Here is a 140,820-nt window from a genome sequence, read left to right on the forward strand (position 1 = left end):
GGGTGGTGTATAAATAAAAAATCATGCCATATCATGCCATGTGTGTTGCTGTGTGCATAGGATATATTGCTGCATGTTGCCGTGAATGTTGGCATGGGGTGCTGCTGCGAAGTTTTCTGCACACATTTGTGTTTGTGTGTGTCAGAGAGATGGAAAGGAGGAGCTATCAAGACTTCAGCTGATCAGCTGTCTCTCTGGATCAGCTGTCTCTCTGGTTTGACTTACTCTGCTCCCTTGCCCTGCAAGGGAAGATGTTTAGGACCGAAGGACAAGAGGAAAGTGTGGATACATGGAGGCAGGTCCACACCATACACTTAAAATACATCCAAATCACATTTAAGGCACATGATACCCCTCCCCCCCAAGTCCTAGGAATTGCAGTTTGTTAAGGGTGCTTTTGAATTATGGTGCTGGAGGAGACTCTTGAGAGTCCCATGGACTGCAAGAAGATCAAACCTATCCATTCTGAAGGAAATCAGCCCTGAGTGCTCACTGGAAGGACAGATCCTGAAGCTGAGGCTCCAATACTTTGGCCACCTCATGAGAAGAGAAGATTCCCTGGAAAAGACCCTGATGCTGGGAAAGATGGAGGGTACAAGGAGAAGGGGACGACAGAGGACGAGATGGTTGGATAGTGTCTTCGAAGCTACCAGCATGAGTTTGACCAAACTGCGAGAGGCAGTGGAAGACTGGAGTGCCTGGCGTGCTCTGATCCATGGGGTCATAAAGAGTTGGACACGACTAAATGACTAAACAACAAGGACGCTTGGAATTGTAGCTTTGTGAGGGGGAAACTTCAGTTCTCAGGATCTTTTGGGGGAAGTAATGTGCTTTAAATGCACTTTGTGTTTTAAATACCGCTATATGGTTTGGATCTGACATAAAAGTTGTAAAGCAGCACAATATGGGACTGTGGAACATGTTTTCTGCTTACACAGTGTAAAAGTTAAGCCAGGCCCCTGAAGTTTTACAATTCCCATGCTTTTTGTTGCATGCATAAATATATGCCATAACTCTTCACTTAAACATAAGGTTTCAACGTTCCTAGAATAACTGATTCCTAATAGTGAATGCTATCTAAACTTCAGTTTTTGTTTTTTTATGTATAATGATTTGTATTCTACCGTCAAGTCTGAGAAGTGGAAATAAAGGATGAAAAACCATGCCTGCCTGCCGATTCCGAATCAGACAGTAATAAATCACAGTAACATGTCAGAGAGGTTCTGTGACTTGAAAACATGGGTTGTGACACCATATTCACTTGTCTGTGTGCCGTAAGTTATGAGATACGAGGTCAGAAAAGTGACACTGGATTTGTAGTTCCAGTTTACTCTGCCAAAGATTATCACTTCAACAGGGATTTTAACAGAAACCCAATGTACAACGTGTTTGCTGCAACTGGCTGTGTGACTACAAGCCTTACTGGTCTGGAAAGGATTCCTACAACTAAAAGTGTACTTTCCCTTTTTGCTCTATGGAGTTGCCTGCATATTAAGTGCCTTAGAATGCCATCATCCATCCCTTCCAAGTCTCAGGCTGGTAGAAACCCCAAATTGTGCTGGGTTTTGTGATGTCCAGCCCCACTTCAGCTTGGATGTGTTGAGAATTGACCAGCACAACTGTAAATAAATCATAGAATCGTAGAGTTGGAAGGGAGCTTGAGGATCATCTAGCCCATGGGTAGGCAAACTAAGGCCAGGGGGCCAGATGTGGCCCAATCGCCTTCTAAATCCGGCCCACGGACGGTCCAGGAATCTGTGTGTTTTTACATAAGTAGAATGTGTGCTTTTATTTAAAATGCATCTCTGGGTTATTTGTGGGGCATAGGAATTCGTTCATTTCCCCCAAAAAATATATATATTCCGGCCCCCCAAGATCTGAGGGACCGTGGACCGGCCCCCTGCTGAAAAAGTTTGCTGACCCCTGATTCTAATCCAACCCCCTGCAATGCAGGAATATACAGCTGTCCCATATAAGGACTGAGCCTGCAATTTTGGCGTAAACAGCACCATGCTCTAACCAACTGAAATGAGTGCTAATAACTTCCCTTCTTTTTAGAAATGAAAATTAGAGAGAGGTGATTCTCAAACAAAGAAGATGAGCTGAGGGAATGTCTCACACTGGAATAGGACTAAGAGTGACTGCACACAGTCTTGATTTGGCCTGAGGACTGGAGCAGTAAAAGGAAAGGGACAAAGCTTAACCCTGAACTTGCTCAAACCAAAACAGCGCAGCCCAGCCCAGGCATTTGTATACAGGAAATCACTCACATGATCTGCTTCAGCTTTTCCTGTGTTTGAATGAAACCGGAAGAGCAGGGATAATAGCTCGTTTTCCCACAATTCCCTCCTTGATTATTGCCCCATCAATGCCCCAAGGCCACAGGTTCAAGGTCTGCTGTGAGCTCTGTGCTATTTTCCAAAAAGCTACATGAAGCACAATCCTGCTGGAAACATCAACCCAGAAATTCTGCCCCCAAATGCTTAGGAACCTGGCAAGCAGAGGAGGAGACAGGGAATTACTGCTTGATCAGTTTCAGAGAATAAGAAATGTCAAATCCTAGATGTGTGATCTCTCTTGACACATCTTCACTATGCTTAAAAGCATTAGAGGTTCCCATAAATTATTTTCCCTACCCCTTGTAATCACCAATTGTTATTTTTAAAATGTTCTAGGTCTGGGTTCATGCTCAATTTTTCCCTATTCCTTTCAGTATTTGATTGTAAGCCTGCAGTCGTCGTCGTCTTCTTCTTCTTCTTCTTCTTCTTCTTCTTCTTCTTCTTCTTCTTCTTCTTCTTCTTTTAAGAAATTCTGACAAAATCAGAACAATGCAGAACAGAACATAGGGTTTCCATATTTCAAAAAATAAAATTCCTGACACCCACAAAGTTAAAATAGTGATTTTAAGTTTCCGTTGCTTTTTTGATCGCGTTGCCATACATCTGGGTTTTCCGTGACATTTTGCCGATCCCACCCCCGACGCCATTTTTACACCCCCAAACCAGGACATGTCAGGAATTTACCTGACGTACGGCAAGCCTACCTAAACAAAACATAAGCATAAAAGTTACATATAGCTACAACCATTGGTTACATCTCTGTTCTTCTTTACTTATGACTGGAATCCTCTTTTTGGGGGTCTGTGGTATCACTTTATGTGATTCCACAGAAGGTCATGCATGGCTAGTGGTTGCCACTGATGTTGCTTTTGTGCTACGTATTTAATAAAGAGATGCCATGTTGCTTGTAACTTTTCTTCTGTCTTTTTTAATTTGTTTGTTTTTTGCCTTTTGTGTTATTTCCCCATCAATACAATTGCCCAAGTTTGCTGGAAGCATTCAAATAGCAAGTTGTCTCTCAAATCCAGGGGTCAGCAAACTTTTCCAGCAGGGGGCCAGTCCACTGTCCCTCAGACCTTGTGGGGGGCAGGATTATATTTTGAAAAAAAAAAAATGAACGAATTCCTATGCCCCACGAATAACCCAGAGGTGCATTTTAAATAAAAGCACACATTCTACTCATGTAAAAACATGCTGATTCCCGGGCCGTCTGCGGGCCGGATTGAGAAGGTGATTGGGCCAAATCCGGCCCCCGGAGCTCAGTTTGCCCACCCATGCTCAAATCTTGCTATCTTCAAGCTGAAATACTCCAGATAGTAAAATTTTTAATATCCTTATTTTTTAATCACCCCCCCAACTTTTTATCAAATTTTTGTAATATACAAAAATAGATAGGCACTGGAAAAAAGGCAAATAACAAAGGGGGCAGGGTGTGTAATATACAGTGTTACAGAATGAAATAACAACAGCAAACAATACCAATCATATATCAGATGGTATTGAAATACTCCAACCATAATGTTTTATATTTTGACTTCCCTCATCAAATATGGGTAGCAATGCTATCCTGGAATTTCGGTCTAGTTTCTGACCCATGGTAAGTCCCATTTCATAAAATATTTTTTTCTATAATTTCTGTATCTTCTCACAGGACCACAACATACGGAATTTGGAAATTGACTCCGCAGCCTCTCCAGCATAGTAGGCTATCAGTACTTGATATTCTGCTAAGACTGTGGGGAGCCAGGTACCGTCTATGAATTAATTTGGATGAATTTTCTCTCATTTGGGATGCAACGGACTGGAATGGTATTGTGCTCCAGATTTGGTTTGGTTTATTCGATTTATTATATCTCTACGCTGCTTTCCATTCAAATGAATCCCAAAGTGACGTACAAACAATAACAATAACATAACATGTAACTGAACATCACAAATAAATTGTATAAAATAATTAAGGAATTACCAGTGAAACAATACAATTTATAGTCAACTTTATAGTCAGTTTCAGGCTCTGAGTCTTGTTCCCACAGTTCTCTTAGGCTTAGGGAGTCTAATAATGCTCGTGGTTTCTTGCAGTTTCTGATACAGTCCACTTATCAGCGAAGGATCCAATTATTTAGAAATAATGCATATTTATTTCAAGGCTGTTGAGAACCAAACCAGGAGTGGTTAACCTGCGATCTCCAGGTGCTGGAGGACTCATAACTCCCATCAGCCCCAACTAGCCAGAGTTTTTAGGGGGCTAACCAGGTTGGGACAGCTGGGATAGCAGGCTTGTTAGTTTTTGAATGTCTTGTGTAGATTCAATTTCGTTGTTCTGTATGGGACAATGGCAATAAAGATTATCGTATCATATCGTATCAATGATCACCAATGATTGGCGCTGCAGAGCCATAACACCCAATAACATCCCAGGGGGCACAGGTTGGCCATCCCTGCCGTAATCTATCCCACAGTATTCAGTGTGCCCCATGCTCCCCGGATGTCCCTTCTTGTATATATTTTCTTCAGGAGTCAGTTATGGACCTGGTCTCTCAGAGGAGGTTCAGAGGCTTTAGAAGTCTTCCTTTGATTGGCGTGAGCTGCAGGAGAGCGCAGAGCTTTGATTTTTACAGAACGCTGCGCCGGGAGAGAGAAAAAAGCCCAAGAGTGCTGTTGGACTCCAAAGCTTGCCCGCGCCCCTTTTTACACCAAACGAAGCTGCTCCCCTGGGAAGGGAGACAATGGTTTTATGTATCTCCTCCCACGGATCTGGAAAGCAAAAGCCCCCGCGTTCTGGAGGCCGGAGCTGACCCTTCGCTGGAAAGCACCCTTGCCTTTTGTTCCACCCAGGAGAGAGAGAGAGAGACCCGCCTCCCCCGGGGCAGGCCGAGGAATTCAAACCCCTCCCCTGCCCTGCCTTCCCCGCCTCGCTCCGTCCGGCACTTCTGCCCAGGACCGAGCGAAGCGAAGGTACAAAGCCCAGGCAGGCGCGCCATCGGGGCTTCCTCCTCGACGGGACGGGTTCCTTGTGTGCCGGGGGTCCTGCCTGCCCTCCACCCGTCCCAGCGCCGGCTTTGAAACGGGGCTAGCGAGCGAGTCCCTTCCGCGGAGCCGGGCGCCGCTTCGCCTGGAAGCTTCGAGGGGAGGGACCGGACGGGACTGGATAAGGAAGCTGATCGCGGCGCAGATCCGCTTGGAGAGCCTCGGACGGAGGGTGCCTTGGGAGAAGAGCAGGCAAGACGCGGGGGGGACGGGGACGGACGACGGAGGGGACGACCACCATTGCCTACATCGGATCGCGTTGGCGGGTTCGACGGGGGCCCTCCTAGCGAGTTCCCCGCCCGCTTGGGAGGAAACCGGCCGTAGGGAGCGGCCCCCTGTTCTCTGCGAGAGAGACTAGACGGGGCGGACTTCCTACCCCTAGTGAGGGCGATGGAGAGCCTCTGACCTCGGATTCGTTGAGAGGAGTCTATAAACTCAAAGGGCTGGATCCTGCTTCCTTGACGGGAGGGGGTTTTGGCAGGCAGGAGTGTTCACCCCACTTCCCTGCTGAACGCCCCTGTGGCCCCCTGGATGGTCTCGATCCCGTGGGAAGTGGCGAGGAAGGCAATGTTAGTGACCTAGATGTGGGGGGCCTTGGACCAATGAGGCCCAGAGGATCCCAAGGAGCCCCTGGGAAGCATGTTCCGGAAGGCCCCACTAGTGGCCTGGGGGCCAGGTTCGCGGAGCGGGGGCACCACGGCCTACGCCAACCCCGTCTGGACGGCGTTATTTGACTATGAGGCCGCCAGCAGCGACGAGTTGACCCTGCGGAAAGGCGACTTGGTGGAGGTGCTTTCGTGGGATGCCGCCATCTCTGGGGACGAAGGCTGGTGGGCCGGCAAGGTGAACAACCAAGTGGGCATCTTCCCTTCCAATTACGTGTCGCCCAAGACGGGGGGCTACGCGGGCCCCGAGAGCCCCCCTGAGGCCGACTTCCGGGACCTGAGGCTGGAGGAAGTGATAGGTGTCGGTGGCTTCGGGAAGGTGTACCGCGGCAGCTGGAAGGGGGAGTTGGTAGCGGTCAAGGCTGCCCGCCAGGATCCGGACGAGGACATCAGCACCACGTCGGAGAGAGTACGGCAAGAGGCCCGGCTCTTTGCCATGCTGCAGCACCCCAACATCATCGCCCTCAAAGCCGTCTGCCTCCGCGAGCCCAACTTGTGCCTGGTGATGGAATATGCGGCCGGGGGTCCCCTCAGCCGCATGCTTGCCGGCCGCAGGATCCCACCCCACATCCTCATCAACTGGGCCGTGCAAATCGCTCACGGGATGCAGTACCTGCACTGCGAAGCCATCGTGCCCGTCATTCATCGCGACCTGAAATCCAACAACAGTGAGTAGGAGGGTTGGGATTGGTGGTGAGGGATTTGCATATATTTGCATATATTTTGCCTGAACAAATCTAGCTGGTTGGTTAGTTCGTTTCAAAAATGTGCATCCCCGCCTTTCAGCTTGAAATTGCTCATGTAACGATATCTTAAGATCAAACAGTGGAACGAAACGTGAGAAAATGTAACCGAGCCGTAAACTGACAATAATGAGAAGAAGAACAACCGAGAAGGGAAAATAAGAATGGAACATGGAAAATTAACTCAGAACATTCCTGTTGAAATAATCTCGTTTTTAAATGCCAGCTTAAAGATGAACAGGGAGGAGGCCAGGCAGACCTTTCTGGGAGAGAATGGCATCTTCTGGGTGCCACTTTGGAAAAGGCTCTGTCTCTCTCCCCTCTTAATCAAATGTTTGCTGTTGTGCAGAAACAAGGAAAGCCTCAGCAGCTCGACAGAGGTGATAGGCAATTCCCAAGGCACCACCCTGTTTGCAGATTTGAGTGCAGTATTTAAGAAAACGAGGACACTGTAAGCCAGGAAGAGGAAGCATCAGGCCTGGGGGCCAAATACGGCCCCCAGGACCTCTCTGTCTGGCCCTTGAACCTCACCCAAGGCCATAGCCCTCACCAGCCCTGCTCTGTGCCATAGCTGAATCGTTTTGCCTGGTTTGCCTGTCTTTGGACTATGCGAAGGTGTCTTGCTTGCCTGGGTACAGGATGGGAATATGTGGGGGAAGTGGGAGCCATGCAATTGCCTTTGGCTTTTATGTGCCCAGAATGCAACCTACTGCACAAAGCTGAGCGTCACATGCATTGCTCTGCCTACTTTCGCATCTGGCCCCTCCCACCCCTGGCATGCAGCACCTAGAGCATTGGTCATGAAGGAATGCGACCTTAATGCGGGGAAGAACTTCCCCATTCCTTCCTTAAGCCTTGATAATAAATGTCAAAACTGCAATTCCAAGTTGCATCAATTTTATGGCCTAAGCTATGTCCTTCCTTATTTATTTTAGCTTTGGGGTACACAATCTAGCAGGCGGTTTGTGCCATTGTGTAGAAATATAACTTCCCGCTAGGGATTGTGCCCCACAGGAGGTGGGAACCACAGAAAGCCTTCCTTTCAGCAGTGGCGCTAAAATTTGAAATGTTGTTAGTGTTTCAAGTGTAAAATAAAAATTGGGGGGGGGGGTGGATGAAGGCAAGAAAAGGTGACTTCTGGAACAGGTGTACTGGGAGCAAGCAGCACTCTCAAAAGAAGCCATTGATAAGGAATATGCACCATAAATTTGAAGCACCTGTTCCCCCTAGAGAATCTTGGGTACTGTAATTTAAGGGTGCTGAGAATTGTTGCTCTTTGAGGGGTAAACTACAGTTCCCGGGATTTTATTTGCTTTTAAGTTATGGTGTATATGCAGCAATAGGAATGTAGGAAGCTGCTGTATAGCAAGTCAGACCATCGATCTATCTAGCTCAGTATAGTATAGAAACATAGAATTGTAGACTTGGAAGGCACCCCAGGGGTCATCTAGTCCAACCCCGTGAAGCGTAGGAATCTGCACTAGCTGGCAGCTGCTCTCCCAAGATTTCGCCAGGGGACTCTCCCAGCCTAACAGGAGACATTGAGGGTTTAAACCTGGGACCATCGGTGTGCAAAGTGGGCACTTGACCACAGAGCCACATCCCTCCCTGAAGGGGCAAGCTGCCCAGTGGACAGGAAGGTTTTGGAAGGCACGGGAAAGGAGCCTCCCTTTAAGCCAGAATCCGGCCTGGAACCTTCTTTCAGTTCTGGGACATGAGAAGCGAGGGTGCCTCTGAGCACATCCAGAGTACTCTCCTCCTCCCTCCCCCGCCAGTTAAACACATTTCCCCCCTCCCACCTGCCTTAGGTCAAGAGGGGAACTAAGGTGGAGGCAGGCATGAGAACTAGCAGGTCCAGTTTGGGAAATGAAGTTCTATCTGCCACCCTCTCACTGTTCTCCTCCCGGAGTTTTGCCACCAGACAGCAAATGAGTGTGACCTCAGTGACCCAAAGCTAGAAGGAAGTGACAGCAACTCTCTCTCTCTCTCTCTCTCTCTCTCTCTCTCTCTCTCTCTCTCCCAGAAACTAACTCTACACTGTCGTTTCCTCTTGTGAGGGCGAGATAAATGTTTTTCTTTCCATGCAAACAAGACCCTGATGATTTGAAGCCTTTTCCTCTCTCTCTCCAGGCGCTGGGCTTCCTCCAGCTGTAGATTTGGGGAGGGGAAACCAGGGACAAGGAGGGGGAATTTTGTCCCATACCATTGCAGCCCTCGCCCTAAGCAACTCTTGCTTTGATCTGTTTGAAAGCAAATCTTCCTGTGGCAGAAGCCCGCACCTCCCCATCACAGATAGGCAGATGGCCAGAGTTGTCTCCCTTGTGCTGGTTGCAAGGCACTCTGCACATGTTCAGAGGAACATTGTCCTCTAGACCAGTGTTTCCCAACCTTGGGTCTCCAGCTGCTGTTGGACTACAATTCCCATCATCCCTGACCATTGGTCTTGCTAGCAAGGGATGATGGGAATTGTAGTACAAAAACAGCTGGAGACCCAAGGTTGGGAAACACTGCTCTAGACGTCGCGTCTTTCAGCCAGAGCAGTGGTGGAAGGGTTCCTGTTTCAAAGCTGCTCGGATGATGGCTGTTTTCTTAGTCCCATCCCAACTGCCCGCCTCTGTCGGTCATATGAGAATCACGCCTTGCAGGGTTGTTTTAATTCTGGATTAATGAATTTAACTCTGGGTTAATGAATTTAATTCTGTATTAAAGAATTTAATTCTGGGTTAAATGGGGAGCATCTGTTTGGCTACCATGGGGAACGAGACGCTGGAAGAGGTGAGCCTTTGCTCTCAATCCGGCAGCTCTGCTTCTTGCGCTGCGGGAACAGTACCTAGCAATTTGTTCCCTAAATTGTAGTTATTACTGTTTGCAAAATGCCCACCATTATGTCAGGCACGGTGTGAGAGGAGGACAAGCCCGTATATGGCAGGGAATGTTCACTGCAACAGGATTCCTCCAAATATAGGACTAAATGGGAGCTGCCTTTGGATGCAAAGTTGGGAAGGGAGTAGATGTTAAGCATCCATCCTGCACCTGCGTGCAGAGCACTGTCCTCCTCGTTTCTTGGTCATCCTGAGTGTGACAGAATGCTGCAAACTGGGATATATGCATATATTTTAGGCCCGCGGATCTTCCTGGCTCAGGGGCCTCACCTAGAGTCGGAAGGGACCCTGAAGATTGTCTAGTCCAGGGGTGGCCAACTCCCAAGAGACTGCGATCTACTCACAGAGTTAAAAACTGGCAGTGATCTACCCCATTTTGGGGGGGTTCAGGTCAAAGCTGTTGAGCTTCTTTGGGGGGAGCCACTGATTTACCAGTGATCTACCACAGAATGTCTACTTATCTACTGGTAGATCACGATCTACCTGTTGGATGTGCCTGGTCTAGTCCATGGGTAGGCAAACTAAGGCCCGGAGGCCGAATCCGGCCCAGTCGCCTTCTAAATCTGGCCCGCGGACAGTCCAGGAATCAGTGTGTTTTTACATGAGTAGAATGTGTGCTTTTATTTAAAATGCATCTCTGGGTTATTTGTGGGGCATATGAATTCGTTCATTTCCCCCCCCAAAAAATATATATATATATATTCCGGCCCCCCCACAAGATCTGAGGGACAGTGGACCGCCCTCCTGCTGAAAAAGTTTGCTGTCCCTTGGTCTAGTCCAACCCTAGGAATATGCAGCTGCCCCATATGGGGATCAAACCTGCAACCTTGGCGTTATCTGCACCATGCTCTAACCAACTGAGCTATCCCACTAGGGCACAAGATAGGGAATATTTTAAGCCTATGAGCCATGTTCCCTTCTGGGGTCACATTCCCCTTGTAGGCAGGACTAGCAGCAAAAGTGGGTGGAGCAAAAATAATGTTAATTTTACCATTGTATAATCAGCTAGTTTCTACACACACTCAACACATTGCACTGTATCCTCCGTCAAGAAGCATGATCAGAGTTCAATGACACATTCCAGCTTGGCAAAAACACCCAAAGGAGGATGTGGAACATCTGGAATTTGACAGAAGGGCATCCTGTTCAGAGCATACAGTATAGCCCATAGCTGTCAACTTTCAGATTTGAAAATAAGGGATCAGCAGCCTCACCTGTTCCAGGGATAGTCTACGGGATATCTAACAATCCGAGATAGCAGTGGGAAGCATCAGGAAACGGCGCTGGAATAAGGGAATTTCCCCGCAAAAAAGGGGAAGGTTGACAGCTATGGTATATCCTCTCCTAACAGGCTCAAAAAACCTTGCCGTCTGCCTCTCTATAGAAATATAAGCTACCACAACAGAACGTAGACCAGAGCTTTCCAAACTTGTCATGGTGGTGACGCACTTTTTAGACACGCATCATTTCATGACACAGTATTTCAGTTCTACTAGCATACCAGTAATTCAGCTTTACCAGCAAGCTCTCATTCTAGCCCACACTGCAGCCAGCACGATAACGTGTCGTGACACAGAATTTGGAAAGCTCTGACGTAGACAGTCATTTTTAAGTCAGTTGGAGGTGGCTTGGGAGAGAGATTTCGCTTCCTGTGATGTACACACATATGCAAACTTATCTCTTCCTACTGTCACTTCTGATCAAACAAGTTTTGTGGGGGTGGGCGGGGGGGGGGGAATACGAAAAACTTGCCAAACCTGTTTAACACAGGTGAAAGTGGAAGGAGTAGGTACACCCCCCAAGCAGTGAACCCTCTTTCAAATTCTTTTCGACTCCTCTCAAAGGACAACAGTTGCTTGTCTATAGGTTCTCTCTTCTTTATTCCAGGTCTTATGCGTATGTGTGTGTGTGTGTGTGTGTAAATTTGTCACTCATCTCAGTATTCAACCATCTGGCAATATCTAAAAGCAGCATGAGAGTCGTCTTTAAATATCTGAAAGGCTGTCCGTCATGCAGAAGACAGAGCAGACTCAGGCCACCTTCACACCATACTATAATACTACTTTATAGTCGTGACTTCTGTGCCAAAAAATCCTGGGAAGTCGCGTTTGTTAAGGGTGCTGAGAGCTTTTATTCCTCTATTTCCCTCCCAGGGCTACATTTTTCTGAGTGGTTTAACAGTCAATCTCTTTCCCCAGGTAGCACTAGAAATGGTAGCTTTGGAAAGGAGAGAGGAGTCTCCTAACAACTCTCAGCATCCTTAACAAGCTTCAGCTCCCAGAATTCTTTGGGAGAAGCCATGACTGTTTAAAGCAGAGATCAGCATACTTTTTCAGCAGGGGGCCGGTCCACTGCCCCTCAGACCTTATGGGGGGCCAAACTATATTTGGGGGGGATGAACTAATTCCCATGCCCCACAAATAACCCAGAGATGCATTTTAAATAAAAGGACACATTCTACTCACGTAAAAAGAACACTGATTCCTGGACCGTCTGCGGGCCAGATTGAGAAGGCGATTGGGCCGGATCCAGCCCCCGGGTCTTAGTTTGCCTACCCATGGTTTAAAGTGGTATCATAGTGCTTTAAATGTATGAATGTGGCCTTGCTAACTGTTGTTCTGGAAGATTAGGTGAAGAACCCTAGGTCTGGGAACAGCAGGGAAGAAGGTTTTGGCTAAAGATTAAGAGAAAGGTCCTAGTGGCATAAGCTGTCTGACAGAGAACCAGGCTGCCTTGAGAGTCGCAGGTGGGCTCTCCTTTGCAGGGGCTGTTAAATCCCTGAGTGGCTGTCGGTCAGGGCTGTGTCACTGTAACATGCTGCACAAAAGATCCTTTGTGGAGGTCATCTTGTGCAACCCCTTGCTCCACGAAGGATCTTCAGTAGATTTCAGGGCTTGCCATTAAGCCAAACCAACACAGAGTTTTCATGTATTGATGAATTCATCAATGCATGAAAACTATGTGTTGGTTTGGCTTAATGGCAAGCCCTGGGGAGCTGTCTTGGGGGAGGACAGTTGCTACGGTATGTTGTGAACCGCCCTGTGATCTACGGGTGTGGGGCAGTGTACAAATTTAATAAATAATAATAATAAACACAGTTTGAGCCAAGGCTTGGCCCTCACCCCTGTTTTTAGTGCTCTAGTTTGCTGTCGAACATACAAAATGCTAACAGAGAGGAGAATTTCTTTATACCCAGGCAAAGTGGCACTTTCAGCTTTACACCACAATATTATAGAGGCTGGATGGCAATGCTTCAAACACCATTCTTTGTTCTCATTACAGGAATTCCAACCCCCTTCAGTGAATTCCCAGGGTGTCTTACCGTAAATGCAATTAAAAGAGTAAGAGAAGCACCACCATTTAATGAAGCAGCTGAAAAGCAAGGCCAGGAGATAAAATTATTCTTAAAAGCTGTTGTTGTAGTTTTTAAAAGCACATCTTTGCCCCATGCAGAAGCCAAATCAGAGTAGGCCTCACCCACGCTTCCTTAAGGAGAGCATTTCACAACTAGGCTGCCGCCACAGAGAAGGCCTTTTCCTCGATCACCACCCACTGCGCTTCTGATGGCAGAGGACAGCCGCCAACGAGACCTAAAAGCAGGGATGCGGAGCTTGCGGCCCTCGGCCTGGCTTCATGTGGCCCTCAGTCAAATATCATGCGGTTGGCAGTAGCTGGGGGGGGGGGGAGGAGGAGAAAAAGTGGGGAGTGGGAGGCAGGAACAGCTGAAGCAGAAGCAATGATGGAAGGGGAGAAGGAAAGCCCTATGCAAGAAAGCAGTCCAGACCTCTGGCAAAAGAAATCTGCCCATTCCCTGACAACCTGCCAGGCAAAGAAAGGTGGGGGTTGTAGAAAGAGAGAGACAGAGAGAGCTGGCAGTGGGAAGGTGGAATGGGGAGCTTACCCTTCTAATCCTGAGTGTTACCACTTCCCATTAAGGTAGGGAGTAGTTGCTGACAGTGTTCGAAATTAGCCAGGGGCCAGGCGCATTTTGCGGTTTCGACCACTCCACTCGCAACCAAGTGAAGGTGCCTGGGCGCCAGGATGGCGCCTGACATCTCTACCATCTGGAGATCATTGGATCTGGTCTGTTTTCACACACTAATACCCCATCCTGTAGAATTCTTATCAGTTACATTTTATCTTCACAATTGGAATGAATTTCAGGAACCAAATTGCTTTATCTGTGCAGCCTGAGCAGGAGCAGTCAGCATTAAGAAAAAGAGGTCTGAGTAGGCCGGTAGATATGCGGACTGTCCCTGGATCAAGTGACTTTTCTTCTTTAAGTTCTCAAAAGTTCTTAAGCTAGCTCAAGGTTGTCAGCTGAAGTAGCCAGATGTTTTAACGGAGAATCAGTCACAGTGAGTCCATGAAAAAGAAGACTTTAGAGCTGTCTTGCCCTAAAATGGCAACTAGACATTCTCTTTTGGTGACTGCAACCTTGGTTTAAGGAGTCATTTGGCTTATAGACTTGAGTTTCTAACACGGCAAGTCTTGGCAGGGCGGCAGAAGCAGGAGACGAGGAAAGTGCTCATTTCAACCACACACATAGGCACACTGTGTTTTCATCTTCAAACCATAGCTAAATTTAGCTATTGTTGAAAGCGACATGTGAACCAATCCATTGCCAGGGCCCTTTGCAGAAAAAGTGGGATGCAAATATTCCAAATAAGAAATGAAAATATGTGCTGGTAGCAGTCTGACAAGGCCTTCGAGAGGTGGACCCCACCATCTCCACCATGACTGTGTGAGACCTGAGATCCGACATTTTTTTATTTTATTGCATTGCATTTCCATCCCACCTTTCTCTCTCAGGAGCTCAAGGTAACCTTAACAACCCTATGAGGTAGTTCCAGTGTCACCCAATGTCACCCTGGGATCTCCGTGGCCGAGTGGAGATTTGAACCTTGATCTCCCAGTTCCTAGACTGACACACTAACCACAACACTGTACTTGCCTGCGCACTCCAGTGAGGAGTCTCTGTGGGGCTTCTCAACTTAGGTGTCAACTTTTGAATTGGTGGCGGCAGCTGCTGTCGCTGGTGTGCCTTTAAAGATCTTACCACTCCTCTTGTGGTGCTGGCACGGTTGTTCTGCACCCCCACTCACCCCACCCCCGCACCAAGGTGAGGATCTCAGTTCTGCCTGTTCTCTCTGCTGTCCTGGAATTGTGAGCCAGAACTCCCAGACAGTTGGGGAGGCCAGGGAGTTGTGAAATCACGAGCAGAAAATCCCCGCGTACCAATTGTGCAATAATCACCATGGGAACTCTCTCGTATGTAAAGCAGCCGTCCTTGGCAGTAGAATCACAAGTAGGGACCCTGTGGTTGTTTATGTGCATGTGACTGAACGTCCGTGTGAGAGGCAAGATGATTTCTGTGTAACATATATATCCTCCTTATGTTCTAAGGCTTTACTCCTCTGTTGCAGACCAACCAGCTAAGGCATAAGTGTTTCTCTGTGTGTGTACTAGTTGAGGAGGGAAGGGCAATTCACTCTGTAGCTGCCCCAAGAACTCCCCTTGTATTATACTTGCTAATAATATTACTTACTAATAATATTGTTCAAGGTTGGTTTCCATCTCAGTCTTATTCTGAGTAGACCTATCGGGAGGTTGTGGACTCTGCTTCCTTGGAGGTTTTTAAGCAGAGGTTGGATGGCCATCTCTCATGGATGTTATAGCTGAGATTCCTGCATTGCTGGGGGTTGGACTAGATGACCCTTGGAATTCCTTCCACGCTACAATTCTATGATTCCATGATTCTATGATCCAATGAAATCCATAGCTATAACTAGCTTAGGACCATTTATTCCCATGGGTCTAGCCTGAGGAAAACATAGTTGCTGACGACAACCCTAGATATATTTATTACCTGCCCTTCACAATGATGTTCCAGAGTATTAAAATCAGTTAAAACTGATATTGCAGTACCTTGAGAACCTTGCCTTTTTGAGGGGAGAAGAGACAAATTTCTAGTTCTTTATGCTGCCAAGTAAAAACTCAGTGGGCCGCCCATGAACACAAAGTAGTGTGCTGGTTAATTCGTAGGTAGAATTAACCTAATGGCCTCCCGAACAATATTTACACCGTACATTTAAAGCACTAGGGTACACTGGGCAGCTTCCAACTTATATAAAAACATAATAAAATATTTAAAAACTTCCCTACACAGGGCTCCCTTCAGAAGTCTTTGAAAGGTTGTATAGTTACTTATCTCCTTGGCTTGGGTTTTGTTTTGTTTTGTTTTTGCATAACTCCATACCCTCCAACGTTTCTCCAATGAAAATAGGGACATCCTAAGGAAAAGCGGGACATTCTGGGGTCAAATCAGAAACCGGGACAGCTTCTGTAAATCCGGGACTGTCCCTGGAAAACAGGGGCATGTGGAAGGTCTGAAGTGTGAGTGCTGCCACGCTAAAAGATGGATTGCTTACAAATGTGGAATCAGTGTCACGTGGCACCTGAATCGGCGCCAGTTCCACAGACCAAAGCGATTTGGGTGGGTATGGAGGGAGACAAGGCAACTTGATAAGTTGTGTGTGTTTGTGTGGCGGTGCTGGTAAGCAGACCTCCCTCCGGGATCTCTAGGAAGGCTGTGGATGTCGGTGGAGGGTGTGGCGTTGTTTTAAAGAGGGCTTTCCTTGCGTAGGGTGTTCTTTCAAGGCAGAGGAGGGAGGGAGGGAGAGAGAGTTGTTCGCCAGCCTCTCTTAAACAATGGCCCAGTGGTTGTAGCAGAGATCTGGTCCCTTCACTTCCTCCCCAGTGGCTTCCTGCTCGCTCTCGCTCAGGCTTCCTCTCTGTCCTGGCTGACTGGGGAAGGGAAAAACGTCTAGGCCTCAGAGCAGCAGCAGCAGCTGTTGGGGGCGGGGAGGGTGCCTTCTTGGGGTACTTCTGTCGGGGGAGCCCCTTCCCTACAGCCCAACGGAACAATGGACCGATTCTCCTGCCAGCGCCACACACAATGGGGCGCTCAGTGACGCAGCGTCCCAGGGAAATGCTTGAGTCGCCTACGGGTCATGGGGCCAAAGCCCAGCCAGAATGGCGGGGCTGGGATTGCCTCGCAGCCAGGGCTGCAGAAAGGGCTTGTGGGCCATAGCTGAGGGTCAGGGCTGAGAGGGATTGATGCTCCCAACTGGTACTAAAGGAACGTGGGGGGTGGGGAGTCCTTTTGGGTCTCTCGGAGGGAGACACCCATAACCATTTCCCAGGATCTGGGAGGTACAAAACGGTAACAGCAGTGCCTCTGATGACGTGCAGAGTGCAGTCTTGGGTCACCGTATCCTGTGCTCGTACAGCTGGATTAAGAAGACAGACTTGCTTTCTTCTGTTTATTGGGTGGTGGTGTTTGTATTTATAATGCTCTGCAGCATCTGTCAGACATGAGACACTAATCCGCTTATGTGTTAGGTAAGGCAGATAGTCGCAATTCCAAATATGTCAGATCAGAAAGGTATGGCAAGGCAGCTCTGTTTCAAGTAGCATTAGGGATTATTTGGTTTATTCATAACCAAAATACAGTCGTACCTCAGAAGTCGAACGCCTTGCAAGGCAAACGTTTTTGATCCCGAACTCCGCAAACCCGGAAGTGATTGTTCTGGTTTGCGAACGTTCTTTGGAAGCCGAACGTCCGTTGCAGCTTCCGATTGGCTGCAGGAGCTTCCTGCAGCCAATCAGAAGCTGCACCTTGGTTCTCCAATGTTTTGGAAGTCAAATGGACTTCCGGAACAGATTTCATTCGACTTCCGAGGTACGACTGTTGTGAAATGGACCTAAGTCTTGGTGGACGTTTACAAAGGGCTTTTGCCTGTATGTATCTGCAAGGAGGAGGGAAGGAAGAGTGTTTCAGCTGCTAGGGGCCAAAGTCCCTTTGCCCTCCCCCAGTAAAGTATTTGAGGGGGCCAAGCCCCCCAAAGTTGATGGGCATTGCCATTCAAATGGTGTGGGTGAGCCCCAACATGTGATTGATTATGGGGGGGCTGAGCTTACCTGCCCTCCCCCAAATATTTTACTCAAGTTGGCACCCCTGGCTCAATGGGAAGACATCTACTTGGCATACAGAAAGTTGCCATTTCAATCCCTGGCATCTCCAGTTAGCGTTTTTGGGAGCATCCTTTTTGAGAGCTGGACATTTATCTCTGTCTGGCAGCCACTCAGAACAGGCAGCAGCTTTTTAACAGGCAAGCTGCACATTGTTAAATGCACGATCACATTTAATGTACCTGCTTTAAAAAGGTGGGGGTAAGGAAGCCGAATCGGGACCACATCACAAAGGGAACTGCATTAACCCTCCTCTCTTGCCATGGTGAACACATACACATGGAAGTTGTTGTACACGTTTCCCTCCTGGGCAAAGAGCAGCGTTCAGTGCGGTGATATTTATCAGAGTCCAGGCACAGAAGAAGGAAAAGGTTCAACAACCCTCTCCCTACCACATGCCACTGTATAGATCCCTGACCAACATAGGCCTGATCCCCCTCCCTCGTCATCCCCCAAAATGCCTGCTCTTAATAAAACGAAACAAACCTGAGCACACTCAGTGTGATTATTGGTTCCTAAGATTTGTCGTCTCCTATTCTGTGTGTGCCCCCAAACTGTTCTGGGGAAACATCCTGATAAGCAAGAGTTGTCTGGAGGCAGAACAGGCAGCCTTGGGAGGTGGTGGGCTCTCCTTCACTGAAGGTGCATAACTAGAGACTTTCAGGGATGCTGTCACTGGAAGATTCTTGCCCTGGGCAAGGGGTTGGGCTAGATGACCGTTAGGATCCCTTCCAGCTCTAGGATTCCACTGCCCTTCCTATGTTGGTGATGACCACAAACATCTAGATGCTCCTTCTGGCTCCTGGATCTCAAGTTGTATAGGTCTTTAGGGGGAATCACTACCATCTCAAATAGAGGTTAAAAAAAAACGGACCAGGAATTACATGTGCTTTTTCCAGCTCTGGCATGTTGCATTCCTGACAGTCAGGCATTAGTTTCTGATGACTGGTCCCAGGGCTCTAGCGTTGATCTTGGAGCATCAAACAGGTGGGGTAGAGAGCCTTAAATATGAGGACTAGCAACTTGAAAATAAGACCCAAAGCCATTGGAATCCAGTGGGAAATTGAAAACACACTTGTAGCAGCAGGAGAGAAGTATGAGTTCAATCTGGAAAATTCACCACTGTACTGAGCAAAATTCTTTCATCTCCCCACTTTGAAGAGTAGTGAATGGGGGAGTGGGTTTCAGCTTTTTGGACCATCAGGGCGTGGAGCCAGGACTCCTGGGTTCTTTTGCCTGTGAAGTTCTGAGGTGGGTTTAGTAGGTTAGAGCAGAGGAGCGTGACTGCTTCTGCCTCGCCCTGGCGCAGTTTCCATGCTGTGTGTGTGTGCCAAGTGCATGGAGGAAGCTTGGCAGCGTGGGCAAAAGCTGCCAGCACAGGAAGCTCCTTTTGTGCCAGGGAGGTTCTGACGAGGGTGCCTTCCCAGGGACCGATTGCCACATAGTGCAGCAATAAGAATGTCAGGAGAGCTCTGCTGGATCAGGCCCATATGGCCCTGTTCTCACTGTTGCCAACCAGATGTCTGTGGGACGTTCACAAGCAGGACCTGAGTGCAGCAGCCGTGATCCCCACCAACCAGTGTTTGGAGGCATAGTGCCCCCAATAGCATATGTAAAATATTGCCATTGTATCTATAGCCAAATCATAACCTCTTAGCCACCCAAAAGGCAGTACTCTAGAATGGCAACTTAAGCTGACAGAATATGCGCTTTGCAGACTTAACATATAGAACAAGAGAACGAGAAGAACATATGTTTAAAGAAGATTGGAAAATGTTTATTGAATATATGGGGGGTAACTACATCTGAAAACACTGGCAGCATTAAGATAAATTCAACAGTGTAAATAAGTTTTGATGGATGCAATAATGGAATACTGAATGGTTTAGTTTTTGTAAAATATGCAGGGATTTATGATGTGCAAAATGTACCATGGAAAGAGAAGAATGGAAGTCATTAATATTTTAAGGATGTTTAAATGAGTATTTAAAATTGTAAAACAGATTTTTTTTTTTAATTATACACACACACACACACACACACACACAAAATAAAACAAAATGGCAGTACTCCAGAGGGCTGTCACAAAAGGCTGTCAGCCTTTGTAATTTAAGCTCCCTTTAAGCTGTTGCTATTATTATATATTAGGGGACGTGGGTGGCACTGTGGGTTAAACCACAGAGCCTAAGGCTTGCTGATCAGAAGGTTGGCGGTTCGAATCCCAGTGACGGGGTGAGCTCCCGTTGCTCGGTCCCTGCTCCTGCCAACCTAGCAGTTCGAAAGCATGTCAAAGTGCAAGTAGATAAATAGGTACCGCTCTGGCGGGAAGGTAAACGGCGTTTCTGTGTGCTGCTCTGGTTCACCAGAAGCGGCTTAGTCATGCTGGCCCCATGACCCGGAAGCTGTACGCCGGCTCCCTCGGCCAATAAAGCGAGATGAGCACCGCAACCCCAGAGTCGGACACGACTGGACCTAATGGTCAGGGGTCCCCTTTACCTTTACCTTTATTATTATATTTGGGATGCAGGTGGCGCTGTTGGTTAAACCACAGAGACTAGGGCTTGCCGATCAGAAGGTCGGTGTGTTCGAATCCCCGCGATGGGGTGAGCTCCCGTTGCTCAGTTCCTGCTCCTGCCAACCTAGCAGTTTGAAAGCACGTCAAGTGCAAGGAGATAAATAGGTACCGCTCTGGTGGGACGGTAAATGGCATTTCTGTGCGCTGCTCTGGTTCGCCAGAAGCGGCTTAGTCATGCTGGCCCCATGACCCGGAAGCTGTACGCCGGCTCCCTCGGCCAATAAAGCGAGATGAGCACCGCAACCCCAGAGTCGGACACGACTGGACCTAATGGTCAGGGGTCCCCTTTACCTTTACCTTTATTATTATATTTGGGATGCAGGTGGCGCTGTTGGTTAAACCACAGAGACTAGGGCTTGCCGATCAGAAGGTCGGTGTGTTCGAATCCCCGCGATGGGGTGAGCTCCCGTTGCTCAGTTCCTGCTCCTGCCAACCTAGCAGTTTGAAAGCACGTCAAGTGCAAGGAGATAAATAGGTACCGCTCTGGTGGGACGGTAAATGGCATTTCTGTGCGCTGCTCTGGTTCGCCAGAAGCAGCTTAGTCATGCTGACCACATGACCCGGAAGCTGTCTTCAGACAAACGCCGGCTCCCTCGGCCAGTAAAGCGAGATGAGCGCCGCAACCCCAGAATCCCTTTACCTTTTTTTTATTATTTGTTTGTTTGTTTGTTTGTACCCCACCCATCTGATTGCGTTGTCCCAGCCACTCTGGGCTGCTTCCAGCATATACAAAAACACAACAAAACATTAAACATTTAAAAACCTCCCTATAAAGGTTGTATGATCCGCTATGCTGAAGTCCATTAACCACCTTTAACATGCTATTTCCCCCTCTCCCAATATTTATTAATATAATGTGCTAAAACCCAAATAGCCTTGAAAAATAAAAAAAGTGCCCTTAACTTTCCATCCCACCAATGTTGGGTCCATGTCCTAACTTAGCATTAGGACAACTTCCTATGGACTAGGGCATGGGAGACCAGGGTCAACACAGCCATGAAGCTCAGCGGGTGACTTTGGGCCAGTTGCTATCGCTTGTCCTGACCCACCTCACAGGGTTGTTGTGAGAATATAATATTGAGAGGGGAAGAAATCCGTATGCCACCTGGAGCTCTCTGGCGCCATACAAAATTATCATCAGGATGGGGCAATGGTAGATGTCCGTGTTAACGGGAGAAAAGGTATTTTGTTACTATTTGTAACAAAAGGACTCTGAGCATATGAAAGGTGTCTTATACTCACTCCTGATTAGCCCCTCAGATTTACATGGGGAATTTTAAGGAAAGGCTTCCAGGTTATGAGCAATGAGGGCCAGGGAAGCTTTGGCCCGCTAAAGCCTCTCTGATGTGTTTTCCTGGATGGAGGCCTCCAAACCTCCTCCACTGGCTTCCCTCAGAATCCCATGTCTGCTTCTTTTCTTCCCTCAGTACTGCTGGCGGAATACGTGGACGATGGAGATGTGAGTGGGAAAACGCTGAAGATCACCGATTTTGGGCTGGCCCGCGAGTGGCACAAGACGACCAAAATGAGCGCGGCGGGCACCTACGCCTGGATGGCACCGGAGGTCATCAAAAGCTCCACCTTCTCCCGGGGCAGCGATGTCTGGAGGTGAGAGGGTGGGGTGGGCCCTGTCTAAGGTTGGATTTTGGCCTTGGAGCCCAGATGTGCAGGAAAAAGCAAGGACCCTCTTGCCCTGGGACACCTCCCTTGCCAAAGCAGAACACCCTGTTTTGAAAACTGTGTCAGAGTCCCAGTTAACTAACACGCTCTTCATATTCTTGCTCCAAGGATCTGTGGAAGTCCACAGCAGGTAAAGGAAGCCAAATTCTGTATGTGTGTAAGAAAAGAGTCTCCCCTCTTACACACACACACCTTTCAGGCTGGGTTTGGAGCTTTGACAGGGAAGCAGCTCAGACTGAGGGTTTGTCTGGGAGCTGGAGGTTCCAGCCCTTTCTGGCTCTCGGCCATGCCCTGATCCAGGCAGGTGCTGACTTGCACTTCCCCCTCCTCACATGCAGCTAGCCAGGCACTTTGACAGCAACTCTGAAGCTCCTGGCTGCCTTGCCATCTCCTGTGGCCCTGAGGGAGACTGGAGGGTCTGAGAGCCAGCCAGTTAGTGCAGGGATCCCTAACAGGTCCTCACAATCATTGGTAGTGTGGATATCTGCTATGGGGCCGGATCTGCTCCCCTTGTTCCTCTGCCAAGGACACTCCAGGTCCAGGTCTGGGCAAACCCAAGCAGTGTACGTGTGTGTAAGAAAGAGGCAGACAGAAACAGGCCTCATTCACACCATACATTTAAAGTGCACTGGTGCCGCTTTTAAATTGTTTTGTTACCCCCAAACGAATCCTGGGAAAGTGGGAAGGGTGACGGGCATTTTTAGGAGACCTCTGTTCCAGAGCTACACTTCTCATAGCGGTTTTCCAATCAATTCCTCTTTGTGGGGAACTCTGGGAAATTGTATCTCAAGGAAGGGAATAGGGGCCTTCTAACAACTCTCAAGGGACGCAGGTGGCACTGTGGGTTAAACCACAGAGCCTAGTACTTGCCAATCAGAAGGTCGGCAGTTCAAATCCCCGCGACGGGGTGAGCTCCCCTTGCTCGGTCCCTGCAAGTAGATAAATAGGTACTGCTCCGGCGGGAAGGTAAACGGCGTTTCTGTGCGCTGCTCTGGTTCACCAGAAGCGGCTTAGCCATGCTGGCCCCATGACCCGGAAGCTGTACGCCGGTTCCCTCGGCCAGTAAAGTGAGATGAGCACCGCAACCCCAGAGTCGGTCACAACTGGACCTAATGGTCAGGGGTTCCTTTACCCTTTACCTAACAACTCTCAGCTCCCAGGATTCTTTGAGAAAAGCCATGACTATTTAAACTGGTATCCCAGTGCTCTAAATGTATGTTGTGAATGTGACCACAGTGTGCATACACAGGACAGGACACTGGGTAACGAGTGACTGAAACCATTTTTCATTGCCCGTCATGGGTGTGGTGCAAAAAACACCTTGTGAGCTTGCAGCTCGAAGTCTCGATCGCAAGCATCAGTCTGAAGTAAGCGTAAAGAGATGGGTTTCACTTTCCAGGTACATGTTTGCTTGCCGTTTTAGCCTTGCTAATTAACTGAGGGGAAAGACCCCCCCTCCAGTGGCTGATAAATATCAATAATAAAAGAGTCTCTGCCCTCATACTTACAAGTTAAATTGTTGTTGTTATTTTATTATTTGTACCCCACCCATCTGACTGGGCAGCTCCCAACAAATATAAAAGCATAATAAAAGATCAAACATGTAAAAATTTCCCTAAAAGACACTGCACAAAAGGAAAGTAGATTGGGAAGAAGGAGGAAAAAGACATTTGGCACTAGTTCTTGGAGTTCTAGTAAGGACCAGCTGGAATAGGAGATCAACTGGAAGGGGACAGAGTGGAACCCTCTATGGAAGCAGTTTCAAAATGTCTGGATAAGAATAATGAGGAGGAAATTTATAATTCCCACCCCCACGGCTGCAAAGATCAGGAGAGGAGGGAAGCCCAGAGCTCCACCATTTGGCCTGTTTTGAGAGGGCAGCAGAATATCACCCTGCAAGTGTGTGGCTCAACAGCACCCTAGAATTTAGCCTGCTCTCCCTTGTCCTTTTCCCTCCAGCTATGGGGTACTCCTTTGGGAGCTTCTCACTGGCGAAGTTCCATACCGGGGCATTGATGGACTTGCCGTGGCCTATGGGGTCGCTGTGAACAAGCTGACACTTCCTATCCCGTCCACTTGCCCAGAACCCTTTGCACGTCTCATGGCAGGTAAGCAGGAAGCAGTAAAGGAGGCGGGACTTGGGGGTTCCATCACGAGATGGGACCCCCTGCAAAAAAGGTGGGAAAGGATTGTACCCGTTTCTGGCACACGTTTGAGCTCTGTGTGCATTCTGTCTCCCTCCCTCCCGCTTCCCTGTTGGTCTCGCCAGAGTGCTGGGACCAGGACCCCCACCGGCGCCCCACTTTTGCATCCATCCTGTCCCAACTGACGGTGCTGGAGACCCAAGTCCTCCATGATATGCCCCAGGAGTCCTTCCACTCCATGCAAGATGATTGGAAAGTCGAGATCCAGGACATGTTTGATGAGCTGCGTGCCAAGGAAAAGGTAAGGGAGAGATGAGAGGATCTGGAACGTTCATTCGGGAGCAGGGCTCGAGCCTAGAATCTCGTTGTTGTACCAGAACACAACACTTTTGAAAGCAGCCTTTGTCAACCTGGCTCCCTTCAGATGTTTGGGACTACAATTCCCATCAGCTCAATGGGAGCTGTAGTCCAGAACATCCAGACTGCCTGGAGGTACCAGTCAATCTGTCACTTATTTTATCATACGGTCACAGGCCTGCCAAAATAGAACAAACAGAGAATAAAAACATGATAATTAAAACATTCACTTATTTAAAACACAATATGATACAAAGGGTAAAGCATACATATTTAAAATACCAATATGATAAAAGGATAATCCATCTACTCCCAGAATGAAGGCGCAGGATACTACCCTGAAACTGGGACCTTGTACACGTCCCCGTATTACTGACAGATAGTGCTTCTGAAACAAACATAAAGTGTAATTAATGAGTATGAATGGGCTTTGTTCTGTTCTTTCTTTTTAGCTAGGAGGGAGGTTGATGGCTGCCATTTTATTTCCCAGGAACCCACAGTACGGCGCCACTGCTGGGCATTCTGGGACAATAAAATGTTGATGTCCAGGAGGAGGCAGCAGTAGACGAAAGAAGGGTGAGGGTGGATACAAAAACAAATGTGGGTAATTAAATCAGGGGCTGGGAACTTTGACCCTTCAGGTATTACTTTACTGTAACTCCCATCATCACTGGCCATCGGCCATGGTTGCTGAGGCTTATGGGAGTTGTGGTTCAGCAACATCTGGAGGGTCCACATCCCTGAATTAAAGGAAGGCGAATTTACTCTCTGAATTGCAAGTCAGGTGAGGGGTTTACTAATGAAAATGGGTGGAAAAGCAATTTCTGTGCACCCCTTTGCCCAGATCAGTGGAAGGGCTCATGTGCTGGCTGGGACTGATGGGAGTTAGAGTCTTGGATGGGCCCTGGGGAAGGGCCATACCTCAGCGGCCGAGCACCTGCTTTTGCACGCAAAAGGTCCCATGCTTGTTGGGGCTGCTGGGAGTTGTAGTTTTGGAGGGCCAAAAATTCCCCATACCTGTTCTACATGAACCAGTGTTCTGACTCACACCATACATTCAATGCACTATGGCACTACTTTAGACAGTCCTGGCTTCCCCCAAAGAGTCCTGGGAGCTGTAGTCTGTAAAGGGTGCTGAGAGTTCCCTGTGGAGAGGGATGGATTGCTAAACCACTCTGGGAATTGTAGCTCTGTGAAGGGAATAGGGGGCCTCCTAATAAATCTCAGCACGCTTCACTACACTTCCCAGAATTCTTTGGGGGAAGCCATGTTTGCTTAAGGTGATCTTAAAGATAAGGTGTGAATGTGGCCTAGGTCAGGTTCTGGCCCCGATACTTCTCATTGGAGAAAAGAAGCTCTGTCGCCTACAGGTTTCCGAAAGCCAAACACGCTCTCTACCTCTGCCCAGACCCACACACGTACCTTCCCCCCCCCTTCTTCGCAGGAACTGCTGAGCCGTGAGGAGGAGCTGAAGCAGGCAGCCCTGAAGCAGAAGTCCCAGGAGGAGTTCCTGCGTCAGCGGGAGCACGAGCTGGCGCAGTGGGAGCTGGAGGTCTTTGAGCGGGAGCTGAGCCTCCTCATTCAGCAGATGAACCGGGAGCGTCCCTACGTCAAGAAGCGGAAGGGGACCTTCAAGAGGAACAAGCTGAAAGGGAGGGACAGCGAGCACATCAGCATGCCACTTGGTAGGGCCCATGGGGGTGGGTCGGGGGGGGGGGACCAGGCAGAAGGCAAGGATTCCTGTCAAGGATGGCTCCTGGTTAGAAGGGGTGTCTTGACAACAGGCCTCCTAGGAACATAGGGTTGTTGTTGTTTGCTTGCTTGTGTGCTTGTGTGTTTATACCCTACCTTTTTCCCTGACGAGACTCAAGGCAATTGTATCCAGTGCTGGTCCTACTTAGAGTAGACCCACTGAAGTTAATAGACACGTCTAACGTATTAATATCAACCAGGGTGGATTTGATTTCAATCAAATCGATTTAAATCACTATTCAGTAAGACTTTGTTTTAAATCTTTTTTTTTTTACAGAAAGATTCATTCTTGTTGGTATCGTCTTAATATTTACAACCAGATGAAGGTTTCATTTTTGGAATAATAATAATTTTCAGAGTGGTTTTTACAGTTATATCAAAAATTACTGATTTGGTTATACATAGACAGATAATTATGAAATCATCATGAGGTTTAATAGGTTAACTGCTTATATTTGGACAACTTTTCTGCTGTACTTGGAAGGAGAAAAATAAACATTTCCTCAATAACAATTTAAACCATTTATTTAACTAAAACGATAACATTATAGCATATGTATCCATGTTTGTTAACTGATGGGGTTAAACAATTAAAAAAAAAAAAAAAAAACAGCAACACCTGTTGCCAGTCCTAAGTTCAGTGATGGGGATGAAGAACCGTGAGCTAAAACTTTGGAACGTTGACAGAGCCTGGACTTCTGAGCTGGCCTTTTCTAAATTAAACTCATTTTAAACTATGCATTGTTGCAGATGGTGCTACTGGGTAATTCATGCCCCACCCCTCCTTATTTCAGATTTTAAGCATCGCATCACAGTAATGGCTTCTCCTGGACTGGACAAAAGGAAGGACTGCCTGGAGATGGGGGCAGGTGGATCCCCTCCCTTCCAACGATTCCGAGCTATCAGATGTAAGTAACATTTATTGGGGGGGGGGAGGTGTAGAAGTGGAGCCAGTGGAATCTGGAGTGTTCAGACTTTCCTCTAGATCAGTGTTTCCCAACCTTTGGCCTCCAGCTGTTTTTGGACTACAACTCCCATCATCCCTAGCTAGCAAGACCCAGTGGTCAGGGATGATGGGAATTGTAGTCCCTAAACAGCTGGAGACCAAAGGTTGGGAAACACTGCTCTAGGTAACCCCAACCAAATCCTGGCTGATTGCCGGCGATTTTGGAGTGAAATGACAGCAAGGTCTGCTTCTAGTCAGGTGAGGCACAAAGGGCTGCCAAAATGATCAAGAGATTGGAGCAACTTCCTTATAAGGAAAGGTTACAACATGTGGGGCTTTTTAGTTACAAGAAAAGGCAAGTAAGAGGGCAGGGAGACACGTTAGCAGGTGTATAAAATTATGTGAGGTGTAAAGGAAGTGGCTACAAAGACGTTTTTTCTCCCTCCCTTATAATAACTAAAATTCAGGAGCATCAAATGAAAATTGAATGTTGAAAAATTCAGGACAAACCAAAGGAAGTATTCCACACAGTGCGTAGTTAAACCCTGGAACTCACGGCTGCAGGAGGCAGTGAGCGTTGGAAGCTTGGATATCTTTAAAAGGCGATTAGACAAATTCAGGGAGGATAATAATAATAAATATTAATAAATTTTATTTATACCCCTCCCTCCCCGGCCAGAGCTGGGCTCAGGGCAGCTAACACCAGTAAAATTACAATAAAAACATAATAGAAAAAAACCCACAACCCAATTTAAAATACAGGTTAAAATGCAATTTAAAATGCGGCCTCATTTTAAAAGTAGCCCATAGATCAAAACCGTAAGGGGAGGTAAACATAAGGGTCAGACTTAGTCCAAACCAAAGGCCAGGCATAATAGCTCTGTCTTGCAGGCCCTGCGGAAAGATGTCAAGTTCCGCAGGGCCCTAGTCTCTTGTGACAGAGCCTTCCACCAGGTTGGGGCCAGTGAGGCCATCAGTGGCTGCTAGGAACAAGGGCTATGTGCAACCTCCAGGATAATCAGTCCTCTGAACACCAGCGGCTGGTAATTGCAAGTGGGGAAGTGCGCTGTGGCTCTCAGGTCCTCCTTGTGGACTTCCCAAGGGCATTAGTTTGGTCACTGAGCAAGCAGAATGCTAAACGGGCCTTTGGTCTGATCCAGCACGGCTCTCGTGATATTCTTCTTATGGAACATCTGAGCCTGCTACCTGGATTTTGTGCTAGCCAATAAACTGACTCTTAGCCATGACACAACAGTTCTGTTTCAGAGAGGTAGCATACGACCAGTTCTAGATGGAGCTGCAATCCCCTGAGGGAGTGGCTTTCTCCCAAGGAACTCTGGGAGTTGTAGTTCTTTAGTTTTGCAGGGAGGGCTCCAAATTCTAACTGTACCTAAGAGGAGGAAGCAATTATGATTAAAACCAGTTAAGGTTTGTATGCAAAAGTGCCATTTAATACATGGACCCCTTTCTTTTTTATTTTATATTCTTTATTGAAAAATAAAAAATGGCGTCCACAAAGATAAGACACAAAAAAGAAGAAACAAGAAATAGTACCTATGTAGAAAACAGAACACAAAAAAGGGATAAAGTGGGAAAAGTTGTTTCTTTTTGCCCTCCCACCCTTTGCAGTGGAGCCAAGTGAAAATGATCGAAATTGGGGTCGCCAGTCACCGCGTCGAGGGGACGAGATTTGCAACGGCCGTACAAAGAGCTCCAGTTCCCCCAAACCATGTGAAAGCAGTACGCAGAATGGCAGGTAGGGGGCAGCCTTTCCCTCCTCTCCCATTCCCTTGCTTGCTTTTAGAGAATGGGGGTGCCTGGGTTAAAAGAAAGGACTGCAGCTCAGTGGCAGAGCACCTGCTTGGCATGCAGAAGGCCCCGGGTTCAATCCCCCAGCTGCTCCAGTTAGAAGGATCTAGTTGCAGGTGATGGTAAAGACCCTTCTCTGCCAAGACCCTGGAGAGCGGCTGCCAGTCAAAGCAGACAATGCTGGCCTAGATGGATGAACAGGCCGGCACAGCATAAGGCAGCATCATAGGTCTTAATGACTGGAGCAGGCTGTACTGTCACGGACTGGCTGGGTGCAGAGGAGCAGTGGGAGGCACCAGCTGGGGAACCCCCAGGGGAAGAAGGCTCACATCCAGGGGGTTGGTGATAGGAGGATGATGAGTGGTCAGAGGAAGAAGAGGGAGCAGATGGGAGGAGGAGGAGGTGTCGGAAGCAGAAGAAGCAACAGGGTTTAGTGAGCAGGAAGAGGCTGTGGCAGAGAGCAGCCCAGAATTGGAGGCAGAAGCAGAGTGGGGTCAAGAGGCAGCAATGAGGCTGGCTGCTGAAGAATCCAGGGAGTGTCCCCCTCCTGCTGTGACCTCCCCCCTGTCCTCCCCAAACACAGAGAGGAATAAAGAGGGCGCAGCAAAGACAGACAAGGCAAAGGAGCCTCAAGTTCCTGGGTGCGGGGAGGAGAGTCTTTTGAGAGAGGTAGGAAGGCAAGGACCTTCATTCCTCGCCTCATAGAAGCAAGATGTATTGGGAAGGGTTTCTGTGATCACTAGGCCTGTGCTGTTTTGATTTCTTTGACTACAGAGTAAACTTCACTGACGCCGGTATTTTATATTGCTGACTTACTCCTGACTCCGGCTCCTGACATGTACACATCCCCTGAGCAGGTTGCAAACCCTTTCTTGTCCCCCTCGCAGGAGAAGGTCGCGGCTAGAAGAAACGACGTGGTACATGGAGCCAGAGGTGCTGCCCGTTCCTGAACAGACCCAGCCCAGCCCAAACGGTGAGCGCTTTTCAGGGTTTTTTTGCAGTGTTCTGTCTCCTGAATTGTTTCCCCTGAGGAACAGTTAGCCAAGCATTGCCCAACTGCTCTACACCTCAGCATCATGTCTATAATGTGAGGCAGGAAAAGATGCGTCAGGGCCAAAGGGGAATTGCAGGTGCCGTCCATCAGCTGGTCGACTGTTCGGGGGGGGGGGGGAACGGGTTGGCTGGTGTCACTGTGGTACCAGCTGATTATGACGTGGGCAGCCCCACCTACCTGTCAAACGTCTGCATATATGGGTGAGAGAAGTTCCCCATCCCTGCTCTACATGCATTTCCCGTTACCTGTTATGTCACTGGCATGTTTATACTGCTCCTGGAATAAAATGAACACCTGGCACCTGGAGTTTCCTCCTTTTATTTGCTGAGCTGAATCTGACACATAGGAGCTGCCCTGGATATAGTTTTTTCACAGCTGTTGCATGAGGGCTAAACTGTGGCTCCCAGGTTTCTTGGAGCTATGTGCTTTAAACATAGAATGTGGAGATGACTTCAACAGTTCACATTCTGTGGTATTTTGGGTTCCCCTTACAAATTTTCTAAAGTTTTTTTTTTTTTTTTATGGAGTACTTCCGCAAGTCCTGAGGTGTGCCCAGACCTGCCGACACTTCCCTCTTCTATGTCAGGAGGTGTCAGTTTGACTACATAAGCCATGAGTAGGCAAACTAAGGCCTGGGGGCTGGATCCGGCCCAGTCGCCTTCTCAATCCATCCCGCGGACAATCTGGGAATCAGCGTTTTTTTACATGAGTAGAATGTGTGCTTTTATTTAAAATGCATCTCTGGGTTATTTGTAGGGCATAGGAATTTGTTCATCCCCCCAAAAAATATATAGTCCGGCCCCCCACAAGGTCTGAGGCACAGTGGACCGGCCCCCTGCTGAAAAAGTTTGCTGACCCCTGACATAAGCAATAGCACTCACAAGCTTAACAATAGATACAGTGGGAGTGGTGTCAGCATATGCCTGTGAGAAGGGCTGTAGCTCAGTGGTGGCACTACTGCTTTGCATGCAGAAGGCAACAGGCTCTATCCCAGGCATTTCCAGGTCAGGTTGGACTGTATGGACTGGCTGGAGGCAGAGGAATGGTGGGAGGCATCAGCTGGGGAACTCCCAAGGGAAGAAGGCTCAAGGCCAGGGAATTGGTGGTGGCATGATGATGAATGGCAAGAGGGAGAAGATGGGGGGGAGTGGAGGTATCAGAAGCTGAAGAGGCAACAGGGAACTTCGTTAACATGTGACCCCAAAATTCCGGATTCCGCCCCCCCCCAAAAAACTGATGCCAAAGTTTAGTGCTATTTTTAGTTCTCTTTTGTGCCGCAAACCCTGTGTTCCATGCCACCCCCCCAAAAAATAGTCATTGACAAATCGGGGTCACAAGTTAATGCCAACAAATCCAACTTTGTCCAGTTGACTTCAAGCAGGTGCCAAGGTTTAGCGTTGGCATTTTGTACCATCCTGCAAACTGAGCAATTGACACTCAAACCAGGGTCACTGTTAAATGACCCCAAACCCAACCTTGTCTGATGGACTTCAAACCAATGCCAAGGCAGTCTGATGGTTTGGTGCCGCAAACCCCACATTTTGTGCTGCCCCCCACAAAACTGAGTGGGCTTCAGTGGGCTAAGTGGGGACTTAAGTTAGCTAAGTGGGGACTTAAGTGGGGACTTAAGTTTGTAACGCTATGTCAGGTTGTGGTTTGACTTTCCAACTTTCTTACCCTAACAGGCAGTGTCCCAGTCGACTCCCCGGAAACCGAGGACCCAGTCCCAGAACGCCCCAGTGCCCCCCGACTCATCCAGCGAGCCCTGCTTCGGGGAACAGCCTTGCTTGCTTCTCTCGGGTTGGGCCGAGAGCTTCCGTCTGCCCTCCAGGAGCCCCCGCCGCCCTCCCCTCCGCAAGAGTCCACCCCCACCGTCCATGTGGAGCTGTGCAAGGAGGAACCTCCTACGGATCTCCTCGTCGATGTGGCCTCTGGGGGCAACAGGGGGGCCTTGCCTCCTCTCTGGACCCAGATGTCACCCAAGATCCCGAGACTTGTGGAAGGCCGCAGCAACAAAACCCAGAAATGGGGTAAGTCATGGCAGGAGAATTTAGGAGGGTGCAGAGGGGCGGGGTTGAGCTGGTGCAGATGAGGGCTGCAGCTCAGAGGCTGAGCAGACGCTTTGCAGGCAGGCCAGCCCTGGGTCAGCCCCACTGTCATCTCCAGCTAGGGCTTGGAATTGTCCCCCTGCCTGTGCCCCAGAGAGCTGATACCTGTCCTTGTAGGCAATGCTAGATGGGTCAGTGGACTTGGGCCACATTGGCGCAGTTAAAGTGCTTATTATACCACTTTTAACCATCCCAGCTTCCCCCAGGGAATTATGGGAGCTGAGTGTTGTTAGAGGACCCCCTTATTCCCCTCACAGAGCTACCATTCCCAGAGTTCCCTGTGATTCTGTGAGGGGAAATAAGGGTCTCCTAACAACTCTGAGCATCCTTAGCAGACTACAGCTCCCAGGATTCTTTGGGGGGTTTAAAGTGGTATCGTAGCTTCCTGTCTTCGTAGGACGGAGGCCTTAGCCGAATCTCTGGGTGTTAAACCAGCGTAAAAGGTGGCAGCATGGCTGAATACAGTGGTCCCTCAGGTTACAGATGCTTCAGGTTACAGACTCCGCTAACCCAGAAATAGTACCACAGCTTAAGAACTTTTCTTCAGGATGAGAACAGAAATTTCACTATGGCAGCAGCGGGAGGCCCCATTAGCTAAAGTGGTACCTCAGGTTAAGAACAGTTTCAGGTTAAGAACAGACCTCCAGAACGAATTAAGTTCTTAACCTGAGGTACCACTGTATAGTTTTTTGAAGTTTCACAACCAGATTCCAGTTCCCTCCAGGGTTTCTTTCCGCTTGAGTTAGGGGCATCATGGCTAACATGTGCTTATGCTCTCTGTTCCTTACAGATGGTGCTCTCCCTTCTCCCTCCTCCCCCCGCAGCCCCCGCTCCCCCCGCCCCTCCCCACACGCCAGCCTCATCTCCAGGCCCCGCCCTTCTCCCGTCCGCAGCCGCATCGACCCCTGGAGCTTTGTGTCTTCTGGGGCCCGCTCCTCCCCAGTCCAGTCCCCTCGCCTGGGGCCGCGCCAGTTCAAGCCACTGGGTCCTGAAAGGACCAACCCTTTTGCAGCTCCCGATCCCTTTGCCTGTGGGGACTTCTCAGCCCCGAGGGAGCCAACAGCGCCAGCCACCCCTGACCCCTTCCTCGTCGCGTCCAGATTGGCTCCACCCGGGCGGCTCAGCCCTTCTCCATTGCCGCGCCAGACCTCCCGGCCGCTCCCGCCCGAAGAGGATCTCCCATGGTGGACAGCAGCTGCATCCGCTCAAGGACGGACGGCCCCAAAGTGAAGGGAAAAGCAAAAGAAGGAGGTCCCGCCTTCCCGAAGCACCTTTTTGTTCAGGAAGTTGGCGCCTTGAACTTTGAACCCCACGCTCAACTGTGATTGGACATGAGGCTGCAAATGTAGTCGAAGGCTGGGAGCATGGGCTCGCTGTCAAAAGGGGAGACGGGAATCGCTGTCAAAGGGGGAGAGGGGGATTTTCCCATGCCGTAGGGGGGAGGTGGGCACACCCCCACACCCCCCACACCCGTGTACCTTCTTCCCTTCCTCCCCACTTTCCATTCACTGAGCGCCTTAACCTCAACAGTGTTGGGAAGACGTTGCTTCTTTCTCAGCCAATTCCTTCAGGGATGTCAAACCACGGGATAGTATTGAGTGCCCCACGGAAGTGATGAGGGGTTGTGTATATTGGGCAGGGGGTGGGGGGTGGAGGTGAGGGAGAGCAGAGAGCCCTTTCTCACGCCCCTCCATCTAATGAACACTAACCGGTCAGACCCACGCTGGCAAGTCACTCTCCTCTCCTCCACCTTTGCTGGAATGGCTTGTGGGGCTTCCACAACCCCCGCGTTGGCCAGGCTCGCTCGCTGGCAGCTATTGTCTTTATTGCGTACTGATTCTCCATTCACCTTGAGGGGCATAGCTCCTCCTTTCCGTGACTAGGCCTTAGCGGCTCTCCCTCCACTGAATGCAGGGGCAGGAGGTGGAGCAGCTTTGTCCAACCTGGAGCCCTCCAGATGTTTTGGACATCAACTCCCATCATCCCATAGCCAGCAAGTGCTGATGGGAGTTGAGGTCCAAAACATCTGGCAGACTCCTAAGTTGGCCAAGGCTGGCATGGAGAGCCTGTGAAGCAAGCAAGACTCCACTCTCCTTTCTCTGTATCCTTTGTCCCCAAGGTGGGCGCCGCTTCTCCCGGTTTATGCAAGGAGTGGAGCCTGCCATGGCTATCTTGACCCAAGCCGGTCCGAGGATGCTCTGCAGCATTCAAGAGCGAGCCACATTGCACAAACATGAGAGGAGATAGCTCAGAGTGGGGGTACACACTGGAGCCAGATTGCCCCACCTGCTTGTGCCCATCTTTTGACGTGGACGTGTAAGAGGAAAGCAAAGAATGTCTTGCAACGGGCTGCACTTGCAATGAAAAAAAAAGCAGTGCTTTTTCCTGGTTGGAGTCTGACAGCCACTAGCACTTTGAATGTGCAATTCTACTGTGTCCACCTCTCCCCTCTCCCCACCCTACTTGAAATTCACATGTGAGTGCCAGGCTCCCTCGTGCACCTTCTCCCGCTCCACGAGGGAGCCACCTGTGTCAGGCCCACTCTCAACTTGCAACGGGCCAAGCCTGTGAAATGAGACCAAATAAACCTCTGATTGCTGCCTCCATCCCATGTGTCTCCAATGGTCCATAAAGAGGGTCTGCAACTCCTCCCTAACAGTGGGTGTGGGTCAGAGAGAGAGAGAGCGCAAACTCCTTCCATTTTTAATCTGGTGACTGGCATCTGCAAGAGTCAAAACAACAGCCTTGTCTTACAGTGGTACCTCGGGTTACATATGCTTTAGGTTACATACGCTTCAGGTTACAGACTCCGCTAACCCAGAAATAGTACCTTGGGTTAAGAACTTTGCTTCAAGATGAGAACAGAAATCGTGCTCTGGCAGCGCAGCAGCAGCAGGAGGCCCCATTAGCTAAAGTGGTGCTTCAGGTTAAGAACAGTTTCAGGTTAAGAACGGACCTCTGGAACGAATTAAGTACTTAACCCGAGGTACCACTGTATTCCATGCCTGCATTTGTGATAACTTGGAACTTCGGCCACATTCCCATTCAAAGCACTACGACACCACTTTAAACTTTAAAGGTGCTACTGGAAGGAATTTATTATTATTATTATTATTATTATTATTATTATTATTATTATTATTATTTTAAACTACGACAGACCAACACGGCTACCTACCTGTAACTAGAACCACTTTAAACAGTCACAGCTTCCTTCCACAAATAATCCTAGGAAGGGTAGTTTGTTTAGGGTGCTGAGAGTTGTTAGGAGACCCCTATTCCCCTTGTGGAATAACAACCAATCCCTCTTCACAGGGCACTGAGTATTGTAACTGAGAATTGGGAGGGGAATAGGGGAGTTCTTTAAAAGCAGAATGTTAGAAACTCGGCTGGAGTGTATGCCACAGGTCAAGAAAGGTTCCGAGAGGGCTGCGTGGTTAAATATTATGTCGGAGGAGGGGGCGAAGGGACCTTGGCCCCTAGGAGTTGGCTCCTATACCCTAAATGACAGCTGGTGTACTGACCCTGGATTTTGTCCTGAGTGATGCCCAGGACCAGACACAATATGTATTGTCAAGCCAATTGGGAGCAGTGACAATAATACCATTGGCATCCATCTGTCTCGAGAAACAATGGAGTGTGCTTTTGGGGGTGAAGTCAAACTGCTGCTTTAGCAGCCTTGAAGTGACTACAAGATCCCCCCTCCCGGCCTCATGATGTGGTCCAAAGGAAAGCAGAGCAATACGTTCGGCACCAGCTTGCCAGAAGGGGGCGTACAAGGTGCCATCTGACCATATTGGAGCCTCTGAATTTGTGTACGGTTTACTCCTTAGCATTTTCTTCTGAAGGCATTCCATAAGGCAGCAGAGGTTTAGAGTTTTCGCCTAGGTAGGTTACCTCCCCAGGTTGACGAGCCCCACCTGCGCCTCTTAACACTATTAAATATCCATGTAATTGTCCAATTGCCAAGAAAATCCAACACAGCCGTGTTTGATTTCAAAAGAGGAAAGCTCCTCAAAATGAGGAAATTGGTTAAAAAAGGAAGTTGAAGGGCAGAGCCAAGAAGGTCAAATCACTATAAAATGCTTGAAAGTTGTTTAAAACGGAGGGGGTGTGCTAGCTAACCCCCCCCCCAAAAAAAATCACCGCCAAAGGAAAGTTAGAGAATGACAATATGGCCTTGTAGACTCCAATACCCAAGGAGGCATGTTTTATAACCGTGATTTTCAAGGGTTCTGAAATACACAGAGGCCCCACCATAACCACAGGACCCCCACTCTTCAGAAAATCACCCTTCTACTTGTGGAGGTGGGTCAGAATGGGGGTGGGGTAGCACAGTTGCCCATTCCATGGCATGTTCTATATACTAATGCAAAATGCATGAGAAGTACTAATCTGTGATAGGTAAAGGGGCCCCTGACCATTAGGTCCAGTTGTGACCGACTCTGGGGTTGCGGCGCTCATCTCGCTCTATAGGCCGAGGGAGCCGGCGTTTGTCCGCAGACAGCTTCCGGGTCATGTGGCCAGCAGGACTAAGCCACTTCTGGCAAACCAGAGCAGCACACGGAAACACCGTTTACCTTCCCGCCGGAGTGGTACCTATTTATCTACTTGCACTTTGACGTGCTTTCGAACTGCTAGGTGGGCAGGAGCTGGGACTGAACAACGGGAGCTCACCCTGTTGCGGGGATTCGAACCGCTGACCTTCTGATCGGCAAGTCCTAGGCTCTGTGGTTTAACCCACAGCGCCACTCGTGTCCCCACTAATCTGTGAAGCAGCAGCAAAAATGGCCAGTGTGGTTTTGGACTGCATTAACAGAGCACCTCCTTTGTGTGTGGACTCTCCCAGGTTCAGTCCCTGGCATCTCACAGGTAGGTCTGAAACCTTGGCCAGCCACTCTCAGCTGGCCAGTGTAGACAACAGAGAGAGATGGACCCGTGGATCTTGACTCCTGCTTCCGATGTTCTTTAAGTGACAGGAAGCAAGAATACCGTGTCCAGTTTAAGACACCTGGAGATGCGGGGAAATTGATCCTGGGACATCTCATATGCAAGGCTCTTTGACTATGGTGGGGAAACACTAGCTGGCAGCAGCTCTCGTGTTGTTTTTTGCCCAGCCCTACCCGCAGAGGCCTGGGATTGAGCCGGAGACCCCCCCCCCTTCCCCCGTCCAAAAAGGATCCGTTGTGCTCTTCTTGCGTCCTCTCTGGGCATAGAAGCGCACTCTCGCTGAGGATGGATGCCATGAGTTGTGCAAAGTTAGACGGCGCGCCCGGGAAGCCGAGCTGCGAGGGTTAAAGCAGCTGTGCGTCACGGCGAGAAGGAACCGGTTGCCGCGCCCTGGGACAGGTGAGAAGAGGCTGCTGGCTCGCTTGCTGGCAGGCAGAGGGAAGGGCCGGGCCGGGCCGTCGAGGATGGCGCTGTGTCCGGCCGTGGCGCCGTCGTGGCGCTACGGGTTGCTGCTGGGAGCCTACGGGCTCTTCCTGCTGGGGGGCGCCGCCGTCTTCGCGGGCCTGGAGGGGCCTCCCGAGCGAGCCCTGCTGGCCGCCCTGCACGACGCCCGCGCCCGCCTGCTGGCCGAGCACCGCGCGTGCCTGTCGGAGGAGAGGCTGGCCGGCCTCCTGGAGCGCCTCATCGACGCCGGCAACTACGGCGTCTCCGGCCTGGGCAACGTCTCCGGAGACGAGAACTGGGAGTTCACCTCGGCGCTCTTCTTCACCGCCAGCGTCCTCACCACCACAGGTAGGGCGTCGAGCTCAGCCCGGGGGGCATCCCTTTCCTTTTGGAGCGGCGCAGGCAGAAAACCAACCGGGAGGGGCTCCAGCTTCCCTAGGCTGCCCAAGCACACAGCTCCCCGATCCAGCCTCAGGCTGTGAGCAGCAAGGATGGAGGAACCGTCCTGACCGCCCAGGGGCTGGGAGGGGAGCCACTGTGGTGCAGCTGTTACAGGGTTGGACTAGGACCTGAGAGACCAGGGTTCAAATCCCCACTTGGCCATGAAGCTCGCGGGGTGACCGTGGGCCAGTCAATTGCCTCTCAGTCTGGTTGTTGTGGGCATTAAATGGAAAGGAGAAGAACCATGTACACCCCTTTGAGCTCCTTGGAGGAAAAGATGGGACAAAAAGGCAAAATCAATGATGATGATGATGCTACAGGAGAGCCACCTGCCCCGTGCCTGGCAGTGGCTGGCTAAAGTCCCCAGCAAACAAGGTCTTTTGCTCTCGCCTGCTCCCTGATCCTTTGGGCTGGTGATGTTGGAGATTGAACCTGCAGCTTTCTGTATGCTATGTCAGGCACTCTGCTCATTGAGGTTCCTTCTGCATGGCAAGCTTTGCACAGAGAAAGATCCCTTTCATTTATTTACCTAATGGTAATTTAAAGGCATGTTGGCCATTTATGAGGTATGTTGTTATAGTCTCACAACACCTTACAATGTCATACAAGCAAGCAAAAATTTTTTTAAAAAATAAAACACCCCAATCTAAACCAGAAGATGAAGTTAAGGTAATGCATCAGAAATCCCTGATAAACATTTGTGTAGAGGAGAATATATAGTTTATGCTAACCAAAAAGCCTGGCCAATAATAAAATATAACTTATTAAGGGATTAAGTTGTTGGTTAGGGTTAAATAGATTGAGCAATGACAGGACTGGGCATTTACAGGTATTTTGTATAGTAATTGCTTTTATTTCAACGAATACAGTACTTCCTCCCAGAACTGAGCCACATGTGCATGTCCACCACATACATTGACTCAAGCCTTTATAAACAAAACAAAAGTATTATCAGTCATTTATATCTTGCCAGGACTTTGCAATCAGTGTAAACATAACGTGGGTATAAAATGTGCCAGCATTAAAACTGAAGAGCAAATACAAATGCCAGTAAAAACCAAGACCATAAATAAAAACAGCTGCGTGGAGAAGGGTTTCCTCCACTGGATAGCTCAGCTGGCTAGAGCATAGTGTTGATAACGCCACCGTTGTGGGTTCGATTCCTGTATGGGACAGCAGCACGTTTCTGCATTGCAGGTGGTTGGACTAGATGATCCTCAGGGTCCCTTCCAACTCTACAATTCCAGACCCTCCAAGTGTCCCTATGTTCCAGGGACGTCCCTGATTTAGAGAAGCCATCCCAGTTTGATTTGATCCTGGAATGTCCCACTTGGAATGTCTAAGGTAAAGGTAAAGGTACCCCTGCCCGTATGGGCCAGTCTGGACAGACTCTAGGATTGTGCGCTCATCTCACTCTATAGGCCGGGAGCCAGCGCTGTCCGCAGACACTTCTGGGTCACGTGGCCAGCGTGACAAGCTGCATCTGGCGAGCCAGCGCAGCACACAGAACGCCGTTTACCTTCCCGCTATTTATTTACTTGCACTTAGGGGTGCTTTCGAACTGCTAGGTTGGCAGGCGCTGGGACCAAACGACGGGAGCGCACCCCACCGCAAGGATTCGAACCGCCGACCATGCGATCGGCAAGTCCTAGGCACTGAGGTTTTACCCACAGTGCCACCCGCATCCCCTTGGAATGTCTACCGCAGACTAAACATAATGTCTTCTGCAGACTAAACATAACCAGCTCTATTCCACACAATAATTCGTTTCCAGGCCCCCTCACTTGCCTGGCTGCCCTCCTCTGGACGTGCTCCAGTTTGTCAAGACCCTTCACAAAATGTGGTGCCCAGAACAGCACTCGCGATGCAGCCTGACCCAGCACAGAATAGGGTGCCACACTTATTTCTCATGATCCTGCCTAACCATGTGTATCTAGGAACACGGCCTGATTCCAACTCTTAAAGGCAGTGAGCCACCAGGTCGCCATGGGCTAATAGTCATGAAAAGCCTTTCTTATCCTAGAGGGCACGTTAGATTCTCAGTGTCAGGATAACGCAGAACAATAGTACACTCCATTACCGTTCCACAAAACAAATTAGAATGGAGGTTGCTCTTCCCTGGCTAAAACACACCCATTTTGTGTTCCTTTTTCAAACTGGGTACATCCATGGATGAGCTTTGTTTGGACATGTTATTCCGCCTTTCCAGAAAACATGAGCAAATACGTTCTTTGCAAATTATGAGCAGAGTTCCCAATCTGTTAACAATCCATAGAAACGGTGGCCTGGGGTCCCACCTTAATCACGTGCAGAGGTCAGGGAATAACATTTTTCCTGTGCCATAATGCAACTTCTTCTGCAAGTGCTGATCCTTAGATAGCCAAAAACTCTATCACACTCCTACAGAAGGATGGGAATTGTGGTGCCAAGCAGGTGGAATGCCCCTGGTTGGGGAAGGTGACTTTATTCAAAAGAAAGAACCGGGTGCAGGAGATGGTTGTGTTCAGAAAGTACAACTGGCCATTGTTGCCTGCAGTCCCCTGTGCTTTAGCCAGCACAGTTTGCTTTAATGGTGGCATCAGGTAGGCAGTCCCACCTCACCTGCGAAAATGGTCCAAGAGGCTTGGAGGAAGTCAGGATCCACCCACCAACCAGCTCCAGCTCCCCATCCACAAAGTACAAAGGGGAAATGAGCTTTTGTATGGCAGCAGAGGAGTTAAAATGTGCCCCATGCCTTATACCAGAGTTATTTATTTAGTTTGTCAAAAGTACTCACTGCAATCAGCTGAATGCAACCAGCCATGCTCTGGGCTCCCAAATCTCTCTCCCCTCCAACAAAAACTAATAAATGAATAGATGAACAACCTATCCACGTGACACTGATGCAAAACCCCTGCAGGGATACTATGCAAAAGAGGGAAAAATAATTACCCCCCCCCTCTTTCTCCCACCTCTCTCTCCACATGTTTTCTCCTCACGATGCCTATGATAGCAGTATCTTACACCAAACGTAACTGACCTGTAGATAGGAGTCTATGAACTTAAAACAGAGAGACTATATGTACCTTTGTTATACATGAAAATATTTCAATAAAAATATTTTTAACAACAATATTATAGCTGATAAGTGAGCAAAATCCCTGAGCAGAAGCAGGCCAGCTTTGGAGGAGCAGGGGGTTGCAAACTGCCCAAAGTCATTGCAAATGCAAAGAGAGGAGAAAGGGCAATGTCCCCATTCGATCCAGTGCTGCCTATTCTGACTGGCAGCAGCTGTCCTGGCTGCCAGGTCCTGAGAATTTCCTTTCCCCATCACTGCCTCCCTGCTCCTTTGAACAAAGTCAAAACTCCTGCATGCAAAGTGGGACCGCTGTCACTTAAGTTATGGCTCTCCGGAATGACGCTAAACATCAGAAGAAGGTGGTGTTGGTGTTTTGGGGCGACAAATGAATGGTGCTTGTTCCTCCGTATGTTATACTTGCAGCTGAGGATCAGCTGGGCAAAACCAAAAGCAGAAAAGGCCCCACCCTCGTATGACTATAGACGCAAAGATAACACGACCTGGATCAGTTGCCCTTTAACATACTTCAAAATAGTTCTGCACACACAATCAGAATGATTAATGTCTGAGAGGTGGCCTGCCCTGGATGGAATTGCTCTCTCCAGGAAGGAGTAAATCTGCAGTTTGGCGTCCTCCTGCACTGTCAATGGAGCCTCAACTGGCCTTGGTGGCTAGAGTGCCTGTTTTCAGCTCTGGCCGCTTCTCCAGAGGGACAGTCCCAGATTTACAGAAACCATCCTGGTTTTCTGATTTGATCCCAGAATGCCCCCATTTTCCTTAGGACATCCCTATTTTCATTGGAGAAATGTCAGAGGGTATGGTGTTATGCGACTCCCAAGCTAAGGAACTATGAAACTCTACAACCTTTAGAAGACATCTGAAGGCAGCCCTATATAGGGAAGTTTTTTAATGTTTAATGTTCTGTTATGTTTTTTATATATGTTGGAAACAGCCCAGAGTTGATGGGGCAACTCAGTCAGATGGCCAGGGTATAAACAATCAAATTATGATGATGATGGAATAGGACGTCCCTATTTTCATTGGAAAAATGTTGGAGGGTATGAAAGACAACTCGGAAACTTCAATTGGTCCAAAATACAGCAGCCAGATTACTGGTTGGTGTCCTCTTCAGATCTCAGATAGCCCCTGATTCAAAACAGCTGCATTGGTTTCCCGGCCTCATTCAAGGTGCTCACATTAATGCCTTCTCTGGGGCAGCCCCTAAGTTGTGGAACTCTCTCGCCACAGAGATGCATCTGGTGACTTTGTTATCCAGCTTTCATTGAACACTGAAGACACACCTCTTCATCCTGACCTCTGGCCTCTTGACACTGTATATTTTAGGAGCCACCTTATTTTTTAATTTTTGTTTTTTTAAAACTGTTTTTAATATTGTTATAGGGTTGCTATATGTCTGGAATTTCCCGGACGTAGCCAGGATTTGGCTGTCGGAAACAGTGTCCAGGCAGAAATTGCATAACTGTCCCGGACTTCCCATGTCGGAAGTGTAGATTTTGTCTAATTTACTTAAAATAGCTTCATTTGTTGTTGTTGAGATTTTTCAAAAAAAAATAAAAAAATGTCAACAGTTTTGTGACTGTTTGAAATGCGGCAACCCTAATTGTGCATTATTGTGTTTTAATATTAATGTTGTTTTCTAATTGTTGTAACCTGCCCTGGGGCTCTAGAGTGACGGGCAGGTTATAAATTATTGTAAATAATAATAATAATAATAATAATAATAATAATAATAATAATAATTTTAATGGCAGGAGATGCAAAATTGTCTCTAGCCTGTCAGCAAATTGCATAGAGAGACTGTTATTATGCCAGTTCATTCTTCCACAATAAAAAAGCTCAAAAACACTGACATCCTGGAGTTAATCCAGATCACCCTATCTGGAAAATTCACCTTACCGACACGCCTAGACTAGTGCTCAAATTACAGAGGAGGCCAGAGCGGCCCATCCCATTTTGCAGAAGACTTTTAGAAAGCTACAGGGAGGCAATGATTTTATTATAACCAGAAGAAGCACTTGGTGTGATGGTCTCTGGCATACCATGCATTTAAAATATCCTTATCCCCAGAGATGCAGTGGCTGGGGGGGGGGGGGGGAGTCAGTGGTTGGGGAGGGTCAAAGGCACATTACTATTTATGCAGCAGGGACCCTGCCATCACCCTAGAGCCACCAAAACAGTGTGAAAGGGGAGCCCTTTAGCCACTAAGAAGATGCACTCCCATTCATTGTGCTGACCTGGGGCCAATCAAGGTGAAAGGCGGAGAATCAGCCACTGAGGATTGGCTCCTAGAGTCACTCTGGAGAAGGCGCATAGGAAGAACATTGAGGTTGCCTTGTTCTGTGTGCTCCCAAGCTAAGCATTTAGGAATACTGAAATTTCAAGAGACTGGCGTGCAAATTCTGTTACGTACAACGAGGAAAACACAACGCGAGTCAATCTGACATAGGCAGCTGCCCCCGCCCCCCAAAATCAATCAAATAAATAAAAACACTTAAGTAAAAGTAGAAACTATAGAAAGATTTTGACAGATTTTTCTGAGCACTTGGGTTCAGAAGAAACTACTTGTTGAGGCATTTTGTTCCAAATCTGCTAGGCAGAGGTGGTGACAGGTGGGTGTCCTGCCCCCCACCCAGCATCAATCCTGGCTGCACCCATGCACTCCGAAAGCTGATGTCGGTACGCTCCAAATCATTTGCACAAAACATAGCAGATCTAGCTGAAAGGCAACACCTGGAGCTCTATCCTCATTCTGTGAGACGTCATCAGAGTTCAAGAACACATTCCCACCAGGAAAAAAACACCCAAGGAAGGTGCAAAGAAGTAGGGTATAGCCTAGCAGGTGGGTCTGGCCTGTGTGAAGGCAGGCCACATAGTGGAGACTCATGCAGCGGCGCCTGTTCCTCTCGCCCACAGGTTATGGACACACGGTCCCTCTCTCGGCTTTGGGCAAAATATTCTGCATCCTGTACTCGCTGCTGGGAATCCCCATGACCCTGTTGCTCCTGGCCTGCCTGCTCCAGCACCTTCTGCCCCTCCTCAGCCACCGTCCCGTCCGGTTCATCCAGACACGCTGGGGTTTCCCGCTGGCCCGCGTGGCCCTTGTCCACGCCATGGGGCTAGGGCTGGCCACCCTGGGGCTCTTCATCCTCATCCCTGCCATCTGCTTCTGGGCCTTGGAGGGCAGCTGGAACTTCCTGGAGTCGGTGTATTTCTGCTTCATCTCCCTCAGCACCATCGGCCTGGGCGACTACGTGCCGCGAGGGAGCTCACAGCCGCCTCTGCACGAGCTCTACGAGCTTAGCATCACTTGTAAGTCACTAGGCGGCGCTGCTGCACACTTATTAATTATTATTAATGTGTAATTATAAGATCACTGTTATCTTCTTAGTTACGGAATCTGAGATGGGGGCATGGCTGCCCCTACCGTGAAGGGACCCTGCATTTCTGAATTTGCCATTGCACTACTGGTTGGGAATAAAGTGTTAAGGTTGAAGGTTTAGGCTTCAAGGAAAACTTCCTTCCAAGTCCCTCCCTCCCTCCCTCCCTCCCTCTCTGGTCAGGCATTTAAACTAGCCAGAAGCTGTTCAAATCCCCACTTAGCTAATGGGCTCGACCAAGCAGATGGGCTCAGATTCCTGCTTAGTTTGTAAAATGGGGACCATTGACCTTCCGCAGCGTTTGAAACAGAAGTGGAAGCAACTTTCACAATGCACTTTTTGCAGCAGATGCGAGCTAGAATGTTGTTGTTGTTGTTCCGCCCTTCATTCATAAGAGTTCAAGGCTGTTCACTGAATCAAACGCAGGATAAAAGTAAGTAAATAAGTAAAACAAAACAGCATAACAATAACCTCCCCCTTCCCACAGATACATTTAAAAGGGCATAAAATATTAATCAGCCAAAGGCCTGGTTGAAGAACAACGTTTTTGCCCGGTACCTAAAAATATATAAAGAAGGCGGCAGGTGAACCTAGATGCAATGTTGTCTCTGCCCCAAATGGCTTACAATCTGGATTAAGACCTCCATAGCAAACGTGGGGTCTGAGGTAGGGGAGACATGGGGAGGAGGTCAAAGGGAGAAATGAAAGGGGAGGCAAGGTACAAAATATTGTCAAATGGGGGAACTGAAACAATGAGGACTAGTAGCTTGGTTTCTGGTGGAAAGGGCCTATAAAGGGGGGCATCGTGATTAGGAAATGCTACGACCATGCCCAAGATCAGGTGGGGAGATTTTTTAAAAAATAATGCTGCCCCTCCCTCACTGACCTTTATCTTCACACACACACCAGGCTATCTCCTTGTTGGCTTATTGGCCATGCTTGTGACTCTTGAGACGGCCTATCAGCTACAGGAAGTCCGGGGTTTTGTGCGTTTCTTCGCTCCTGCCAGTGACCCACCCCAGGAGGACGACGACCGTCTGGAGATCTTGGCCAGAGACCAGCTTGCCTTGGCCACAGTGTCTGGTTCCACTTCCCAAGATGTGCCTATGGAAAGAGGTGCCACTTGACATCTCCTGGGGGGAGCCAACCCTCCCCCAGTCATCGTTGGTTTTAACTGGTGTCTCTGTTGATGGATGCTTGTCTTTATTTGCATTCTTGCTATTTTATTGTATTTTATTATATTTGTATTGTTGTTGTTGTTAACTGAACTGCTCCAAGCGCCATTTGGCAGAAAGGCAGGGTGCAAATTTAACTGATGTAAAATTTGCACCCTACAGAGGAAGATTACATGTGATAGAGAAGAATGCAGAGGAAGGAAAAGGCTTTGCAGCGCATGGAGAAGCCACAAGTAAAAAACCCTTATTTTCTCTATGTGGGAAAGGGAGAACAAACAGCAAGAACTGTACCCTCTCCTCAAATGCAGCACTTTGTGATTCTGTGGGATGACTCCATTCAAGCATGGTTGATCTATGTCCACTCGCTCTTCTAAAAAGATGAATCCAGGAAGCCGTGCAAATTTGACACCACCTGCTAGACTCACATAGAACTCTCCTTCGTTCTTTCTTGGTCCACATTCACAACATAAGCAAAAAGCACCACGATGCCACTTGGCTTCCCCCAGAGAATTCTGGGAGCTGTAGTTTGTTAAGGGTGAAAAGAGGGGACCCCCATTACCCTCACAGTGCTGCAATTCCCAGAGTGGTTTATCAATCGACCCCTCTTCCCAGGAATGATGAGAATTGTAGTTCTGGGAGGGGAATACAGGTCTCCTAAACTCTCAGCATCTTTAACAAACTACAGCTCCCATGATTCTTTGGGGGAAGTCACAGCTTTTAAAGTGGTATCTTAGTGCTTTAAGCATATGGTGTGAATGTGCCCCCCCCCAGCACATTAGAACTTGAGATGCAGTAGCCATGAAAATCCCTCAACATGCACAGCTATTAGGCTGCACCACACATAGTAATTTTTAAAAGCTTCCACACATACAAGGAAGGAAAGCTGTGGTTTCCATGGGGAGGCCTTGTATGTTCCTCCCAGTCGATTTTGAGATGTTTCCCACTCTGGGTATATTTAGCCTGGAAAAGAGGAGACTGAGAGGAGATATGAGAGCCATCTTCAAATATCTCAAAGGATGCTGCATGCAAGAGGGAATAAGCTTGTTTTCTCCTGCTCTGGAGGGTAGGACCCAAACCAATGGCTTCAAGTTTCAAGAAAGGAGATTCCGACTAAACATCAGGAAGAACTTTCTGACAGTGGAACGGTCTCCCTCCCTCGGGAGGTGGTGGACTCTCCTCCCTGAAGGTCTTTAAGGAGAGGATGGATGGTCGTCTGTCATGGATGCTTTAGCTGAGATTCCTGCATTGCAGGGGGTTGGACTAGAGGACCCGGCCAATGATTCTGTGATGATGCTATCCTTCCACTGTGAGAGGCAGTGTGTAGTGTGGAGACTGCTGTTGTGCTCAGGCCCTGCTTGTGGGCTTCTGGGAGACAGAAGGTTGGCCACTGGAAGAACAGAGTGCTAGGCTGAATGGGCCTTTAGTGTGATACATCAAGGCTCCTCTTTTTATGTCCACTACTTTCTGGAGGCCTGCATCACAGACAAGAACCATTTTCAAGGACCACACTCCCTTTATGTATCATTGTCAGCAACACTGGTACTTAAAATATAAGAATATATTTTTCCTATTCTTTTTTAAAAAAATTATTTCTACCCCACCCTGAGGTCCTTTGGGAGGAAGGGTGGGAGAACTAAATAAATGAGTGGTGATTTTGGAAACCACCCAGAGAATGTTGGGTTTGGGGGCAGCACAGAAATGCAGTTAAATAAATAGTCTGTGTGACTCTTTCAGAGGAGGGCAGTTCCCTTGCAGCAATCGGTGAGGGTCGCAATCCATTGGCAGAGGAGAAAGAGGGTTAGAGTAATGAGTTCTCACTTATTTATACAGCTTACACAGTCAATTAGCACAAAGATGAGATTAGACAACGAGTGGAAAAAAGCTGACTGATTGTAACAAGCCAGGAGCGAAAACTGGAGGTAGTACAGCCCACTTCCTAGAAGTCTTTGCTCCTGCCTAGTCAAGGGACAAGGGCTGTTTCCCAACCCAGTGCCTGCATGATGCCAGAAATAAACGTCCCTGCCATCTGTATTGCCCCTTGCCCTCTTTCCCGTATTCTCTACCCCATTTTCTCTGATTCCTGCTTATTTATGTACCTAGTAAAGGTAAAGGGACCCCTGACCATTAGGTCTAGTCGTGACCGACTCTGGGGTTGCTCATCTTGCTTTATTGGCTGAGCTTCCGGGTCATGTGGCCAGCATAACTAACTAACTAACTAACTAACTAACTAACTAAGCCGCTTCTGGTGAACCAGAGCAGCGCAGGGAAATGCCATTTACCTTCCTGCCGGAGCGGTACCAATTTATCTACAGTGGTGCCTCGCAAGACGAAATTAATCCGTTCTGCGAGTCTCTTCGTCTTGCGGTTTTTTCGTCTTGCGAAGCGTGGCTATTAGCGGTTTAGCAGCTATTAGCGGCTTAGCAGCTTAGCGGCTATTAACAGCTTAGCGGCTTTAAGAAAAAGGAAACAAACTCGCAAGAACTTGCAAGACGTTTCGTCTTGCGAAACAAGCCCATAGGGAAATTCGTCTTGCGGAACGACTCAAAAAACGGAAAACTCTTTCATCTTGCGCATTTTTCGTCTTGCAAGGCATTCGTCTTGCGAGGTACCACTGTACTTGCACTTTGACGTGCTTTCGAACTGCTAGGTTGGCAGGAGCAGGGACCGAGCAACGGGAGCTCACCCCGTTGCGGGGATTCAAACCGCCAACCTTCTGATCAGCAAGTCCTAGTCTCTGTGGTTTAACCCACAGCGCCACCCGCGTCCCCATTTATGTACCTAATTCCCTTTATACCCAGTCTTTCCTCCAAGGAGCTCAAGGTAGCGCATATGGTTCCTATCTCCCTGCCTACCAAACTTTTTTCTTCATCCTTTCGACAACTCTGTCAGGTAGGTTACACTAAAACAGGGAATGCCAACCTTTTTAGTTCAGTGGGCACATTTGGAGTAAATAAGGGCCCCCTCTGTTCACTTCCCCGCCCCCTACAGAGTAAGTGCATACAAACAAACTTAACTTTCCCCAAAGGATCTGTGTTAAAGGTGTATCCAGTAATCTGAGCCCTGAAAAACATGCCAAAGTTCAGAAGGAAGTGGGAAAGAGCCCCACTTCCTCCTTCAGTTCTAGGTACTTTTCGAGGGAGAAAAAGGTAACCAGCCTCACGACCTCATGTCCAAGGGGGTACTAAGTGGGGGGTGGCATGCTCAGAGGCTTTGTGAGCACCACAGGACCTCAAAAGTGTCGCATATTTTGGTGACCCCCTGGGCTAAAAGGTGCTGAATGGCTCAAGGTTACAGAGTAAGCTCCACAACCGACTAGGGATTTGAATTGTAGTTCCTCAGACCTTTGTGCAATACCGCCATACCTTTAGGCCTTCGTTCTGATAAGCCCATGGCCTTCCTGCTTACTTTGTTCTAACAGCATATAGCATTTCCTGTTCTTTTGATACCCCTGCCAAGCTCTCAGTTGCCACACGGAAGGGGGACTGTTCACCAACGTTCTATAGCTATACCTCACAGCAAGTGTTCAAAGACTTTCTGTGACAGAAGGGCAGCTCAGCCAATGGCCACGAAGCAGCAGGCGATTTCCAGTATGTATCACGAACACACCACAAACTACCTTCCTCACACACCTTGTGTCTTTTGATGTATTTATTTCAAACTCTGGTACAAATTTAGTGCAAATAACCAGGGAGGGACTGGGCTGAGGGGGAGGTGCAAAACTGGGGGGGGGGGGCAGAGGGAAGTTGGCCACTGTCACATCTGGCTTTAGGAGTATTCAAGGCACTTTGTGGCTTTTGTACCATCGACCAACAACAAACATTGATCATTAAAAAATAATAATAATAGAGCCAAATAAACTTTGTAAAAATGGCAGAGGTGAGGAGGAGGCACCCGTTTCCAAACCCAAAAGAGCAGCTCACATGCATGTGCACATACACAAAAATCACACACACACACACACACACACACACAAATAAATATCGTTCCTAAAATTTGGAGAGTGTGAATTTGAAAAGCTGATTTCTTCCCTCTCCAGGTAAACCAGGGTACATGGGCACTGCCCTTTAAAAGTGGCATCTTCTCTGGGGAGGGCATGGACATAGGGTAAGAGAAAGAAAGAAGAGTTTGGACGATCTCCCTTGCCCCAGTAGGGGAAAACAAACAAACACACACACACACACCCCCCTCTTTGGCATGAGCAGTCAAGCAGCTGCGGCCCCCCCAGAGGACTGTGGGCAATGGTGTGCTCCAGCAAGGCTGTGGCATGGCAGGCGAGGCCCTCCCAATGGCTAGTGGGGATTTAGGGCTGGGGTTGCCTTTGGAGTGGCAGAAGTGCTCTTGTGTGCTGTGCCTCCTGCCATCCCATGTATGGGGGAGTGCGGGGAGAAGAGGCAAGTTGCACCAGCCCATCTCAGCTGACACGGCACTTCTCCTTGCGGCTGAGCTTGTGGCGTCTCTGCTGCAGTCCCCGTTCCAACCGGGCGTCCTCTTCCAGAGCTCTAAAGTGGTGTTGGAGGGGGGGCAGGCGGAAATGGGGAAGAACAACAATGGAAAAGCAGCATTAGTGGGTAGAAAGTAGAGCCAGGTCACCAAGAACTGGTTGAGCCCTGCCACACTCCATAAGTAACTATCAAGAGCCCTGCTGGCCAATGGCCCGTCTAGTCTAGCATCCTGTTCTCACAGTGGCCAATCACATGCCCCAAATGGGAAACCGACAGGCAGGACCTCAGTGCAACAGCAACTCTCCCCACTTGTGGTTTCCAGCATTCACTGAACACAGTGAACACCATTTCTGAGCAAATGCGATGCAGAGAGGATCACACTTTTTAATCGTTGCACCACTTCCATTTATCAGCAAACTGCCATCCTTCTGAACATTAGCCTTCCTCAACTGGCAACCATCACCTTAAAAGACATGTTTCCCTAGGGAGGCAAGTGTTTTGTTTTGTTTTTAGAAAGGGAGCAAGAACCTGAAGTTTCAAGAGGGGTGGAATTACGTTTGTCCTTCACTCGCTAACAACATTTATCCCCTCCAACCTGCTTTGAAGAAAACCAAAACCAAAAAGAGAATTGGTTCAATGAAATCAATGGAAAAATCAAGGTTCCAGTCCTTACTAGTTTGTAAAACCCTCTCATCCCCCACCCTGATTTTTTAAAACAAATTATTTTAGATGTTCCATTCAGAAACAAACTCTGGTCTCCAATGTTTATATTTGACGGGAACATCAGTGTTTACTGGTGGGGCAGGGCAGGGCAGGGCAGGGCAGGGCAGGGCAGGGCAGGGCAGGGCACAGGCTGACACAATAGCCAACCTACTTCAATGAAACGAGTCTCTCTAAAAGCTGGCATGATATCCAGGTACCTCATCACCCCAATTATCTTACTATTCTCATTTCTATACTGTAAAATATGCCCAATATTTAAAGAATACTCTTCTTGTCAATACAAGTTTCTCTCTGCAGCTACACGGCAAGGACAATAGAGAAAATTTAGTGTTACATATTGAGCCTCGAGGACAAGGAGCCAAATGAAATGGGGATTTGTGTGTGTGTGTATGTGTTTGCACAGTACTCCCATTTATAAAGGTCTCCTCCTCTAGTGTCATCACTGTCACCAAACACCCCCCCCAACCCTTTCCCCAAATCCTGACCAAAGGGTTAATATCTAACAAGGAAAAATTCCAATGCTCATGCATTCCTGGATCAGGAAATGTGGTTACAAAGGGGAAAGGTACTCTGCACATGTGCAGAGGCATTGGTGCTTTTGCTGTTGCTTGAGTGCTCAGAAAGACCTGGTCCTTGCATCAGGAGTCTAGGAAAGCTTGGGAAATGAGGCTTTTTGGCTGCAAACAGGAGGATTAACAGGCACCAGAGACGTTCTTATACCAGAGGACCCCCAACTTCCATTCTTACACATCTGTAGTCCCTGGTGGGAAGAAAGGTAGCTTCCCCCTTATGCTTTAACTTCCAGCATCCCTCTTCCCTCACACTCCAAAGAAGAGATGAGCCACTCACATCCTCTCTTTGATGTCCAGGTCTCTCACCAGCTCGTCCCTCTGGTTCACCAGCGACACCAGCTCTTCCAGAAGGAGCTGCTCCCGCTGCTGTTGAGCTTCTGTTTTGAGCCAGTCTGGAGTGGGGAGAGGCATAGCAAGAAAGGCTGATCCACCTTCCAAACCACAGATACACAAAGCCACGTACAGATGTACATGTATATATTAAAAACCGCAAATAAACCTGGGCGTGCAACACACAGACTGTAGGACGATTAAAACATCTGAAGACTGAAGAGAACAATTTTGAAAACAGCAGTAGAGAAAACCAAAACATTGGAATAAAAACCAAGCACAGAATAAATGGCAGAATAAACTTTTTTTTTTGAAAAAAGGAACACTGAAACAGAACTTTCATTTTGCCACCCTGCCCTGCCGCCAAACTTCCTAGATCTCTCCATACTGCCTTCTTCATCAACATCCCCAGTCGGGAAATGCTCCGGGGGGACAACAGCCCAGCAAACTGGGCATGCTAGAGAAGCACAGACACAGCCTCCCAGGCCCCCTTCCCCTCCAGGCCCCCTTTCCCAGTCCTCCACCCTGGTTTTCAAGTCTTCACCTTCAATAGCCATCATGGCTCTCAGCTCACGGCTCAGGAGTTCAAATCGCCGCTCCAAGTCTTGCTCTTCCATCCTGGAGAAGAAAGGAAGAGGCTGCGTTCAGACACCCAAAAAGTACCAGTAACTCCTCTTAGCAGCAGCTGCTAAGAATTGCAATTCCCAGAGTTCCTGGGAAAGAGACACTGGCTGTAAAACCAATATGGTAGCTCTGTGAGGGGAACAGAGGTGCACCAAAGACACCTGGCACCCTTAATAAACTACAACTCCCAAGATTCTTTGGGGGAAGCCATGGCTGTTTAAAGTGGTGTGGATGTGGCCTTGGATCACATTAGCGAGCCATCATGCTGTGTGCTCCATCAAGCAGAGAATAAGGAAGTCCCGCCCCCTTCAGTGCTGCCATTTTCTCCTCCCACCTCCCGCACTCACAGCAATTGCAGCTGGTCTTGCCGTCGGATCAGGGCATTCTTTTTATTCACCAGTGTGAACCATTCCTGGATCAGCTCCTCCTCCCTCAGTTTGTCAGCACCTGAAGTAGATCAGGGGAAGAGAGGTAGGGTGAGGATCTCTGATGATCTGTCTTCCCCAACATCTGGAACATTTGGACATTTGTCACTCCCGAGAATTTTACAATTGTGAGCAACTTGCCCCACCCTTAAGGCCATATGTGGCATCAGATGTGTAGGGCGTAAAAAGACAGGGCTGCAAAGGAAAAACCAGCCTGCTGCCAACTGTTCAATGCTAAGCGGGACTTGCAAGTGTTTCACCTTCAAAGGGCTTCATTTTCAGTACCCATCAGCGCTGATAGCAAGCCCACTTTCGTGGCTGTGCTAGAGGGACTTGCTGACAGCACCGATCAATGCTGAAAATGAGTCCCTGCCCGAGGGCCACACGCAGGGCTGGATTTAGGTTTGATGAGGCCCTAAGCTACTGAAGGTAATGGGGCCCTTTATATGTCCAGCTGTGCTTTGTCAACAACAAATTGTTGCTGTTTTTTGTGTTGAATATATGCTATATGGTCATTTATGGACCTAATAGGTATCTAAAGCCATTTGCCACTGTTGCTGTATGTAGGTTTTATTTTATTTGTTTTTCTCTTATATTTTGGAAATCTACACCCAGTTTTTCCCCCTTTAATTTTATTTTGGGGCCCCCAAGAGAGTGGGGCCCTAAGCTATAGCTTGTTTAGCTTATACGTAAATCCAGCACTGGCCTCATGTGAGGTTGGATGAGTGCTTGATGGGCTTGTAGGGGTGTTGCATGTCACTGGACATCTGTGGGTGGGGCCTGGGGTGAGCAGGGACATTTAGATACCCAGGAAGGGGAGGCTTTACCCCTCCCCCTGCCACCTTCCTCCCCATCACAGGAATGTACTTTGCACAGGCAAGAATTGTGCACTCAGCACAGAGGCAGCAAAATGCAGGGAAGGTCTCTGCAGGCTTGCTCACTCTCGCCCATGAGGTTGCCCCCTCTCCAGAGTTTCAGGCAGGGGTCTTTCCCAGCCCTACCTGGCAATGCCAAGAACAGAACCTGCGAACTTCTGCATGCAAGACAGATGCTCTACCCACTGAGCTGTGGCTCCCATCTCCAGTTTTCCTACCTGATTCCATAAGGCCCCGCAGGTCCTTCTCCACCACAGCTGCTCGCCCATCGATTTGCCGCTGTTCATTCTCCAAAGCCCGGAGTTCAGCAACCACGTACTGGCTGGTGTCTTGGAATCTCTAGGGTGAAACCACAGCAGTCATTAGAGGTGGTGTTTGTCCTGGGATGGGGGATGTGAATGCCACCCTGGGGCATGGAATGGGGCAGGAAGAGCTAGACTGTTGCCTGCAGAAATGATATCTCAGAAAGCAAAAACGCCTTGCTAGAGACGAAAACAGGACCCAATATACAAGAGGACATTCAAATTTGCTTTTTTACCTGCAGATTATCCCAATCTGCTTCCTAGTGGTGAGAGTATGACTTTCAGATCTGGTTGTTAAAAGTCCCACCTCTGATACTGGGTGGCTTTGGGCAAGTTTGCATTCCGGTTCAGCCTCAGGTGCCCAATCTAAAATTGGAACAACAGTGGCCAGCCTCACAGGGTGGTTGTGTGCAGAAAAAACCCCCACACAAAGGCTGTTCAGTGCTTTGCCAATTTAAAGGAGCTGTAGAAAAATGAAGAAGGTGCAACTTATTCTCATTGAAAAATGTACTTTTTTGTCGGTGCAGAACTATTTAGGCAGATGGCGTTAAGACTCAATGAATCAAAAAAGAAGATGCTATATGTACTTTTCCTTGTCTGTTTTGTAACACAAGAATTTTTTAAATAAAAACTAATTAAAAAACAAGAGAGGATTGGACAAATTCATGGGGGAGAAGGCTATCAGTGGCTATTATAGCCAAGGTGGCTGTTCTCGGTCTTTAACAGTAAAGGCAGCTATGCCAGTTGCTGGAAACCACAGAAGGGGAGAGGGCTCTCATGCTCGGGTCCTGCAACTGGCTGGCCACTGTGAGAACAGGATGCTGGACTAGTTGGAGCACCAGCCTGGTCCAGCAGACTCTTCCTATGTTCTTTGAGGAGAGGCTTTGCAGGCTTTGGACATTTTCAAAAGAAGGAACAGTAAAGCACATTATGAGCAGGCCCAGACCGGGGGGGGGGGGGGGCATACGAGCCACTTGGCCCGGGTCTCCAATTCCAAAGGGGGCCTTGGTCAGCATATTCACAATCCCAGGGGATGCACTGGGGCGAATGCAGAGGGTTCAAGCCTTGAAATAAAACTATTTGTCAGTATAACTTTTGTGAAAATTATTTATATACCTATTTATAAGACTTCAGTTATACCCAGAGTAAAAAAAAGGGGGGGCACATTATCTACCTGGCCTGGGCCTCTGCCTGGCTCTGCAAGGCCCTGATTATGAGCAACAGATGAAGCAGCCTTGTAGGAAAGCAAGCCATTGATCAATCAAGCCCAGTATTAGTTACTTTTTACTGGTAGCATCTCTCGCAGTTCTGCAACCTGAGATCCTTCAAATGTCAAGGATTAAATCTGTGACCTTCTGCATGCAAAGCATGAGATTTGCCTCTAGGTTACGAGGCGCTTCTTTTGTAACACGCAGAAAGAGAGGAGAGACCACGAACTGCCTAGAAAACAAGCCCCATCCCACGGTTAGTAGAATTAGCTACCCAAATCTTTCCTGGGTTACTCATATGCTTTCTAGAACAGCTATGAGTGGCAGGTAATGAACAACCAACCAACCAACAACAATTGCTATCTTAAAACTAAAGGGCCATTTCACACAAGCCCGGCTCCTGAAATTAGCAATTGATTTTCCCCCACACCAGAGGCAACCAGAAGAATGCAAGAGCAAGTTTGCAAGATTAAGTAACAGGCTCATCATTCTAGACCATATGTATACCCTACATTTAAAGCCCTATGATTCCACTTTAAAACAGTCATACCTTCCCCCTAAAAATTATGGTAACTGTGGTTTGTTCAGTGGCCTGAGAGTTGTTAGGAGAACCCTAACAGAGCAAATGTAATTTTTGTATCCCACCCATGTGATTTGGTTGCCCCAGCCACTCTGGGGCAGCTTCCAACAGGGTATACAAAAACACAGCAGCAGCAACAACTACAATCACAGAACAGAACATCTCACGTTAAAAGTGTCTCGATACAGGGATGCCTTCAGGTATCAAAGGAAAGTCGCATAACTATCTCTTTGACATCGGATGGGAGGCCCCATGAAGAGACATTGAGTGTTAAACCATCCTGGCAACTCTAGCTCTAGGAGAGGAATAGGGGTCTCCCAACATCTCTCAGCACCCTTAACCAACTACAGCTCCCAGGATTCTCTAGGGGAAGCCATTCCTGTTTAATGTGGTATCATAGCACTTTAAGTATATGGTGAGAATGTGGCCCTAGTCCAGCAACTTGATCTCACAGCGTTCTATAGATGCTTATGGGAAGTCTGCAAGCAGAACGTGAGTGCAAAAGCTCTCTCCTCTCCACTTGAGACTCCCAGCAACTGCCTCCGACAGTGGAGGGAGAATGCAACCATTGTAGCCAATAGCCACTCAGAACTGGTGAGAGTTGGGGGAGGCAGGCAATTGGTCTGCTTCCAGCACCAATTAGCAGAGAAGAGGCCCCTAGGAGGCATGGAAGTTGGCTAAGAGCCATATGCCACCTGGGGCTGCCTGCATGTGCCACAATGCCAAACTCTGCTGCCACCCACCCACACAGCAAGGTCTCCACTCCCCCTAGGAAAAAACTCTTCTCATAAGATGGTGCCAACGTCCCCAACACACCAGCATCTTTGGGCAAATATGGGGTATTTTGAGGTTTCTGTTTCCAATAAAGGAACTTGGATGACTCACTTGCTATGAACATGGCTGGTCTGGGTAGGAACTGAAACGGCTTCCTATGCAGCACAGCAGTCATGTGGTTCCCCTAAGGGCCTAAGGCCATGCAATTTCCTGCGGGGACTTGTGCTCTTGGACACCTTCCTTAAGAGCTAGAAACTTGTCAAGTATTAAAGCCAAGTTTCTTAGGATTCTGAATGAGCTGCCCAACACAACTGCAGCTAAGAAGAACCTAGTCTAATATATGTTGCTCATCTCCTCTTACTGGAGGACCGCTCTGGTGAGTTAAACCAAAGTTTTATCTAGATCAGGACACTTATAATCAGCAGTAGTCAGCCCAATGTTTCTGAGAAGCTCATGGACACAAGGAGCTGAATTTTGACTACGGTTTGTCCTCATAATCTGGGAAATCAGAGGTAGATTGCCTTAGGACACGGAGGCTGCATTTAGTTATGTTTAACTAAATGGTTACTAATAGCTGCAAATAGTCTCCAGTTATTCACACTTTTCATGCCGTTGTTAAAGAGCCCCCAGCCAGGCAAAAAAGGACACCTATGAGGGCAGAGATGGATCAGATTTTAGGATTAAAGTCTCCTCTTTTTTTGGGGGGGGGAATGTGTATTTTATAAAAGCTGTGGTGTTAGAGGACTAGCTTCCTTTTTCTGGTGCACCTTTTTTACCAACTGAAGCAGCTGCTAATCAGAGAAAGGCTGCTTTCAAATGAGGCAGTTTCGTTTTAAATCAGATCTTGCTCCAAAAGCGATTTTAAGCTCATGAGGCCCAATTGTTCCCATTATCTTACCAGAATCTCTTCTTCATTGGTGCTGATCTTCAGGCTGGTGTCCTGGGGCAGTTCCTGGGAGGTAGCAGTTGGAGGGGCTGTGAAGAAGAGAGGCAAAGATAACCAGTCTGAGCTAATTACAAGTTTTTTTGTGGGGCTGGGGTAGATAGAAGGGGTATTCAGACCAGAGCACCTGCTTATGCAGGGGACCCTTCAGAGACATTTGGGAGATGGAGGAAAAAGCAAGCTGCCCACCTCTTTAGTTCCAGCCTACCAATTCTGCAAGGATCCAAACTCACCTGGGTGCCGCTGAACTTTTGGTCGGGGTCTTGAGCCCCCATCGCTAACATCCTCCTGGGAGAGGGAGGGAGGGGGGGGGAGAGAGAGAGAGAGAGAGAGAGAGAGAGAGAGAGAGGAAATTGGGTCTCAGCAAAGCAAACAGAGTCATGTAACTTTCATCTCTGAAAAATGTTGAACAGAGTCAGGAGACAGATGTGGAGAGGCTACATCCTCCCCCCCCCCCCATGTTGTGGGAGCCTAGCTCCCATCACCTGCGGCCATGTGCCACGTTGCCTAGGCTGATGAGACCTGGAGTCTCAACTAGAAGGCACCATGAGTTGGCACCCCAACCTCCCAAACCTGGAGTGCACCAGAAGATTTGGACTACAACTCCCATCTGCCCCAGCCCTCCTTGCAGGTGTTGAGTCCAAGATATCTGGAGGCTCCCAAGCTGCTACAGAGCACCAGAGCAAGTGTTTAATTTATACATTTAAACCAGGCATAGGCAACCTCGGCCCTTCAGATGTTTTGCGACTACAACTCCCATGATCCCTTGCTAGCACGACTAGTGGTCAGGGATGATGGGAATTGTAGTCCCAAAACATCTGGAGGGCTGAGTTTGCCAATGCCTGATTTAAACAAACAACAGATTAGTATTGCCTTAAGAGGGTGGGGAACCTTTGGCCCCCCAGACGTTGCTGAGCTGCAATTTCCATAAGCCTTGTCCATCAGCGATGGGACTGACAGGAGTTGTTTTAATGCAATGTCTGGAGGTGAGAAATTGCAAGTTTTCAGTCAGAATTTTCGCCTAGACAGATCTATGGTCTTTATGCTTTCACCATGCGATGGCACATTCATAAAAGAACATGGAAACATGGAGATGGCTGGCAACCGAGCAAGCCTTGAGCAGAAACCAGCCAGTAAGAGGGTGTTGCCAGCTGCCCTGATCAGCTGCAAATGCAGAGAGGTGACGAAGGCATTAAAGGAAAGAGGTCAGACTTTATCTGTCTGGCCTGATATTGTCTGCTTTGACGGGAAGCTGCTCTCCTGGGTGTCTGGCAGAGGTGAGTATATTTCCCATTACCTCCTTCCTGATCTTTTGAACTGGAGATGAAAACATGACCTACAGCCCATTACTAGCAGACTATTCTACAGCAGGTGCATCCAGCCTAGCTGCCTGCACTAAAATTAGCAAACCAAGCATAGAAGCAGTGCACATAAAAGGCACGTACTTGGGAAGCAGAAGATCAGTGCTGGCTCCAGGTTTCCATCAAGATGGCCTCTGTATGGCTCCCCCCACCCCATTTCCTTTTGGGCCAAAAGGCTCTGAGAATCGACAGTCTTCCCTCTGCAGGGGTGTAGGCCTTGGCAGCTGCATCATGATACCAACCCCAGTGCCAACCCTGCACAAGACACAGCTAAAACAGATTCTGGCCACACTCGCACCATAAATTTAAAGTACTGCACTGCCACTTTAAACAGACATGGCTTCCACACAAAGAATTCTGGGAGCTGTAGTTTGTTAAGGGTGCTGAGAGTCATTAGGAAAACTCCAATTCCCCTCACACAGCTACAGTTCCCCAATTCACTTTGCCATCTAAAATGGCTGGATATCGTGCACAAGCACACATACCCCAAGTACGGAGAAGTAAGTTTTTATTTTATTAATTAATAAAATGATTGGTAGTTCACCAGGACAACTCAAAAGTGAGAGGCACACAAAATTTTAAGCTAATTGTTATTAGTTCATCTGTGGACAGAGCAAAAACAACACAGAACAACCCGTTCGCCAATGAGAAACAGAACAGAAAATCAGGTTAGGGCAGAGACAGGGAGGCCTGCAGCTCTTCCAGTTGTTGCCTAACTGCAACTCCAATCTGCCCCAGTCAGCACAGCCAATGATGACACAAGTTGCTGTCTAAGAACATTTGGAGGGCCACAAGGTCCCTAATACCAGGGTTAGAAGGAATCAAAGGCTGTGCAGCTATACTTCCAAGACACGGGACAGCACCACACCACCAATGCACCCAGTTTGATTCACGAAATCGAAGCAGTGTTCCAAGAGGAGGGCAGCTGTTACAAAAAGCAGCCAAAAAGGCCCAGTTCTCGAAACCTGTCCATCAAACCCAACCACCAAATTTCAAAAGCTGGAGACCAGTGCCAGAGTTCAATGCTGCCTGGAAGCCAAATAGGTATCTGTGGCTGTGCTGATAGAAATGCAACTCTGCACATGCCCAGCAGCACTCTCTCCACAGCAGCACGTTTTTCAAAGCCAAAAGCTTGGATCCGAAGCAGTTGCAGGGCCAACTAGACCCTCCTAGATCAAGCATCCCATGCTATAAAAGCTCTTAGTTCAGCAGGGCAAGGGGTTAGCAAAACCAGAAGTGCAATGATAAAAAAGCGGCCATGCAACATTAACCCGGCAACACGCCCAAGCAAGCTTGTTCAGTGTCTCCCTGGGAGCTCCACTCACCACGGCCAGCCGCCTGGCAGGGTCCTCAACCGGGCTCCCCGGCTCCCCTTCGTCCATCGACAAGGACTCGCTCTTGAGCCGTGAGCGCCGCTTCTTCACCAGGTCTGCATCCCGCACATGGGCGAAGGTGGACTTGGCAGCGTGGGAGCGTGGAGGGGCTACTGGGCCTTGGCTCCCTGTGGAGAGTGCACGCTGCAAGGGGCGTTCGATGCTGCCCCGCGACGCAATCCGCTTCAGCCGCGGAGGGGGAACCAGCTTCTCCCCATTGCTGGTGGGCGGCTTCCCCTCAGGCCTTGCGGCTTCTGTCCCAGAAGCCTCTGCTTCCGCACCCTGAGCGAGAGTAGCCCCATTGGCCAGCAGCTTCCCATTGGGCTTTGAGGCAGCAGTCTCAGTGTCGCTCAGGGCAGAGACCTCTTCCTGCCGTTCAGGGTTTTGACTGGCTTCAGTGCCATTAGCCACAGTTTGTGCACCAGGCGTCGGGGCCTCAGTCCTAGAATCCACTTGGGCCTGAAAACTGGCCCCACGTTCCATGGCTGAATCGGCTGCAGGGCCATTAACAAGTGTGTTCCCATCAGATTGGGAGGCCTCCGCCTTAGTGGGAAGAGACTGTGTGTCTGCAGTACTCTCAGCCACAGCCTTCTCATCAGAATTCGCACCCTCAGCTTTACAGTCCACAGTTCTGAGGGGCTCCGGTGTGGCTTCGTCGGCTGGCTTGACGGCTGCACCATTGACAATTCCCTTCTTGTCAGCTTCCGCCATGTTCACCGCCTCAGGTGCCTGATCTAGTTCCACAGGCTGTAGCGGCTCAGCACTGTTGGCTTCCGCCACCTTGTCCTCTGTCACAGCTGCCTTCCCAGAATCCTTTGCAGCATCTGCCTTCTCCTCGCTCTGAGAATGCTCGGGGGCAGCATCCTGCAACTTTGGCTTCTGGCCTTCCTCTGGCATGGTGCTGGATGCCTTTGCCACCCCAGAGTCCTCTGCGCCCGACCCACCGGGCTGCTCTGTCTGGGAGGCAGCAACGTGGAGGTGCTGGGAGTAGAAGTCGACGGGATCAATGGAGCCAGACGAGTCCGTGTCGAATTTGCCCACCTTGTAGGTGGTCTGGTTGCTGTTGGTGGCAAACTGCACCACGTTCAGCTCTTGCCCGGTGAAAAAAGCCCGGATTTGGCACAGGTATGTCATGACGATTAGCCGGTCGGGCACAGCCAGGAAAACCATGTCGGCAGGGTCCATCACCCGGGAGATCCCCAGTGAGGCAAAGCCATCAAAGGCCTGATTATGGAAGGAGAGAAAGAGAGAGGAACTCAAAGAGCCTGTTAAAGCCTTTTCCCAACCAAAGGGCTTTTTCCACAGCAGGGTTTTATTTATTATCATGTTCTTCTCCTCCTCCCCTACTGCATTTTACAAGGGCTAAAAAAACTTTTATGCATATCTATCTATCTATCTATCTATCTATCTATCTATCTATCTATCTATCTATCTATCCCACCTTTCCTCCAATGAGCTCAAGGTGGCATATATAGTTCTCCCCATTTCATCCTCACAACAATTCTGTGAGGTAGGCTGAGAGTAAGTGACTGGCCCAAGGTCACTAGTGAGCTTCAGGGCTGAGTGGGGATTTTAATCCAACCTGCCAACACTCTAACCACTACACCAACTTGACACTATTACTCGTTTTACATGTGGGAGGGCTGAGAGAAACAGAGGCCTCCTGCACCTGTTTTGTCCACTCTGGGCCACCCCAGAGTTTTCTGAATTATTTATCCCCAGAACAACCCTGTGAGGTAGTCAGCCTAGAGTAACTTTGACTTAAGGCCATCCAGAAACTCAATAGCTCAGCTAAGGATGCGAACCTCTCCCCAACAAGGCCTTGGGACCTCACTATGTTAAAGGTGTCCCTCTAAAGCATGTCCAAGCAACAGCCTGGCCCAATTTCTTCTGGCTCAAGGAAAGCTGGAGCTACAGACTCACCAGTTTATTGTTCTCTTTGATATCAAGCGGGTCCAGGGCTTCGTAATTGCTGAAGGTGGGAAGGGAGGAGAAGCATAAAGTCTGTGAGCAGGCTTTGACCTGGATCACCTGGGACCCCAAAACTTTCTATCACCACCACCACCACTGTCCGTACTTGGCCCTACTGCCACAATGACCCCCAACATTTTCTCGTTACCTCTGCTTAAAACAGTCTATCCCCGGGTGCCTTGATCTCTTGTCTATCCCTATGCTTCTGGATGTTTCATTGCTCAGGCCAGTAGACACCCTCCTCCCCACCCCATTCACAGGGGGCTCTCCTCCCTCCAACAAAGCCTTTTGCACCACTTGGAGCAACCCCTACCCATTGGTTGGCTGGCTTTGAGGGGTGCATTCATGGTGCCCTGCAAGCCTAGCTTTGCAAGACTAGACGACCCTTCTATAGTTCTATGATTCTAAGGCAGATTCTCAAGTTCTTCACATTTCCTGCAGTATCTCCTCAAAGGCAGATTTCTTGAGGTTTCTGGAACATGCAAATGCACATAAATTCAATGGGGAAGGCCCATAGTTCAGGGGCTTTCAATGGAGGAGGTCCCAGGTTCCATCCCTGGCGTCTCCAAGTAGGGTTGGGAGATTTTCCTGCTACGGAAAGTCTACGCATTACAGAACTAGCTGGACCAATGGTGTGACTTGATAGAAGGCAGGCCGCTTCTACTACACTGAAGAAGAGATAATGAATCCAGACAACATTCTTTAACTAGGTTAACTGTAAGAGCCACAGGCAGGACACTAGACCTTTGGGTCTGCCATCAGGACAGCTCCCTTACGTGTCAGTTCTCTGCCACAGTGAAACAGCCATGCAGCCGCCACCATGGGCTCCCATCAGAACAGCAGCTCTGCACGCAAGACAACAACTCACATCTTCTCTGGGTGGAAGTGATGGAGGATGGCACAGAATGCCAGCCCATTGCGCCAAGACGTGGTGAAGTTGGTGATGCGGACGCCCCGGGAGCCTGCCGTCACTTCCTGACACCACTCCAGCAAGGACTGGCTGGAACTCACAAGCGATGGGCTGGTGGGGGAGTCAACCTAAAAAGGGCGGGGGAGGGGAGGGGAGAAGCTGGTCATGGGTCTGGGTGAAGGGACACTGATAGCTCCCTCCCTGCACCCACAATTGTAGCAAAACTTTCTAGGTCACGGGTGGGGTGTTGCTGGGCCACAACTCCCATCGTTCTTGGCTGTCAGCCACATTGGCCAAGGCTGGTGGGAGCGACAATGCCTGGGCAATGCCTGGGCAGTGAAGATCGCGCTTGCATGCCATCCAGCCACTGCTAATTGGGTCTATCAGCATTTCAGTATGCTTGTTCACGAACAAGGGTTAAGATGGATATACAACTATTAAGGTCTGCTCAAGATGCTCAGCTCATTGTCCCAGCGTTAGCTTCTGCTGGGTGGACAGCAACACAGCCATTCAGCCATTCATTCATTCATTCTCATTCTCATTCTCATTCTCATTCTCTCTCTCTCTCTCTCTCTCTCACATACACACACACACACACACACGTGTCATGGAACTCCCTAACTCCCTTTCAAATAACACTCAGATGCTCCCCACATTGAAGCACCAGGTAAAGGACCTTTCCATTTGCCTTTGGGATGCATCGAGCATTTAAAAAAATGAATTCTATTGTTTTTCTGCCTACTATTGTTACTCTTTCCTGCACACTATTGTGTACTGCCATGCATGGGATATGGTACTGTTGGCCAATCTGCTCTACTGAGCTTGTTGGAACCAACACAGAGACACAAAGACAGAGCACACACACACAGACACGTATATACATGCAGGACGGCTGTAGCTTTCTGCTTTTCATGCAGAAGGTCCCTGTTTCAATCCCCGGCATATCTAGATAGGGCTGGGAGAAATTCCTGCTTGCCTGAAATCTTGGGAGAGCTGCTGCCAGTCATTGCAGAGACAACACTGAGCTTGATGGGCCAAGGGTCTGACTTGGTATAAGGCAGCTTTCTATATAGGCCGGGATGCAAGCAACAAACCAGCAAATATCCCTGAACCTGCCCATGGGCAGTGGCCATGGGGCACGCTGCTTCACCTGTCCCTCTGCAGCATGCTATGATCGCTGGGAGCCCCAGCTGTGTCTCTGTAGGTCTTCTGCTCTACACTGTATTCCTGCCACCCCTCCCCACAGGAGGAAATTAGGAGCCATCATGAGCTCTGCCTCTTCTGTCTCAGTAGGACCCTTCCTGCTCCAAATCCCGCACCCAGTTTAACTGGTAAGGTTCAACACTCACTGCTCCAGAATCGAACACATTTAAAAGGAATGAGGTTCTGGGATCCCATAGTTTCAAGTTATCTTACAACAAGGCTCCAACCACCATGCTCTGACCTCGGCCCTCCTATCACCACTTCCTTATATACAAAGCAGGGAGTGTCCCACAACAAAACCAGAGTTAGCTGCACATTGAGAAAGCAGGGGAGAGAATTGGCCATGGGTTGTCGACAGTAAGGAGGATGGCATGGCACGGCCTTCTGTACCTGGGATTCGCCTTGAGCTCCAAGGTCTGTTGCTGTGGCACGGGGTGGGGGGACTGGTGCCAGAGTTTCCTGGCTGGACCGGGCACTCCTCTCCTTGAGGGAGCGGGGAGCTGGGAGAGGTAAGGCAGGGCCCTGAGGTGATGGAGGACTTGGGGGGTGAGGAGCTTCAGTCGAGACTACCGCTTGCTCTTTGTTCCCCAGTGGCAAATTATCTGCCTCTGTGCTGGATGCTTTTTCTGCCTTGACCTCTCCGCTGTCTGACGGACTGCAGCTCTTCAGCCATTCTTGGCCCATCCCTGCTGCTTTTAAGCTGGGGGCACTGCTCTCTGGAAATTCCAGGCCCGACGCCTCACTCCTCCTGTCCCCATCTGGCTTGTGCGACTCCGCTGCTGCCGCCGTCTCCAGAACACTTTCCGGCCCTTCCTCTCTGCTGTGTTCTTTTTTGCACTGCTCTTCTCCATCCTCAGAAGCCATACCTTCCACTTGAGCAGCTTCCTCTTCAGCCGCCTCCTCCTGAAAGGTCCCTCCAGAAGCTCTTCTCCCCTCAGGATTCCTCCCATCACCTGCCTCTCCTTCCTCCAGTCCTGAAAACGCCAAGCCTTCTGGCAGGCTTTGGAGACTGCTCTCAGCAGCTGCCATTTTGTCACCCACATCCCTCCTCTCAGGACTGGGTGGGGAAGTGAGGACCGGGATGGGCATCTCTGCCATGCTCACCTCTTCCACCTCTTCCCTGCCCTCCCTTGCAGGAGACAGTGGTGAGTCTGGCAAGGTTTGAAGGCCGCTGCCACCCACCCCAGCCAAATCTTCCTCTGGCACAAATTCCACCTGCTGCAGGGGCGCTTCTGGGGAAAGGCTTATTGGTGGGCTGGGGCCTTCAAGCCCCTCAGACACTTGGCAACACCCCATCTCTGTTTTGTCCCCTATCCAACTTTCCTCCTGTTTAGCAGCCTCCTCGACAGAAACAGCTTCACATGCCTCCTGGCTGGTTTCAGCCTCATTCTGCTCCCTCTCCAGTTCCAAAGGGGACATATTTTCCACTGCACAGCCCAGCTCGCCATCAGAAAGCTCTCCTTTGAAAGCAACCCCCTCCTCCTCCTCCACCCCACTCCTTGCTGGGCCAAACGGGGGTACCTCAGGCAGGCTGCCATCTCCAGGAGTCCATGTCCCCCCTCCCCATCGCTCCATCTTCACCACAGCACTACCCCCACCAGGCGAGACAGGAGCAACTGCTAACAGCGATGGCTCTCCTGCTGCACTAGTCGCTGCTTCTCCAAAAAAAGCAGCCATGGGGGAAGGCCCCATGAGGGGAGACAAGGCCATGAAGGCCGCATCCGAAGACGACCCCATGGACTCTGCGTCGTCGGTGACTAGGAGGGGCCTGTGTTCAGCGAGGGCTGAGTCTTCTGCAAAATACATCACCACAGAACCATGGGTGGGAGAGGAGGGTCTTTCTGTCAGGCTCCTGCGGCCTAGTCTTTCCCTAGGCGGGCTATCTGGGGCACAGGGCATGCTGAGGGGGTTGGAGCTGTCCTCCACCAAAGGTGTGGCCACCTCTGCCGAGGGGCTTGGAGACTCTGGGGACAGCGGCGTCTTCTCCAGCCTGCGTTTCCGCACAGGGGGGGCCTCAGGTGCCAACGGAGGCGAGAGAGGGAAATCTGTGGGCCCTGGGCCTGGAGGTCCCCTGAGGGGGCTCTTCTTCCTCCTCTGTGGTACAGGAAGAGGGTTCTGCTTTCTGGGTTTCCAGATATCGCCAGGCCTGGAAACAAGCAAGAAAGGCAAGTCCTGAGAAATTGGCCCCAAAAGGACAACACATCTTTCTTCTGCCAATGAAAAGTTCAAACCCCTTCCTGGGCGAGAGTTGGGATGGAGCCACCACTGTCTCCCTGCCTCAATCTTTTCTGTTTTCCTACTAGCATTCTCCCTAGGGATCCTAACTCTCCATCTCTGCTCTGAGACCCACTTCACTGCCTGCATGTGCATGCAGGCATGCGAAAAACAACAACCATCACTTCCCCAACACTGCTGCCTTCTAAACTGACCCTGGGCAACAGCAGCCCTGTTTGTTTTTTGCAGGTTAGCAGAAGCAAGCATTGGGAAATGGTACAGGACAGTGCAAAAGTCCAGAGAGAAATGGAAAAGACAGGCATGGTGGGGAAACAGGAGAGACAAGGGCAGAGAAAGCAAGTCAGAAAAATGATCTCAGCGTCACGGATAGGGAACCTGCAGTCCTCCTGTTTTTGCACTACAGCTCCCATCAGCCCCTGACCATTGGCTACCCCTGTTCTTTGTGGATGGAATTATTCATCCCAAGGACCCTCCAGATGTTGCTGGACTCCAGCTCCCATCAACCCCAGACCACACAGTCAAAGGTAAGGAAAGATGGGAGTTGGGAGACCCACAATGTCTGGAGGGCCCAAAATTCCCCATTCTTAATTCAGAGAATTCCTATGGTGTAGAACGGACCCATCTAAGCACTGTAAGCCACACTCAAACGACTATATCAGATGTCTTTTAAAATGTGTTGTGGGAGTTTTTGTTCTTATTTTTAATATGTGTTTTGTGTTTTTTATATTGCAAGTTTATGTTGTGAACCGCCCTGAGATCTACGGATGAAGGCTGGCACACACATTTTAATAAGAATAAGAGTAAGAATAGTAAGAACTTCAGGTTCTTTTACAAATGACCCCTGCCCAAAGCTAGCTCTAGATCACCCCTGCCACTTTTTGAAATATGGAGGGAGATAAAAGGAACTTGCTCCCCACCTCCTACATTAGTGACTGTTCTTAAAAGCTAACAAGGGAGGGGTACAATATGACTGAGTTGGGACTTGTGGGTGTCATTATGGGACCCTATAGCTCCTCCTCTAACTATAATTTGAGCACTGATCCATGCAAGGGATTATGCTGCCCATCCATTTAGGTTATTAAATACATTCTACATATTTATTTCAAAACGCCCAGAGGACGTTACGTTATGAAGCAGCAAAAAAATGCTGCAAATAAAATAGCTAACTTATGGAATAGTTTAAATTTATGGAACTTACTGCAACAAGATGCAGTGATAGGCACCCATACAGGCATATTTAAAGTGGGAATAGACAAGTTCGAGGAGGGTAAAGCTATCGATGGCTACTAGCCACGGTGACGGCATATGCCCTCCAGCATCAGAAGTGGCATTGCTCTTTGAGGAGCAGCATTGGAGAGGGGTCCTTGCACTCACAACCTGGACTTCCCACTGGGACATCTGACCAGATGCTGGACACTAGGTAGCCCTTTAGTCTGACCAAGTAGCCAAGCTCTTCTTACGAGAAGAAAAGGAGAAACTCGTGCAAAATCTGCTACCACAAAGTGAATCAGAGCAACTGACTGCCCTCTTGCACAACAACCCAGAACCCTTCGCAACAAAAGGGGTTTGGTTTTGTTGCTGTTGTTTTAAAGTTCCCTACAGAGGAAAAGCAGGAGACCAGTGGAAACCAGCAAGCAGGACCAGAGCGCAACACCAACTTTCCCTGCTTCTGATTCCCAGCAAGTGGTGTGTGAGAGGCATCCTGTCTCTGATCCTGGAGGCCACAGACAGCCTCACTCTCCATAAATTTGTCTAATCCAGGATTTCCCAAACTTGGGTCTCCAGCTGGTTTTGGACTACAACTCCCATCATCCCCAGCTAGCAGGACCAGTGGTCAAGGATGATGGGAATTGTAGTCCCCAAAAAACCCCAAAACACAACTGTTGGAAACCCTTTGGGAAACCTTGATCTAATCTAACCAGATCACCACTATGGGAAGCCTGAAAGCAAGACCTGAGCTTGAGACTCCCAACAACTGGTATATGGAGGCTTTGAAATTTCCCCCTCCCACACACACCTAAGCAAAGCCATGTAGTCAAGACTCATTTTAAAGACCAGTGCTGGGGAGGAGGGAATATGTTCTTTGCAATGGGGCAGTGCAGTGTCCTGCTTCCTTCCCAGCCCCACCCTCATCCTTCTAAACAGCCAAATTCCCCTCTCCCCAACCCCTCCCTGCCCTGAGAGGCCTCTCACTTCCCGCGAGCAAACTTCTCTTTTCTTCCTGCGAGTGGAACAATCTTACTTCTTCCTAGCCTTGGGGGTGGGGTAGCAGGGACAAGCAGCTATATCTGGCAAGCACCTTCACACCCAAAGAAAGGAGAAGCAAAACTCGCAGCTGTCCGTCTCACTTTGCTCCTTTGCTACCACATGCATTTCAGGCCCGCCCAAAATAAATAGAGGCGCCTTCCTCAGCGGATCAGGCAGACAACAAAGCACGAGGGATTCTGCACTTCCTGTGTCCAACGAGAGCGTGAAAGAAAGAAAGAAAGAAAGAAAGAAAGAAAGAAAGGAAGGAAGGAAGGAGGGCCCATCTGCATGATTCATTTTAAATGCTATGATAATGCTTTAAGTAACCATGGCTTCCCCCAAAAATAATAATAATCCAGGGAACTATAGTTTGTTTGGGGTGTTGAGAGTTGTCAGGGGGCCCCTCACAGGGCTAGAAGCCTCAGAGAAGAGCAATTCTGAAACCTCTAGCTCTGTGAGGGGAGGAGGAGGGCTCCTAACAGCTCTCAGGAGCACCCTTAACAAACTACACTTCCCAGGATCCTTTGGGGGAAGGCATGACGGGTAAAGTGATATAAGAATACAGTGGTACCTCAGGTTACATACGCTTTAGGTTACATACGCTTCAGGTTATAGACTCCGCTAACCCAGAAATAGTACCTCAGGTTAAGAACTTTGCTTCAGGATGAGAACAGAAATTGTGCTCCGGCGGCGTGGTGCCAGCAGGAGGCCCCATAGGCTATAGTGGTGCTTCAGGTTAAGAACGGACCTCCGGAACGAATTAAGTACTTAACCTGAGGTACCACTGTACAGTACTTTGAATGTTATGATGTGGATGTGGAGAGACAGCATGAAAGCAAGAGCATAGAACAGAGCCCAGGGCCAAAACAGATGTGGATCTCAAATGAAATGCACCCCCCCTTTTAACAATAGAAGTTGTAGCAGAAAGGAGAGGATTGGGACCGTTTTGAACACACAGAAGGGGGATTTAAGCCCATCCTCTGTTCCACAGTCCCATTTTTCTTTTTTCAACCCCACCAAATTTGCACCCAAAAGGAAGCTTCTATCAGTGACGATTATTAAGACAGAGAGAAAAACAAGCAGCCACGAGAAATGCATGCAATGTGGCATCTTGTCCCTTTGCTCAGACCCAAACAGATGCTCCTTCTTTCAAATTCTGCGACAGGACCCAGATGTCCAACTTCCCCCATCTCCCGATAAAGCAGCACTCACCTAACTTCTGTGCCGTCCAATGGCGCCAGCTGTCCCCGGAGCAGTTCGGGTCCTTTCTCTTCCTTCTCTTCTTCAGCCCCTGCCTGTGCCAACTCTGAGAAAGTCCCCGCAGCTTGTCCTGAGGGGCCAGTCGCTCCTCCTGGCAACACACCACTTGCCCCTCTGTGCCCCACACTCCCAGCACACTCTGCACCACTTACTGCAAAGGGTGCCGCCCCAGAGATGGTAGGGGCTGGCTCTGCCGTAGGTGGAAGGCTGTCCAAGGGGGCAATGGTGCCACTGGGAACAGCACCAAATGGTTTCTTGGGAACCTCAGCAACAGCTATGGGGCAAGAAAGGAGAGCTCAGGTGTTGGGAGGGACAGGCAAATCAGTCAAAATCCATTTCTTACAGTTTCTTTTAAAAAAAAGTTCAAATAAATAACAAATACACATAACAACAAATAACACAAATATACATATTATACATACAGTCCCTGCAAACTCAAAAAAGGCACCCTACCCACCCCATGACCTCCCTCCTCCACGGCTCGACTTCCTTAAATTTTTATTTGATTATTCCATTGCATTTCTAAGAATCTTCATCTCTTACAACCATTCCTGATTTCATTTTCATCTTTGCTTTACCTATTTATTCATATTCTCACATCTACTTTACATATTTAAGCTATGCATATTAACATATTCTTTTTAGAACAGTATTTTTCCATGTATTCTTCAAAGCAATTCCATTCTAATTTTAAATTTTGATTTGTTTGGGATCTTATGGCTGCTGTTAGTTTTGCTAACTCTATATATTCATTTAGCTTATAAATCCATTTTTTTCAGTTTCTCATTTACCCCATCTGAAGTTCTGTTTCCACATCAGTTTGCATTAAAAAAACAAAAAACAATGAAAACTCATTGGCATTTTGCGCAAAATTACTCCTAATAGACACAGCCTCATGTGCAGTTTTGCCTAACATGTTGCACATTTTTCACAAAGCAATCTTCCCTAATATAATGTTTTCTTCTGTGTTATTTTTGCCTGAAAGCCTGGAGAGCTGCTGCCTGCCAGTGTGGACAACACAGCACTAGATGGACAAATGGTCTAATTCCATATAAGGTAGCTTGCTACGTTCCTATGTTCTTTTTTAACTGGAGATGCTGGGAATTCAAACTTGGACCTTCTGCATCCCATTGGGGCTCCCTCCCTGGACCCTTAAGAGAGCCACACTGTGAGACAATGTGGAGCTAGATGGTCTAATCTTGGAGTGCCTTTTACCAGCTGGATCCTGGCTTCCCTAACAGTCCACTTTGCCAATCACTTGATACCACCTACAGCATCAGGTAGCCCGTTTTTCCTTCACAGTCCAGCTTAGGTTCAAAGGAAGATCCTAGCAGGGCTTGCAGTCACAGCTAATCAACGCTGACTGATTGGCTGTGCTACAGAGTGCCCAGGAGGTCACTTCACAATGCAGCAAACCTCAGCAGGCTTGAAGTTCATGCCTATCATCTGACAGGTTGTGATAGCAAACCTCCCTTGCTAAGAAACAACTGGGAACACACTTTCAGGATATCAATTGCTTATTGACAACCGCAACCCATGTGACAACTTCTCAGGTGTGAGAGAAGCAGGCATAGTTTTTGCAAGATAACACTGAAAGCTAAATGGGGACCTGTGCTGGACCCAGTAAGGCCTGCAAGCAGGAGGTGCTCAATCATTGGTCTAGACCTGGCAAAAAACTGCTTCAAATATTTATCCTTTTTAATCCTCTCTACCACAAATGAAACCCCCTTCTTCCCTTACACCTGCTTCTCACCCGAGCCAGTAACACACCCCTTCAGACATCAGTCAAAGCATCACATCAGGAGGAGTCCCCTAACAACACTCGGCAAACTACTGTTTCCAGGATTCTTTGGAGGAAGCCTTGGCTGCTGGCTGCTAAAAGTGGTGCAACAGCACTTTCAACGTATGGTGTGGATGTGGCCGATTTCTCCCCTGCAGAACAAGGGATGCAGCAACCTTTGGTAGGTAGACTCCTTCCTCCTGCTTACCTTCCTTCCTGGAAGGGGCAGCTGTTGCCAGTGTGCTCTGAGCAGATGGGTCCTCCTCTTCCTCGGCCAGAGTGTTCAGGTCCCGTGAAGTGTCTGCATTAGGAGGAGGAGAGATAAAGGGGATTAGATACAATTCGTGGAGGATAAGGCTATCTGTGGCTACTAGCCACAATGGCAGTTTTCTACCTCTGAATGCCAGTCACTGGGGGTCACAAGCTGCTGTTGTGCTCAGTTCCTGCTTTTGGGCTTCCATTTGAGGCATCTTGTTGGCCACTGGGAGAACAGAGGGCTGGACTAGATGCAAACACTCCCCCCTCCAGCCTTTGGCCTAATCCAGTTTTAGAGCTCTTCACATGTTCTAATCTTAATCTGCTGCCTGTACCGAATGCCAAACACTCCAATAGCAGCCCTCAAACTACCTGGTACCTTAGTCCCCCTGCTAGATGCAGGAAATGCCGGGCTAAAGAATCCCTCTAGAAACAACAATAACAACAACACAAGAACACACTGCTATTCGTGCCTGGAACTCCCTCGCAGAAGGCTGCCCACTCTCTCTTTCTCCCTCTCGCTTTGTGAAGCCTCAACCCTTAAGAGCCCCTTCCCAACTGAAATGAAACCACAACACAGGCTCGCAAAGGACTGGCCCTTGCAATCCAGCCCACCTCTTCATTTTGTCCTCTTCCTCTCCTACTACTGCCATCATTTGGACAAGGGATCACCAACTATGATCACATTTGGCCTTTGGAGCGACTGCTGTGGTCACCTCCATTCGCTTCTCTCCCTCTTCCCCAGATCAGTCCCCAACCTACCCCCCTCTTTGGCAGAGAGAGCACATGCTCACATTTTGCTTTTTCAAGAGATCTGGGTAAAAGCCGGATTCTGTGGAGTTAAGCTGAGCCTTGAAGAGCCCATAGAGCTGAAAGAGGAAGTGGGAAAGAGTGCCACTCTTCCAACTTCCTCCTTTAGCTGTATGTACTTTTCAAAAGGCCTTGCTAATTGGCTCAAGAGATTTTGTGGGCAGCAGGAATGACCTCAAGGGCGCCACTGCACCCACAGGAACCATGTGGGCAACCCCTGATTTAGACTGCAATCTCTCTCATGCACACAAAATAGAACACCACCTCTTATGCTAAAATACATCCGCTGGCCTTGCTCTAAAAGGGCACCAGGTTGGGGAAGCCTGCATTACACAATCACAATCATTCTCTGCTGCATGCTAATCAACCCGCAACAGGCAACACCCTCCGAATAAGCAGCCACAATTGTGAGCATGAGTCACAAGTTCCCCAGTATGCATTGGGAGAAAGTCAGAGAGGTTGAGTTCCAGCCAGATTATGAAAACGATGGTTCAATGGTGCTAAGCAAACCTTGGGCGTCTGCCTACGCCTACCTGCAAAATAGTCCGTCAACACGTTTTGGAGAAATCCTGAATGGATGAAACAGACAGACAGACAGACAGAGAATAAAGAGAGAGAGTGACTTAAAGGCAGAAGCAAATGCGAAATCACTGGTGGAGAAGCACTGTGGGGGAAGGTGAGCAATGATACAGCAGATTCTAGGAAGAGGGCAGGGCATGCATGAGTAATTAAATTTGGAAAAGGGACATTTGAAAAGCACAACGATGCTCCCAGCCAGGCAAGAAAGACACGGTATCTCTTGAGAAGGAAAAGCAAAGAGAGTCCAGAAAGCCAATGGATGTTTGATGGGGTGGGAAATTCTGTGATTGTGCTGTCCAATAGGAGGAAGTGGGGACAGAACCTGCATTATACCCAGTGAGATTTTTTTTCTCCATCTAGCCCAGTATGACCTGCTCTGACTGGCAGCGGTTGTTGGGGTCTCAGGCAGAGAAGCATCTTTCGCATCATCCTCTGGATCCTGACCTTCTGAGGGAAGAGGAAGTACAGAGTATACCCAGCACAACCAGCATGGAAACGCAGTGGGATAGGAGAAGATGGATAGTTCAATCCATCCCTCCTCTGCTAGTCAGCTTGGTTTTCACTGTATTTACATGTTTCTCCTCCTCCAGAGAGAGCATGGAAATGCAAGCAGGTAGCTTCTTAGCAGGCTAGTAAAAAATGGCAGCCTTGTAACTTTTATGAGCTTTTTTTACAAGGCTGCACTGAACAACGGTTGCAACCTTCCCTCTCTCCTCCTCTGGCATGGCCATAAGGGACGAATCGGAACTAAGCAACATTCCCTGTTACATAGGTATGAAGTCAAGGAAACACTGGTTAGTTTAAACTATAGATAATGAAGAAGCCAGAATCATATACCACAGTTTGATCCTGATGTTTGAACTAGCCATAGACTAACCAGAGTTCCCCCAAGTGCAGATGTAAAGAGGCTTGGATGAGTTTGAAGGAGAAGGAAAATATTTCAATCTCCCGAAGGGGAAGTACATAAGCCCAAGGCTCATAGATGTAACCCTAAAACAGCCATGGGAAACTTGCTGTCCTCCAGAAGTTGTTTGTGACTTCAATTCCCACCAGGCCCAGCCAACAGGGACAATGGTCAGGGCCATCGGCGATAAGCTACTGTTTTAGTGCTAGTCTCTCACATTTATTTGTTTGATGCCTTTCTACCCGACATCAGGTCTCCAAGGCAGCTGACAGTAAGTAAGCAAGGTTAATACAGAGAAAAATATAATGAAAACAATAAAACCTAAACCAGAGAGTGGGAACCAGCAGCCCCCCACCTCAAGGTTGCTGGATGACAACTCTTTATCATCCCCGACCACCAGTCATGCTGGCTGGGGCTGATACGAGCTGGTGTCCAGCAACATCTGGCCACGGGTTCCCCACCCTTGGGTTTAGAGTTTGGCCACCCTTTTGCTTAGGTTCATTTTCATTAATTTCTCTTAAGCAACGGCACTGGCAATTCAAACTACACTTGATAAGAGCCAAGTAAAAACATATGGCAAGACCTCAATGGTTCAGCAAGTTAATGATTTACAAAGAGTCTTGGAAAACCAAGAGCTGATGGGCCAGGCCAAAGCTCCACAAAAGACCTCAGCTCACCTGCAAGTTAACTAAAGTGACCTTTGACAGAACCCAAGCAACTCGTTTGCTCCAAATCAAGCTCTAGTAAGGGACAATTAGCTCTGGTTCCAGGAACCAGGAGTGGAGATGGAGGGGGCGACTTCCAAGACTGGAGGGAAAATGCTGGCATCGTTAATGAAAGAGGTCTGCAGGGCTGGGCCCAAGAAATGTGAGGTTTCTGGCACAGAAGGGTCCCCCCACCTTTAGACAATGCCCCCTGGCTTGCACTATCCTCTTGGCGGCTCTTCTTCAGGGCTTCCTCTGACTCCTCTTCGCTGTCAGCAAAGTCCTCCAGGTTGGCGATATCAGAGGGTTTGACGCTCATCAGGCTTGCCAGACTTTGCATGTCCTCATCCCTGCAAAGGTGAAAGGGTTAAAGGAATGACACAAGAAGGCAGCTGCTTTTCCATCATCCACCCTGGCCAGGACATTTTTGGCCAAAAGTGACTCCCCTGCCCCCTGAACAATGGATGCCAATTGTAGATTCTTGTAGATCTTACTATAAGAAGATAGGAAGTTGTTTATTCATCTAGCCAAGTACTTTCTTCAACCAATTCCAAGTGCTGGTTTTGACCTATAAAGCCTTAAACGGCTCAGGATTGCAATACCTCAAGGACTGCCTCTCCCCATATAAACCGACCCTGGACTCTGCGTTCATCATCTGAGACCCTTCTTCTTGTGAGGCTCAGAGGGTGGCAACACAAGAACTGGCCTTTTCTGCATTTGTGGAATGCCCTCCCCAGGGAGGTTCGCCTGGAGTCTCATTATATGTATTTTAGGCGCCAGGCGAAAATGTTCCTCTTTAAACAGACCCGTGGCTGATTAATATTCTACAACCTTTTAAATGTGTTTGTGGGAAGGGGGAGGCATTGTTTAGTTGGTTTTGTTTTAACTATTTACTTGTGTTTTTTACCTTGCATTTTATCCTGTGGACCACCCTGAGATCTTGTGATGAGAGGCAGTATATAAATCTAATAAAGAATAATTTATTTGAATTTGTGTTTTTATATCATGGTTTTATATTGTGAACCACCCAAGACCTGCTGGTATAGGGCAGGATGCAAAATAAGTAAATAAAATGTTATTCTGTCTAGTGGTGACTCTCCAAAGTTCCTGTCTCGCTAAGTGCTTTCCTTTTCCATTCCCTACAACCCTAAGATTGTTATCAACATTCAGAGGAGGTGCTCCATCTCCTGAGTTAATGGGCCCTGATGCGAAGCTACCTTTGGCCAAGACCATCTAGCTCAATACTGCCTGCTCTGACCAGCAGCCATTATCCAGGGTCTGTAGTAGGGAAGAGTCTTTTCCCATCTTCTTCCACCTGATCCTTCCAACTGGAGATGGCAGGCAGTGAACCGAGGATCTTCTGGAGGCCAAGGAAGTGCTATGGTGCTTTCCCCAAAGAGAGGGCAACAAAGGATTCCAGGATAGCCTCATTTTTAAAAGGGAGGAGGTCCTCCCGCCACGACCCTCTCCCCGAAAGGCAGCACTCACGTGGCTTTCCCCTCCCGGAGGAAGACGCAAGAGAGGGTGAGCTGCAATGTGGCGGCCACCACCTTCACCGACCGTGGCTTCAGATTAAGCTTCAGGTCCACTTGGGTGGGCGTGGTGCTGGCAAAGCGCTTGAGGTTCACATCCACAGAAGCCAGGACCTTCCGGTGCCCCTTTGATTCCTGGTGTGAGGGTGTTAACAGTCATAATTTCCGCTTAGGACAACTGACATCCTCTCTGCGCATATATTCACAAATTCACCTTTCCCGCTTGCCCCTTATTCCTCCCACAATGCATGGCTTTCAAACCCCTTATCCCTGCATGCCTCCTCCCCACCATGAGGAACCCATACTCAACCACAATCTCATGTCTCCGGCTATCAGAAAATTGCCCTCATTGCCCTCATCTGCCTGGAATCAAGTCAAAATACTGTATTTCCTTCCCATGTTTAACACTGGGGAATGTTTTCCAGCCTAAGGGCTGCTTTCCCTTTTGGGAAACCTCCCGGAGGGAACATCTCAGTGAAAGTGGGAGGAGCCTTGAATGTAAATATTATCTTTGTGCAGTAGTCTAGTTTCTACACATCCCTACCCACCTCTCTATCATAGCATAGCTGTCAACTTTTCCCTTTTCTTGTGAGGAATCCTATTTGGAATAAGGGAATTTCCCTTTAAAAAAGGGAAACGTTGACAGATTCTATCCTCCATCCAGGCAAGAGAGGCTTTGTCAGAGTTTAAAGGCCACATTCCAGCCAGGCAAGAACACTTGGGGTGTGTGAGGGGCGTGGCCTGAGGAGAATTCTGAGGGCCAGACAGAGAGGCCTGGAGGGCCACATCTCATTCCCTTGGGCCTGAGATTGCCCATCCCTGCTTCCTTGCCTTGACTCTCTTCTTGTATCATATAGTGGAGCCTTCAGGGGTAGAATCATAGAGTTCTATAGTTCTAGTCTCTTTGGAGCAGCAGGATGCAAGTCAGCTCCACTTCAGACACGGCAGCCTGCTGGATAGTTTAAAATGGCTACAGGATCACAGAGCTGGGAGGGAGAGAGGGAGCACACACATCCTTGATGGACTTGCAAGCTGCTGGAGGGTCTAAGACTGGCACACCATCACAGCCACAACCCCAGAGTGAAAAATCAATGACATTGACAAGGCCTGCCATTGCTGCCTGAGGTGAGGGCATCCTTCTTTTGCTTTTTTAGAACTCAATCAATACAGGTCTGTATTGCTGAGCAAGGGACACTCCTGGCAAGAAAAGATGCCCACAGCTTTAGACAAAAGGCCTGCCTCCTCTCCGTTCCTATTCCTAGGCCCACCAAAGCCCACATTTGAGGCTCCCAGAAACAGGTTCACTTCCACATACGTTTTCAATCACAAAGGTCCAGTCTTTGTCTTCATATTCCTCTACATGGGGATCCTGGAAAAGCAATGAGAAGAAGGTCACCTGGTGTGGAGGTCTGAACATTGATAATTATAGCTTTGTGAGAGGAATAAGGGGTCCTCTAACAATAATCAGCACACTTAACACCCTTCAGCTTCCATAATTTTTGGGAGGGAAGCCATGACTGTTTAAAATGGTATCATAGCATTTTAAATGTGTGTGATGTGGATGCGGCAGAAATCTTCCTCCTCCTAAGGCCTTCCTTGTGTCAGTCATAGAGCCCACAACAGACTCCCAGCACTGTGGCTGCCATACCCGATAAAGCGTCACCATGATGTCCACATTTTCAGGTACCATCCACACCACAGTACCCCTATAGGGGTTCTTGATCCCTGGCTGCCAGCCATGAGCCTGCAGGTGGAAAAGCAGATAAGAACAAGCTAAAACATCAACCGGTGCCTCCAGAGGTGCAGCTTCTGCTGGGATTTGGACCCCGCACCTTAAGGCAGCCTTCCCCAGCCTTGGGCTTGCCAGATGTTTTGATCTATACCGCCATCCACCCCAGTCAGCTGCAGGAGGGTCCCAGGTTGGGGAAGGCTGAGGCCAAATCCCGCCATAGTTGAGAAAGTCAACATACCTTAGAGCAGATCCGCCGGTTCCTTCGGGTCCAGACCACAACCAGCTTGTCGGGCTGCCTAGCATTGGGAGAGAAGACAATTCAGAAACAAGAACAAAGAGGCAAACGTACTAGAACCCATAGAGATGTACTGTATAGGCCACGTACCTCTACCTGTTCTTAGGCCTAAGGCAGAGATGGGAAACCTCTGGCTCTACAGATGCGCCTTGATCACTTTTATATATCCCTGTCTGGTTGCGGCAACCCAGTCAGATAGGTGGGTTACAAATAAAACAACAACTTATTTAAAATATCTAAAAACTGCTAAACACATCTAAACGGTGCTTTTTTCTAGGGGTACGCAGGGGTACACATACCTCTAAACATTTTGTGAATCTAAGTTTGGCCTCATTGAAGGGCAGTATTTCAATATGGGTAGGAAAATGAGAGTACCCCTAAACATTTTTTTGAGGGGGAAAAGCACTGCATCTAAAACAAATTGAATTATGGTAAGTTTGTTCTGGGTATAAGCTTCTGTGTGCATGCACACTTCTTCAGATACGTGTGCATGCACACGAAAACTTATATCCAGAACAAACTTAGTTGGTCTTTAAGATGCTGTAGGATAGTTTTTTAAAAAATATTTTGATGCTACTACTCTTGGACTCTGTTTCAGTGGAGGCAAGTGCCACCCGCCCCCCCAATTCCAGTTCAAATTTGACTTCTGGGAAAGTTGCTCTTGCATGCCATTCTGAAGAAGAAACTGTTTGGCTGGTCTCTTCCCCACGTTGGTTTCAGGAGAAAAGGGAAGCTATGATCCGCCCCCCCAGGCCAACCAGGCATGTACTGGTGGTATTAGGAGATGACTTGGTACATTGTCATCTCTTCTGCTTAATAGCCCACCACTGCTGCTATTGCATTCCCAGTATGGGGTGTGGGGCAGTGGTGTTACTCCTCAGTTCCGTTACAAGCAATGCCCAGCTTCTGATTTTGCCACTACGCTATTTCTCTCCTAATAATAATAAACGAAAAACAGATTAAGACTTGCATAAACTTTCTAAATAACCGGGTAGGCTTGTCTGAACAAAAATGTTTTCAGCAGGTGCTGAAAAGAGTACAGTGAGGGCACTTGCCTGATACCAACAGGCAGGGAGTTCCCAAGTTAGGTGCTGCCACACTAAAAGGCTGAGTACTTAGAAATGCACAAGGGGTACAATGTGGTGCCTGTAGCCGTGCCAGGTCCGTTGACTGAAGTGGTCAAGTGTGTGTGTGTGTGTGTGTGTGTGTGTGTGTGTGTGTTAGTACTTTTTAATGGGTGCCTTGGCAGAAAGGCGGCATATACATGCAATGAGTAAATAAAAAAAAAACCTGTTACTGTTAAGGTGCTACTGGACAATTTTTTATTTATTTCAACTGCATCAGACCAACATGGCTACCTACCTGAATCTAAAATATTTTTTGTTAGCATTCAAAGTACAAAGTCCTGTGCAAATTCCTCCGAGTTCATTAAGACTTCATACCCTCCAACATTTATCTGATAAAAATAGGGACATCCTATTTAACAACAACAACAACAACAACAACAACTTGTTGTTGTGGTGGTGGTGGTTGTTTTATTATTTATACTCTGCCCATTTGACTGTGTTGCCCCAGCCACTCAGGGTGGCTTCCAACATACAGTGGTACCTCGGTTCTCAAGCATCTTGGAGCGTTTCAGTTTTTGAATGCCAAAAACCTAGAAGTAATGCTTCCGTTTACAAATGCACCTTGGAAGTTGAACGGCTTCCGCTGTATGTTTCTCTATTTTCTCCAATGAAATTGAAATTCTCCCCTTGCGCCTTGGTTTTCAAACATTTCGGAAGCTGAACAGTCTTCTGGAACGGATTATGTTTGAAAACCGAGGTACCACTATATATCACAATCTAATAAAACATTAAACATTTAAAACTGTTCTCTATACAAGCCTGCCTCCAGATGTCTCCTAAAGCATGTATCTCCTTGGCTTGGGGGTCGCATACCCGCCAACATTTCTCTAATGAAAATAGGGACATCCAAAGAAAAAGTAGGACATTCCAGGACCAAATCAGAAACCAGGATGGTTTCTATAAATCCAGAAATATCTCTGGAAAATAGGGACACTTGGGAGGGTCTGGGACTTGTTCCAATGCAAGGCCGCATCCACACCTTACATTTAAAGCAATATGATACCACTTTAAACAGTTGTAGCTTCCGCCAAACAATCATTCTTCACAGGGAACTACAAATTATAACCCTATGAGGGGAAACAGGGGTCTCCTGACAAATCCCAGCACTGTAACAAACCACTACTCCAATAATTATTTGGGAGAAGCCATGACTGTTTAAAGTGGCTCCACACTGCTTTAAACGTATGGTTTGATTGCGGCCTACATCTCCATACGGACTGAGGCCTTAACTGCCACTTTATATCCCACCATTTATTTATTTTAAACATTTCAATGTTGCCTCCCCACTTCCAAGTCTCGAGGCAGCCTGCAACAATACTAAAAGGCAGATCGAAACATGAAAATATACAGGAAGAAAACACAATCGAAAAACCAGGAGAGAGTTTAAGGTTATAATGCCCTGAGCCGTGAGCACCAGTGAAGGCTTAGGAGGGCTGTTCTAGCCATCCTCAGGCCTTCAAATTTGACAGAGGGTTAGTCTCTTGCAGCAAAAACAGCATCTTATAAAAGCTAACAAAGCCTTCAGTTGGGCATATGTCAGCCTTTGCCAACCTGGGATGGAGTTGACCAAATTTGGCATAGGCTTTGTGGGCTGAAGCCCACTATGTCAGGTGCACAAGCTTCAAGGACCACACCAGCTTCTTGAGCTGATTCTCGGCAGAAAATGACTTCGAACCCGTGGCTTCTGTGGGGCAGCGGAAAGGAAGACTTCCTCATTTTCCTTTCCGGAGTGGGCTTTTGAAACCAAGAAGCTCTGGGGCCAGGCAGTAACTTGAACTCTGGCTCAGCAACACACAGAGGTTATTTTGGTGGGAAGCTTTATCTTCCCCTTCCCAGACTTCACCGGGCGCGGCTCTGATCCTCCTCGGAGCTGGGCCAGGTCGCACCCAGCCAACACGGGTGTCAAAAGAGACCAGCCCCACTGCTGCCCTTCAGGCCTGATCACACTTTCCTTCATTTCTCAAATCAAATCAGCAGTCTTTGCTCTTTAGCACACCCACCCTCAGATAAAGCTCCTCTCCCCGCCTGAAGTTTAGGATCAAACCGGATGATGATGATGATGAAGAAGAAGAAGAAGAAGAAGAAGAGGAGGAGGAGGAGTTTGGATTTGAAATCCCACCTTTCACTCCCTTTAAGGAGTCTCAGCTAACATTCTCCTTTCCCTTGCTCCCCCTCAACAAACACTCTGTGAGGTGAGTGGGGCTGAGAGACTTCAAAGAAGTGTGACTGGCCCAAGGTCACCCAGCAGCTGCATGTGGAGGAGCGGGGAATCAAACCCGGTTCCCCAGATTACAAGACTACCGCTCTTAACCACTACACCACACTGGCTCTCACTGGGATGTAACCCAACAGCCTTCCCTGGTTCCCTGGTTCTGAAAAGGACCCAGGGGTCCTGGCTTCCTCTTTGCCAGGAAGAACATGTGAAGATCCTGAGCATAGCTGTCAACTTTCCCTTTTTTGCGGGAAATTCCCTTATTCCAGCGCCGTTTCCCGCTGCTATCCCGGATTGTTAGATATCCTGTAGACTGTCCCTGGGACAGGTGAGGCTGCTGATCCCTTATTTTCAAATCTGAAAGTTGACAGCTATGATCCTGAGGCATGTTCTGAGCAGTGGTATGCAGTTATTGGACTAAGGCGACTAGGCTAGTCCCCTAAATGTTCCCCGGATGTCTCCTTCTGTTATTTTTCATTGCATTTCTGTAACACTTTATATTTTAAAGAACACATCTCAAGACAGTTTACAACACGCTAAAACAGGAAAATATTTCAGATCCTCTTAGTTACCGTACATTTTGCTTCCCCCAGTCACCAACATGGCATCCACAGATTTCCACATGGTCGCAGCTGGACCCGCGCCAGTCGAAAACACGCATAGCACATGGCTAATTTCTAATACTGCCTACTATAGCAGGGGATGGGGGACTTGTGGCCTTCCAGATGTTTCGGGAGCCCAGCTCCTATGACCCCCTGACCATGGGCCATGCAGGCTGGGGGGCTGATGACAGCTGAAGTTCAGCAACATCTGGAGGACCGCAGATCCCCCTGCCCTTGTATTAGAGCACAGACTCCTGTGCTCCCCAATCACAACATACAGTGAACCACAAACACACACACACACACACACACACCTCTGTTGATGAAAGTGATGCCCAGCTTCATCTTAATAGCTTCTATAATTCTTCTGGGCTAGTGTCCAAAGGCTAATTTTAGCCCCTGGGGGCTAGCAGTCATAAATCCACTGCAGGTGCTGGGTTAAATCTGGGCGCAGTGCGGAAACCCAATACACCCACCAAGCGTCCTTCTCTTCATCACAGAACAGCCTTGTAGGACTCTCCACTTTCACCCAGAATGGAGAGCCAGAGGGGCAAAGACCCCCATGAGAGGAGGCCTCAAGGCAGAGGTTAATCTCAGAATGAGGGGCTGGAGGTCAAGTTGACCCCCAGGCTCCAGTGTGTAAGGACCCAACTAAGGCTACACTGTGAAGGTAAGGTAAAGGTCAAGGACTCCTGGACAGTCAAAGGTGACTATGGGGTTGCAGTGCTCATCTCGCTGCCTTCAGGCTGAGGGGGCTGGTGTTTGTCCACAGACAGCTTTCCGGGTCATGTGGCCAGCATGACTAAACCACTTCTGGCACAACGAAACACCATAATGGAAGCCAGAGCACAAGGAAACACCGTTTACCTTCCCACAGCAATGGTACCTATTTATCTACTTGCACTGGCGTGCTTTTGAACTGCAAGGTTGACAGGAGCTGGGACAGAGCAACGGGAGCTCACCACATTGCAGGGATTCAAACCGCCGACCTTCTGATTGGCAAGCCCAAGAGGCTCAGTGGTTTAGACTACAGCGCCACCTGCGTCCTACACCATGTAGGAGGAAGCAACAGAACAAAGAAACACTCTTGACATGCCCAGAGGTACCCTTGTTCTTCAAGATTTCTTTTTCCATTTTGCAGCTGTGTTTGGCTCTGGTGCTGGAAAACAGGGTCTTGAGCAGACTATTCCCCTATTGGGTGCTGCTTCAGGCTACAATTCTCATTGACCCCAGCCTGCACTGCTGCTTTGACTGGGGTGTAAACCTGTATCCTTTTGTAATGCCAACATCAGATAATTACAATTATATTTAAATCGTTTCTGTAATGTTTCAGGGTGGCAGGTGGATGCTTTGCCTCGTTTCCTCACCCCAAGACTGCTAATAAACACTTCTTGACCTTCCATATCCTAGTGTTCTTCAGACACTGGACTACAACTCCCATCATCCCTGATTTGGTCAAGGCGACTGCAGAAGCGGGGAGATGGGAATCCAACATCTGAAATGATGCAGGTTTCCTGCCCCTGTTCTAGGAGCTTGGTCTTGTGAGCTCTGGAGATAGCTCAGTCAGTAGAGCATGAGACTCTCCATCTCAGGGCCATGGGTTTGAGCCCCACGTTGGGCAAAACATCCCTGCATTGCAGGGGGTTAGACTAGATGACCCTGGTGCTCCCTCCCAACTCTACAAATTCTATGATTCAGAGCCAGGGATGGACCCCCAAAATCAACACAGCATCTCAGGCCGGTAGCAAAAAAATGTGTTCCTGTACATGTGCTGAGTGCGTAGTTCAGCACCATTAGTGAAATTGAAGGTAAACACTCTTAAGTCAGGCTTTAAAAAGAGAAAGAGAAAGAAAAGTACTGGGGTTTGAGCCAAGTTCTGTGTGGCTGAATGTTCCCCCCCCCCCCCAAAAAATCTAGCCAAGTCATGGGAATGAGGGTGTGGCTGAGGACCAGCAAAAGTAGTGGAAATAACTTGAGCTCAGAGGAATCCAAGCGCTCTGAAATCAGATTACCCCCAAGGGGAGGACAGACTCCACACTCCCACTCAGCTGGGTCCCTGCTCTTCCCATCTGAGACAACCCACATTCCCTCCCTCCTGTTTCCATTTTTTGCAGCGTTCCTGTTATCCTAACACACACACACACACACACCCTGAAGTTTCAGCCCTCCCTTTTCCATTTTTAGCTCTGCAATGACTAAATATTTATCATTTCCCTTATAAGGCCTTTGCCATGTCAGAATGAGGGGAGGGGTGTGTGTCCTTATTCGCCTGCTCCTCCACCATATCAGTCTGTCTAGAACTCCCAAAGTCTGGCAACCAGCTCTTCTCCCATTGGAGTTTGTTGCAGGGAGGGGGCAGGGGGCTAGACATGAGGAGTGGGCCTGACCTCCAGCATCTCATCTCCCCACCACTTTAAAAAAGAAAAAGTAACTATATCAAGTCAGCCTTCTCCCACCTGGTACCATCCAGATGTTTAGGACTACAACTCCCATCAGTCCCTGCCAGCACAAACTAGTGTATTTCAGCACAGAACGCCAGATCTTGCCCCTTCTGCCCTAATATTCTTCCTCTTTCTTCCACTATTCTGAATGCAAACCTCCAACACATCATATATGTCAGGATTCAAACCAGGAACATGCAAAGCAAGAGGAGGAAGAAGTGACTCAGAGCATGTGCAGAGTACATTCTCATCTAAGATCAGCATCCTAGATAGGTTTGAGAGGCCCGTCTTGTTTCCTTCAAGTCCCTGAAGCTTGAACAGATATCACCAGCAGATGACTTTTCTTGGGGAGATGCTAGCTGAACCCCAAACTGGTGCCTCTCTGGCCAGCCAAGGAACCCGAAAGCCCACAGCTCAGCAAGTGAGAAACAGCATCTTCCCTGAGTGTTCATATTGCTCCACTGTCTGTGCTCATTGAGTGCTTAGGAAGTTATCTTCTACCAAGTCCATCTACTGGTCCATCCTTCTGTGACTGGTGACAGCTGTCCAGAGACAAGGAAGTTTTCCCCACTACTGACTGCCCTGATCTGCTAGAATCACAGAATTGTAGAGTTGGAAGGAACCACAAGGATCATCTAATCCAGCCCCCTCCAATGCAGAAATCTTTTGCCCAATGTGGGGTTCAAACCCAGAATCCTGAGATTAAGAGTCTCGTGCTCTACCAGCTGAATTATAACCTAGGCCCTTTTTGCAAGCATAGGCAGATGCTGTGCTGCTGACTTTTGCTTATCACCCTGAACCTAAAGCAAGATTCCAGCTCTCTAGTTCTGAACAAAGCACTGATTTAAAATAATAACCGTTTCTTTATTCTTTAAAGCATTTTTACCCTGCTCTTCAGTTTAAGAAGGCTTCCAGAGAAGTTTACAAAGACCAGTAGTAATAAGATACAGTGGTACCTCTGGTTACGAACTTAATTCGTTCCAGAGGTCCGTTCTTAACCTGAAACAGTTCTTAACCTGAGGTACCACTTTAGCTAATGGGGCATCACTCTACCACCGCGCCACCAGCACGCAAATTCTTTTCTCATCCTGAGGTAAAGTTCTTAACTTAAGGTACTACTTCCGTGTTAGCGGAGTCTGTAACCTGAAGTGTTCGTAACCCGAGGTGTTTGTAACCCGAGGTACCACTGTATGCTCTTTCTGAAGCTTATAATCTAAAAGACGCAACACAAAAGGAAAAAGGGACTGGGAGGGAGGAGGGGAAAATGCAAACTCAGCCGCTAGTTCCTCATGGCTCAGCACAGAGGAAGCTGCCTTATCCCAAGTCAGGCCCGGGATTCGTCTAACCCAGAAATGTCTGCAATGACAGGCACGAGTCTCAAGACAGGAATTTTGCAAGTGACATCAGTTAACCTAGAAGACAGACGGCCCGAGCCAGTCGGATGGCACAGACAGCACCTTGTGAAGTGGAGAGAAAGAATCAGCCTCAGGCAACTAAGCAAGGAGGTCAGGCTCAGTTCTGCTTTTCATTCCTGACCACTGCAAAGAAACTTTCAGGCTAGCAATGTCAGTGTCTCGTGTCTATGGCTGTCCCTGGTGTCTATGGCTGTCCCTGATGTCCCTGGCACGGCACAGTAACCTGCTGTCCAAGAGAAGAGGCTGCTTTCCTACTGCAGGAATGACCCATCCATTCAGGTTTACACCTTTACTAGACTAGCAAAGCAGGAACCCAAATGAGATGACCGACCTCCCAGAAATACCACCAGCTGTCAGGGACTGACTGGACGAGGAACAGTGGTGGGAGGCTCCGGCCAAAGAGCCCCCTAGGGAAGCCTCAGAAGAGGAAGGCTCAGAGCCAGGGGAGTGGTGGTGGGACACGGAAGACAGGTCAGAGGACGGAGGGGAGGCAGAATGGTTGGATGCTCAACAAGCAGCAGGCTTGAGTGAGAGAGAGGAAGAAGAGTCAGAAAGCGCTGCAGACACAGGATAGGCAGCTGAGGAGGAGGTAGGGGCTGAGGCTGCAACAGATTTACAGGAGCCTGTATTCAGCTCCATTCCTCCCTTGTCTTCATGGGCACAGAGGGCTTTGCAGAGAGCTCAGAGGGGGGGGGGGGAGCCCTCCCCAACAGAGTGAATCAACTTTACTGCTCGTCTCTGAGTCTGATCTGCAGCTGAACCAGCCCTGACACCAGATTTTCCTAGAGTTCAAGGGAGTTGCGCTTCCACCCTCCCCAACTTTGGAGTTTGGGGGACAGGAGAAGGAACTCCTCCAGTGACACCATCTCTAACCTGCCCCCTTGCATTTGGACCAAGCCCCCCCCTCCCCGTAACCCTTTACATAGCCCCTTGTACAGTTTACAACAGGGGCAGAGGTCCTTTTTCCCTTCTGGGCACCTTCTTGGCGGAACTGGAAACAAAAGTGGGCAGTAGAGAGCCAGTGTGGTGTAGTGCTTAAGAGCGGTAGTCTCGTAATCTGGGGAACCGGGTTCGCGTCTCCGCTCCTCCACATGCAGCTGCTGGGTGACCTTGGGCCAGTCACACTTCTTTGAAGTCTCTCAGCCCCACTCACCTCACAGAGTGTTTGTTGTGGGGGAAGAAGGGAAAGGAGAATGTTAGCCGCTTTGAGACTCCTTAAAGGGAGTGAAAGGCGGGATATCAAATCCAAACTCTTCTTCTTCTTCTTCTTCTTCTTCTTCTTCTTCTTCGTAATGAATGTTAATGTTTACTTTTGTGCAACAAGGCTGGTTTCCACACACACCTATTCTGGCAATAATAATAATAATAATAATAATAATAATAATTTTTATTATTTATACCCCACCCATCTGACTGGGTTGCCCCAGGGACTCTGTGCAGCTAGCAAAATATATAAAAACATGATAAAACATTCAACCTTAAAAAGCTTCCCTATACTGTACAGAGCTGCCTTCAGATGTTCCCTAAATGTTATATACAGTGGTACCTTGGTTCTCAAACTTAATCTGTTCTGGAAGTCTGTTCCAAAACCAAAGCGTTCCAAAACTAAGGCACGCTTTCCCACAGAAAGTAATGCAAAACGTATTAATCCATTCCAGACTTTTAAAAACAACCCCTAAAATTCAACATGAATTTTACTATCTAACAAGACCATTGGTCCATAAAATGAAAGCAATAAATAACGTACTGCAGTAACGCAATCAATCAATCAATCAATCAATCAATCAATCAGTAGTTGAACTGGGTTCCACACAGTCACGAAAACAAAACAAAAAGAGCCACAAAAACGCAAAATAAATAGCAAAAACAGACAGACCTCAGTGTAACACTCAAAACAGAAGTGTGGCAGTCAAAACGGAGCACATTCGGCTTCCGAAAACAGTTCGCAAACCAGAACACTTACTTCCGGGTTTACAGTGTTTGGGTTCCAAGTTGAGTACCAAGGCATTTGAGAACCAAGGTACCACTGTAATTACTCATGCCAGTCAAAAGCACTCAGGGGGTGGGTGGCCAGAGAGGAGGAGGTGGGCCTGGAGCCTGAGGCCCCTTGCAATTCCCTCTTTTCCCGTTTTTCCAGTTCACCATTACTCCTAGCATCGTGGCCACCCAACCATCCTCATTCTACCCCCAACATGCCAAGATACCATGGTCGCTGCAATTTCCAAGCTGGATTGCCTCAGTACATGCTCTGCGTGGGTCTGCCCTTGAAGACAGCGCAGAAATATCAACGGGCGCAGAGCGCAGCTCCCCGTCTTCCTGTTACAGCTACTGTGTGACAAAAAACAGATTTTGGTCTGCTCTGCACAGCACCATTTGCATTGTTTACCCATTTGCTTCCGAGTTCAATTCCACGTGCCAGAGCTGAAAGTTTTGCAAAGCCCACCCATCGACAGAGGCCTAAATGCCATGCATGTTATTATTTATTTGCTTCCTTTGTTAAATTCACATCTCAGTGTTCCACTAAACGGTGCTTAATCAAGGCAGCTAACGAAGTAAAAATTGAAACATAGAAAACCTAATTGTTATGTGGGGGGTGGGAATGAGGATATCCCCCCCCCCGCATGGGCCATCTGTGTCCTGCAGGTTTTCCACCCCTGACTGCTCTGTAATTGTAGCAGAATTCGCTAGACCTTTTCCAGATGGGTTTCAACATAGAATCATCTTTCACTTCTAACAGGCATTTGTCCAATCTGGGTCATTTTCTGGGCTTATTCAGTACATAGATTGCTTTTAAATGCAATTTGGGGAAAAATGGCCTCTCCTGTTGTTTTCATGATTGCATGGAGTTGTTGTTTTTTATGTCACAAACCACTCTGAACTACTTGGAAACTAACAACATCGTAAATGGGTTAAATCAATAAAAACATGATTCCCTTTCACCTCCATTTACCACTTCCTGGTGCACAAGCTTCTACCCGTAACCTAGAACACAACTTGTGAAATGCAAACTGGTTAAAAAGGCCTGCACAGGAACCGGCAGCCCCTGGTGCAAATCTCATCTTTGCCATGAAAAGTCTAGGTAACCTTAGGCACGCAAAAGCAACACAGGAAACTGCCTTAATGCAGAGTCAGGCCTGCACCAGAGATGGGAAACTTTGCCCCCCCCACCCGCCATGTTATTGGACTTCAACTTTCATTATCCCAGTGCAGAGTTAGATGAGTCTAATGATACCATTAAGGCCTTTGGCTCTCCTTTGGTTCCCAGCCCTACCTGGAAGTGATTGCAGTCAGTCCTACGATCTTATTTATTTTAATTTTTTTCTAAACCAGAGGAGTGTACAACTGTAAAAATACAGTGCTATCAAGCAATAATATAAACAGTATGAATTAGGAAGCAATGAACTACAGTACAAGGTTACTAAGCAAGACAAAGACCACAAGCATTGCTCTACCACTGAGCTATGGTCCTTCCCATAAAAGATAAAAGTAAGCTTCTAGTCCTCATGGTTGTGAAGAAAAGGCAGAATTAAACAGGGACCTGGGAAAATGCCTTATAGTACCAAGACAGGCTATTGGTCCACTTGGCTCAATATTGTCCACACTGACTGGCAGCAGCTCTCCAGGGTGTCGGACAACTCTCTTTTGCAGCCCTGCCTAGCAATGTCCAGGTTTCAACCTGGGACATTTTAAAACACAAAGCATGCCACTGCTCCTCCCCTGGAGGAGCCCTTCCCCCAAACTGCCCCTCCTCTCGCAACCTTTTGCACCTACAATACAGGTTTATGAACACAGGGCCGTTGTAAAAAATTATACCAAGATATAATTAGAAGGTTTTAGTGTATTCTTGTGCGTACAAAGTATGAAATAGAATAGAATAGAATGTAGTTGGTAGATCATGAGACTCCAATCTCAGGGTTGTGGGTTCGAGCCCCACGATGGTCAAAAGATTCCTGCATTGCAGCGGGTTGGACTAGATGACCCTCGTGGTCCCTAACAACTCTACGATTCTAGATGATAATACTGTATATTATAGCCCTTGGGTTTATTAGCAACACCGGCCTACCTTAAAAGGCAGTTGTGAAACCCTACCCCGCCCCTTCACCATTGCTCGTGCATTCCCCGCCCTTTTCTCCACTTCCTGGGTCCAGACCACCCCCCCCGCCAAAAACCCTCCTCGTGTACTCACAAGACCCTGAGTCACCGTCTCTCCCTCTCCCCCACGGACCCGCTGCCCCACCCAGCCTCACCATTTCTTGGTGCACTCCACCACTAGCTCCTGGTAACAGGCCACGAAGTGGAATTTGGCCGCCCGCTTGCCGACGCGCTGGAGCCGCTTCCACACCGAACTCATGGCCGCCCCGTCGGTTTCCGCGGCTGTCGCCTCGCTGCTGCGGCCCCGGAGGAGAGCTGTGGGTCACCGCCGCCGCCTTCTTCACACCCCACCGGCGCCCCTCCGCTCGGCCCCCATCACCCGCTGCTGCTGCTGCGGCTCCTCCTGACCCGGAGCCCCGACGGGGCGAGCACAGCAGCCTGCAGAGAGCCTGCCTCCTCCTCCTGCTACTGCTGCTGCCGTTGCCGTCTGAACGCCTGGCTCGCAGCCCGCGGAAACCTGGCCGGGAGGAAGTTGGTGCAGAGCGAGAAAGTTACAGACTTCGAAGCGGGGAGAGGAAGAGAGAGCGGAGGGGGGGAGCCCGGTCTCCGTCCGCCGCTGGCAAACGGGCTGTGGGTGTGATCTTCAGACGGAGAGGGCGGAGCGCGGGAGGGAGAAGCAGCGGCAGCAGCAGCCAGGCAGAGAAGGGAGCGAGCGACAGCTGACGGCAGCTACAGCACCCGCACCCACCCCGGGACATCGGGGCTGCATGTCTGCAAAGAGACCCTCAGACGGGCTGCCTCTGGGCCTCGGGCTTGCGCTCCGTCGTTTTGGCCAACCTCCGCTGAGTTGTTTCTGCCCGTGAACAGACGGCCTCCTCCTCCCTTCTTCAACCCCGGCCAAAGTTCGTAAATGGCTTCAAGACGCCTGCCTGCTGGGCCGAGCAGCAGCGTAAGGAAGAAAGCCTGTCTTAGGAAATAGTGCCTCTGGGCACATGCAGAGTGTTTGCCCGTCCCGCGCGCGGCTGCTCAGATGGGTTCCACGTTTTTGGTTTTTTTTTCTTCCCCAAGCCACTGCCGTGTATAAAAAAGGGAAATAAATAAAAGACGCCACACTGAGCAATTCCTCTCCCTCTCCTCCTGGCCCTACATTCTCCTGCGTTGGCCATTAACCAGGAGGAGGAGGAGGAGGAGGAAATTCTGGCCAGCTGGCAACCCCGCTTTGTCAACAGCAAAACCGGCAATGCTGTTTGGCAAGGACAGAAAGACAGTCGAGGGCCATGTGAATAAGTAAATAGTGGAGAGAAGGGTGCCTTCTGAGCATGTGCAGAGTGTTATTTCGCTTGCCCTGAAATAATCCTTCTCAAGGAGGGTTAGAAGGCTGCATGCTGAAAGGGTTGACCTCCAGGCAGCCACCGGCCGCTTTTGAACCTTTTTACATTTACGTCCAACTTTTCTTTCAAGCAACTTGGGGGGACCTACCCGGTTCTCCCTGGGTATGGTCCCATAACCCCTGTGAGGTAGATTAGGCTGAGAGACAGGCCGCCTAGGGAGCTTCATGGCTGAGGGGTGGGGTTTGAACCCTGGTCTCCCAGGTCCTAGTAGTCTGACACCTTAACCACTGTACCACACTGCCACATCCATTCGTTTTTCCCCTCACACTGGGGCTGCTCTTCCACAGAGGTGATAGACAGATGACCTTGGGTCCTGCTAGTCACTTTCATCACACACCCCCACCAAATCTAACCTACCTCACAGGGTTGCTGTGTGGATAAAATGAGAGGGGGCTGTGTGCACCCCCTTGAGCTATTTGAAGGAAAAACAGGCTATCAATGGCTTTAATTAACCAGCAGTAACATTCTCACTGCCATCCACAGGGGTTCCCTGGAGGGTTTGGAGAGGGAATGGGAGTAATAATACCCACCCCTTCCTCACCATATTGCAAGCCAGAATGTATGACAGGATATATTATTATTTTTTTAAACCAAAGTAAGGATCCTCCCGAGCAGATATATTTCACCTGCTCTGAAGTATATTGCCAGCTTGAGGACCCAAATTCCAGGTCTCTGAATCTTTCACCTCAAATTCTGAGCCTTCATCACACTCCTCAGCCCTCCCTCCCTCCCCTGCCATCTCTCCCTCTATCCCTTCCTTCCTTCCCTCCCTCCCTCTGCTTCTTTGGCTTCTTACATATTTGCCTTCTAGCTCAGAGGGTATAAATAAGCACCCCGTAAACTGATCCCAAACTGATCCTGGCATCATCCTGGGTGGGACGGGTTCGTCATGGAAATTCACCAACCCCAAATTTAGCAACCGAGGGACAGAATCTGTCCCAGAGGCTCCGGAAGGGCAAGTAGGAGGGACGAGGCTCATGTAATAGCCTAAATAATGCGACACCCTTCAAAAGAATGGGTGGCTTAAAACTGGGTGCTCACCTATCCCCACACAATCACAGCTCTACCACTGTAAGCAACACAGAACTGCAAGTGACTTTTCATGTTGGGATGTTTGTGTGTGTGTGTGTGTGTGTGTGTGTGTGCATATCCTGTTATGGTTCCACCCACACTAGTGATTTGCCATAATAATAATAATAATAATAGAGGGGGAGTAGCAATGCACCTGAGCAGGCTCTTTTAAAGTCGCCCCTGTTTTTAAATTTGCACCAAAGTGCTTTTTAAACATTAGGTACTATTACACAATTGCAAACTTTTAAAAGGTTAGGTGTGTGTGTGTTAAAATCTGCAATTCAGTGGTGGGGAACCTCAAGCCCAAATGTGGTCCTCCATGCCTTTCCATGTGGCCTTCTGACTTTCCCAAGTCCCCAAACTTCCCTGGCTTTGTACCTTGAGAGTTTTTGCCTGTCTTACATGTCCCTGAACTTCAATCATGCCTCTTGCTTGCCTAGATGGAGGGCAGAGAAGGTTGTGTGATTGTGTGTAGGAAACTAGCCTACTGTACAAAGGTAACATTTGCATTGATGCTCTGCTCACTTTTGCCTTTGGTCCCATAGAGTGTAAGGTCATACCCTCCAACATTTCTCCAATGATAATAGGGACATTCTATTCCACAGTAACAATAATTTTATTATTTGTACCCTGCCCATCTTACTGAGTTGCCCCAGTCACTCCGGGCAGCTTCCAACATATATAAAAGCATAACGAAACATTAAAAATCTTCCCTAGACATGGCTGCCTTCAGATGTATTCTAAAGGTTGTATTGTTTCTTATTTCATTTGCTCGGAGGGTTGCATAACTCCATACCCTCCAACATTTCTACGATGAAAATAGGGATGTCCTAAGGAAAAGCAAGGGACACAGGTGGCGCTATGGGTTAAACCACAGAGCCTAGGACTGGCCGATCAGAAGGTTGGTGGTTTGAATCCCCGCGATGGGGTGAGCTCCCGTTGCTCGGTCCCTGCTCCTGCCAACCTAGCAGTTTGAAAGCATGTCAAAGTGCAAGTAGATAAATAGGTACTGCTCTGGCGGGAAGGTAAACGGCATTTCCGTGTGCTGCTCTGGTTTGCCAGAAGCGGCTTAGTCATGCTGGCCACATGACCCAGAAGCTGTATGCCGGCTCCCTTGGCCAGTAAAGCGAGATGAGCACCGCAACCCTAGAGTTGGCCACGACCAGTGGCGTAGCGTGGGTTGTCAGCACCCGGGGCAAGGCAAGTAATTTGCGCCCCCTAACCCATGGATTTGTGCCCCCTAACTCGTGGATTTGTGCCCCCTAACCCTAACCCCCAGATGTTGCGCCCGGTGCGGCCGGCCCCCCCTGCACCCCCCACGCTACGCCACTGGCCACGACTGGACCTAACGGTCAGGGGTCCCTTTACCTTTAACTTTAAGGAAAAGCAGGACATTCCAGGATCAAATCAGAAACTGGGATGGCTTCTATAAAACCGGGACTATCCCTGGAAAATAGGAGCACTTGGAAAGTTTTTAAGGTTTTCAAATCTGCTATTCATTATGGCTTTGTCCTACCTCCACTGCTGGAGGCAGCATGCCTCTGAAGGTAAAAGGTGAAGGTAAATGACCCCTGGATGGTTAAGCCCAGCTGAATTCGACTATGGGATGTGGCGCTCATCTCCGCTTTCAGGATGAGGGAGACAGCATTTCTCCATGGATGGCTTTCCGGGTAATGTGGCCAGCATGACTAAACCGCTTCTGGTGCAACGGGACATCGTGATGAGAGCCAGAGCGCAAGGAAACGTTATTTACCTTCCCGCCACAGCGGTACCTATTTATCTACTTGCGCTGGTATGCTTTTGAACTGCTAGGTTGGCAGGAGCTGGACAGAGCAACGGGAGCTCACTCCATCATGTGGCTTCCCACAGGCGTCTGGCTGGCCCTTTGCAAACAGGATGCCAGACCGAATGGGCCGCTGGCACTTATGGGGTAGCTGTGAACAGGAAGGCAATTATTATTTATCATATTTGCACCACACCTTTCCTCTAACAAATTGTTTACTTCACAACAACTCTGCAAGGTAGGCTACGCTGAGAAACAGTGGCTTGTCCAAGCCCACACAAGCAAACTTCATGACTCAGGAGGAATTTGTGTGAATCCACCCAGGTCCTTTGTCCATGACATCACACCAAAATAACAATGTGCTGTCAGAGCGTGTTTTCCGGTTTTTAAGCGCGGTTACCCACAGTTGAGCCCTTGGGAGGGTGGTGGCAGCCAGCAGCCGGAATTAATAAAGAATCCTTAAGGCTCATTTGGAATCTGTTGCTACCTGTTCCAAGGCAAGCATTTAATTAAGCACTCGGAGCTTCGCTCTGTGGTGCAGGATGCGAGCTTCCAGTGAAGAATGCTGTGTAAGCCAAAAGCTTTCATCATCCTTCATGCCAACAGAAGCTGATCCAGCCCAAGGAGTTATCTGACCCATTTGGCATCTCTCGCTCCAAAGCCTAGTCAGGAAAGTGCAAGCATGCTTTGAAAGCCTGGTGCGGAAAAGTGCTTCTCATGGCACAAGCCCGTGCACAGCTACAGGTTCCTGGTGGCTGGGAAAGTGCGTTTCTTGCTTTTCTCAGTGCGTACAAGAGCTCTAGAGGTGGGGAGGAGTACTTGGGGGGGGGGGACAGCCCCACCCAGGACAAACAGAGCCTTCCTGTGACTCAGGCTGGCAAGAGCTGGCTGCTCACCCTGACACAGCAGGTGAGTGAGGCTGCCCCTGGGGCAAGACTTACAGGTGGCTTTGGCCCAGGGCCTGAATAGCAAAGAGGGATCTAGAGACGCCTCGTTTTCTGCTGAAGTTTCTGAGAAAGTTGCCTAGACAGAGCAGGCCAGTTCGGGCGAAGAAGGAGGAGGCGGCGTTGGATTGCCAAGAGAGGCTGGCTGGGAAGGCCTGAAGTCCTGCTTGAAATGAACAGAGGAATATGCCCTCTTCGGAATCAGTTCCCTGTGTCATTTCCAGCCCAGTATTGCCCACAGCAATACCCAATATTGGGACGTGGGTTGCGCTGTGGGTTAAACCACAGAGCCTAGGACTTGCCGATCAGAACGTTGGTGGTTCAAATCCCCGTGACGGAGTGAGCTCCCGTTGCTCGGTCCCTGCTCCTGCCAACCTAGCAGTTCGAAAGCACGTCAAAGTGCAAGTAGATAAATAGGTACCGCTCTGGCAGGAAGGTAGACGGCGTTTCTGTGCGCTGCTCTGGTTCGCCAGAAGCGGCTTAGTCATGCTGGCCACATGACCTGGAAGCTGTACGCCGGCTCCCTCGGCCAATAAAGCGAGATGAGTGCCGCAACCCCAGAGTCATCCGCAACTGGACCTAATGGTCAGGGGTCCTTTTACCTTTTATTGCCCACAGCGGCTGGCAAGAACTCTCCAAGGTTCCAGGCAGGGTCTGATCTGGACATGCTGAGGACTGGACCTGAGACCTTCCAACTGCAAGGCACATGCTCTACCATGGAGCTCCAGACCTTTCCTAAAAGCTGCACAGGGTGGCCCTTTGACTGGGTTCTGGGACCTTGGTTACATGGCTTTGGGGCTTTGGGCAAGTCACTCGCCCCCAGCCTCAGGTGCCTTTTAGAGGAAGAGCAGAACATCAATTTGCAATTTTCCTAGGTGCATTTAGCAATCAAGGAGGGACCACCGTGCAGGAGAGAGAATATGTTCTGTGTGCAAAAGGTCCCATTTTCAATCATTTTCAGGTAGGATCTGTGAACGACTCCAGTCCAAAATTCTGGAGTGCCACTGCTGGTCAATGTGGACTTGTGGGTCTCCAAATATTGTTTGACTACAACTCCCATAATCTCTTGGCCATTGGCCACGTTGGCTGGTGGGAGCTGTAGTCCAAGAACATTGGGAGGATCAAGATTAGCCATTCCTGGTGTCAACAATATTGAGTTCTATGGACCAACAGTTTGACTCCATGGGCGCCAGCTTCCTATGTTCCTTCTGCGGATAATGTGTGTGGATGCTCAGTGTCCTTTAACTGCATGCAAAGTATTACAATTGAGGTTTTACTGAGGGCAGGATTAGATAGGAGATTCCTTCCAGCTTTTCAGGGTTAATCATTTTGTACTTAATGAGAGAGAGATAGCCCTAGCACAAAAGCCATACGTGCTCTTGAATTGCTCAGAATTACCTTTGGCCTGCTTCAAATACGTCCTGTTCACTATTTTTATGTAAAGTGATGAATGTTAACACTCAACAGTGTTTTGTGCAATGGTATTTTGTTATCTCCATGAAAAAAGTGTGTGTGTGTGCAGACACACACAAAACTGTCCCACAATTCTGTAAACAGCCTTGCTCTTAGAATCTCCTCTTCCCACCATGTTGGATGGTTTCTATTCAGTACACTAATTCCCAGAAAGCGCTGAATTTGGGCTGGAGCTTTACTGCTAAATCTCTTTCCAGTTCCAGCAATGAGCATGTGCAAAATGTCCTCCTCTTCACTGGTAACCCCCCTCTGCAGCTTCTGCCATGCTGCCTGGGGCTGTTGAGAATTGCAGTCTGGAGGGCACCAGGTTGGCAAAGTCTGGCTCTACACAAAGGCAGGGTTGGAGCTCACCAACCTTTCTCAGGCAGTAGGGGAAGGGGAAAAGTCCTTCAGCATAGGACATTATTACCCAATACAGATTAAGTCATGGGTCATAAGGCTGGGCAGAGAACACTCATTCATTCCAGAGGCTGGCCTGTGTTCTTGTTTCTGATGCTTAGTTCTCCTCATTTCTGATCTTTTGCTTGCCACATTTTGTGCATTTCCTGAGTGCATCTAATGACTATCCAGCTGCCATCCATGCTCGAAAGCCAGAGAGCTTGCAGGCTTTTATCACGGAAGATAGTATTGTAGCCTAAACACCAGATCAAGTGAGATAACCGAAATCTAGGCAGCTCCTCAAAACTTTCCTCCTTCACCTTTGAAGTGAGTCTTTCTTCTTTTTCTTTTGCACTGCAAAATGCCTGGAACAACTGATCATCCTGATACACAAAGTCAGAGAGGCCCACAAGTCTAGCCACTTCTGAGATCCCTCTCAGTTGTGGCACCAGCAGCTGTTTCACAACTCAGCCCAAAGGACTATTCCAAACCCCTGAGTTAAAGGAAGTGCATCAGTCCCTGGAAGAGTGAGGCAGATGTAAATAGGAAACTCAGAAGCTGTGTGTGTGTGTTGGAAAAATATTTCAGACTTCTGGGAGCCAGCATCTAAATGTTTAGACATCTGTCACCCATGCTCAAAAGCCTGGGCGCATGCAGGGTTTTGAGGCATCACAGAACACTGTATTCATTTGTTCCAACAAAGCGAAGAGTTCTTTGTAACTCCAAGAGACGGGGCAGATTCGCACCACACTCTTAAAAGCACAACCAACTCACATTTAAAGCACATGACTCTCCCCAAATAATTATGGGAACTGTTTGTGCAGCTAGCATTCCTAGCAACTACAGTTCCCAGGATTAGTGGGAGGGGGGACCATGTGTTTTAAAGGCACGGTTTGGATCTGCCCCCACTCCCAACCTTGCTTTCCTTTTCTGCCACCCTCGTTGTACAAGGAAACAAAAGCAGCTCAACTTTGCCGAGGAGTTGTGTATAGACTTGGTAGACATTCCCTGGCACGATGCCAGAGCCAAGAATGGGCGGAAACAAGGAGCTGGAGAAGCCCAATTATTGAGACAATCTGAAAACCAGACAGATTCCAGCAGCCTCACAAACAGGAAGAAGGGAACAATGGTTGCCTCAGCGTGAAAGGGATACATACGCTGGGGTGTGTGAGAGAGCAAATACTGGGGCAACAGATCTGTAAGACTTCACCCAGAGCCTGTTTCGGTTGATGTTTGAGGTAGTGACGGTGCCTCTGACCATGTGCAGAGTAGCGGCACAACCTGGGGGAGGGGGGAACCTGTGCTGTTGAATCCTTACCCTCCGCATAAACCAGGCATAGGCAACCTTGGCCCGCCATATGTTTGGGGACTACAATTCCCATCATCCCTGACTACTGGTCCTGTTAGCTAGGGATCATGGGAGTTGTAGTCCCAAAACATCTAGAGGGCCGAGGTTGCCTATGCCTGGCATAAACCATCCCACCCACTCCCCCAAAAAAACTATAGATCAAGGCAGAGGACTGTCAGTAGTGGTACCATTGGAACAGGAATTTGGGGGCAGCAGGAGTCCCTCCCCACTGCAGCCGGGTAACATTTTGAAATAAACTAAGGCTAAGCAACACACATTGCCATAAAGTGGGGAATAAGACCATCACATCTAGAGTCTCAAACATACCTACTGGGATCCTTTAATATTCTGAGCCATGCAGAGTTTAAAATCGTAGCAAAAGAAGAGGGCATCCCTGGAAGTCTGCTGAGTGTTTCTCATTTTTTTCAGCTAAGTGGTTATCCATTTGGGATTTTTTATACCTAGTTTTAAAATAACAATAACAATGAGTCACTCTTCCGGCTTCAGCAAGAGGAATCCTCCAGCTTCCTACTGTGGCCAGGCTCCCACCAGATGTGTCTGGTTTCCAGGCAAGCAGCTGTCTCTTAATGACATCGGTGGTGGTGCTGCAGGAAGTGATGTGGGGTGAAGCCCATCTCAGTGTGACACCGACACCTTTGCTAGCCTGCCTGCTAGGCTCTGCCTCCACGCCAGTGCTAGAGGAACCTTTTCTCAGCCTAAGGGCCACATTCCCTTCCGGGGGCCACGTGCCAGGGTCCGAGGCAGACGTGGGCAGAGCAGTGGATGTAAATGTGGACCTTTGCATAGTAGACTATCAGGGTTTCCCAAACTTGGGTCCCCAGCTGTTTTTGGACTACAACTCCCATCATCCCTTGCTAGCAAGGGGTCTTCTCGGTAGTGGCACCCACCTTGTGGAATGCCCTCTCATCAGATGTCAAGGAAATAAACAACTATCTGACTTTTAGTAGACTTCTGAAGGCAGCCCTGTTGATGGAAGTTTTAATGTTTGATGCTTTATTGTATTATTATTTTGTTGGGAGCCGCCCAGTGGCTGGGGAAACCAAGCCAGATGGGCAGGGTATAAATAATAAAAATATATATTACATTACAGGACCAGTGGTCAGGGATGGTGGGAAATGTAGTCCCAAAAACAGCTGGAGACCCAAGTCTGGGAAACCCTGGACTAGTACTCTCACACGGCCCTCTCTCCTCCATCAAGGCAAGGAAGAAGCAGAATCCGAGTTGAAGGACTCATCCCCAAACCAGGAAAAAAAACCCTGAAAGTGAGGGGTGTGGTTTGGGGACATAGGTATGGCCTAGGGCCTGCTGCTCCCCACTGCAGCAAGACCATCCAGATTAGGAGGTAAAAGAAAAGCAGAAGTGAATATGGCCCAGGGGAGCTGTGGTAAGCTGGAGCTGGGCCTGTGTGTGTCCACCTGTGTCCACATTTTATTCTTAGTGGCTCCAGTGGATTCCACAACAAGCAGCAGGCCTGGCCCATCATCAAACACAAGAGATCTCTTTAGAGGTTGTTCAAAACCAGGATTCTCGCTCCCGCCCCAGCTTGGAATGAAACGCAGACAAGACCTGGTTCTGCGAGGCCATTTTATTCCCTGGATTCACGCCACGGTTGCAATGGGCTCAGTTGCAAAAATGCCCCATTAAAAATAAACAAAACAATATATTAACTTAGCCGTCCAAAGTTTGTACCCAGTTATATAGTGCGGGATGGGAGAGAAGCAGAGGTCTGCCCCAACCCTTGTATTTCAAGGCCTTAAAATTAAAACCAAAAACCCAGAACAATCATATATAATTAAATATTTTAAAAAGGCCGCTTTTTAGGTAACGTGGCCGAGGCACTAATAATTAATCCAGCAAATGCAACTCTGCCTAGAAAAATCTAGCAAGTAAGCTTCTTCGTGCACAGCAAGTTCCTATCCAGCTACGCCATTTTGGGATGCTTCCAAAGGACTGGGGGTGGGGTGGAGGCTGGGACAGAGCTCAGCCTCTAGAGCAGCGTTTCCCAAACCCAGGTCTGCAGCTGTTTTTGGACTACAATTCCCACCATCCCTGACCACTGGTCCTGCTAGCTGGGGATGATGGAAGCTGTAGTCTGAAAACAGCTGCAGACCCAGGTTTGGGAAACCCTGTTCTAGAGAGACACAGGAAGCTGCCTTATATTCAGAGTCAGACCCTTGGTCCCTCTCTAGCTCAGTACTGTCTACACTGACTGGCAGCTGTTCTCCATGGTCTCAGGAAGGGGCTGTTGCCTACCTGGGGATGCGCTGCTAGGGATTGATCCTGGAACCTCCTGCATTCAAGGGATGTGGGTCTTCATCTCCCAAAGAGAGAAAGAGAGCAGGTTTGGAGGGGCAGCCGTGGGGACTAAGCGAGGGAGGTGGCCAAGGGAAATCCTGCTACCCCAGCCCAAGAAGTCTCTTTCAGCTGGAAAATACAGTGCCTAGTTGAGGTGTGACGCATTCCCCAGAAACAAACACTGAGGTAACCACAGGCATGGCCTCAGTTATGCCTCAAGCACCATGTACATGGAACAGAGCTGCAGCTTTTCTTTGAAATGGAAGGGGCTTCCTTGTCTCCTCTCGAGGAGACTCCCCTTCTGGCACAGCTGCAGGGTCAGGTCAAGCACTGCTGGGCAGCAACGCTGGGATGTTTCTTCTTGGCTGGGGTGGGGAAACTTGGAGAAATCCCCCCCCCGCAACGCTGCTCCCAGAGGCCACAGGGCTAGTGGCCAAGGATGACAGTGGCTGGAGGGCTCTCCCATCCCTTCTCCAGGAACCTGGTTGGCCACAAGAGGAAGCCAGATGCTTACATCTGAATGACTGCAGCGGCTCCTCTGTCCCATAAGCCCCTTTTTCTGAGTGAGAAGAGGATGGCCTTTGGACTGGAGGCAGGCACTCCAGCCCATTGTTTTCTCCTGCTCCGGAGGATAGGACCTGAACCAATGGCTTCAAGTTACGAGAAAGGAGATTCTGACTAAATGCCAGGAAGAACTTCTTGACAGTTAAGAGCTGTTTGGCACCGGAACGGATTCCCTCAGGGGGTTGTGGACTCTCCTTCCTTGGAGGTTTTTAAGCAAAGGTTAGAGGGTCATGGATGCTTTAGCTGAGATTCCTGTATTGCAGGGGGTTGGACTGGATGAGCCTCAGGGTTCCCTCTTAACTCTACGATTCTGTGGTTCTATGCCCTGGAGCAGAGGCGCATTTAGGGGACCACGACCAGTTCACCCACAATGGGTGCCAAGCTGAGGGGATGCTGCAACAAGGACTTAGAACGGAAGGAAAGAGGCAGATTTCGGCGTTGCACGAGGCGCCGCTGAAATTTGAAAGCCCAATGTCCGTCACTGCCCAGAGGACTAAAAGGAATTGCACTCTGTTCCTGAACTGGCCACACACACAAACCTCTTTTTCTCTCTCTGGAAAGATTGCTCTGTGACATCTTGGCGGTGATTGAATGCTAACCCCCCCCCCCACAGGTTAATTGTGAAGCGTAACGTGGTAGTGATCCTCAGGGGTCATTTGATTATGATAGAGCCAGATGTAAACTGCCCGAAGCAAACGGCCCTCCTCTCGCTCCCATCGGCGACAGACCCCCTCCATCGCCCCCCTGAACGTCTTTTGAGAAAGATGCAGGAGTCAGGTTCGCCAGCTGACACACGAGAGGGGGAAAGGCAAGTGTGGAGCAGAGACAGAGGCTTCAGATGGTGATGTGGAAGGAGTCCTGGAGCCACTGATCCCGGGAGTTCTGAGGCTGGAGCAGGCGGAGCCGCTGGCCCAGCGGGTTCTCCTTGTGTCCATCAGGGCTCATCTGATCCACCTCGAAGTCCTCGTCCTCATCCGAGAAGCCGTTTTCAGCAGCCAGGCTGCCTTCCGAGTGCAGCGAGGAAGACATGTCCTGGAAGAGGCCCTTGTATTCCTGAATGGACTCGTACAGGGACCAGAGCTGGCAGAGCAGAGACATGTCCAGTTGCCGGAGCCCCACCTGAAACAAAGAAAGAGCAGAGAGGCTCAGCTGGAGAATCAGCAACACTTCCCCGTAGTCCCAGCCGTTCAGCGCTTGCTACTTATTCCATGGGACGCGGGTGGCGCTGTGGGTTAAACCACAGAGCCTAGGACTTGCCGATCAGAAGGTGGGCGGTTCAAATCCCCGTGATGGGGTGAGCTCCCGTTGCTCAGTCCCTGCTCCTGCCAATCTAGCAGTTCAAAAGCACATCAAAGTGCAAGTAGATAAATAGGTACCATTCCGGTGGGAAGGTAAATGGCGTTTCCGTGCGCTGCTCTGGTTTGCCAGAAGCAGCTTAGCCATGCTGGCCACATGACCCGGAAGCTGTCTGTGGACAAACGCTGGCTCCCTCGGCCAATAAAGCGAGATGAGCGCCACAACCCCAGAGTCGGTCACGACTGGACCTAATGGTCAGGGGTCCCTTTACCTTTACTTTACTTATTCCACACCATAGAAAGAGGCTGTGCCCATGTCTCGCTGCCTCTGGCAAGGTGGGTCCCACAAGCTGGCTATGCCTACCTCTGCTGGATCAGGCCAAAACTCCATCTAGTCCTGTTCTCCCAGGGGCCAACTAAGTGGCCATATAGAGTCCTTAGGTAGGTTCTTTATCAGTAGGAGAAACTAACAGAGGCCAACCAGAGAATATTGAGAAGCAAAGCAGCTAGTAAGCATGATCTTTATTAAACAAAGTCCCCCACTCAGAGATGGAGGAGAGGAACCCAGAACATTGGTGTGCAAGCCCTTATATAGACTTTTGAAATTGCCTCTCCTGTAGCTCAAGACCACCCCCCAAAACATCATACATACATCACAGAAAGAGGTGGTCCCCAGCAGAAATTCGAGTGTGTTGCTTCTCTCCTGTTGCCAGGATACCTTATAATGCCTTATCTGATTGCCTTTTCTGGATAGCCTGGCCATTCCTTTGAGATGGTAAATACTTTGTTCCTGAATCTCTAATGCATATTGATAGTTTGCCCAGCTTAACAGACACTTGCCAGACTGTATTTGCAGGGAGGTGTAAAAAAAAGGTACCAGAAGACAATTGCTGCAAACTGAAAATGGGTTTCTAGTACTGTATGGGTTTCCCTGTTGGTGCATTTTGAAAAGTCTGCTGTGTGTTTCTGCTGCTCCCTGCTGGAGAAGGAATGCACAGCACATGCTTTGAAGCCATGCCAAGTCGCACTTCTCCTTAACTCCCATTCGTTACATTTAGCGGTTACAGGCAACCAACCCAATTTATGTGGGGGCTGCGTTTAAGTGAAGCTGTGTATATTTGAAACACCACTGGAAAAGCCTGCAGAGAACCTCTCAACCTCTGCAAAACCTTGAAAAACCCTTTAAAAAAAACCCAGGCTCCCTCCAAACTTCCTTGCTCAAACTCTAGCTCTCTGCAGGCCTCATGGGTTGGTGCAAAGGCTCCTGGGATTGTACTTGCAAAGGCATGTGGGATTGCTAGGTGCTGTTTTCATGCCTTTTTTGCCCTTTTCGGGCTCTTCTAGGGACATTTTTGCAATTTTTATATTAACTTCTGGATTTGGCGCAATGCCCACATCATAGCTGTCAACGTTTCTTTTTTTTAAGAGAAATTCCCTTATTCTGAATAGGATTCCTCGCAAGAAAAGGGAAAAGTTGACAGCTATGGCCCACATGCACAATTGCCCATCCGTGGGGAGTTGCCTGTGCTATTAAGTGGACTGCAGTTCCAACGGTGGTTTGCCGTCTTTGTTGGGTTTGTTTTCACAACCACCTTGGGGGGGGGGGCACTATTTAGTCTCATTCTCTTCACACACAGGAAAAGCTGAAGTTGCACCCAACCGTACAACATAAAAAGAGCCCTGATGTCTCAGACCACCAGCATGTCTGGCCCAGCCTCCTTTCATCACAGTGGCCACCCGGATGCCCCAGTGGGAAGTCTGCCAGCAGGACCCGAGGGCAAAAGCACCCTTCCCCACTTGCAATTCCTGCCAAACTGGTAGCCAGAGGCATACTGCCTCCAGCAGCAGACCAGTGTTAGAAATTAGCCAGGCGCCAGGCGCGTTTTGCGACGGTCCAATTGTGACAATGTGGTGATTTGTGGATGCCAGGTTGGCGACTGGGGAAAGCAAAATGTCACGTAAGAGAAGAATCTAAAATCTTTTCCTTGGAGCTTGGATCTATTTTATTCTGGATAGTTTTAGTTCATGTTTTAATGTGTTGTAAACTGCTTTGAGATTTCTTCTTTAAAACATAAAGCAGTATAGAAATGATGATGATGATGATAATAATAATAGTAATAGTAATAGTAATAGTAATAATAATAATACAGTTATACCTCTTGTTACTTTTGCTTTATGATACGTTTTTTCAGGTTGTGTCCCACGGCGACCCGGAAGTACCGGAAAGGGTTACATCCGGGTTTCGCCACTTGTGCATGCACAGACGCGCAAAATGATGTCACGCGCATGCGCAGAAGCGGCGAATCGTGACCCGCACATGCTCAGACATGCAGGTGCAGGTGCGTTCCTTTCAGGTTGCAAACGGGGCTCCGGAACGGATCCCGTTCGCAACCAGAGGTACCACTGTAATAATAATAATAATATATCATTGGGGGAAAAGGCACCTAGACATTCTGTTGTGGTAACCGTAACATAGGTGTCATTTAGCAATTAGCTTATGTATCTGAGTTTCTAACACTGCAGAGGACATAGCCTTATCCTGCACAAATCCCACTTTCCCAGACTTCATAGATGGAAGTTCTAGGCAGAGATGGGAGTACCTGATGCTATCAAATGCCCAGGAGCCCCTTCAGCTAGCATGACCAATGGTCAGGAACGATGGGAGTTGTAGACCACAGGGTCCTCACGCCCGCTCTAGCCACTGTACCATACTCTCTCTTGAATTACCATCCTTTCAGTTTTGATTCACTTACTTTTAAAACTGTCAGTCATTACAAAATGGGTCTCAAGGCAAAACACTAACAACAGCTGTAGAAAAAAAACCCTTATGTTTTACTCTAGCCTATTTAGAATTCATTAACAAGGAATGCCATTGGACACCACTGAGCATTGCATTAATGTAAACTTTGGCTTATATCAAATGATCTTCACAGCCTGACATTTGATTGAGTGCACGTAACTACTTCTAATTTCCTGGGCACTGACTGCAAACAAAGATGTCTTGTAAGTAGCAAGTTTGTCCTGATCTGACAGCAGATAACAAACACTCTAAAGATGCATAAATCCAGGGTGACTGTTTCAAGGAGGCAAAATACTCTGACCCTAGTTGTATTTTACAGGTGATTATGTACTATGCGGGACACGGGTGGCGCTGTGGGTGAAACCACAGAGCCTAGGACTTGCCGATCAGAAGGTTGGCGGTTCGAATCCCCGCGACGGGGTGAGCTCCCGTCACTCGGTCCCTGCTCCTGCCAACCTAGCAGTTCAAAAGCACATCAAAGTGCAAGTAGATAAATAGGTACCGCTCTGGCGGGAAGGTAAACGGCGTTTCCGTGCGCTGCTCTGGTTCGCCAGAAGCGGCTTAGTCATGCTGGCCACAGGACCCAGAAGCTGTATGCTGGTTCCCTCAGCCAATAAAGCGAGATGAGCGCCGCAACCCCAGAGTCGGCCACGACTGGACCTAATGGTCAGGGGTCCCTTTACCCTTTTATGTACTATGCATGGTGCTGTTTTACTGAGTCCACTCGATGTATGCAAGTTGATCCTAAAGCATTTTAGCATATTTACCATCTGGCTAAACTGATAATTCGGGGTGGGGGGGGAATGATTATGCTTTTCTCCAGGAGGAAAATCCAATGTGGCATGCAAAAAGGTTTTTAAAGACAAACAGACCACTGGCATACAGAAAATACTTAGGTCTCTGCAATAAAGTCCAAATGGTTATCAATAAAAAAGTAAGGGTGGTGTGGTAGTTAGAGAGTAGGAACAGGGGAAAGTAAAGTTAAAATCATAGAATCGCAGGATTGGAGGGAGGCCATGTGCAACCTCCAGAAGGCTGATGCAGGAAAATGAGAAGCAGAGCACCCCAAATCTGTGCCTGTGCATGTCAAGCTGACTGGGCCACTCTCTCTCAACCTACCCTACCCTACAAGGTTGTTGTGAGAATAAAAGAGAGCAGAAACCATGGCTGGATCTAGACACATCAAAGAAGTGTTTCAGTTAAACCATGTTGCAAACTTTGTATGAGAAATCGGGTTGGCAAAAAACGGAACTCCACAGCGCCATCTGGTGTCACAGTGTTAGAATGCCTTAGCAACACATATAAAATGCCTTTTCTTTGCCAATGTAGCTGAGTCCCACGTGTATTTAGAATAGAGATGGGATGGAAATGGAAATTTAAAGCACGTGCACACCGGATCAGGGCTGTGCGCACACCACAGAGCACTAAGAAAAGACGAATCTGGCTTCCTCAAGTCCAGAAAGTGGTAACACAGCTTTACAATAATGTACCTTAGGGTTGAGCTACCTAGCAAGGAAGGTGGCTCAGCCAGATGATCAGTGCCTTTCCTTGAGAGAGGGGGTAGTCCCCCACTTGTCTAAAGGAGGTGGTGGCGAAGACCACCCCCTTCAGAAACCCTCCCTGGGTTTGGAAAACCTAAGCAAGGAACTCCATGTCAGGCTAAGGTGACTGTTCTGTTAGAACAAGCATTTTTTGGCTTGCCAGACCAAACAATTCTCCTCTCCCACCTTGTGGTGTTGCAGGGATTCTCTCAACCCCCCCCCCCGAGCCAATTCCAGGGGCTGTGGGGGAAGGGGGAAGCCCCACTGTGCAACAGAAGTCCTTGGGGAGGGCCTCCAATGAGTTGACTCCCACCCTCAATAATTATTAGCTGGTCCCCTTCTTGGGCAAGATTATTGCATGAAACCAATTTTCTAGAGCCATTTCAATCGGGGTTTAGGCTTGGAGAGTTTCAATCAGCCCCATACAGTGGGGAGTGCTGCAGGGCTTGATCTTATCCCCCATGCCGCTTAACATCTACATGAAACGGCCAGCGTTTTGGAGTGCGTTGTCAGCAATATGCTGATGAAATACAGCTCCATTTCTCCTTTAGACGTGGAGGCATGGCAGCAGATGTGCTAGCTAGACAGATGCCTGACCTCTGTAACGGACTGAATGAAAGCCAATAAACTAAAACTTAATCCAGAGGGGCTGTTAGCTGATGGTTTCCTAGACCGGATGGGTGAGGTTTGGCCTGATGGGGTCACACACCTCTAAAGGAGCAGGGGTGTTGAATGGGGGTACTTCTGGGTCCACCAGCGTCACTTGAGCTGATGTCTTTTGGCAGCTTCAGCCAATGGCCCAGCTTATATTTTTCTCTCTACTTGGACAGGGATAGTCTAACTTCTGTTGTCTGGTAAACCTCTAGGTTAGATCACATTACGCCTACATGGGAATGCCTTCGAAGAGAGTTCCAAAATGGTAACTGGTTCAGCATTCAGCAACCAGATTGTGGACAGACGGCTTTCTTGATACAACTGCATTGACTGGCAACTAGCTTCTCAGCTCAATCCTGAGTACTGGTATGACCTATAAAGTTCAGGACCCCAGTGCCCCAAGGGCTGCCTCTCCGCAAATGAACCATCCTAGGCCCTGCATTCATCATCTATGCGCTCCCCTCCAAGGCACAGCATTACAAAAACAGGCCTTCTCAGTGGTGGCTCCCCATTTGTGGAATGCTCTCCCTAGTGAGGCATGCCAGGCACCATCACTGTGCATTTTTAGGCATCAGGTAATACCATCCTTATTTCACCCAGGCTTTTGGCCCTTACTTTTGGAAGTATGTTTGGGACCTGTGTGGGGTTTTTTTACTCATCATTTTAGTGGAGTGGACTCTTGCATTTTAGCTTTGCTTTACTCTTGATCTTACGTGTTTATTTTGGTACATCGCTTTGAGTCACTTTTGTGAAAAAGAATATGCGTAACTGTGCACTCATCATTGCCCTGTGTTATTTATTCAGGTTCTGCTGGGGAACAAAATTAAGCTGTGCCCTGCCTCTTGCGACCAGCTAGAAACCTTATTCAGTGCCTTTCTGGATTCCTGCAGACACAGTCATATCCTTGCAGTCAATTGAGGACTAAAAACCTGCAGAATTTCGTAGCGCGATACCACTATCTATGCAGGTGGATTGAAAGGACCTGAGAAATGCACATTCTGGTGGAACCCAAAACTTGAATGGCCCAAGACAATTTGTTGTCCAAGGCAAAATAGTAAATTACCCCCTCCAATGACAAGGGACACAGCATCCAAGGCTGGCCCAGTTATGTTGGCACCTGAGCTCGAAAATCCCACAGGTGCGTCTCCCTGCGGGCACATACACAAGAGTAATAATACATCAGATAACTTAACAACTTCCTCCTATTTCATGGCATCCCAAATCGGCCTGCTCCCTCTGCCCCATAACAGGTCTGCCTGAGGGTCCCGACTTACCATCTCCTTGCGCAGCACCGCCAGGGCCGAGTCGAGGTTGGCGGGCTTGCTCCGGAGCAGCAGCTTCTCCGAGGCGGCCTGGGACTTGCTCAGGTCGTCCTGGATGCGCGTCTTCTTGCTGTAAACTTTCTCGATCTCGCGCCACGAGCCTCCGCTGGAGTTGAGGATCCCGCTGAGCCCCTTGGGCAGCGGGGGGAGACCCTCGATGGCGCACACGTTCCCCGCCAGGCTGTCCTGGGAGGACTGCAGGCAAGTCATGGCGAAGGAGAGGAAGATGTTTGGGGGGTGGGGGAGGAGAGGAGAGAGAGAACGCGGGGGGGGGGAGTCGAAATCAGCCCCCGCCCGCGCCCGAGGATGGAGAGAAGAGGCCGGAGGCCGAGAGGGAGCGCCGACCGGACGGCAGAGCTAGCCAGCCCGCAGCCATATACGGAGGTGAACAGAGATGGCGGGTGGGGGGGACGCTTCAAAAGGGAGAGGTTGGGGGGTCAGGGCCTACCGGTCTCCACGCCGATTTGGCTGCAGCGAAAAAGGCACTCTGGCTATGCTCAGAGGCCCCCTCGAGACTGCTGGCTTAGGGACCTATGCAGGCTGGCAAACAGGCCCGCGCTGTCCTTCTCTCTCTCTTACCGAGGCCGGCTCGGAGGCGACCCAGCCGGCTCCCCGCATCCCGCGGCCCTGCCCCGGCTGCTCCGGACACCAGACAGCGGTGCCCTCCCGGCCGACCCGCTTGGCGCAGGAGATGTGCCCCGGCCGCGAAGAGAGCAGCTCCGCCCGGCGACCGTCTCCGCCTTTGTTCACGGCGGCGGCGGCCACACCCGCAGCGCCCCTGCCTGCCTCCCCGCTTGCTTGCTTGCCGGGGCGGCGCGGCGCGCACAAGGACGCCGCTTAAAGGGGCGGCCGCCGCAGCGGGAGGCCAAAGGACGCCGGGCCTCCTTCGCCGCTTGCGCCCGTTTTCAGGGCCGGGAAGGAGCTCTCGGACGTGGAGCACGTGCAGAAGTCGACGCCCTTCCCACTGACGGGGAGAGCGCAGGTGCCGCGTCTCCAGGTTGGAAAAGGGGCTTGTTGAGCGCGGCAAGGGACTGCAGGGGTGCCTGCGCTGACGCAGGGCTCCGTTTCCTGGGAATGAAGGTCAGCGGAGACCGTGGTTTCTTTAGATTATATACCTAGGATGCCAGCTTGAATAAAATATTGGGGGGGGGGGAGGTAAGCCCCGCCCCGCATAATCGATCACAAGACGCGGCACGCGCACAACATTTGAAATACTTTCTGGGAAGGGGGGGCGAAGGGACCTCTGCCCCTAGGAGTTGGTTCCTATGCTATTTCAGACCCTCCAAATCCCAGATTTACAGGAATTGTCCCAGTTTCTGATTGGATCCCGGAATGTCCTGCTTTTCCTTAAGACGTCCCTATTTTCATCGGAGGGTATGGAGTTATGCGACTCCGGAACCAAGGAGATAAGTAATTACACAACCTTTAGAAGACAAGCTATATAGGGAAGTCTGACCTGGTATAAGCAGCTTCTTATATTCCTAAGAAGTCACTGAGGATGCACAGAATACCCTAAACCCTCAGGCTGCTTCCAGCATCGCTAAACGCATAGTTCTCTCTGCCTCTGTGTGGCGCCAGAGCTCTGATCTTCAAACGCCATCCCTGCAGGTATATCACCCTTCTAAATATTGTCCTTGCCTTTCATGGAGGAAATATCAACCCATCTCCCCTGAGCAAATAATTTGCTTTATCAAGAATGGTCAGTTCAGAATTTCCCACCTGTTAACCATATTCACTATGTGCCATCTGTGACAGGCTACTTTGCCTAGCCAGTGGTAGAGCCCACCCTGCTTTTGGCAATGGCTAATGAGCTAAAAACCAAGCCATGTTCCTTTTCTCTAGCACTGCTTTACTGGAGTCTGAGACCTAGTGAGAAATCCACCAGAGGTTACCATATCCCAGTCCCTGTTGTGTCCTTCCAAATGACAAGCTAATATTTTTACCATTGTGCTTCACACATCCTGACTATGTAGAATGCTAAGCCTGCCGATTTTGATATGCTTAGGTCCGCCTAACTCTGCATAGGAAAAACGTAGTTTCTTTTTTATTGGTGGGGAGAGAAGCTTGGCACCTTTCCGCTATCAGACTGCAGCTCTGGAAGACTGCCACTGACTGATCGTTTCTCAGTGCATCCTTTCTCTTTCAAATGACACCCAACTTCCCAACAGGAATCATGATAGGGCAGTTGCCTGCTTGCGGTAACATTCTCTACTGGATTTGTTTACTTCCAGTGCAGAACACCAAGGTATTACACCAGACTGGGGCTTAGTGTTACGTAACTGGGGAGGACCATATTTTGGTAGCAGAACACATGTTCGCATGGAGGTCACAGGCTCCGTCTCTGGCATCTCAAGGGAGAAAGGATCAGGACAGTCACAGGAAATGCTGCTAGGAAGTAGCTCATAGTCAACATTGGCCAGGCTGGTGCCCTCTAACTGTTTCTGGCCACACACCGGGGCAGCTTTAAAATAGGATTGGCCAACTTCAAGCACAAGGCCATCAGTGGCTGCTAGCCACAACAGTTATGTTCTACCTCCATTGTCAGAAGCCATACGCCTTGAATGCCAGTTTCTGGGAATCACGTATGGGGAAAGTGCTGTTGTACGAGGGTTCTGCTTGCAGGTTTTTCATAGGCATCCAGTTGGGACACTGTCAGAACAGAAGGCTGAATTAGATGGGCCTCTAGCCTGCTCCATCAGGGCTCTTGGGTACACAAGGCAGCTTCTTCTGTTCCTGTTGCATTTGTCTGTTGTCATGAAGCATAAAAACAGATGCATTCCAAATTCAGCCCCAGACTCATAATGCAAATGCAGAGAAACCTTGGTTGAATACTGTTTCACATTAGGAAACCCGTATCACTTTCCCAAGGGCTACATTATGCCAGCAACTATCTTTGGAGCAGGCAAGAACCCAGAATTCTCACAGCAAGATGTACCGTATGTTCATGTTTCTCTGCTGTGTATAAGGATCCAACTCTGCCGGTAGAACTAGAACATGCTATCTTCAACCCCCTCATAAAACCAACCAGACAGGGAAGATGCCAGATTTCTCCTGACTTTCTGCAGCTTCCATAAGCATAGATGATTTGGTAGCCAGAGTTCTAAACCTTGGCTGCTTCTGGCATGATCTCCCATCCTAGAATTTTGTACCCTTGCAAATATATTGCATGCTCCTCCCAAAGGGGCCTGGCCTTCAGCTTGAGAGCTATTGGTTTAATTGATCATTCATGAAGGAGAAAGCAAGGCCTATCAGAATCCACATGGATTTAGGGATGAGAAACCAGCAACATATGGAGAGTCACAAGTCCCATCATCCTGACCACATTGTCTTGCCTAATAGCAGTTGCTGAACAACGCCTGAGAGGCCATGGGTGTCCTATCTCTGCTCTACATTAATGTTTGTATAGCTTGTGACTGCCCCCCTCCCCTAAGTTAAACCCTTGACAACCCTAATTTTAGAGTATCATGCAGGCAACAAGACCAGGACATTTACTGAGCGGGCCCAAAGTTCTGCAGGATGGTTCTATGCACCTTTGTCAGAGGGGAAGTCTAACTCATTTCCCTTATTTTGTCCCAAATGAGACCCACCAGTTCAACAAACATCTCCAGGAACCTTTCCCAAACTTCAATACAATCAGAATGAGACAAAAAGCAACACCTTTTAATTGGAAGAAAGAGCACAGTCTTGTTTGAACTGCTCAGACTCTAATCTAGCCTCTAAGAGACACATTGCTTGGGGCCATAGGCATGGCTGTGCTCCTATGGCTTGCCAATGCTCCTATACATCAGGGCCACCTCCCTGCAACAGTTCCTTAATTCCTTTGAGGGATTCTGTGCAGGACCGGATAAGTGAGCAGAGCTGTATGCTTGTTTCAACGCAAGTGCTCTGCTGGAGCTCGTGGACAGCCCAGTTGATCTTCTGCAGTATGGCCTCCTCCGCTGCAGCCAGGGCACCAGTGGAAGGTGGGCAGGCAGGCACTGCAACAGGGGCTGGGAGTGCTGGAGCAATAGCAGAAGCTCTGAGTCCTGCTGCTGCCCCTTCACAGTGTTCTGGGCGTGGCACATGGCGAGGAGTTGGCAGAGAGGAGAGGTACTCAGGTGAAGTGGCATCATCCGAGTTAGCAGCTAACTGTCGTTCACGCACTTGCGATAGAGCAGCTTGAGCATTCAGGGCTGCAGAGAAGAAGCGCATAGGCATCACCACAGGGCCCTGTTTCTCCTGCGCCTCCTTGAGCCCCTGCCCCAGTCCTGCATACACACAAGCCTCTTGCAAGCATCCCAATGAAAACTAACAGGCAAGTACCACTGGAAGATCTAAGCAGCAACTTAACACTAACTCTCTCTTGTTAAGTGAAGCAGAAAAGGTTCTTTCCTGGCACACCCAGAGGCCCACTATAATAATTTTACAATAATAATATTTTTATGATTTATATGCTGTCCATCTGACTGGATTGCTCCAGACACTCTGGACAGCTCCCATAAAACACAATAAAACATCAAACATTTAAAACCTCCCTGTACGGGGCTGCCTTCAGATGTCTTCTAAAGGCAGAATGAACAATACAAACATGAATATAGGGATCATCCAAGTTGCCAGAGCATCAGTGTGTAAGCATTAAACAAGTGCTGCAGCACCAGTTATGGTTTATAGCAACTGCTGCATTTAAACTCCCAGAAATGGAGTCAGGCTCATGAATTATTTCCAGCTAATTAAGAAATACCTTTCCCCACCAACACATACTGGGAGGAAAGCCCTAGTTCCTAATTCCCACCTTCTAGTCCAAGAGTCCTGCCCTTCCCAATCCATCCCAGTGAGGCAACCTCCCCACACTACCCCAAACATACCCGGATTGTCCTTGTCAACATCAGAATTAAGTTCTTGGCAGGCAACACAGTACAATTTCTTCTGCTTGTCTTGCAGCAAAATGGTCTGAAAGGGCAAGGTTATAGCAAGGAGAGAAAAATGTCAGAGCCTGCAAAAGGAATGTGATGTGTGTGAGAGAGAAAGAATGGTGTATGGGGGTGGGGAGGTGAGAGAAATTACACCAGCGAAATAAATAAAAACCTGGATTCTAGGTGCCAAAATTCTAACTGTGAGCTAATGTTTGATAGAGAAAAGATTGTCACAAGATGTCAGGTGCTGAGGAAAGAAGCAGAAGCTTCCTCCACTTTAAAGACACAGATGCAAAATATTGGTTGCCAACCTGGGCACAATTTACCTCATTGTTTTTGCAATTACATTCAGGGACATATAAAAAAGCATTCTGCACTTGTTTAAGACCAACAGATATCCCTTATTCAGAAAGATTATATCTCTCTACAAGGAAAAGATTAGGGCAAAACTATTGTGTGCATGTGTGTGTAGTGGTGGGGATCACAAATGATATGCAGGTGCTGCTTTCTGGATCCCTCCTATCTTCTACTGATCATATGACTGCATATTGAAACCAGTGCTCTGATTACTGGAGAGAGAGGAGCTCTCTTGGCTCCTGTTTTTAGAAAACTACAGGAGAAAAATATTTGGCTAAAATCTGGGTGAGAACTCAAAGGCTTGTTGATCTCATTATTCCCACCCCAACTTTCACCTCAAAACAACCTCAGGCATCACATTTTCTTCCATGGTTTGAGCATAACTTGCCATTTCTCATGGTTGCTGCAGACTTGCTGAGCCTATGTGTGGCCCTCTCCCACAACCTCGTAAGTAAGACCCAAAAGTCTTAGTTGCCTTCTACAAAATAGTTGGCAGAGGCTAGCTAAGAAAGGGCAGAGAGCTCTGTTTCTCCCACAACAGCCTACTGCCTTTCTTTGGATGAGTGGCCTTTCCTCTCCCAATAGCCCACTTGCCTTTTATGATGGGATCAGAGGAAGGATGGAACCTTCTGTTTCTCTTCTACCAGCCTGCTTGCTAGCCTATGGCACAAGGTGACTGCTGAAATATGTTTTGCAGGCCAGCGACTGCCACAAAAACAGCATATACAAGCCACAATAATACTCAACACTGCCACAAACTATTTCAAGCATTCAGAATGCTTCTCATGTGTTATCTCACTGTATTCAACAGCCCTGAAAAATGGAGACTATATTGTAGATGAGGAATGAAGTGCAGCTAGGAGACTGACTTACCAGAGGTCACTGAGGGAACTCATGGCAGTGCTAAGATTCAGACCAGTGACTCTGCAATTCAGAGCTCAACCTCAGCTCAGCCTTCAGCAACCTGCCACCCTGATGCCTTCATGTAGGCATCAGGTTGGCAAAGGCTGTCTTTGCCAGTTGCTACACCAGCTATTCATTATTATATAAAAGCACCGCACTTCAGGGAATTCTCCTGCCTTTAAGGCGCTTGAGTTTAAGATTTTTATTTTTATTATTATTTATTAAAAGCCCTTAAACTCCTCTCAGATGTGCTGCAGCTCCGACCTGCCCTGAAATTCTTCCTTGGCGGAGCAGGGAGAAAGGGATGACAGAAGATAGGGCACTCTGAGCATGTTCAGAGATCCCCTCGTTCTCCCCCTCGGGCCTCGCGCTCTGCAAACATGACCAGGCGCCTTCGCCTCCTCTCACCCCGCACTCCTCGCAGCAGTCGCCCAGCATGCGGTAGCCCTTGAGGAGATAGTCGCTCATCAGCTTGCTGATCTTGTCCTGCCGTTCGCGCCGGGCCTGGATCACCTTCAGCTCCGCCTCCGACGGCGGCTGCCACTCCGGTTCGTCGCCTGGGCGAGGGAGAATGGGAACAGCGGCGGTGGGGAAACAAGCCTTCTCAGTCCCCGTCCCCCTAGCCGATTACTGGGCCAAGCTCGCCTCTCGCCAGGGCCTGCAGGCCCGGTTGCCATGGTTACCCCTCCTCCCTCCCTCACTTACCTGCCGCGTTCAGCGCCATGATGTTCCCCGGACGCCGCAGCTTCCGGCTTTGGCCACGCCTCCTCCCTGGTCGTCCCTCGCAGAAACTCCGCCTACAAACCTCTCTGTCCTCCTTTCTTTCCCTCCCCCTACGAAACTCAGGCGTTAAAACGAAGGTTCCGGCGGGACGTTTGCTTCCACTTTACGTGCACGCACGGAAATTGGCTAGCGGGCAGCGTAGTCTAGTTTCAAGCTTGCCTGGAATCCGTAGATTCTGGCACGCACAGGCTTCCCTCCCATAAACCCACGATGTGTCCACGGGAGAAGCAGTTTGCAGCTCCTTCAAGTTTGCAGCCACTTCAAGGGAGAGAAGGCACTCTGCACATGCTCAGTGGGAGGCAAGATTCAGTGGTAAGCACATGCTTTCTATGCAGAGTGCCCCAGGATTTGGCAAGGCATTTGAATGAGAAAATGGAAAGCTACTGCCCAGTCGAATACAGAGTCCTGGTCTAGGTGAATTAAGTATGGGTAGGATCATAGTTCACATCTTTGCATGCAAAATGTTCTAGGTTCAATTCATGGCATCCTTGGTGAAGTCAATATCAGGTGGCACGTGATGTAGAAGAGCAGCTGCCAGTTTGAGGGGGCAATAATGGGATAAATTGTTGCTTATTTTCTTTTTGACTGGGGTTTCCCAGAGATATATGGCCATCTAACCAAAACACAGATATCTTGCAGTATGATTCTATGCATGTGTACTCAAATTTCACTGAATTTAATGGGACATACTTCCACGTGTGTATAATATTGCAGCTCAACACTAATAATTCATTTACCTGCAGGACCTACAAGTTCCTCTGTAATACCCTTATGTTCTAATTAAAGTGAAAACTACTTCTGGAGATGGTGGAGAAACTGAGCAGTTTATTGTTGTAGTCAGTTGGCAGCAGCCTGGGTATGCTGACCTCTCGCCCTCAAGTAAAGGCAAAAAAGAAAGGAGTTCGTGCTATTCAAAATCATCTTATTTGGGATAAATGTGCCTGAGGGTTTTTAAAAAATTGAAATGCAAATATAGGGCAGATTTTTTATCTCCATACAGACAGACTGTGCGCACACCATACATTTAAATCACATTGCTTTCCCCAAAGAACCTCAGAAACTAGTTTGTTGGGAGTTGTAGTTCTGTAAGGTGGAAGTTTCAGTTCCCAGAACTCTTGGGAGGAAACCGTATGCTTTAAATGTAGGGCATGTATGCAGTCCAAGTGGTGGGGCAGGAGGGTGTGATGTCTATGACAACCCAACAGTATAATCCCCCACTATGGTCCCCAATCTGCAGGTTGGGGATGAGGTCATAACCATCTTCTTTCATGATATTGATACCAACCCAGTAGATGAGAGACTGAGCTTCATACTCTCTAATAAAAGACTTCATATTATTGCCATTTTGCTCTTTATTGATGAAATGCAACAGAACAGATCAGGGTCTGCAGTGAAATATTACAGAGATCACTCGCTATTAATTTCCAAATAGACAGAAACAATAATGTAGCAGGATATTAAAAGCATTTCAAGTGTACTCTTTCGGCTAGCTTTGTTCACATGGTTGTATCTTCAGATAGACCCAGTTCCCGGGGTTCTTTTCTTTGCGGGGGGGGCGGGGCGGGTTGTCCTGTTCAAACGAGACAGGGAAGCAAAAACCAACCGATACCATGTCAGAGGCAGCAAAAATTAAATTGCTTGATGGTTTTCTTTCTATACTTTTCCCCCTCCGGTCACAGCAACGCCGAAACGCTCTGATGTTCTTGCAATAGGAAGCCCTCGTGTCCCGCGGCGACTAAAAATGGTTTACAAAGCTACCCCGGAAGTTTAAGCTAACGACAATTCAAGAGCGCCCACTAAAGGCGGGCTGACCCCAGAAAGAAAAATACAGGCTGGCCCAAAGCAGGATTTCTGTTTCTCGGTGGACTTTTCCCGCCCCCACTATACAGAAGCGAACGCTGGGCATAGAAATCATTGGGAAAATCCAGACTTAAGTTGTGCTTGGTCAAAGATTGCAGCAAATATGAGTATTTTTTGTCAATTCTTATTTTTTTAATCATTTCAGAAAAATGTGAAAGCGCAACTCTTCTGTGCGCGAGGCAGCGGAGCGTGAGACTCCTGTATGCAACTGATTGCCGAATTAGGGCTGTCAGAGACTCAGTAAGACTGACGCAAAGCTTCAAGCAACGTAACCACCATGCTGGCATTTGCATTGGCAGGATGTTTAAAAGCAAGCAAAGAAAACATTTTTTTCTCAACACGAAGACTCAAGTTGGAAAGAGGACGAAGAGGGCTAGAGTCGCACTTACAGTAAAACCCCGGATTTTGCAACACAGTTCCAGCTCGGCATGTGGTAGCTGTTTAAATTCCGGGCGAGGTGCGCTTCTCCGCTTTGTCCTTCTGTGGTTACGACCAATCGCGACCAGGGAGCGCTGAATTTTAATACCCGCCCCCCGCGCGCCCTCGCTTGTGGAAAGGACCAGAAAGCAGCTAAGGGCGATTGGCTTAGGTATCGGAGAAAACTGGCTTCTACCAATCGACGTAAAGTATGTTAATGAGAGGGCGGAATTTCCTGCCACCGTTAAAAAGTATCCTCCGGTTCCGCCTCTGAGGCGGTTGCCGTGGCAACGGGGGGCACGCGCTGCTCTTACAGCGGCTGCGGGAGGATACGGGTGGGGATGGCCGAGTGGCGGCGTCTACCTGTGCCGCCGCCATCCATCCTGCCTGCACGCCGGCCTCGGGCTCCCTCCAAGCGAGCACACATTGGCCCACCACGTCCAAATGCATAGCCCTAGTGCACGAGGCTTTGCAGCGCCGCCTTCCCGGCTGCCTCGCCTGTTTGCCGGCGGTGTGTCGTGGGCGCTCAGCGCAACTGCCCCCTCCTTGAAGACGCATTTGGTGTGCGACCCGCGAAAGCAACCTCATCATCCGCCGCCGCCGCCGCCACCCTCCTAAACAACTCCGCGTTGGCTCGCCTCTCCGACGGGGCCGAGCTCCACCAGCTGGGGGCGCAGGGCGAGGCGGGATTCTTAAAAAGGCCTACTAAACTCTGCCAAAGGGCCCGAACCTAGTTTTATGCAGAGACCTATCAGACGGGGTACAAGTCTGACGCCGCAAACGGGTTGACACCTGGCGCCGCAGATACCTGTGCTCCATTTGTCCTGGGGCAAGTCGGTAACGGGTCCTAACCTCTTAGGGTTCCCAAGGGAGTCCGCGTAGGAAGGGCAGGTTACAAAGGGATATGTTGTGACACCTGGGAAACTAGGCTTGATGATGTGTCTGCTTAAGTGACCTGTGATGCACAATATTGACACCTGATCTGAGGTTTGCTGAAGGGTAAGTGTAAGCAGGTGTGTGACTAATCAGTCTTTTCAATAAAGTTTGGCTAGCACAGGCCAATTCATGCTAGAGGAAGCAACAGAATTCTCTTCAACACAGAAAGTACAGCAGGCCCCTCTCAAAGCTACGATTTCAGTGTTCTTTAAGAGGAAGACGATTCAACCTAAATGAGATTAAACCTGAGGTTGGGACACAACCCAGGGATGGACACACTGCACTGAGTGAAATGGGCAACTTATAAGGTACATACTATTTTAATATTTAATTCAGGACATCAGAGTGCTTAAGGCTACAAACCCCAGAAGGAAACAGTGGTTGCATTCGTGTTCAGGAATCTGAACTGAAAATCCTTGGTTCAGCAAGGCTTGACCACTTGGATATAGGTCTTCTGCAATACCTCTAATGCACTTTTTACACACTTTACACAGCTCACATTTCCTCTACTGTCTGCAGAGGAATAGAGCAGACTTGTACTGTCTTGAACTACTTCCCTGAGGCAGTAGGGAAGTGTTAGATTGTTTACTAGACCTGTTTTTAAAAATGCCCCACCACACCATTTTTAATAAATGGGAGAGGAGACACGGTGCAGATGGGCAGTAAGCTCTTGAAGGATAGAAATTGAACATATACCAGGAGAAACACATGCTGTCTTACTTCTACCACAGTAAAATCAGAGATCTCTTCCCTTTGCATCGATGTACATCTTGACCAGCCCATCAACTCTCAAGGCCCATAATTACCTTTTCCCCAAGGGGCACAGAAGGCAGATGATTGTGTAACTACAAGCAGCATAAAAACAAAGAGCGCTGCTCCTTTTAAAATTTCCATTTGTGGTCTCATTAGAAAAGTTCAATGTAGGCCTCACTAATTGAAGGGGAAAGTAATTATATGTAAGACTGTGCCCTTTGGTTTTAAGGAGCAATCCACTCTAGATTGGAATTGCAGCTCATCTGACACAAAGGGACCAAGCGAAACACTATTTAGAGCTTGTTGATGTGTTCTTGGGTGATTCTGTCTGTGTCACAGGGAAACTAAGAGGGCAGATTATGCAAGTCACAAGAAGTATTTGCCCCAAAACTCAAGAGCCTTAAAAACATGGAACAGATTCAGGCCAGGAATACAGCAAGTTTGCACATTTTAATCAGTTGCCCAGAAAGCATAATCCTATAAAAAGCAGTACAATTATTAATTAACTACCTACTTGGAAAAACACAGATAAGATTGGCTTCACTCCAAGCATTTTTGTCAAATTATTACTAGAAAGTGAGCAAGCGTTCAGCCAACATTGTCAGTTGACAATGCTGCTTTTTGCTTTGTGTAGCCACGCTTACTTAAAACTCTGATTAGATTCTAATTGCTACTGCTGTTCATAAACAGTTGTAATGAAATGGAAAAATATAAAGAGGGGGGAAATGTCTTTTTGCAGTTGCACTGTGAGTTAACAGTGGCAGAAAAAGGCATTCATTAAAAAAACAAAAAAGTTATGCTGCAAGAGATGAAAACAGGTTTCCTGCTACAAAAGCAGCAGCACTTGGGGAGAGTACAACTACCTGCCAATAATGTTCTGGAAGATGTCCAGCTGTCCTCACCCTTCAGCATTCTGGCACTATATTTTGTGCAGAGATAGCAGTAGAAGGACATGGCACAATCTAACAAATATAGTAGGGAACATCAAGCTGAACTCCACACTTGCTCCTGACAGAACCATCACTTCAGCCCTTCACAGCTTCATGAACATCTCTCTCAATTTCTCCTACATCTTGGGGTGTGGAGCCCTCACCTATCCATGATATTCCTCTACTTGAACCCCTGTGAGAAACCTGACTTCTCCCACTATCTGAAAAACTTAACACCATGAAAGACAAATAGGACAGATATATTGGTTGAAGTGGGGAGAGAGAAGGGAGAGGTTCCCAAAAAGATTGTAAGGGAGCAGTCTTAAATATTGCAGGAATAACAAAACACTGGAGACAGAGACTTCCCAGTTCTAGGCCTGAAGGGTGTTCCAGGCCAGTAAATATCCTGTGCAACTAAAAAGGGGAGTATTTTGATAGCATTGATCACTTATCATCATCACTGTGTGATGATCACCCACCAGCAGGGATGGTCCTGAGTTCTGCTGTTTACATACACACTTGTATGTAATATGAAAGAAATAATAGCAACACACACACCCCACCAAAACCACCAGGCAGCTGGATTTCCTAAACTATCAGTCTGCCTACTTTTTATTTACAGTTAATACAAAAAATAAAATCTAAACTCACTTCTAACTTCAGGTTTACTTGTGCACTCTATATTAGCAAAAATCAATGGATGCTGTTACATAAAAGCAACTGAGCTCACTTGGAAAGGATACAAAGTGATCCTTTCAACAAGCACATTAAATGAGGATTTCAATGCTAGAACAGTTTCCTTTCTAACAGGTGGGACATGGCAAGAGGCAGGACCAAGGAACCAGAAGCAAATGTTCACCATGTTGCCATCTTCACCCAGGGACTTTGGTTTCAAAATGACTGAATATACAGCAATTTACAGCAGTCCTGAGGCTGAGCACAGAGCCCTAACATTGAAATTAAGATAGCAACCACAAGACTCTCCTAGAAAACTGTTTATCTTGGATGGCCCCATATGGCTAGCTAAAGTAAATAACACCCTTTACTTGGTATAGGAAAGGACAACAACAACAGAAGATACAAGAGCTACAATGACAAGCTGCTAAGGGCACTGTGACAAAGGGTGAGAAGAAATGTAGCGACTAAAAGGATATTCTGAAATCAAATGGCAAAGACTTCTCATCAAGGATGCAGCAGCCGGGGTTTATGCTAGACGTGTACAACGGCGGGCGCCAGAACAATGACGCAGTCCCACCCCAGGAAAGACGGGGGAAATCCTTTACAGGCGGCGCTGGTAACTAGCATGCAGCTGCAGTTGTGCGTTACGCATGTAATCGCCATAGGCACCCGCATATCGGGCATAATCAGACTGTGTTTCTGGGAGACGGCGATAATCCAGTTGAGCTTTTGTTGGCGAATGGCGGTACGCGTGGGGGGAGTCTGTTAAATGGCGGAAATCTGAGAGGTCAGATAAACGGCGGTCATCTGAGAGGTCAGAACCGTACCTGGTTAAGAGAAGAGACATTAGATATTTGATAAATAATAAAAACCCTCATGGCCGATGCCTTACATTATATACACACTTATATACACATATAGAGATGGCCCCCCTTCACCCGCACAGAAGATGACTGCTGAGATGTAAGCACAGAAAAGAGCCTGCTAAAGTAATCCAAACAATAATCTTTCCTCCATTGTCTGGCTGCAACTGGCGCCGTTTTACTTCTCTCAGACATGGGGAATAATCTCTCAATGGTTCAGCTATTCTGTAATACTAATTATACTTCACCATTTAAGCAGAATTTTGAGCCTCCCATCAGAACAGTGATAAAGCACAGTACCATGCAGGAAACCCAGACCTCACATAACTACACTCAATAGTTTCTAAGATGGATACAAGAGCTAAGGCGCATCAAGGCTCAAAAAGACTTGGAGGTGTTGGAGGTGACCGAAAACGATGGATTATGCTCATCATTGCCAGGAATTAAAGCTGGTGCAACTCTTATTTGCAATCTCAGTCAAGTCTCAAAGGTCTAGTTTGCCATCTCTGTGGTGGGATCTGGTCAGGTAGCAGAGCCTTCTCGCAAACACGTACTCACAATTATCCAGAGATATGTGCAGGCGGGGGGAAATGGTAAGAGCGCAGCCCATATTTGCTCCCTTCCCCACAAACAGTAAAGCACAGAAAAGATTTGAAAGATCTGATAGAGAGAAACTAATGGCACAGCCAGTGTAGCAAAGGTTAAGCAAGCCCCACTCCTGACCCATCCTTGCTTTCGAATAAATGCCAATTTAAATTCATAGCGGGAACTCTGCTCCCTCCCATGGAACCACAAAATGAAGTTCTCCTTTGAACCCCTCTGAAAAGTGCAGAAAAATCCTTGGGCAGAAGGTGCGATTGGCGTGAAAAGCATCACAACTGGTCTAGCTGCATACCTCTTATTCATTGCAGCTGCTTTTCTGTAGAGATCCTCACGGTTGCCACGCGGTGGAGAGAGGCGAGTCCGTTCATATGGCGGATGGAGAGCTGCAGCTTCTGACTGGGACAATGCTGTATATGAGGCTGCCTGTTGTGCAGATTGAGTCAGCCCATTGTATGATGGCTGAGCTCTGTAACCTGCAGCTAAGGGAACAGAAGTGGATTGCTGTGCAGCATAAGCTGTCTCTGCTGGGTTTGAGACTTGTGCTCTGTAAGCTGTTGACAGTGAAGCAGAGAGCTGTGTTTTATAGGAAGCAGCTGCTGCTGCTGCTGCTGCTGCTGCATCCTGCATACCATAAGCGGCCGCCAAGTTTGCTGCAGCCTGTGCCCCATATGCAGCTGGCAGGGCAGATGCAGCCTGGGCCCCATAAGAAGCTGCATGGCCAACAGCTGACTGGACTCCGTATGAAGCTGTCTGTGTTGAGAGAGGGTGGGTACCGTACAAGGCTGCTTGGTTGGCTGCAGGTTGGGCCCCGTAAGATGCTGAGAGGGCAGCAGCGGCAGCTGCTGCCTGGGCACCGTAGGAAGCTGCTGCATATGTTGCAGCAGCCTGGGCCCCATAAGTGGCAGCGTATGTTGTTGTGGGCTGGGCCTCATAAGAAGGGACTTGAGAAGCAGCCACTTGTGCTGCTCCATAAGCAGCTGCTTGGGCACTGTAGGATGTTAGTGCTGAGGCTGCTGGCTGGGCCCCAGAAGTTGCCAGGGGAACAGAGGACTGGGCTCTATATTGATTTCCAAGCATGGCTGAGGACTGGGCTCTGTACATTGCAGCCTGCCCAGTTGTAGGCTGGGGTCTGTAAGCCATCCCAAGTGATGCTGCAGGCTGGTCTCTGTAGGCTGTCCCGAGGGAGGCAGAAGCCTGGTCTCTGTAGGATGCTTGCTGGGCTGCCATAGGAATTATGTAACCTGCTCTTGTTGGTGAGCGTCTAATGGGGCTTCTGTCCCTTCCAAAATAGGAAGGAGATACCTGCCTAGCCTGACTGTCTTGGGAATCAATTTTGGTTAAATTGTTGTTCCCCAGGCGCTGCTGATAGTCATACTCCAGTGAAGAATAAGTTGATCCTCCCGCTGGGAAAGCAAGATTACTGGATCTCAAAGCGTCATTCCTGGGCTGGAGTTTATCCAGGGTTGGTATTTTGTTCTTTTCAGCTCTGTTGCCCAGCTGGCCGGTGTGCCCAGCTGGCCCCCTTTTATGAGCCTTATTAGAAAGTTCCACATTAATTCTCTTGCCCTTGACTTCCCTTCCATTAAGATGTTCAATGGCGGCTCTGGCATCCTCATCCTTCTCCATGTGAACGAACGCATAGTCTGATAAAGCAGCAGACAGAAGGTTATCAATAAGGAACATATGACATTTAATTACTGGAACCCACTCATACTTCGATGTGCCCTAGAAAGGCTTCAGCCTGAAACACACCTGTTTGATACCAGAAGAATGCAGAATGAATCAGCTGATGTGGCTTGCTGGGCAACTCTTTAAGAGCCACAAGGAAGGAACAGGCCACTGGCATCTATAAGGTACAAGGAACTGGCCCCTGTCTTAAAAGTTTGAAGGCTAAGCATGAAATTACCCATCCTATCCCACAGCTCACTCCGCCTCCTGCATGATTTGCACATAATTCACAGTGTGCCAGAGCATATCAAACTCTCTCTGTGCTGCTTGATTTCTCATCTTCAAAGTATTAATCCTCAGCAGGACTTTCCCCCACTGCCCCCAGTCAAAATGCTGAGAACATTCCTGTTGCGCATTAAAATGTTACAGTTTCATTTATACCTGAACATCTTGCATATGGATACTACCCTACACAAATGTAAATATTTCCCTCGCCCTCAAGAGTTCTGGCATTCTGCTTCTAGAAGCAATATGAAAAACTGCATTTAGGATGGTGGCTTGAAGCTGAGCTATCAAAATTTAAGGAAAAGATTAACTCTGATAAAACCAGGGGGATTTTATATGATTTTAAACACCAGAATTATGCACTACTTTAGCAAAGGTGGATTTCAAATGACAGCACAAAATATACAAGGACAAAGGCCACAATTTTATTCTGTATGGTTTCCCTCCACCCACTGAATTCCACAAATCGTAACAGAACGGAGAACATACTAACAGCTTTCTCAAGGCGTGTTCCCTATTGCATCTTTCCCAGCCTTACATGCCACAGCAGGCAAAGGACAAGCACCTCTGTTGCAAAGGTTGTTGCCTACTGGACTCCGATAAGAAGCCTAAAGGACTCATGGTTACAAGAACTGCTGGAACAAACTCTCAAGACTGCTGAATACATTTAAGACTTTCTGATGTTTCAACCTAGTACTTATTATAAATCAACATGGCTGGATCCTGCTGATGCAAAAAAGCAATTTAAATCTAGGGAGCTTAAAATAAGCACCCAGTGGAATGAATCTGAGGTTCTATTCTCTAAAGTTGCTTCTTAGCTTCAATAAGCAAGTCTGTGCCAGTTTCACAAACCACACACTTTTCTTTCACTGCAAATCCAGACAATGGAAACAGGCTGCTATGCGCACATCCCCTCATAGATCTGAAAAAGAAAATATGAATCTGCTGGTAGATCTCTGGGTGATTTGCAAGGATTTCTGGTTCTGTGTTTAACTACAGAAGCAACAAAATTCCTCTCCCCTAATTATGGCTGCTGAAATGAAGAAAACCTGGGGTAACCAGGAGAGGATTTTTGTGTGGAAGGACTGAGCTGTGTTCACATACAATCAGAATTCTTTGATTCTAAGTTTGTCTTTTGCACCAGGTTCCTGAATCTCAGGAGTCTAGTAAAAAAACAAACTCAAAATCAAAACAGATCCTGCAAATCTGAAGTCTGCTCATCCCTGCCCATTCAAATAGCTAGAACAAATAAAGCTGAAATATTAGACTACTATTTCTTTAACTGTATGATTTATGATGAGATCAGAAAAGTACAATCTAAAAGGTTTTAAGTTTGGGCCAGTATGAAGAAAACGGGAGCACTCATTATTGATGAAGACTGTGATGTATTTACTGTTGTAAGAATTTAAGGTCTCAAATACATAAATTAAATGTACAAGGCAAACATGTACATAAATATATAAACCACATGTCTGAAACAGTACAGGAAGACAGTCCTGAAACCATTTTGACTCTCCCAAACTGACCAAATGTTTCTCTGCAAGGAGGGAGGAAATGAAAAAAACTCCCCATTGTCTGTACTCACAAATCCTGCCTTAAGGGCACATTTAAGGTGTGAATAGGGTGAGTCTGTGACCTGTATTCAGGAATTAAGTAGTTATAATAACAAAAGAGTGGACAAAACCCAGATAATGCAATCAGGTAACCTGGCAGACAGGAGATAAACAACACACAGGATTCTGTTTTAGACTGCCCTGTGATGTATTTCTGCTGGAGACCACCTCTTTCTGTGATGTATTGGGGAGTGGTGGTCCTGGGCTACACCCCTTCTGTGATGTACATATGATGTTTCTGGGGGTGGTCTTGAGTTTGAGGGTGTGCAATTTCAAAACTCTATATAAGGGCTGGCACACCTTTGTTATGGGTCGTCCTCTCTCCTGCGTGTGGGGGGAGCACCCTGTTGCAACAGTTTTAATAAAGATCAGGCTTACTAGCTGCTTTGCTTCTCAATATTCTCTGGTTGGCCTCTGTTATTTCCTCCTACCGATGGAGAACCTACAAAGAACTCTATACGGGCTCTTGTGTACCCAAAAGGGGAAAGGAGCAGATTTTGTTTGCAACATTACAAATAGATTTATTTTACATATCTGGCTGCAACAACTAGCGCAAATTTCTTGACAATGCTTGCCAGTTCTATGAGTGGCATTTCAGTGTTTAAGCAGCTGCATTTTGAAAAAATACAGTGGTGCCTCGCAAGACGAAAATAATCCGTTCCGCGAGTCTCTTCGTCTAGCAGTTTTTTCGTCTTGCGAAGCATCCCGCTTAGCGGATTAGCGCTATTAGCGGCTTAGAAAAAGGGGAAAAACTCGCAAGACGTTTTCGTCTTGCGAAGCAAGCCCATAGGGAAATTCGTCTTGTGAAGCGCCTCGAAAAACGGAAAACCCTTTCGTCTAGCGGGTTTTTCGTCTTGCGAGGCATTCGTCTTGCGGGGCACCACTGTATAATAAAATGGAAGACTGCTAAACCAGCAAGCCATTCATTCTGCAGCACACAACAGATTCTGTTCTGACCCTCCCTATCAATTGGGATGGGGATGCACACAAACATAGAGGAGTATGTATCTGTTTTCCCCTGGTGAGATACATTGCTGACCTAGCCCAAACTCAAACTGAATTTTCATAAGGCTTTGTGTTCTCAGGCAAAGTACTTTAAAAAAAAACCTGATCCAGAAGAAGAAACAGAAGGGAGGAAATTATTAACAGAGCTTACAGAGACAGAGTCAAGGAGATAGCATTAGACCAAACAAAAGAATCCATCCAACAACAGTTTAGAGAAAGAGAGAGAGGCAACCACTCCTGGGGATGTGAAACCCAAACCTCTGACCAGTCTCTGAGGAAACCCTATATATACTACCCTCCAGAGCACTCAGTTGAGTCTCCTGAGGTGCAGTGTGCTTCTATACACCCCAGCCTACAAAGCCATTTCCGACCCTGGGGAGGAGAGGGGGTTGCGGTCTAGCCCCTCCCCCCCAGGCGCGGGGGCTGTCCTTGGCCCCCCGCGAGAACTGGGGGAATCCCTGGGCGTGCCCGCGACCCTGGCCGCCTATCGGCAGGCCAGGGGGAGGCGTGGCTTTAGGTATTTTAAGCCGGGCATGCCCAGGGTCCGCCCTCTTCACTCCCGACCAGCTGAGAGGTTTTTTGCCCATCCCACCCACCCTTAGATACTTAGGCAGCCGTAGGTCGTCATGACCTTGCTATGGACTTCGGTTGGTCGCCGCAAGGGGCCTGGTAGGAATTTTTCCAAGTTGGCAATCTTTCTGCCATTTGGTTTTTTCGCCTACCTCATAGCAAACGTCACAACTTTCCCCGTATTGGCGGTTAGGCATTGGCTGGGGTTCTATTGTTATGCAAATGGATGGGGGGGAAGGAACGCCATCACCTTCCCCCAGGAAATGGGGTAGTCCGGTAGAGGACTCCGAGGGGCGTTGTCTTGTCCGAAACCTAGCTTGGTAAGGGCCCCCGGCACGCCCCAAGCGGTGACACCCGTGGGATCCTAGTTGGCGTACTTCAACAGGCTCTCCCACGGTTCGTGTTAACCCTTCCCGGTCATCATCCCGGGTAGCTGATAGGAGCCAATGCCTAGGGCCAATACCTTCAATCCTCTAATCAATAAAGTTGTGGCCATTTCATGCCCATTAAAACTTAAACATCGTGTCCCGTGTCTTTCTTTCTGGTGGGAGGGGTTTTGACACGCAAAGGAGGCTAATGGGAAAACTTCAGGATGGGTTTAGCTGTCCTGGAACAAATGAGATGTTGCATCTGATTACATGCTGCAAACAAGACCTGAAAGTGGCATTCAGAAGGATGTGTACACGTAAACTCAAATTAAAGATACTGTCATATGACTTACTGGAAATACAGGAGAGGAACAAAACATGAACCTTCCTCCTGACCCACTTAAATGATAAAGTTGGGGCTGAAGAGACAGTTGCCTCTGACTGACAGCTCTGTACAGCATGATGCACCGCCGGGTCCTTTAAAATTATGGAAGATTCAGGAAAGCTCTAAGAGGAATGCTTGAAACATCATAGCTCAAGTGACAGAGAAGAGGAATATGCAAACTCTTTGAAGCAAATGCCTACCCAAAAAGCACAGGACGACGCAAGTGCATTTGGCAGTAATAGTTGGGGCTATAAAGGAGAGAAAGATGGGGCCTGCAGCTTGGGGTGACAGCTTCAGATTTAAAGAAGTTACTTACCAGCCTTAGGACTAAACTACTTGGTGGGGAAAACCTCTCCAACCATACCATTAAAATTTTTAAAAGCTCTGTATAGCACATGTTACTATTAAAAATTACAAATTAATGTCGACTAAGAAATGAAGTGAGGGCTTTTAGTTGCAAACAAAGTGGCTGAAAAATGTGTTTAAGAAACAGACATTAAAGCTACACAAGCTGTGAGGAACAGTACAATACTCACCAGCTACAATTGTGGCAACACCTCATACCTTGGTTCAGGTATCAGTTGATACATTTGCCCATGACTGAAACGCCGGTTGGCACTCAAAGAATTTATTAGGTCGCTTTTCTTAAATATCTGTTTACTGTATCTATTTAGATCTGGAGATACAAGTAGTCTCCACAGGGGACCCATCAGATTGAATTTTATCCCCAGAATTTTGTCTGGTATCACTGGAAAAAATATCCTTATTTACAGATACTTGCACATACAGTGGTACCTCGGGTTACATACGCTTCAGGTTACAGACTCCACTAACCCAGAAATAGTGCTTCAGGATGAGAACAGAAATTGTGTTCTGGCGGCGCGGCGGCAGCAGGAGGCCCCATTAGCTAAAGTGGTGCTTCAGGTTAAGAACAGTTTCAGGTTAAGAACGGACCTCTGGAACGAATAATGTACTTAACCCGAGGTACCACTGTAAATCTTAAAAAGAGAGTGGGAGGGGAAAAGACAATAGAAACCTAAACACCAGACCAGAACAACCCTGGCGTATTAGAGGCTGCATGGAGCCTCAGACCTGAGGAGTGAGGTGGGACTGCCTTAGGCACATCAGCAATAAGCACAACAGCGATGTTGACCAAAAGTCTAAGGAAAATGAAGTGGGATTTTTTTCCTGCCTAGGCAGAGAATATAAATGTTACTCCTTTCTAACACAGCAACAGGACCTTTTTTTTTAGCACTATGAAATCCTGCCAATGGATACTTGGGCAAAAGGATACCCATGACCACACCACACACAGTCCTAGCAGTATCCACCACGCAAAATTCTACCTTTGACTCTGCTCTAAGAACAGCACGTCTGGTATCCTTATAGTACAGGAGGAGTGTGTACAGTGGTGCCTCGCAAGACGAAATTAATTCGTTCCGCAAGTTTTTTCTTCTTGCGAGTTTTTCGTCTTGCGAAGCACGGTTTCCCATAGGAATGCATTGAAAATCAATTAATGTGTTCCTAGGGAGACCGCCTTCAGACCTCTTCTGAGGGCTGGCAGGGGGAGAAGTACTTTTCTCCCCACCGCCAGCCTTCAGAACAGCCTTCTGAAGGCTGGCGGTGGGAAGAAAAGCCCTTCTCCCGCCGCCAGCCTTCAGAAGAGTTCCTGCAGGGCTGCCTAGGCTGCTGATAGCAGCCTGCTGCCCAGCGCGAGGGGCGCTCTGCTTCACAGCGCCCCTCGCGCGGGGCAGACATTCGCAGCTTGGGGAGCCCTGCAGGACTTCCCCGCAGGGCTCTCCAAGCTGCGGATAGGGGCAGCAGGCTGCTATCCGCAGCTTGGAGAGCCCTGCGGGGAACTCTTCTGAAGGCTGGCGGGGGAGAAGGGCTTTTCTTCCCACCGCCAGCCTTCAGAACAGCCTTCTGAATGTTGGCGGTGGGGAGGAAAACCTTCCTCCAACTGCAAGTCTTCAAGACAGGTCCGGGAACAGAGGAGAAGCGCTGCCGCCTTCCCCTCTGTTCCCGGACCTGTCCTGAAGGCTTGCGGTGGGGAGGAAAAACCCTCCTCCCACCGCAAGCCCCGGGAACAGAGGAGAAGCGCTTCGCGCCTTCTCCTCTGTTCCCGGACCTCCCACCGCAAGCCTTCAGGACAGGTCCAGGAACAGAGGAGAAGGTGCGCTGCACTTCCCCGCTGTCCCCGGAGATTTCCCTATGGGCTTTTGTCTTGCGAAGCAAGCCCATAGGGAAATTCGTCTTGCGAAGCCGCTAAAAATCGGAAAACCCTTTCGTCTTGCGGGTTTTTCGTTTAGCGAGGCATTCGTCTTGCGGGGCACCACTGTATTGTACTTATTAGGCAGTACTTCTCACAGCATGGGTGTACTGGGGGGGGGAAAGAAACTTTAGTACTAGCAACAATAACTTAGAAGCAAGTCTCAGAGAACACAGTGAGACTTACTTTTGAGTAAAGTGGCATATGATGCGGCTGCTTATGTCAAATATAAATCTATGGTGCACCTGCATTTAGAACAATGTAAATAATTCTGTTCATCTGTTGTCTACATGTATTCAAAATGTACAGAAAAGTATCCATTGAGAAATAAATCTCTCAATTAGTCATAACAAATGGAACTTGAAAGAAAATGTTCAGTGTTGAGTGCTGAAGTTCAGGATTCCAGTCACTCCATCTCATCCCTATACCCCCATTTTCTACCCCTCACAACAGTAAGTCAACACTGTGTGCCTACCAAGCATTGAGTTGTTTGGAGGGGATTTTTTTCAGGGTGTGTGTGTAAGAACTTTCTGATGGAAAGAGCTGTTTGACAGTGGAACGGGCTGCCTCGGAAAGTGGTGGACTCTCCTTCATTGGAAGCTTTTAAGCAGAAGTTGGATGGCCTTCTGTCACTGATGCTTTAGTAGAGGTTCCTGCATTGCAGGGAGTTGGACAGATGACCAGTCCCTTCCAACTCCACAATTCTATGATTCTACTGGTGCCCTATCCCTGCTTCATTAAAATCTTGGATTTCTCCATTGATTTTTATGGGCAGCTTTACAAATAGTTTCTCAGCATGAACCAAAAGACCCCAATTCAAACAAAGAGATAGTTCTCTCTACACTTTTTATGTCTATGTCTCTTCCTTCATGCTCCTTTTTCAGTAACTCCCATTAAATCTTCCCTCCCACCCAGTTTCTCCCATCAAATACAGCAAGTTCTCCACAGACACAAGGCACGCTCAGTTCTTATTGGACTTTTTTGGGACTTCTCCCACTTAGGCCTTTTTCCCTTGAAGTTTTTGTATTTGGTACTTTTGCAAGGCTTATCCAGAGTCTGCCAATACCCCCCTCTTGTGTGTGTCTGTTGCCATTTTGGCTATAGAAGTGGTAGCTGTCGATGAACTAAATATAAATTAGAATACAGGATATTTAAGAAGGAAATGTTCATGTTTAGAGATTTTTAGGATGCTGAACCCTAATGATAAACAGGGGGTGGCCACTTCCATGGTACTTTGCTTGTGAAGTTCCCAGGGGCCAGTGGGGCTGGAGAAATGTTTTAAAGTAGATGGACCAATGGTCTGATCCATCACGGTAAACTATATACTGGTTAGGAAACTTAATGGATTTGCTGATAGGCTACATGAGGGTCAATGAACTGAAGCTCAGTCCTAACAAGATTGTAGTCTAGCTACAATGATCCATGCTCTGGAAACTTCCCATTTACACTACTGCTGGATATTGTGCATGGGGCTGCCTTTAAAAGACAATCTGGAAATTGCAAGTGGTAAAAAAATGCAGCTGCTAGCTGAGCTACTGGATGCATAACTGGCCACATTTCTGAGCCTGTTCAACATACCAGCCTGGCTCTTTAAAATACTGCACAGCAGCTTGGGATAAACATACATTATGGAAAGCCCATGCCTCTACCATCCTGCCGTGAGAGTACTACCCTTCTTCACATTAGCCCCACCGTCAGGAATAAGGCTTCTGTCAGCGGTGTGCGCCAGTTACAGAATTGCCTTCCCAAAGCATGACGCTTTTCATTTAGGTGTCAGGAAAAGAACCCCAAGTCTACTGTCCCGGGCTTTTCAGCTACCGTTAAGCGCAGCAAGCTAGTCCTTGCAATCACTCAACAGGAAAAGGCGCACTCCGCACACGTTTACAGGCGCTCTTTACCTTCTCACTCAAACCAACTAGGCGATTTCTCGCGGAACAAGCCTACCGAGAAGCATTAGCAAGGAACAGAACCTCCCCAGCTGGAGGCAGTCTACCTCCAAGTACCTCCAGCTACTGAGGAGGCGGGGCGGGGAGAGAGATACAACGGCAGCAGACGGGGGACGTTGTCGCTTTCAACACCTGGCGAGCGAGGCGGATCCGGAGCGGCGGGGGCGACTTAGGAGGGGGAGAAGCGGCCTCCTTCGCAGCCGGGAGGGGGAAAGGCACACGCCGCCCGCCATCTCGGCCGCGCGAGGCGGACGGTGGGGTTTTGAGGCCGAGGCCGAGGCCGCCTCCGCCTGCCGTACCTTTGACGACGTCGCACTCGACGACGGGCCCGTACTCCTGGAAGAGGAGGCGGAGCTCGCCGCTGGTGCAGGCGGCCGGGACGTTGCCCACGAAGATCTTGACGGTGTGCGTGGGCCTGGGGCGGGAGGGCTCCACGACGACGCGGTGCCCGTGCAGGAACTGCCCGTTGAGCTTGAGGATCGCGCGCTCGGCCGACGCGTCGTCGCGCATGTGCACGAAGGCGAACTGCTTCATGAGGGCCACCCGCAGGACCTCGCCCGGCTCGGCCGCCTCGAACAGCTCGCGCAACTCCACCTGCGAGGTCTCCTCGGGCAGGTTGCCCACGAACACCTTCACGCCCGGGTGCATCGGCTCGCCCTTCTCACCGAGCGGAGCCAGGCAGGGACAGAGAGAGAGAGAGAAAGAGAGAGGAGGGGGAAAGGAGGGAGGAAGGAAGGAAAGAAGACACGCAAAATGGCGGCCGCGGCGGTGACAGTGGCGGCGGCGCTGACCCACAGGAAAGGAGGGGCCCTAGTCGCCGCGCGTGCGCAGTGCTCCGCGCATTGGCGCTCCCCTCCCCCTCACAAACCGTAAGGCCCTGAACTCTGAGGAAAGGATGCGAGGCGCGTGCGCAGTGTTCCTCTGACGTCGCTATGCGCGTGCGTACGAACACCCCCCCCCCCGATAGCTACAGCAGCGTCTTTTAACCCTTAGAGCGTCGAGGCTGCATCTTTACATGAAATGCGTACGCGTGTCTAAGGGCGACATGTTATATTGATGGGTCCTTGTAAAGCATGGGAGTAGCCAAGGGGGGTGGGCAGCTGCCCCCCAGATCAAGAACAATAGAAACACTTAACTAACTTGACCAATCACGTCGTTTCTGCCCCCCCCCAACGAAAATCCTGGCTACGCCTATGCTGTGTAGAGCACAGATTTAGGTAAAAATATAAACTACACTGTAGGTTGCACTTCTGGGTCAAATGGAACATTTCCTCCCCCGCTTACCTAAATTCCCCTTAGATGGAAGTTAGAGCTCTAAATCAATGGTTATTTATCACATTTATATGCCACTTTTTCCTTCAAAAAGCACATGGTCCCCATGAACCCAGTCAGGTAAGTTAGGTTGATAGGCAGGCCCAAAGTCACCCAGTGCGCTTCACAAGCCAAGGCGGAGTTTGAACCTTGGTCTCCCCAGGTCATAGTCTAACCATTACAGCACAGTGGCTTGTGATTGGCCTGCTCAAAAGTTAGCAAAGATGGGAGATTATGTTGTTTCTAAAATGGGTTAAACTTAAAAGTGCAACGTGTCCATTTGCAAGTTAATGTCAAACTAGGACAGTGTTTCCCAACCTTTTTTGGGCAAAGGCACACTTGTTTCATGAAAAATATCTCGAGGCACACCACCATTAGAAAATGTTTAAAAAATTAACTCTGTGCCTATATTGACTATATATAAAGTAACTCTCTTTAATAGGCATCAAATAAACACAAAGAAAGTACCGTATTTTTCGCCCCATAGGACGCACTTTTTCCCTTCCAAAAATAAAGGGGAAATGTGTGTGCGTCCTATGGGGCGAATGCAGGCTTTCGCTGAAGCCTGGAGAGCAAGAGGCATCGGTGCGCACTGACCCCTCTTGCTCTCCAGGCTTCAGGAAGCTGTCCGCAAGCCTTGCGCGCCCGGCAGGAGCTCCCGCCCAGCGCACAAGGCTTGGGGCGGCAGCCTGTTGCCCGAAGCACAGGGAGCCCTCCGGAGGGCTCCCCGTGCTTCGGGCGAGTGTCTGCAAGGCTTGCGCGCCTGGCGGGAGCTCCCGCCAGGCGCGCAAGGCTTGGGGCGGCAGCCTGTTGCCCGAAGCACAGGGAGCCCTCCGGAGGGCTCCCCGTGCTTCGGGCGAGTGTCTGCAAGCCTTGCGCGCCCGGCAGGAGCTCCCGCCAGGCGCGCAAGGCTTGGGGCGGCAGCCTGTTGCCCGAAGCACGCGGAGCCCTCCGGAAGGCTCCCCGTGCTTCGGGCGAGTGTCTGCAAGCCTTGCGCGCCCGGCAGGAGCTCCCGCCAGGCGCGCAAGGCTTGGGGCGGCAGCCTGTTGCCCGAAGCACAGGGAGCCCTCCGGAGGGCTCCCCGTGCTTCGGGCGAGTGTCTGCAAGCCTTGCGCGCCCGGCAGGAGCTCCCGCCAGGCGCGCAAGGCTTGGGGCGGCAGCCTGTTGCCCGAAGCACGCGGAGCCCTCCGGAGGGTGCCCCGTGCTTCGGGCGAGTGTCTGCAAGCCTTGCGCGCCCGGCAGGAGCTCCCGCTGGGCGCGCAAGGCTTGGGGCGGCAGCCTGTTGCCCGAAGCACAGGGAGCCCTCCGGAGGGCTCCCCGTGCTTCGGGCGAGTGTCTGCAAGCCTTGCGCGCCCGGCAGCAGCTCCCGCCAGGCGCGCAAGGCTTGGGGCGGCAGCCTGTTGCCCGAAGCACAGGGAGCCCTCCGGAAGGCTCCCCGTGCTTCGGGCGAGTGTCTGCAAGCCTTGCGCGCCCGGCAGGAGCTCCCGCCAGGCGCGCAAGGCTTGGGGCGGCAGCCTGTTGCCCGAAGCACAGGGAGCCCTCCGGAGGGCTCCCCGTGCTTCGGGCGAGTGTCTGCAAGCCTTGCGCGCCCGGCAGGAGCTCCCGCCAGGCGCGCAAGGCTTGGGGCGGCAGCCTGTTGCCCGAAGCACGCGGAGCCCTCCGGAGGGTGCCCCGTGCTTCGGGCGAGTGTCTGCAAGCCTTGCGCGCCCGGCAGGAGCTCCCGCTGGGCGCGCAAGGCTTGGGGCGGCAGCCTGTTGCCCGAAGCACAGGGAGCCCTCCGGAGGGCTCCCCGTGCTTCGGGCGAGTGTCTGCAAGCCTTGCGCGCCCGGCAGGAGCTCCCGCTGGGCGCGCGAGGCTTGGGGCGGCGGCACGGGGCGGCCGGCCGAAGCGAGCGGCGATGGGATTTGGGAGGGAGCTCGCTCGCCGCCCCGCGTGTGCTCGCCGCCGCCGCCGCCCCGCCTCTCGCCGCCGGACTCGCCCGCCTCCCTCCCACGGCACACCAGGCAACGTCTTGCGGCACACTAGTGTGCCGCGGAACACCGGTTGGGAAACACTGAACTAGGAGACCGGGTAGGGTGTATGCCTGAGTCCTCTCCGATTCCTGCACCCAGCAAGGATTCAATTGCTGGAACAGATTTTTGTTGATGTAGCGGCCCCCTAAGTTTGGGTACTTAAGGTAACAGAAGGAAGTGGCTCTGAGGCAGACTCACTGGTAGATAGAAAGACAACAGAGTTGAAATGTGTATGTGAGCTAGAATCATAGAATTGTATACTGTACTACTTTTTCCTCTCCAGAGAAGTAGCTGTGTAAACATATTGTAGTAGTGTGATACCTTAAAGACCAACAAAGTTATTATGGCAGAAGCTTTTTTGAGTCAGATCAGAGTGGAAGCAGCTTTACCCCCCAAAATGAGAATTCCAAGAATGTAGCATACCTTTAACTGGGCAACTGCATGTTCTCTCCCGCCCCCCCCACCATAAGACCAATCTTTGATGCACTGTATAATTTGCATCTTACTAGTGGGACTTGCAACAGAATGTTGCAATGCCCCCTTACCTCCTAACAGGAGTTCTGCTCAAGGTTCTAGCCATTCCTTACCACAGGATATTCCAGTCAAATTCCCAACCTCCCCTTTTCCCCAAATCAGCATTCTTCAGCTACATTGGGCACTGTCCTCAATGACATTTTGGGGTGTGGGATTTCTCTGCAAACATCAGGGTTCCTTAGGGCATACCAATACCTCCATCTTGTTTGTTTCTGAGTTATTAAATGGTCTCAAACTCCTTCCCTTCCTAGCTCAAATTCAGTGTTCAGCTGAAAATCCCACAAACTTGAGTGACTTGTATGCAAGGAAATTCCTGATAGGTAGAGTTGAAAAGGTCCCAGACCCTGTCCCAGTCAAAGCATGAAAGAAAAAATGCAAACTTCAGGAATTCTCTGAATACACCACAAAACATTCCTCTCATGCCAGATATACACACCAATAAACATGTCAAGCCAAATAAGACTGGATAGCTACTAAAAATAATTTTAAGTTTTAATGGCTCTATTAAGAGCATAATGGCACAGGTCTAGAGTATGCACACATCAGAAGTTATGGATTCCCCTTCCCATCTCCCCAAAACATGCACTGTAGCACATAAGGCAGCCACAAACTCAACATGACAACTACTGTGCATTTATTTATTAATTCACAATAACGCCCCCTCCTCTGTTTCCATACTCACAATTATTAAGCTGGATTAGTTTCCCTATTCTGCTCATTAAACATGCACTGAAAGAGGGGGGGGGGCTAGCCACCCATTACCTTCCCCAACTCTGTGTCCCAAGGGCAAGGATGGGAAACCTGTGTGTCCCTTCAGGTGTTCTGGGACTTCAACTCTCTACAGCCCCAGCCAGCACTGGCCAATGGCCAAGGCTGATGGGAGCTGGGAGTCCAACAAGACCTGGAGTACCAATGGTTAAGTGTTGCGTTCATTTACCTTGTATTATATACAGAATCACAGTGAAGGTTTATCGCAGGAAACACCACCTCCAAAGTTCAACCAAGATCCTTAATTGGCAACCGAGGTGGTCAAGAAAGTGAGATGCAGCCAGCGAAGTCCTACCAGAGTAGACCCATTGAAACCAAGGGCCATGATTAACTTAAGTCCACTGATTTCCAATGGATATACTTGAGAGTAGGACTCATTGGCTACAATCAAAGTGAGTGTGTCTGAAAATAAGGCACTTGAAACACCCAAAGATAAAGCTAGCAGACTTGTTTATGGGTGGCCCAAAGACACTGGAAGAGCAACAACACTTTCCAACAAACTCTTTGCTCACAAATGACTATTTTAGAATTCAGACAAGGGATATAATTCATATGACACATACCTCACAAGGACTGATGCTTTACCATGTCACTGCAGAATAGGCTACATTTCCTCCTCCAGTGCCTTTTAAGAACTTCACAATTAAGACATTCAAGGGGCTAAGCGCTTGCCATTACTACGCCACTACAAAGCAGCACCCATTGAACTCCTGCCTAACGCATTGCACTTAGGAGACACAGGAAAATGAAAGCAGCTGGAACCCTTGGGACGTCCTAGCCCAAGGAGAGCCTGGGCAGAACTGCAAAGCCTAGAGATGAGAGGTGGGTTGGCCAGCGGCTTTCCGGTCTGGCTTGGCTGCAGGCCGCTCCCGTTCTTCCCACAGTGTCACTCCATCGCAGGTGCATATTTTCTTGGGGTTCTGGAAGAGGCCGGCAGAGCGTGCAATGATTCCACAGGCCACTCTGGGAAGGAAAAGGAAGGTGGCTTAAGTCCTTAGCTGCAGAGAGGACCCCTAGACCAGGTCTCTGCATCCCATTATTGCAGCCTTTCTCAACCTGTGGGTCCCCAGATGTTATTGAACTACAACTCCCATCTCCCCTAGCTAGGAAGGCCAGAGCCCAGGGGTGGGAGTTGTAGTCCAACAACATCTGGGGACCCACAGGTTGAGAACCGCTGCATTATTGACTTAAAATAGTTTTGCAGCTGCCTTCCCACAGCTCAAGCTCTGGAAAGACTTGGGTATGTTTGAAAAATGATATTAAAAAAACAGCCACAAACAGAAGACCCAGCAGACTAGACACAGTCAAATCCAACTCCAGAGATGCATTGCATATCGTGGTGGGAGGGGAAACAATTTGGCTGGCAAGAACAGGATCCTTATCTCCCCTATACCTCCCACCCCTGCAACAAAATTTTACAAGTGGTTGGGGTCACCTACTGGATGTCAGAATGTTATCAGGTGACCTGTTTTTGCAAAGCAGAAGTTTGAACCGGTGGGAGGCTGTGGGTGTGAAGGAGCAGTCTTATGGGTGCACCTTGCTTGACCAAAGAACAACAGGGAGCTTTAAGCTCCCGATTGCTCCTCTGAAGTCTTGCCCTTTGTCCGTGCCATGTGGGTGGCGTGGCCTACTGAAAATGGCCTCATGGACTGAATGGGGAGGCCTGGAGGTCTACATGCTGACGGTTCCTCACCCTGCTGTACCTATTTAAATGGAAAACCAGTTGTGCGATCAATCACTGGCTAACCTTTTCCTCAAGGCTCTGAGGAGTCCAGGCAAGCAACACCTCCAGGTAGCAGGAAAGACTTGGGTCTGCCAAAGACCCTGTTGGTTTTCAGTGAGCCAGAGTAGGCAATGCTATGTCTGATGGACAAAGAATCTCCCTGGTTTTAGACAGCTTCCTAGGTCAGGTGCCCCACCTTGCAGCAGACAAAGAGAACTCAACAAACTCTAATCCTTCTTACCTCTCACCCGAATTTCCAGTGACTTTTGAGAGTGGGTGGCTTCCGCGGCCCAAGTCGTCCTGCCCTGCGTCTACCACCAGTGAGCGGCCGATGATGTCATGAACCTAAAATGGAGCATAACAATGCATGTGCAATCAATCCTTGTAGCTCTAGTGATGGTGGCAGCTCCCAGCAATGCTGGCCGTGCAAGGGGCACTATTGGACTTGATCCTAAACTGAAAACAACTCTGCCCTAAACTATTGGGTCATAGCAAAACTGTTTGGCCGCTGGATGAAGTGCTGCAACACGGTGTGTTCCTGACCACTGTCAATGCTCTGAGGGAAGCTGCCAACAGAAGAAAACTGACAAGCAAAGCAGGTTTCATGAGCAACACCACAGAATGGTCATTTTGCCTGGGAAGTGCATCACACAAAGCCCTGAGGCAGGGGTGGGTGTGGTGTGCATTGATAGGGAGCTCAGGAAAGTCTGTTTAATACAGCACAAGGTTTGCTCTGTGGAAAAGATACTGGAGTTTGTAGACATAACAGAGCTGACGTGGGAGTTGGGATGCAAGTGAGCTGTGCAGGACCAAGCTGATTGCTAGCTTAGCAAAGGCTCTTTTTATTAGAAAGATATGCAAAACCAGCAAGATACATTCAGGGCTTTGCCCTTTACACTTCTCAAATCCCGAGCCCCCTGGGTGTTGCCTAGTTATCTACGCAACTTGCTCCGCCACATCATGTTCCCATTACAGGGGAAAATGAGCGATACCTTTGCAAAGGAGGTAAAGGTCAAGACATGGAACACTACTGAGGAGACAAAAGATCAAGGAGTGTGTATGGCGACTAGACAGCTGTAGCTTGTCTTAT

The 140,820-nt window shown here is 48.8% G+C and overlaps 6 protein-coding genes across 12 annotated transcripts in view; 2 read left to right on the top strand and 4 right to left on the bottom strand.

Moving 5' to 3' along the window:
- The first annotated feature begins 5,244 nt into the window (after positions 1 to 5,244).
- On the top strand, positions 5,245 to 34,721 carry MAP3K11 (mitogen-activated protein kinase kinase kinase 11). Its single transcript, XM_081841786.1, has 10 exons — positions 5,245 to 6,699; positions 21,693 to 21,873; positions 23,905 to 24,053; positions 24,215 to 24,390; positions 25,891 to 26,131; positions 26,993 to 27,106; positions 28,774 to 28,900; positions 29,841 to 29,926; positions 31,693 to 32,037; positions 32,906 to 34,721. Exons 1-10 carry the CDS (start codon positions 6,006 to 6,008, stop codon positions 33,343 to 33,345), a joined length of 2,553 nt encoding a protein of 850 aa, XP_081697912.1. The 5' UTR covers positions 5,245 to 6,005; the 3' UTR covers positions 33,346 to 34,721.
- A 2,806-nt stretch (positions 34,722 to 37,527) lies between these two features.
- Positions 37,528 to 45,904, top strand: KCNK7 (potassium two pore domain channel subfamily K member 7). Its single transcript, XM_081842563.1, has 3 exons — positions 37,528 to 37,857; positions 43,943 to 44,338; positions 45,316 to 45,904. Exons 1-3 carry the CDS (start codon positions 37,530 to 37,532, stop codon positions 45,531 to 45,533), a joined length of 942 nt encoding a protein of 313 aa, XP_081698689.1. The 5' UTR covers positions 37,528 to 37,529; the 3' UTR covers positions 45,534 to 45,904.
- A 3,307-nt stretch (positions 45,905 to 49,211) lies between these two features.
- Positions 49,212 to 91,066, bottom strand: EHBP1L1 (EH domain binding protein 1 like 1). Of its 4 annotated transcripts, none has more exons than XM_081841704.1 (20): positions 90,575 to 91,066; positions 78,474 to 78,531; positions 78,152 to 78,247; positions 77,819 to 77,872; positions 76,460 to 76,638; positions 75,167 to 75,321; positions 73,318 to 73,353; positions 71,928 to 72,020; positions 69,892 to 70,213; positions 64,588 to 66,343; positions 62,953 to 63,122; positions 62,037 to 62,085; positions 60,066 to 61,337; positions 57,613 to 57,667; positions 57,335 to 57,411; positions 53,791 to 53,911; positions 52,620 to 52,719; positions 52,193 to 52,266; positions 51,596 to 51,710; positions 49,212 to 50,080 (listed from the first exon to the last, which is right to left on the bottom strand). In XM_081841704.1, exons 1-20 carry the CDS (start codon positions 90,676 to 90,678, stop codon positions 49,993 to 49,995), a joined length of 4,974 nt encoding a protein of 1,657 aa, XP_081697830.1. In that variant the 5' UTR covers positions 90,679 to 91,066; the 3' UTR covers positions 49,212 to 49,992. The 4 variants fall into 4 exon arrangements, with proteins under 4 accessions (XP_081697830.1, XP_081697832.1, XP_081697831.1 ...); XM_081841706.1 differs by lacking the exon at positions 90,575 to 91,066 and adding an exon at positions 81,658 to 81,681; XM_081841705.1 differs by lacking the exon at positions 73,318 to 73,353.
- A 9,332-nt stretch (positions 91,067 to 100,398) lies between these two features.
- On the bottom strand, positions 100,399 to 110,357 carry FAM89B (family with sequence similarity 89 member B). Its single transcript, XM_081842156.1, has 2 exons — positions 109,252 to 110,357; positions 100,399 to 102,806 (listed from the first exon to the last, which is right to left on the bottom strand). The coding sequence occupies exons 1-2, from the start codon at positions 109,507 to 109,509 to the stop codon at positions 102,522 to 102,524; spliced, it is 543 nt and encodes a 180-aa protein (XP_081698282.1). The 5' UTR covers positions 109,510 to 110,357; the 3' UTR covers positions 100,399 to 102,521.
- A 2,581-nt stretch (positions 110,358 to 112,938) lies between these two features.
- On the bottom strand, positions 112,939 to 134,141 carry LOC309330339 (protein ZNRD2-like). 3 transcript variants are annotated; one of them, XM_081841849.1, is made up of 4 exons: positions 133,682 to 134,111; positions 115,860 to 116,008; positions 114,144 to 114,228; positions 112,939 to 113,471 (listed from the first exon to the last, which is right to left on the bottom strand). In XM_081841849.1, the coding sequence occupies exons 1-4, from the start codon at positions 134,028 to 134,030 to the stop codon at positions 113,077 to 113,079; spliced, it is 978 nt and encodes a 325-aa protein (XP_081697975.1). In that variant the 5' UTR covers positions 134,031 to 134,111; the 3' UTR covers positions 112,939 to 113,076. The 3 variants fall into 3 exon arrangements, with proteins under 3 accessions (XP_081697975.1, XP_081697974.1, XP_081697973.1); XM_081841848.1 differs by lacking the exons at positions 112,939 to 113,471; positions 114,144 to 114,228; positions 115,860 to 116,008 and adding exons at positions 120,632 to 122,634; positions 123,566 to 124,916 and having other exon boundaries at positions 133,682 to 134,135; XM_081841847.1 differs by lacking the exons at positions 112,939 to 113,471; positions 114,144 to 114,228; positions 115,860 to 116,008 and adding an exon at positions 122,646 to 124,916 and having other exon boundaries at positions 133,682 to 134,141.
- A 3,569-nt stretch (positions 134,142 to 137,710) lies between these two features.
- Positions 137,711 to 140,820, bottom strand: part of CCS (copper chaperone for superoxide dismutase) — a 9,163-nt gene continuing 6,053 nt past the window's right edge. For both annotated transcript variants that reach the window (XM_081842101.1, XM_081842100.1), the window contains exons 7-8: positions 139,972 to 140,075; positions 137,711 to 138,970 (exon numbers count right to left, since the gene is read on the bottom strand). In XM_081842101.1, coding sequence (XP_081698227.1) covers positions 138,817 to 138,970; positions 139,972 to 140,075 — 258 coding nt within the window. In that variant the 3' untranslated portion in view covers positions 137,711 to 138,816. The remainder of the gene's footprint in view (positions 138,971 to 139,971; positions 140,076 to 140,820) is intronic.

This window comes from Podarcis erhardii (assembly GCF_964252035.2).
Source record: "Podarcis erhardii genome assembly, chromosome: 15".
In the NCBI taxonomy this organism is placed as follows: Eukaryota; Metazoa; Chordata; class Lepidosauria; order Squamata; family Lacertidae; genus Podarcis; species Podarcis erhardii.

Coding starts and splice junctions, on each gene's coding strand:
- EHBP1L1 (XM_081841704.1), bottom strand. CDS start 90,678: ATGAGTTCGGTGTGGAAGCGGCTCCAGCGCGTCGGCAAGCGGGCGGCC. Junction 75,322..76,459: donor CTCCGGGAGGGGAAAGCCAC/GTGAGTGCTGCC, acceptor TCACCTTTGCAG/GGATGAGGACATGCAAAGTC. Junction 52,720..53,790: donor GCGGGGCCTTATGGAATCAG/GTAGGAAAACTG, acceptor GATCTACTTCAG/GTGCTGACAAACTGAGGGAG.
- LOC309330339 (XM_081841847.1), bottom strand. CDS start 134,030: ATGCACCCGGGCGTGAAGGTGTTCGTGGGCAACCTGCCCGAGGAGACC. Junction 124,917..133,681: donor CGAGTGCGACGTCGTCAAAG/GTACGGCAGGCG, acceptor CTGCTTTATCAG/ACTATGCGTTCGTTCACATG.
- FAM89B (XM_081842156.1), bottom strand. CDS start 109,509: ATGACTTGCCTGCAGTCCTCCCAGGACAGCCTGGCGGGGAACGTGTGC. Junction 102,807..109,251: donor CGGTGCTGCGCAAGGAGATG/GTAAGTCGGGAC, acceptor TCTTTGTTTCAG/GTGGGGCTCCGGCAACTGGA.
- MAP3K11 (XM_081841786.1), top strand. CDS start 6,006: ATGTTCCGGAAGGCCCCACTAGTGGCCTGGGGGCCAGGTTCGCGGAGC. Junction 6,700..21,692: donor CGACCTGAAATCCAACAACA/GTGAGTAGGAGG, acceptor TTCTTCCCTCAG/TACTGCTGGCGGAATACGTG. Junction 28,901..29,840: donor AGCAGTACGCAGAATGGCAG/GTAGGGGGCAGC, acceptor TCCCCCTCGCAG/GAGAAGGTCGCGGCTAGAAG.
- KCNK7 (XM_081842563.1), top strand. CDS start 37,530: ATGGCGCTGTGTCCGGCCGTGGCGCCGTCGTGGCGCTACGGGTTGCTG. Junction 37,858..43,942: donor CAGCGTCCTCACCACCACAG/GTAGGGCGTCGA, acceptor TCTCGCCCACAG/GTTATGGACACACGGTCCCT. Junction 44,339..45,315: donor CTACGAGCTTAGCATCACTT/GTAAGTCACTAG, acceptor CACACACACCAG/GCTATCTCCTTGTTGGCTTA.